This window comes from Scyliorhinus canicula, chromosome 5 (genome assembly GCF_902713615.1).
Source record: "Scyliorhinus canicula chromosome 5, sScyCan1.1, whole genome shotgun sequence".
Classification (NCBI taxonomy): Eukaryota; Metazoa; Chordata; class Chondrichthyes; order Carcharhiniformes; family Scyliorhinidae; genus Scyliorhinus; species Scyliorhinus canicula.
In genome coordinates, this window is record NC_052150.1 from 11,699,935 (window position 1) to 11,844,113 (window position 144,179).

A 144,179-nucleotide genomic window follows, 5' to 3' on the forward strand; every position below is an offset into this window, starting at 1 on the left:
GTCAGCCCTGCGCGTGTCCATCACGGACCCTGCGATTCCCCCCCCCCCCCCCCATTTTTTGTGTGTTCTGCTGGTGTTCCACATGGCACCGGTGCTAGCCCCTCACTGGTGGCAGAATCGGTGCGGGTGTGGTGCCGATTTTTCCGACGTGAAACTCCACGGATCCTCCGTTGGCGTCAGGAATAGGGAATCCAGCCCAGCATATGTTGGTTGTGGTTGGAAAGGAGATTGGCACTGCAAACAACAGGAGCCACAACATCCTCTGACAGATCAGAATACCAAAACGCAATTGTCCGCTTCATCAAAGCCAAGGTCAAATCCTGGGACCTCTGCAGCAGGTAACTGATGTCCTGACACCCCAAAGCCTGTCCAGCATTGACAAGGCACAAGTCAGGAGTGTGATGGAATATTCTCCACTTGCCTGGATGAGCGCAGCTCCAACAATACTCAAGAAGCTTGATACCATCCAGGACAAAACACCTGCTTGATAGTCACCTCATCCACCACCAGCAACATTAACTCCCTCCACCACTGACGCACAGTAGCAGCCGTGTGTACCATTTACAAGATGCACTGCAGCAACTCGCCAAGGCTTCTCCGACAGCATCTTCCAAACCCACCACTGCTACCACCTAGAGGGGCAAGGACAGCAGATGCACAAAAATGGCATCACCTGAAAGATCCCATCTAAGCCACACACCACCTTGATTTGGAACTATATTGCCATTCATTCATTGTCAGTGGGTCTAAACCCTTCCAAACAGCTCTGTAGGTGTATCTGCAGCACATGAGCTGTATGGTTCAAGGTGGCATCTCACTACAATATTCTCTGGGGCAATTCTTCACTTCTCGCTCAAGAGGGCGCCGGAGCGAGGCGACTCTCTGCAAGCTCTCCCCAACAGATCCACTTTTTACTTAACTTATACTCGTTCTATTTTCTTGTATTTTCTTGAATTTTGTTTAATTCCCTTTTCTTCCCGTGTACTGAATGATCTGTTGAGCTGCTTGCAGAAAAATACTTTTCACTGTACCTCGGTACACGTGACAATAAACAAATCCAATCCAATCCAATTAGGGATGGGCAATCAATATTGGCCTAGCCAGCCACATGTCCTGTGAAAGAATGAAGAGATCTGTTAGCCATCATAACATGAAACAGCTTCCAGTTCCCCCTTTAGGGCGAGTAGGGTGGCATCCTGACTATCGACCACCTCGGCTGACTGGGCACCATCACTGCAACTTTGCAAGCATTATGTAACTAAGGGTGGCACGGTGGCACAGTGGTTAGCACTGCTGCCTCTCGGCGCCGAAGACCCGTGGTCGATCCTGGCCCTGGGCCACTGTCCATGTGGAGTTTGCACATTCTCCCCTTGTCTGCATGGGTCTCACCCCCACAACCCAAAAAGATGTGCAGGGTAGGTGGATTGGCCACGCTAAATTGCCCCTTAATTGGAGAAGAAATTAATTGGGTACTCTAAATTTGTTTTTTTTTTAATGTTTACAAAACTTTGTTCCCGTGATTTGTGTGGCAGTTGGCATCGGGTGGAATCCCATCCCATGCTTGACCTCTCTCAAATTGGGTCATTGCGGTGAAACATGATGCACAGCTAGAGGCAAATGCACTTTTTGTGACTCGTTATAAAGTTGACATGTGCAAAATATAACTCCTTTGTTTTTTTTTGCCAAGGCGGAATATCAAGAGGACCGAAAGGTTGGACAAAACAGGAAGCAGATGTTTTGCCTTTTTTCCTCCCTCAATCTTTATTTATAAACCTCAAAATTGCAGTGCAGACTGTCATGTCCCAGAAATGAGATGAGGAACTTTTGCATGGGGATGACAGCCGCTGATTCTCACAGGTCCGAATAGTCTTACTGTTAAATCTATAGACAGATGTCAATCATCAGCTGGAGCTACTGCTTAGGGAAATAGAGCTACTGAAGGAAGACAATTGATTGAGGTTAACTGAGAAGGTGCACCTGGAGATGGAAAAGTGATACTTCCATTCGGAATGTGAGGGGCTGTGTGAAATCTATAGCTCTTGATTGAAAATAGAACGCAGATAATGTCCTTTCCCTGCTGCCTCATGGGACTGTTGGTTAGAGGCTACAAAGAAGTGATATTCAGACTCTGCTCCACAATCTGCTCCACAATCACTCACCTGATGAAGGAGCTACGCTCCGAAAGCTAGTGATTCCAAATAAACCTGGTGGACTGTAACCTGGTGTTGTAAGACTTCTTACTGTGCCCACCCCAGTCCAACGCCGACATCTCCACACCATATCCACCATCTTTAGCGTGGCCAATCCACCTACTCTGCACATTTTTGGGTTGTGGGGGCGAAACCCACGCAGACACGGGGAGAATGTGCAAACTCCACACGGACAGTGACCCAGGGTCGGGGTCGAACCTGGGACCTCAGCGCCGTGAGGCAGTTGTGCTAACCACTAGGCCACCGTGCTGCCCTCTTATTTTAACCAGATCTCCACATTCCCACCTACCCCTGAGAGAATGTCAGCCTGTTACCGATCAGAAATCTATCTAACTTTGCCTTAAAAATATCGAAGACTCTGCTTCCCCCACCTTTTGGGGGGAGAGTTACAGAGACTTACAGAAAAACATTCTCCTCTACTCTGTCTTAAATGGATGACCCCTTATTTTTAAACAGTGGTCCCTAGTTCTCGATTCTCTCACATGAGGAAACATCCGCTCCATGTCCACTCTGTCAATACCCCACAGGATTTTTTTTTTTTAAAACCAGGGGCAATTTTGCGTGGCCAATCCACCTAACCTGCACATCGTGGGAGGAAACCGGACAACCAGGAGGCAACCCACGCAGACGTGGGGAGGACGTGCAAACTCTACACAGTCACCAAGGCCGGAATTGAATTCAGATCCCTGGCACTGTGAGCAGCAGTGCTAACCGCTGTGCCACCATGCTGCCCCTCCATGTACATCCTCCCTCCCTCCCCCACCCCACCCCCCTCAGGGTCTCATATGTTTTCATCAAGTTTCCTCTTACTTTTCTAAACTCCATCAGATACAAGTCTTGCCTGACCAACCTTTCCTCATAAGGTAATAACAATGAAGGAAGGGGGAGGGGGGAAGGTGCGGAGGACCCGGGTTCAAATCCCGGACCTGGGTCACTGTCCGTGTGGAGTTTGTACATTCTCCCCGTGTCTGCGTGGGTTTCGCCCCCACAACACAAAGATGTGCAGGTTAGGTGGACTGGTCACGCTAAATTGCCCCTTAATTGGGAAAAAAAATAATTGGGTACTCTAAATTTATATAAAAGGAATAAAAAAAGAACTCTCATGCTCGGCACAAAAGGTCTGAGGCACTAAAATGGCATCACAACGGGCAAAGGTTTGGGAAGCACTGTCGGTGTGAGACGTCGTAGCAATTGCCACTGAACAACAGAAGACAAATAGGTTTACGAGTTCCTTGACGGTCCAGCATTGAAATTCATCTCTCACTATTGATAGAGGGAGGGCTCCATTTCAGAGTAGAATTTGACATTTGCACTGTATCGTGCTGCTGATTTCTGCTTTGCTAAAGCAGTTTGCATTAGATAATTGGATTTTTAGACGAAGGTCAGGATTTCTCAAAGAGATGAAGTCTAGGGTCCTCCATGAGCTCATCAGAGGCACAATTACCATCTACTCATTAAGCCGCCCGGCCCACTGTTGAGGACAAAGGATTCATGATTCATTCTCCGGATTTTCACCTGTCATTAGAATGATTTGAGAGATACACAGGGGAAAGAGAACATTCCGCCAGATGATACAAATACGGTTGATTTTGTCCGCTGAATATAGATTCTTAAATATTCTTTCATGGGTTGTGGGCTTCGCTAGCAAAGCTATAATTTGTTACCCGTTCCTAATTGCCCTAGGACGGAGTGGTTTGTGGGGCCATTTCAGAGGACAGTTAAGAGTCAACCGCATTGCTGTGGGTCTGGAGTCACATGTAGGCCAGACCGGGTAAGGACGGCAGATTTCCTTCCCTGAAGGACATTAGTGAATCAGTTGGGTTTTTACAATAATCAATAATTTATCATGGTGCTAAGACCTCACATTCTATGTTTTTTTATAATTATACCTACGCTAAATATTTTTATTTTATATAATTTTAAAAAACTGGATAAAGACCCTTTTGTAAAATGGCTGCATCGATGTCTGTCCGTGACCCTGAAACAATGGGAGCTAATATGGCAGTTTTGCATAAACTGACACCCCTTTACCTCTAGGCTGCTGAGGCCAAATTCAAAGGCAACTCTTCAAAGGCCACCGACATTTCATAAGCTGAGCCTGGTCCACTGGCGCCGAATCGTCAGCCAGTACAAAGGAACGTTGGAACATGAACAACCTCAGGGACCCAGTCAAAGGGAGACACACACACACACACATTTTGTCAAAAGCTGGAATCGTGCGACATAACCCCCAGCGGGTGGAACCAGTCACATTGCCTTGGGGTACTGAGAAACCTTAATCTGCCATTTTCCCGTCTCCCTAGCAACATCGCAGAAAGGGGGGGTGGGGGGGGGGGGTCTGTCCAGGTTTGAATACCTGGCCCTGTGTACACTGTTTCTGCTGGAGCCTCTGAACTCCTGGACCAGCGCCAACAAGACCGATTCATCTCTGCCCGGCTATCTCATCGTGGTCGTCAACTCTGCCGGAAAAGTGAAGCTTCTGTCGACCTCTGTGAAGGAATATACTATTGGACTTGGATTCCGTCTGGACTCACATGAAACAATCATTCTTTATCTCTGTGATCTTTGCCCTGTAAACTCCCTCTTTTCTGTAACCCTCTGCTGTTGTATGAATAAACAAGGGGCTACGTGGCAAACCGCCCCCCCTCCCCCCATCCCCGGTGTTTTGAGTGTGTGCAAATAAACTAACCCTCTGAGTTAATCCTGTTGGGAGTTTGTGGGGACAGGAGGGGCAGGGGGAGAGTGTAAGTGGGGGGGGGGGGGGGGGGGTTTGGTCATTGGCTGGATAGCACCAGAAATGAGGGGTTGGAAGGTACACCACCACCTATTAAGGGGGAAGTCAAGATCCTGTTTACCGATGGTTGGCGAGAGGCAAAATCAGGGCTGTTCAAATTAAACCCCCTCGTGTTTGTAAGAGAATTGTCAGGATTACCCTTTACTGAGACTAGCTTTATCTTCCAGATTTCCGCATTGAATTTAATTCCCACCAGCTGCCGTGGTGGGATTTGAACCCTTAACCCCACAGCATTAGCCTCTGGATTACTCGCCCCGTGACATTACCATCACAACGTAAATATCCATTTTCCAGAAGAGGATTATTGTGACAATTTTATAACAAGTAACAGAATGTCTCAAATGAACATCTCTCGGAGTATTCATGTGAAAATATCTGTGCTTTTGTTCCTGGCATGAATGAATAATTTACTTACGATATTTAATTTTTTTTTTTAACAATTCGCCTAAATTTATTACCTTTAACAGCAGAAAAGCAGAGAAATATTGGCAGTTTGCATAAGCCTTTACGTGACAGCAGAACTGATCGCGAGGTGGTCTGCGGAGTCTTTTGCCCCCACACCTAAGTGGTCGACGGACAAAAGAGTTTGGGAGCCATTGCTTTCGGGGCCACCACAAGACAGTCCCACCAGGTGTTTTAAAAAGCAAAGATTTGCATTTATGTAGCACCTTTCATTTTTTTTTTAAATTTAGAGAACCCAATTATTTTTTCCAATTAAGGGGCAATTTAACGTGGCCAATCCACCTATCCTGCACATCTTTTTGGGTTGTGGGGGTGAAACCCACGCAGACATGGGGAGAATGTGCAAACTCCTCACAGACAGTGACCCAGGGCCGGGATTCGAACCCAGGTCCTCAGCGCCGTAGGCAGCAATGCTAACCACTGTGCCACCATGCTGCCCTTGTAGCACCTTTCATGACCACAAAACATCTCAGAGCCCTTTGCAGCCAATCAAAAACTTTGAGGGGCAGTCACTGTTGTAATGTAGGAAAGCTGGCAGCCATTTTGTGAGAGGGCAGCCGGGTTCCCGATTTAGCATCTCATCCAAAAGACTGCACCTCCAACAGGGCAGCACTCCCTCAGTACTGCACTGTGGCCTCAAGGGGTCTGTCACCGCAGATTACCTCTGAGACAGTAGAGGTATATTTGGTGCGTAGATATACTGATAGTTTATGCAGTGCTGGAGGAAGCCATTGCGGAACATCTGGGCTTCGGGGTGGTCCCTTCATGGTGCCTCACACGGCCTGTTGTGTTCCTTCTTTTGGCCTCAGCACTCCTCTCCCTCTTGGCAGGGTCGGCTCATTCACCACAGGCTGATTTCTGCAGGGGAAATGCTTTAGCCCCAGATCGCTGGCAAAGAGTGTGGGTCTTGTTCCTCCTCTTACCCAACGACGATGCTCCCTTCATTATTTTCACTGTGTGTACTTCAGCAGAAGTTTGTCTTTGCTGCACATTGATGTGACCATCAATTCACTAGAGACACGATTGGAAGTAAACTGTGGTTTTAATAGTCTTACAACTGAGCCTGCCTGCGACCAGAAGAACTGAGGGCAGGCTCACGGCTGCAGCACTTTATACTTCCGGTAGTGGGAGGGGCCACGGGTGGAGCCATGGGCGGAGCCAAGGGTGGAGCCGTGTACAAGCTCCTCGTCTCCCCCTATGGGCAGAGCCGCGCAATGGCTCACAGACGAGCCCACAAGGACATAATACTATGTAATACAATACAGTGTGAATTACAATACAGTATGAATTCACCCCACACAGTCACATGGCACAGTGTGAAAAGCAGCAACCCTAAAAAGGGATACTTTAAAATCTGCTCAAAGGCTGTTAAAATCTGTACCAGAGGCAAGTCAGATGTGGTTATTTACCGTCAATGGTGAGTAGGAGTTGGAAGCACCTGCAATTCAAGTTGCTGTCATGTGCTGGCTTCCTTCAAGGACTGAAGAAAGGAACTGCAAGCTACCCAAAGACAAGGGGAAATGTCGTGGAATCTGCAGAATTTCTTTCGCTGCAATGCGACTGTATAGAATTATGGGTGTGATTTTCCGGCCGGGATCGGGATGGGACACGGCTGGTAGATCCCTGGAGAGGCCTCCTGCGGGAGTCTATCCAGATCTCGTGAGACATCTGTTATATTAACTTTTGTGGTAATATGTTGTGTTCTTTGTCTTTTCTTCCAGGATGATCCGATGTGTTGTTGACAAAGAATCCACCAATCAAAAGATTGAAACAAAACTAATTTATTACAAAACTATTGATTAAATGAAATTGGCACACTCTACTGAGCTACAGTTAATAATTAAGTAATATTGAATCTGTCTAGCAGTACTCAATAATCAAAATAGTCACTAACTGGGGAGGAGGGGGGGGGAGGGGGGACAAAGACGAAGGAAGTACGGTAGCGGTGGTGGCACGGGCAAGGCCTGCCCGAGGACGCTGCTAGAAATGATAAGTTGGTCTGACTGTCGGTTCGCCGGCGGGGCGGGGGGGGGGGGGGGGGGGGGGACGCGCGAGTAGGGGGGGGGGGGACTTTTTTTTTTTTCTTTTTCTTGTTAAGTAGGGGGTTTGACTTTGTTTTGTTATAATTTAAATGTAAATGTAGGGGGGGTTAAAATGTTTGTATTTTGAAAAATTTCTTCAATAAAAATTATTTTTAAAAAAAAATAGTCACTAACTACACTATGATCTAACCGCGTGTTAACTCTAATCTTCTCCTAAATGCAATCACCATGCTTTTTCCTTATGCTATTCCCAGTATTCCCTCAGGGTCTGACTTAAATACAGAGAAGTGGTGGTGCCCTCTAGTGTTTGAATCACACAGAGATGTAATAATTAACCCTTCACTAACCTGACTATAGACGTATCATTACAACATCGTGATCTGGATCCCACACTCTCTCGCGCATGGTTAAGTTAGTTTAAAAACCCACTTAGCCATGCTGACGCCATATTGAATGGCCACCCAGCATCTATCAGCCTCACCAAGGACACCTCAGCCGAGCACCGCTTAGTACTGATCCCCACAAATGGGGACCAGGTGTACTGGCACTTGCGGGGGGGGGGGGGGGGGGGGGGGGGGGGTCTCCAACGGGATCGGAGGTCCCCGGGTGGTCAGCCTCTGGCCAGGCTGGCACCCCGGCATCGCTGATTCCAGCCAGGCACCTTGACACTGCTAGCCTGGCAGGGCAACCAAGGCATCCTGGCAGTGCCGCCCGGGCGCAAGCTGGGGATTAGACCCGGGGTGCCCTGCAGGTATGTGGTGGGGTGCAGGGGGGCTCGAGTACCTCCCAACAGGTGAGTTGGGGTGTTGGGAGAGGGGGGGGGTCAGGCAGTCGCATCAACGGGGGGGGGGGGGGGGTCGGGAGATCGGAAAATGGCGCCCCGATATATTCCTGCACTGAGGAACTCTGCTCGTCAGGTATGGAGGGCATCAGCTATGAGGAGAGTTTGGAGAAACTCGGTTTGTTCTCGCTGGAAAGACGGAGGTTGAGGGGCGACCTGATAGAAGTCTACAAGATTATGAGGGGCATTCTACAAGAATAGAATGGGATATGGTCCCCGGAAGTGTAGGGGGTTTTAGTTCAAAGAACAAAGAACAAAGAAAAGTGCAGCACAGGAACAGGCCCTTCGACCCTCCAAGCCTGTGCCGACCATGCTGCCCGCCTAAACCAAAATCTTCTACACTTCCTGGGTCCGTATCTCTCTATTCCCATCCTATTCATGTATTTGTCAAGATGCCTCTTAAATGTCACTATCGTCCCTGCTTCCACCACCTCCTCCGGCAGCGAGTTCCAGGCACCCACTACCCTCGGTGTAAAAAAACTTACCTCGTACATCTCCTCTAAACCTTGACCCTCGCACCTTAAACCTATGCCCCCTAGTAATTGACCCCTCTACCCTGGGAAAAAGCCTCTGACTATCCACTCTGTCTATGCCCCTCATAATTTTGTAGACCTCTATCAGTTCGCCCCTCAACCTCCGTCGTTCCAGTGAGAACAAACCGAGTTTATTCAACCGCTCCTCATAGCTAATGCCCTCCATACCAGGAAACATCCTGGTAAATCTCTTCTGCACCCTCTCTAAAGCCCCCACATCCTTCTGGTAGTGTGGCGACAATAATTGAACACTATACTCCCAAGTGTGGCCTAACTAAGGTTCTACACAGCCGCAACATGACTTGCCAATTCTTATACTCGAATGCCCCGGCCAATGAAGGCAAGCATGCCGTATGCCTTCTTGACAACCTTCTTCACCTGTGTTGCCCCTTTCAGTGACCTGTGGACCTGTACACCGAGATCTCTCTGATGGGCAGCATGGTCGGTTCAGGCCTGGAGGGCCGAAGGGCCTGTTCCTGGCTGTCATTTTCTTTGTTCTTTGAAACCCTTAACACAGCCCCGCCCACTCAAGCTGGAAGATTGAAATCTCCATTGTAACGTCCAGTTACATTGAGAAATCCAAAAACACTTCTGACTGAAGCGGCCTGGTAGTGGTGCAGTTTATGTCTCTCGGCATCATTAGTTATCCGTTCATGGGATGCGAGGGTTCGTTGGCAAGGCTTACATTTGTTACCCATCCCTAATTGCCCTTGAGAAGGTGGTGGCGAGCCGCCTGGTTGTGCCGCTGCAGTCTATGTGCTCCAACTGCACCCACAGCGCTGTTTGGAAGGGTTTTGACCCAGCAACAGTGAAGGAACAAGTTAGAGCTCCAAGCCAGGATGGTTGGCAGCTTGCAGAGGAACTTGCGAGTGGTGGCATTTCCACCCACCTTCTGCCCTCGCCTTTCAAGGAAGTGGAAGTCACAGGTTTAGAGGGTGCTGGAGAAGGAGCCTTGGCGAGTTGCCATGGTGAATCCTATAGATGGTACACACTGCTGCCACTGTGCTTCGGTGGTGGAGGGAGTGAATGACAACTAAGAAGCTGGCATGGCCTGTCATAATATACACCAGTATATCATGGTGCAGACACACACACACACTGATGGACACACAGCAAGACCAATCAACACGCACAACACCGCAGCCAATCACCAGTTAGAGCACACTCACTATAAAGACAGAGGGCATCAGTTTTCCCGCTCATTCGGGATGCAGCCTCTCAGAAGGACAGAGCTTACAGCTTACAGCACAGATCTTCACCATGTGCTGAGGAATTAACCCACAGTGAAAGTATGTTCAACAGTTTCTAGCTTAATAAAATAGTGTTGTACTATTTTAAGTGTTGGTAGCCTGTATATGTTCCACGGATCCAGAGCACCCAACACATCATGGCCATTTCGAGGGAAGTTAACAATTGACCACATTGCAGTGGATCTGGATTCACATCCATGACAGACCGGGAAAAGGTGGCAGATTTCTCGGACATGGGTGAACTGGAAGGATTTTTTAAAAAAAATTTAGATTAGCCAATTATTTTTTCCAATTAAGGGGCAATTTAGCCTGGCCAATCCACCTACTCTGCACATTTTTTTGGGTTATGGGGGCGAAACCCACGCAGACACGGGGAGAATGTGCAAACTCCACACGGACAGTGACCCAGAGCCGGGATCGAACCTGGGACCTCAGCGCCGTGAGGCGGTTGTGCTAACCACTAGGCCACAACCGGAAGGATTTTTAATGACAAGCCGGCAGTTTCATGGTGGCCATTACAAATTCCAGATTTTGAATTGAAACTCTCTGATCATTAGTCCAGGCTTCTGGATTACTATCCTAGCAACATAATCATAATGCTAACATATCCGCATCTTCATAACCCATGGCTGACAGTCATCTATCAATGTAGGAACATAGGAACTGAAGTAGGCCATTCGGCCCCTCAAGCCTGCTCCACCATTGAACTAGATGATGGTTGAACTTCTACCTCCACGCCATCTTCCTGCACTATCCCCATATCCATTCAGATATGCCATTCAAAGACAAGAGATATATTTTGGGAGACTAATTATATTGAATTTGAATTTTTAGTATTTTAAAGGGATGTCCAAATTTTTTTCTTTTTAATGTTACCTCATCCATTTCCTTTTATCACCAATCACCAGATCACTCTTCCCTCTGACAACAGGCCCCTCAGCTCTTTGCACTGGAAGACCAACAGGTTTCAGGCAGACCAAACAGCACCTTTATACATACGTAGATACATAGAACATACAGTACAAAAGGAGCCATTTGGCCCATCGAGTCTGCACCGACCCACTTAAGCCCTCACTTCCACCCTATCCCCAAAACCCAATAACCCCTCCTAACCTTTTTGGAAACTAAGGGCAATTTAGCATGACCAATCCACCTAACCTGCACATCTTTGGACTGTGGGAGGAAATTGGAGCACCCGGAGGAAACCCACGCACACACTGCGAGAACATGCAGACTTCGCACAGACAGTGACCCAGCGGGGAATCGAACCTGGGACCCTGGCGCTGTAAAGCCACAGTGCTAGCCACTTGTGCTAACGTGCTGCCCTGGTAGCACATCAACTTTCTCAGAGTTGATGGTCCTTCACCAGTAGTTGATGCTCGTCTCGTTGTGTATCCCAGGCACAGCCCATCGCGCACAGAGCCCTGTCTTACAATATGCTCCTTTGACTCATTCTAACACTGGGGAGGTTGCTCGCCGCTCTTCACCAGAACCAAACACAACACGGTTACTGTGCTGTCATCAAATACAAGATTTAAAAGAAAGGAACCATTCTATTCGCTCGTCTGAATGGTAACAATTTGTTGCCTTGAATGTTAAATTTGAGCAATTTGCTCCCAAGGTGGTGCCCTGTTTACCTGTTATATTGACTCAGTGACAGTGGTTTCAATTCTGAGACAGAAGGACCGATTGTAAGAGTTGAACGTGTAAGTCAAGGTGACTCTTCAGTGAAGCACTGACAGAGTGCTGCACAGGCAGAGGTGCTCCCCTTTGGAAGGGGCCTTGTTTCCCCTCCCAGGATGTAGAACATCTCAAGGCACAAGAATTTGAAAAGAACTATATGAAGCAAAGCTTTTTAATTATGTCGCAACAGGAAGATTGGATTTCAATTGAGGTAGATGTTGACTAGGCAGAATATTTTGACACAAATTATTCATAGATTCTCAGAGCACAGAAGGAGGCCATTTGGCCCACCGTATGTCTTTTGAAAAGCTGTCCACTTAGCCATGCACCCCAGCTTCCCACCCCCTCCCTCAACCTTGCAAATTAGTTCCCCTGCCTTGCAATTGGGAGCCTGATTTAAAATTCACTGTTACTGTGTGGCTTTTGCAGGATTTGGGGGGCCAGGCAGGGAATGGGATGCAGGAGTCCCTGCCCCCACAAAAGCCTTTTCCAGCACTCCTTGTGGGTCAAGAGAAGAGGAAATGTTCTCCCACACACCTCCACCACCCCACCCCAGTTGCCCACTTTTGTGAAGTCACGGAGAGTCCACACCGAGTGCTATCAAAGAACTGTAGGTTTAATTACAAGGCTATGATACACAAATCCCGGTCGTTCCTAATCGGGTCTGAACAGTCATTGCTGAACTGGCCGCCCGTATGTACAATATGGATGGCACTTACCCTTCCCCCTTAACGAGGGAGTTCGTACTCCGCAAGGGACATGGGGAAGATAATCGTCCCTATCCTGTAAGGCCCGTGCGGTGGGTTATGATTCCCACCAGCCCCTCAAGGGGGCCTCGCTCTACATCTCCCCTCCTGATCAGCAACCTCCCCTGCCAAACTGTCTCTCCCCTCCAGCCTCGGGCTCGGATATTCCCCATCTCCTGATTGCTGGGGATAATCCTCAAGGGTTCCATGGTCTGGACTGGACAGTGTGTCCATTGCAACAGCTGGTGGGTGTGGGGGGGGGGGGTTAAACAGCTGAAGACTGAGTGTGAGGCCCCGCTTTTAAATGTGACAGGACCCTCCGTATCCCCAATCTCACAGGGTCCTCCACATCCGACCTCACTGTAAATATCAGAGGCAATTGGTCAGCCACAAATCTAATGCGTAGCAGGCCGACCACAGCAGCTTTAATGATAACGGTTTAATAAATCAGATTTACACCGTGCAGGAACATGGGAGAAGGACTAGGCCATTCAGCCCCTCCCAGGCCTGCCGTGCCATTTAACTAGATCACGGTTGACCATCTACCTCAATGCCTTTCCCCCATGCTATCCTCACATTCTTTGATGTTGTTATAGTATCTAGAAATCTATCAAGCTCTACCTTGAACATAATTAACGATTGAGCTCCCACAGTCCTCTGGGGTAGAGAATTCCGATGGCTCCATACAAGGATACGGAGCGAGTGCTGGAAAAGGGGATTAGAATAGTTAGGTGCTGAATAGAATAGATGGGATGGGCCGAAGGGCCTCTTTCCGTGTTGTCAGACTCTATGGCCTCTCTCTGAGTGAAGAAATTCTTCCTCATCTCAGTCTTCAATGGCTGTAAAACAAACCTAGGCCAGGCCAATGATACAGATAAAATCTGAAGCCTATTTAGCGGTTTGAAAATATTCTGAACTTTAACATAAGAAATAGGATCAGGAGAGGCGCCTCGTGCCTCAATAAAGATTGTGACTGATCTATCTACATCAATTTCCCTTTCCCCACCTGTTCCTCGCATTCCCTGTGTCTAAAAATCTATCAATTTCGTTCTTCAACATACAGTACTCAACTGAGCAGCCTTGTTAAAGAGGAGTGGCTCACATAATGAACATGACAGAGTGGATATCCTCGCTGCTTCACAGGTTACGTCTATCTTTTCTCGTCCTGACATCCAATTCTCTGAATTCTCGCTTCTTCGGGGCGGTGTCAAGATTCCCCCTGTGGCGGAGACAGATCAGAGAAAGTGTCGCACAAAAGGTTGAAGGTTGGTTCCAGCTCTCCAACACGCAATCATCTATGTGACAGTTACTCCAGAATTACAGATAAAAGTATCTTTCAACCGTCAACACGTGCAGTGAAAGATTAGACTTTACATCTTTCAATTGATCAACAACAACTTGCATTTATATAGCGTCTTTCACATAATAGAAGGCTCCCAGATCCATTGTAATGTGATACCGAGCTGCGGCGTTGTACAAATGTGCAGCATGTGAAGAGTTAATGTTATGTGAAGCCTAGCCACTAGAGGGAGCTAAGGAACAGTACTATAAATTGCACTGACTCTTAAGCTAAGGGGAGGAGATTAGACGGGAGCTGAGGAAGATAAGATTCATAGTGATTGCAGAGTTAGTTAAGATATAATAGTTCTAATTACTGGATAGAGATATAGCATCTTTCACATGATAGATAGCTCCCAGATCCATTGTAAAATGTGATTCCAAGCCACACATTATTTGCGCAGATGGCCAAGGGCTTAGTCAAGGGGGTAAGTTTTAAGAAGTGTCTTGAAGGAGATGTTATGGGGTTTAGGGAGCTGTGGTAACTTGACCACAAGAAAAGGTAGTCGAGCATGTTGTAAAAGTTAAGTGTTCATTATTTCAAAAACAATTGAGGTAATAATACAGTTTGGCTTCAGGCACACGCAGCAGCGAAACACAATTATGCACAAGCTCCTCATGGCTTTATTGAAAACCTGGGCAAGCCCGGGCTCTCATGGTGTCACACCCGCATGCGCACCTTTGTTAACGACATCCATACACATAATCAGACAGCAAGATGCTCATTAAAACGCCCTCTAATAACAGGAGCGAATTCCAGAGCCTGGGGTCTCGCCAGGTGAATGCACGTCCAACAATGCTGGAAAGTAATATTTGCTAATCAATCAAACCCATCTTAATTCCCTAATAGTCTTCTTTTTTACAAAAACACTATACAACGGGAGGGAGGAGATCCAATTTGTCAAGTTTTTTTCCCCCAAATGCCTTTATTGTACTGTAAATCAATGACTCGTGGCTTCCTGCTTCAGCCTGTCAGAAACAATTGTCTGAAAAAGGCCACACAAAAGATATGAGTGCAACCCCAATGATGTTTCACAGCTTGAGCAATAAGTGCCCGTCATAATCCAGCTAAACCTCGAGGGTTCTTTTCTCAACACTCCAGGCAGAGAATATCCTTGACTAAACATGTACATACCATTATTTTGCAGACGCATACCAGTTCTAAAAATATAAACGAGGGCTGAGAGCCCAGGAGTAAGGTTAGTTCTTTTATGCCTTTCAACTCATCGCTATGCACTGATTCTGGACTGGACAATGTTGCTACGCGTCTCCTTCTACCGTTTATGTAACGCAACAAAAACTAATTTTCCAATTAAAATGAGTTGGGAGCGGCATTCAAAATGCTTAGACATTCCATACTACAGCCTCTCTGATATGTTCTGGAATTCCCGGTTAGAGGACTACAAAATCTGTTGAGCAACATGTAGGAACTTGCAGGCTGTTTCATTTATTTGAGCAACTGCCTAAGAATTCTGCAGAGCCTAATTGAGCATAGTGATAGAATGTAATCACGTCCCATGTCTTTCAACGGCCCTGTCATTGTTGAATTCCCCCATCACCAACATCCTGGGACTTACCATTGACCAGACACTGAACTGGGGTCACTATATAAATACTGGGACTGTAAAAGCAGATTAGAGGCTATCGTTCGCATCACATTAGTGTCAGACAATGACCTCTCCAATAATTGAGAATCTAACCATCTCCCCTTGACATTCAATAACATTACCATTGCTGAGCCCTCTATCATCAAATGCGAGAGGTTGATGTTGACTAGAAACCTAACTAGACCATGCACTTAAATAGTATGGCTATGGCAAAGCAGCCTGCTTGATTGGCAACCCATTTGCCATCATTCCCCACACCATTGATACACAGTAGCAGCAGTGCATGGCATCGACAAGATGCACCTCAGCAACTCACTAAAGCTCCTTCAGCAGCACCTTCCAAACCCACGACCCCTACAATCTTGAAAGACAAGGGCAGTAGGTGCATGGGAACTTCACCACTTTCAAGTTCTCCTCCAAGTCATTCACCATGGAAATATATGGCCGTTCCTTCACTGTCACTGGGTCAAAATCCTGGAACTCCCTCCCTAACAGCACTGTGGGTGTATCTACACTACATGGTCTGCAGTGTTCAAGGAAACAGCTCACCACTGCCACAAGGGCAAGTAGGGATGGGCAATAAATGCTGACTTGGCCATAAATGCCTGCATTCCATGAACTAGCGTTGGTGACCACTCTGTCCTCTGCCACACCGGTCACCTCCAGGGCATGCTCCTCAAAGCTGGTGAGGATTCTGATGTCCAACAAGCCACTCTGTGCTCTCTGCCGCCGAATGTGGGAGAGCTTTTCCTGAGGAGACACAGAGAGGGCATCATTAGCCACACCCGTGGTTCACAGTGGTGGGGAAGGGTGAGTGTGTGAAGGAGGGCTTGGGAGAGTTGAAGGAGGAGGGGTGGTGGATGCACCTGTGGGCAGGTGGGGGGAGGGGCGTTGTGTCTACTCACTCGTGCTGCCCGGTGTAGGTCGTTGACCTTCCTCCGGGTCACACTCCCCGAACTGACGGCTGCCATCACCTCGTCCCAGGCAGCACTGGCTGCCCTGTGGACGACCCTATGGGACCCTCGGGCAAACAGGACACCCCTCCTGACCTCCACTGCGTCTAGGAGCCTCCCCAGGGCAGCATCCCCGAATCTTGGGGATGGTCTCCTAGGTGCCATTGTTGTGAGCTGGCTGGGGTTGGCTGAGCAAGTGCAGCTTCAGTGCTGCTCGACATTGTTAGCGGGGGGCTGGGGAGCGCGGTGTCAGTGAATCAGCTGGCGAGCCTTCATTTGGGGCAAAAAGCCCGTGAGGCCTCGTTAAGTGGACCTATTAACGTTGAATAGCATTGCTGGCCTCGCTGGGCTGAGCGCCGGGAAGTCCACGCCAATTCCCGCTCACTACCACACTTTGCATCGCGCCCTGAGTGTCCGCTCTTTGATTCTAAACTGAGTTCCTCTGTCACAACGACCACCTATTCCGATGTTGCCTATATTACCCGTCTCCTCTCCGACTCGGACTTATCTGCTGCTGAAACCCTCATCCTCTCCCAGACATGACCATCTCAGCTTTGACAAAGAGTCATCGGACTCGAAACGTTCGCTCTTTTCTCTCCCTACAGATGCTGACAGACTTGCTGAGATTTTCCAGCATTTTCTCTTTCGTGACCATCTCAATGGTCTCCTGCCTGACTCCCTCATCACCAAACCACCTTAAACTGCAGGTCATACAAACTTCTGCCCGCATTGCTCTAACGGCAGCCTGTCCCTTCTCACTAATCACCCTGGTGTTTGCTGGCCTGTATTTCCCCTCAGCCTCCTGTGGTGAATGTGATTCACACCGGATTACAACCTGTATATACATGTGCCTATATTGTAAGTGCAGTTGCACTACCTGACCTCCAGGGGGAGTAGCTCTGGGAATGCTCGAGAGTTGTACGGGACCTCTCCCTTGGCTCCACCCAGGACTCCTGTATAAAGATCAGTGCCACAGGGTCAGCCAGCCAGTTCACCGAAAGTTCAACGGCTAACAGGCTGGCTCTGTTGTAAGTATATTCTAATCCTACAAGCACGTGTCTGTAGAATTGTTGGTTCCAACACCTCCCACATACTTTGATTGGAAATTCACATCCGAGGCCTATCTAAAGAAGTTTCTCAGTCAGTGCTAAATTCCGCTTTGAACACCCAAATCCTTCATCTCTGGCATCCTGGACACACCTCAATATGTTTGACCCAACACTGACAATCATGCTTCCAGCTGCATGGAATTCCTAGGGTGTAGAAGAGGCCATTTGGCCCATTGAGTCTGTACCGACTCTCTGAAAGAGCAATCTATCTATGATCACTCCCCCGCCCTATCCCGTAACCCCTACACATCTTTGGTCTGTGGGAGGAAACCGGAGCACCCGAAGGAAACCCACGCAGACATGGGGAGAACGTGCAGACTCCACACAGACAGACAGGCACCCAAGGTTGAATTCGGGCCCCTGATGCTGTACGGTAGCAGTGCTAACCACTGTGCCACCGTGCTGTGTGGAAATCTCTCCTTGAATCTCTCTCTGCCTGCCACCTCTCCTCTTCTAAGTCATACCTTGAAACAAACTTTCTGATCTACCCCCTTCTCTCTTCCAGATAGGTGATAATTTTCACAAGGACACAACTATGAAACAGTTTGGAACCTTTTTAGCACAACGATAACTTGTATCTGTCCAATCCTTTAATGAAATGGATTGGATTGGATTTGTTTATTGTCACGTGTACCGAGGTACAGTGAAAAGTATTTTTCTGCGAGCAGCTCAACAGATCATTAAGTACATGAAAAGAAAATACATAATAGGGCAACACAAGGTACACAATGTAACTAGATAACGGCTGAAACATAGAGGGGTGTGGTGTTAATCAGGTCCAAACGCACTCCACAGTGCTTTAGGTAGAAGATGCAAAAGGAACAGTGGCACATTGGCTAGCACTGTTGCTTCAAAGCACCAGGCACCTGGGGTTGATTCTCTTTTGGGTCACTGTCTCTGCGGAGTCGGCACTTCCTCCCCACGTCTGCGTGGGTTTCCTCCAGGTGCTCCGGGTTCCTCCCACAGTCACAAAGATGTTGTTATGTGGATTGGCCGTGCTAAATTGCCCCTTAGTGTCCAAAGATGTGGGGTATGGAGATTGGGAGTGGGCCTCGCAAGTGTTCTTTCAGACGTTCAGGGCATACTTGAGGGGCCGAATGGCCTCCTGCACTGTCGGGACTCCACGGAAGGAAATTCAAAAACTTCAGATATTGCAACGGCACATTCCTGGGTGTGGGTGTTCGATCATCTCCTTTCCCTACAACTGAAGTTGCCTGTGCAGAAACCAGCCAGTTCCCATTCAGGGCTCCAAGTCCTCCCCTGTGCAAACTTGCCCAATCTGTGGTTTTCTCAGACTGCAACGCAACACGTTTGGACCCTGCTGAAGAAGAGCTTCCCCCCAGGAGCTGCGCCGACACGCCTAGAATTTACCTGCAGACGAATGAGGAGAGGTGACCCTGAACACAGGAAGCAGTGGATGGCGAGAGACGGGAGGATAAATACGCACAAGTTTAAGTTGGATTAAGAAGCGTCCTTTTCCTCCTCCCAGTCTGGTGTGTGTTTGCAGGGCGATGGGTCAAGGCGGTGTGTTCCTGCTGCTCCTGGGCTGGGTCCTGGGGACAGGTAAGTGAAACTCACCTGGACAGGGCAGGGTCGCTTCAATTTCACAATCACCACTTCCACGCGCTCCTTTTGCTGTTCAGGAAGTACAAGCATGTTGAAATGTCGACCCTTTGTGCCGTGGGCCTGGCCTTTCAAGGGGTGCTGTGCCTTGTTTATTGGCCCTCAGGTGCTGCCTGCCTGCTGTACCTTTCATTTTTGGGAGTGAGGTTGAAATTTCGCGGCTGGGTGGGTTCACACTCTTTCCCCTCTTGTTTTCCTGAAGTTTAGGGTTCAGGTTTCAGTCCCAGGGCTGGAGCACAAACATTCAGGCCAGCCAGCCAGCACTCCAGTGCACTGCTGCAATGTCCTCCCTCCAATGTGACAATAAAGCGACTGCCCTCTCTAAAAGATCCCATGCCACTATTTTGAAGAAGGGACAGAGGAGTTATCCCCAGTGCCCTGGTCAATACTTACCCCCTCAATCAACACGGGTAACTGCTGTGTGTGGGAGCTTGCTGTGCATAAATTGGCTTCCTACTTCTAACAGTGACCACACTTCAAAAATAAATTTATTGTTTCTTTTCACCAAGCACTTTACAGGCAATGCTCAGGAAGATGCTATATAAATGCAGGTTAAGGGAGGCTTGGCAATGCAAGAAAGGTTGCAGAGTTAAACTTGGGGCCAAATGGCCTCCTTCTGCACCCTCTGGATTCTGTGACTTGGAATCATCGAATCCAAAAGGGCAGAAGACGGCCATTTGACCCATCGAGTCTGCACCGAGAATATTCCACTCGTGCTCAATCCCAATAACCTTTTAACATACACCTTTTTTGGACACTTGAGGGGCAATTTAGCATGGCCAATCCATCCCTTAACCTGCACATCTCTGGACTGTGGGAGGAAACCAGAGCACCAGGAGGAAACGCACGCAGACATGGGGTGAAAGTCATTCACCTGAGGCCGGAATTGAATCCGAGTTCCTGGAGCTGTGAGGCAGCAGTGCTAACCACTGGGTACGGTGGCACAGTGATTAGCTCTGCTGTCTCTCAGTGCCAGTCCAGGTTAGGTGGATTGGTCATGCTAAATTGCCCCTTTGTGTCCAAAATGTTAGGTGGAGTAATGGGGGTGGGGTGGGGGCGTGGGCCTAGGTAGGATGCTCTTCCCAAGGCTCGATGCAGACTTGATGGGCTAAATGGCCTTCTTCTGCACTCTAAGGATTCTATGACTTGGAACTTGGAATTGCTATGTGAAATAAGATGGTTGAGGTGAGATAGTTCCAATGGATTTTGGGACAAAGGGGCTCACTTTGGTAACCAGATTGGTCCATCGGATTATTGCGACAGGCTTCAGGAGACCCCTGCATGTTGTTGTTGTTGTTACTTGTGGTTGGTCATTTGGTGCACCGGTTGCCCAGGGCTACTCTCTTGAATGTGCAAGACGTTCTTAATGAAGTTTTACTGATACGCCTGGGACGTTACCTGACTTCTGACAGCCTTTGGCCCACATTTGGAGTTTACAACAGAAGATCACCTCCCACTTGGGAGATCATTAAACAGCAACCGCTAGAATTCAAAGCATAAGTACTTGGAAGTATCTTTAACTCTGAAGAAGAGTTATTTGGACTCCCTGCTTTTCTCTCCACAAGAGGCTGCCAGATCGGCTGAGGTTTTCTGGCATGTTTTTATTTCAGATTACCAGCACCTGCAGTATTTTGATTTTAGTGATATACTTCCAGGTCAGGATGGTGAGAGACTCCGAGCGGAGCCTGCAGGTGGTGGCGTTCTCCTGCATCTGCTGCCCCTTGTCCTTCTGGGCAGTAGGGGTCACAGATTTGGAAGTTGGTGGTTTCAGCACGACTTGCCTTATTATTATTCATAGTTGAATTTAGCTAAAAGGATTAATATGTAAATCAGGCCAACACTGAAGTGACTGGATAGGCAGCTTGGATAAGTTAGACTTGTTCCTCGCAGTGATATAAAACGGGCTTTACCATTGAGAGCGAGTGTGCATGTGTCAATTGTTCCAATTATGCCAACCCATCCGCTGTGTGGCAGAGCCCACAATAATGTTCTCAATCGTTGCCTGAAGTAGGGTTTACCATTATGGGTGTACACATATTTGGGCACTTGGTGTTTGTGGGAATGTCAAGAACCTGAAACTGTTAATCGAATCATAGAATTTACAGTGCAGAAGGCCATTCGGCCCATCGAGTCGGCACCGACTCTTGGAAAGAGCACCCTACCCAAGCCCACACCCCCACCCCATAACCCAGTAATCCCACCGAACACTAAGGGCAATTTTGGACACGAAGGGCAATTTATCACGGCCAGTCCACCTAAACTGCACATCTTTGGACTTGTGGGAGTAAACCGGAGCACCCGGAGGAAACCCACGCAGACACGGGGAGAACGTGCAAGCTCCGCACAGACAGTGACCCAAGCCGGGAATCGAACCTGGGACCCTGGAGCTGTGAAGCAATTGTGCTAACCAATGTGCTACCGTGCTGCTCTTATCCATGTTGGGTCATGGATAAAGCCATTTAGTGTCCCTCCCTGGTTTGCTCATACGTATACAAGAATCCATTTGTGTTTTTGGACAGCCGTTTACCATGACGTTGAGTGACCAGTGCAGTTTTGGAGAGTGTAATTTGTAACAGCGTCATCAGAAAGCCATGCACGAGTGGGAGAAGGTAATTCATTAAAGTAGGGAAAGTGTTATGTAAGGAAAGTATATCCTTGATTACTACAGAACAAAAACAAGCCACAGGAATCCAGGCTGACACTCCAGTGCCGTACTGAAGGGATGTTGCACTATTGGGGCAAAATATTAAAACTGATGTCACACTTGACCCCTTGTGGGATGTGCATGATCCTTTGGCACTATTTAAAAGAGCAGGGACATTAACCCCCGGTGTCCTGGCCAACATTCATCCCTCAATCAACACCCAAAAACAAACAAGATTATTTGGCCATTGTCACATTGCTGTCTATGGGATCTGGCCGTGTTGCCCTGTTTTCTACATTACAACCATGGCTAAACTTCAGAAAGTATTCCATTGGCTGTAAAGCTTATTGAGGTCTGGTGGTTGAGAAAAGTGCTATATAAATGCCAGGTGCATGGTTTAATGCTTGATACAAGCCCCTTCCCACCCAACCAGCACATCCTCCTCATCCTTTCTCATTCATCTTCTTCTAGCTTCCTTTTAAATGCATTTTGAATATTTGCCATCATTGCTCCGGTTAGTCGCAATTCCACGTTCTCTGGGTAAAGATTTTCCTAACTTCCCCATTTTACTGATTATCTTATGCTGGTGGCCCCTAGTTCTGTTCTCATCCACAAGTGGAAAGACCTGCTCCCTGTACACCCTGTCAAACCCTCTCATATCGTCAAGACCACTATCAGGCCATCCATCAACCTTCTCTTCTCCAGGGAAAAGGGACCCAGCCTGTTCAATGCTACTTGATCAGAATAACTTCTCAATTTTGGTATGATCTTTGTTTACACTTTAGTTCTACTGTCTTTCTATAATATGGATTTTATAAGTTGATTTAATTAAGATTCTACGCAGGTTTCATACAACCTCTTGGCCTTTCAATTCTATCCCTCTAAAATTGGCCGCCAAGACCATAAAACATAGGAGCAGATGTAGGCCATTTGGCCCATCGAGTCTGCTCCACCATTCAGTGAGACCGTGACTGATCTGATCCTCAACTCCACCTTCCTGCCTTATCCCCATAACTTTCCCTTGTTTTTTTCTGGCTTAGGTTTTAGAGTACCCATTTCATTTTATTTTTCAATTAGGAGGCAATTTAGCGTGGCCAATTCACCTGCCCTGCACATCTGGGACTTCGGCTCCGTGAGGAACTTTCCCTTGCTCAGTCCACCTACGCTGCACATTTTTGGGTTGTGGGGACGAAACGCACACAAACACGGGGAGAATGTGCAAACTCCATACGGACAGTAACCCAGAACCGGGATCGAACCTGGGACCTCGCGCAAACTCCACACGGACAGTGACCCAGAGCCGGGATCGAACCTGGGACCTCGGCGCCGTGAGGCCGCAGGGCTAACCCACTGTGCAACCGTGCTGCCCTAAAAATCTGTCAGCCTTGAATATACTTAATGATCCAACCTCTACAGCTCTCTGTGGTAAAGAATTCCACAGATTTCACTACCCTCTGAGAGAAGAAATTCTGCCTCATCTCTGCTTTAAATGGACGGCCCCCTTACTCTGAAATGATGCCCTCTGGCCCTTGTCTCTCCCACAAGAGGAAACGTCCTCTCAGCATCTACCCTGTCAAGCCCCCTGAAAATACGATATGTCTCAATAAGGTCATCTCTCATTCTTCTAAACTCCGTACAGGCCCAACCTACTCGACCTCGCCTCATTAGAAAATCCCTTTGCTTCTCGACATCATTTACGTTCATTTTCCAAGGAGTATGTCATGGTATCTCTTATGGGCAATGACTCCCAAATCCCTCCACACTGCAGCTTTCTGCAGTCTCTCTCCAATTAAATAATATTCCGCTCCTTTATTCTTCCTAGCAAAGTGCATAACTACATATTTTCCTACATTATATTCCATCTGCCAAGTTTTTTGCCCACTCACCTAACCTGTCTCTATCTCTCTGTAGACTCTCTGTCAGCCTCACCACCTGCCCTCCCCTGCCTTTGTATATATTTTCAAATGGACTTTTAGTCATATTGTTGCTACTTTAGTGATTTTTCATTTTAAAAAAAGGAGGAAGGGAGAAAATGGGGACTTTCAGACTGGTTAGCTTAACATCATTGGCAGGGAGATGCTAGAGAATATGGTAACAGGACACTTAGAAAAATGTCAGCAGGATTGGACAAACTCAACATGGATTTATGAAGGGGAAATCATGTTTGACAAACCTGCTGGAGGTTTTTCAGGGTGTAACTAGTAGAATAGATAGTTAAACCATTGGATGCGGTGTATTTGGACTTTCAAAAAAAACTTTTGAAAAGTCCCACCTCAAAGAGGTTGGTGTGTATTTAAAGCACATAGGATTGGGGATAATATATCGGCATAGATTTGAGAATTGGTTAGCAGACAGGAAACTGTGGGTAGGAATAAATGGGTCTTTGTTTTGAACTGGCAGGCAGTGACTAATGGGGTCCCACAGGGATCAATGCTTGGCACCCCAGATATTCATCAATGATTTGGAAGGGAGAACATAAAGTAATATTTGCAAGTTTGCTGATGACACAAAACTTGGTGGGAAGGTGGAGTGGTTAAGAGGCTTCAAGATGATTTAGACAAGTTGAGTGAGCGGGCACGTGTGTGGCAGATGCAGTATAATGTGAAGTTCTCAACTTTGGATGGAAGAGATGGGGAAATATTGACGTACAAAGGGACCTGAGTGCTCTAGTGCATCTTTGACGAAGAGTCATCCAGACTCGAAACGTTAGATCCCTTCTCTCTCCACAGATGCTGTCAGAGCTGCTGAGAATGTCCAGTGTTTTCTGTTGTAGTTTTAGATTGCAGCATCCGAGTAATTTGTGTTTGTGCCCTAGAACATCAGTCGTTGAAATCAAACATACAGTTACAGCAAGCAGTTAGAAAGACAAATGGTATGTTGGTCGTCATTTATGAGAGGACTTTGAGTGTAGGAGTAAGGATGTCTTAACTGTAGCTGTGCAAGGCCTTGGTGAGACCACACCTGGGGTATTATGTGCATTTTTGATCATCTTTCCTAAGAAAGGACAAGTGCAGTGAAGGTTCACCAGACCAACTCCTGGGATGGAAAGATTGTGGTAGGAGGAGAGGTTGGGTTGACTGGGCCTGTATTCAAAATGAGCGGGGATCTCATTTAAACATATAACGTTCTGGCAGGGATGCACAGACTGGGTGAGGAGATGTTGTTTCCTCTGCGTTGGAGAGTCTAGAGCAGGGGTGGGCAAACTACGGCCCGCGGGCCGAGGCCTTTATGCGGCCCACCAAGATCAAGTCAAATTTTAAGGTTAATGGCGGGGGGGGGGGGGGGGGGGGCTGATGGGTTACTGGTATAGAGTGGATATGTTGACTTGAGTAGGCTGATCATTGCTCGGCACAACATGTGTTTCATGTGAAGTTTCTACTTTAAAATATTAATTAATAAAAATTAATTGCTTTTTTTTTCTTTAAAAACCTTTTATTTTGGCTATTTTAAATATTAATTATTTTACTTAATATACTATGCGGCCCTTTAAAATTGTGAATTTCTGAATGTGGCCCTTGCACGGAAAAGTTTGCCCACCCCTGGTCTAGAGCAATGGGTCACTGTCTCAGAATATGGGGTAGACCATTTAGGGCTGAGATAGGGAGAAACCTCTTCACTCAGAGGGTGGTGAACCCATGGAATTCTCTACCACAGAAGACTGTGGAGGCCGGGTCACTGAAGATATTTAAGAAGGAGATAGAATTCTAAACTCGAAAGGGGTTTGGGGAGAGCGCTGGTGTATGATGCTGAAATAGAGAATCAACCATGAGCAGCTCAAAGGGCCAAATGGCCTTTTATTTTCTATGTTTGTCTATCTGAAGCCCTAGATCCCTTTGCTTCTCTACTTGGCTTCATTTTCTAAGGAGTGGTGTGTTTATTCTTCCTACCAAAAGGAATCACCACACGTTTATCCCGGTTGGAATTATTTCTTCAGTTATCATGTCAGCCCTGCAAGTTTATTCGTGTCTTCGACTTTTGTCAGTCCCTTTTTCTCCCCGTTATTTTTCCCAATGAATTAAATCTCAGGGTTCAGCCTGTGGATCTTCAGCTCCAGGAGTGGGAATCTGGACAATGCATTCCCTGGCTTAGCGACACAAGACCATGTTGGAATTCCAGGATTTAAAATACTGAAAAAATGAATATCCCTCTCAGAGACTAACTAGACAAGTGAATTTTGAGCAGGTCCCGGGCAATATGTAATTACCATGCCAAATAAGACAAAAACGTGGCAGTTGGAGGGAAGGCGTTCAAAGATACTGGAGCGAAGATTGAGGTGGATGGTGTTACACTGGAACAAGTAGATATGTTTGTCTACTTGCGCCACGTGGTGAGAGAAGATGGTCGATGTGATGCAGCAGTCAGAAGATGGATAGAGACAGCCAAAAGTAATTTCTGTGGAGGTAAAGTGTGTGTTAACAGCAAGAAAACGCTTGTTCGCAACAAGGGACAAACTCGTAAGCATCTACATTCTATCCACTTTCCTGTCCGCCCCAGAAGCCTGGACAATAAATAAGGATCGGTGGAAAAGGCCTCTGAAATGCAGATGCTAAGATGTGCGTGTGCAAAACCCTCCATATTCCAGACCATATGACCAACGGAGAGGTGCCATTCAGAAACGAGAATGTTAGTATTCCAGCCATTTGAATCAGAGCTGAGGATCTAAATGAGATCTCGTCTAGAGGTCAAAGTGGAGGTCAGCAGAAAGAGGGTCAACCTAGGTGTCGTTGGATGACGGACAACACAGGGCGGTCGCAAACGAGCTGCAGTGAATGTAATGAGGATGGCGCAAAACATACATGCGTGGCGCAGCTTGAGAGCTGACCTCCTGGTAGGAGTCGTTACCAGCTTCAGCAAGATGTAATCACGGATAATGTCTAGAAAGTGGCTTGTGGGAGAAATTGCTTACCTCACTGGAATCAATTAACATGATAGTTATGTCTTCCACCACAGTGATTATTTCGAACCTTCCCATTATAGGCGAGCAATGCTGTTGAAAATATTACAATTTGCAGGTTCCAAAGCACTAATGAACCATTTAGAGTTGCTGCCAATGGTGTATCTGCCTCAATTCTGTGACCATGTTGCAGCATTGTAATTTGATCACAGTATGGGGGCACTGAATTTAACTCTTATGCCACAATCTAAAGGAGTTTGAGCCCTGATTATGCATATATTATATTTTCTGTGCAACGTTTAGATCAGCAACCCCTGCTGTTAGTGCCAAAGTTAAGTGTGCAAGTGGTTACAATTTTGCAAGTAGCTTTAGACAAATGTGTGTATTTTCTGTCCAAAGACACAACGGTGGAACAGAATGAAATGAAAAAATGCTCCATGATTTGTTTACCGCTGTGTTTTATTTTACAAGGAAAATCTTTTGTGGACTTCCGGTGGTTCAATGTAGGGGGGAAACCTGCACGAGGTGGCTCCCCAATAGCAAACTGCACCTTTAGTTTGCCCCTTTCTGTCAGTATTAGGGGGGGTATTATCTTTTGAAAATCCACATAATTATGGAATAAGTGATCCTGCGTATGATTGAAATGTCCCAGAAAGTCGGGGGAAAGAAGGTGGAAAGCAGAAGTTCGTCAACCGAGTCGGAGGCCTCTCAAGAGTTTGTCGGCAGATAAAATGGCGGAGGCATCCTCTGGGGCTCTGGTCAATCCACTAACGGCCGAGGTGCTTTCAGGTACCTTGGTGAAGATATTAGATAAACACCGGCAGATTGTGCCGGAGGACCTCCGGCAACCAATGGACGAGGCCTTGGCCCCCATCGAGCGACTCTGGAGAAAACCAGTGAAACCGTGGAAGTCCACGGAGCCAAGATAAAAGATATGGAAGTGTTTCTTTCGAGACACGTTGATCGGATTGCCTCACTGGAAGCGGAGATGATCTGCCACCAGGTTCTACCAAGATGTGGGAGTGGAGCTGGTGAAGAAGAGGCTCTGCGTTCAATGGAGCCAAGGCGCCCTGTATAAAAGTGGGAGTCCAGGTTTGGGGTGGTTTGCTCAGCTTAGAATAACTTTTGATGGAAAGGACTATTTATTTAATTGATGCGCCGGGAGAGGCGGACTCCTTTGTTAAGAAACACGGGTTGGGCGCGGTGTGATTGAGGATTTGGATGTTGGGGACGGGCATGTTGAATTGTTGGGGTTCCTTGTTTATTCACTCATTTTCCTGTTCTTGTTGGGGTTGGATTTTACAGTTTGGGGTTAAGTTCCATATGGAGTTCTGATTGTTATGATAATATATTGCTTCCTTTCGGAGAGCAATGGTTTACGGAGTGTTAGTATTTTGTTTGTAACCATTTTTCTTAACTCGAGAGCCTACCGGTAACCCCATGGGAGCGGTTTTGAAGGGTTGCCTGCAGCTCATATTTTTTAGATAACCTTAGAATTCTTGCTTTGTTTAGATTTATTAGAAGGAGATTATCGTTGTTTTGTGTTTGCATTGCCTCCTTTGTGTGGTAGTATTCCGGGGTGTTCCGGGGTGATGGTGGAGGGTAGTTTGCTGATGGTGCCTGCACGTTTTCCTTTGCTCAGTCTCGTGATTTGATTTGGTGGCCATCTTGGATGGGCATGGTTGATGTACCTTCTAATGTGTCTATTGGGTAACCTCTCTTGGTGGAAATGGCTGACTCCAATTTGAGGGGGGTGGGAGACCCACCTGGAATGGGAACGTCAGGGAGTTCAATCACCCTGTGAAAAGGTAGAATGTATTTGTTCACCTTTAAAAGTGTTACAACTCCAATGTGGCATTTTTGCAGGAGACTCATTTGCAGATAAGGGACCAGACAGGGCTGCGGAAAATGTGGGTAGGACAAGTCTTTCATTTGGGTTTCGATGGTCGGGTCAGGGGTGTAGCAATATTAATTAATGCAAGGATTCCGTGTTCTGCCTCACCTTGGCAACAGGCATGTTGTGTGTCTGTGGCTGGGCACTCTGGCGGTTCTGGTTAATATCTGCACCCAAAACTGGGACGATACAAATTTTATTAACAATCTGCTCGCCTCCCTCACTGATTCTAGATTTGTATCGGCTTATTTTGGGTGGAGGCCTAAACTGTGATCTGGACCCTAGTCTGGATTGGCCCAAGTCCCAAATCTCTGACTCCATCAGGAATGGCCAGAGAGATGATCAATTTGACTCCTTGTTGGGCCCAGAGGAAACTATAAAATGTATTGGGTTGATGCAGACTGACTAGGCTGCTGGCCCGGATGGCTTTCCCATTGAATTTTATAAGCAGTTTGCGGAGTGGTTGGTACCCTTTAATTCTGGATATGTTTAATGATTCCTTATCCCAGATTTGGTGCCCATCTCCCACATACAGGCTTCTATCTCAACAGACTTGTGGGTCGTATCGACCTATCTCACTCTTGAGCGTGGATGTTAAGTTACTTGCCAAAGTGCTGGAGCTGTAACTGGAGCCCTGCCTCCCATCTCGAAGGATCAGACGGGTTTGTTAAAGCTCGGCAATTGTCGGCCAATATAGGTCGGCTGCTAAACGTTGTCCTTTTTCCCCCTTTTCCCCCTCCTCGGTGCCCAAATCAGGAGCTGATTGTTTCCCTTGGTGCCGGAAAAGCATTTGTGGAGTGGGAATATCTGTTTGAGATTCTTGGGAGATTCGGATTCGGCCACCAGTTTACTTCCTGGATTTGGCTACTGTATCGGGCCCCCACTGCTCGTGTTCGTACGAATGCCCTGAACTCTGGTTATGTTCCTTGAATAGAGGTAACGAGACAGAGGTGTCCACTGTCTCCGCTCCTGTTTGCTTTGGCAATAGAGCCGCTCACTATAGCGCTGAGGTCCTCCATTAAATGGAGTGGGATAAATCAGGGAGAGGTGGAGCGTCAGGTTTTCCTTTACGTGGATGATTTCTTTATATTATGATCCCAGTACCCTCCATGGCCAAGATGGCGGAGCTGCTTCGTATTTTTTGGCTCCTTCTCTGATTACAAGCTGAACTTCGACAAGAGTGAATGTTTCCCGGCCAACCCCTCTGGGGAGGAGAGTCCAACTGGAATGTTGCCTTTTCGCCTTGCCAAGGCTGGCTTTCATTATCTGCGGGTCCGGGTGGCCCACAATCGGGCCTCGCTTCATACATTAAATTGTCTAGTTGCCAGTGTGCAGTCAGAATTGCAGAGGTGGGATAATGTACGGTTAGCTGGCCCCCGAGAGCAACCTCCGAGAGGGGAGGTTTTCTAGCTTTAAGGAGTTGGTGGAGAAATTCCAATGGCCTGGCTCCAGTCTTTTCAGGTATTTTCAGATTTGCGATTTTTCGCTAAAGGCTTTCCTTGGCCGGTAGGGTCCAGACTATCAAAATGAATGCGCTCCTGGGATTTTTTAATTCCTTTTTTTAATACCTCCCCCAGTCCGTTTTGTCAAAGACAAAAAACAAATGTCCTCCTTTATCTGGGTGGGTAAGACTCCAACGATCCGTGGGGCTTTGCTCCAAAGAGATAGGCGGTTTGGCTCTACCCAATTTATTGTTTTACTGTTGGGCAGTCAATATTCGGAAGATATTATTGTGGTTATGGGGACAAATGGACGCGAGCTCCTGCATGGTTTCTAGTCTTTGCGTAATAGTAACCGCATTATTGCCTTTCTCTCCGGTGCGATTTCCCCTGAATCCATTGATGGTCTCCACCCTGGGAATCTGGAAGCAGTTCGGGCACCATTTCAAGCTCTGTTTCCCTGTCTTCAATAGCTCCCAACTGGAACAACCACCCTTATCTGCCAGTGGGTTTGGACTCGACATTTTAGTCATGAGAGGGGAAGGGTTTGGAGACCTGTTCGTGGAGGGGAGGTTTTCTAGCTTTAAGGAGTTGGCGGAGAAATTCCAACGGCCTGGCTCTAGTCTTTTCAGATATTTTCAGATTTTTCGCTAAAGGCTTTCCCCTCCTTTCCCATTGTACCACCCTCTCCCTGCTGAAGGGGGGAGGGGGGGGGATGGCGGGGGGCAATTTTGGATATATGTGGCCATATCCTCTCAGTGGAGTCGGCTCCATTGAGTGAGGTGAGGACGGAACGGGAGGGTGAATTGGGTCCCATTCTGGATGGTGGGGTATGAAAGTGAGGCCCTTCTCTGGGTCGACTCCACGTCTTCATGTGCTCGGCTCAGTTTGATTCAATTCAAGGTGGTGCGTGGAGTGGATCTGACTAAAGCGAGGGGGAGTGGATTCTTCGCCGGGAGGATAAGTGAGTGTTGCTCTCGGGGGCCAGCTAACCGTACACGCATGTTCTGGTCTTGCCTCAAATTCTGGGTCTCTTTCTTCTGCTGGAGATAGTCAATGTTGATTTGAATCCGTGTCTGCTGTGGACATTTTTGGGGTGTCAGACTGGTCGAGGGTGGAGTCGGATGTCCTCACTTTCGCCTCGTTGATGGCCCGGAGGCGAGTTCTACTTGGGTGGAGGTCTCTGATTCTGCCGAGTGCATTGCCTTGGGTGGGTAACCTCATATCTTTTCTACATTTGGAGAATGTTAAGTACACCATTAGAGGGTCATGAAATCATAGAATTTACAATGCAGAAGGAGGCCATTCGGCCCATCGAGTCTGCACTGGCCTTTGGAAAGTACCTAAGCCCACACCTCCACCTATCCCAGTAATCCCACCCAACCCAACTTTTTTGCCACTAAGGGCAATTTAGCACGGCCAACCCACCTAACCTGCACATTTTTGTGACTGTGGGAGGAAACTGGAGCGCCCGGAGGAAACCCACGCAGATACCGGGAGAAAGTGCAAACTTCACACAGTCAGTGACCCAAGCCGGGAATCGAACCTGGGACCCTGGAGCTGTGAAGCAACAATGCTAACCACTGTGCCACCGTGTTGCCCTTGCGGTTCTACCTACGATGGCGGCTGTTCATTTCCTTTTTTAAGAAGCTAGTCACTGTCAGCTGTAGGGGTTTAGTTTAGTTTTTTTGGGTATATGTGTTTTTGCTTGCTTGTCTCTTTTTTTCTATTTGTAAATTTGGTTAATTGTTTTGGATGGTTTCGTTTTATAATTTAAAAAAAAACTTTAAAAAAATAATATATTTTCACAACAGAGATTGCAGGATCTCAAAGAAAAAGATATTGTCAAATATTAATTCATCCATTCAAAGCCACCGTATTGTTAGTCCAACAATGCCTGTCATCTTTCTTGAACACATCCATTTGCCGATTCTGCCTGCTTTGACTTGCGGTTTTTGTGTGTGTGTGTGTGTGTGATCAATCGCATCATTGCAGTGAGAGCTGGATTCTGACACTTGCGTAAATGAAAAAGAATACAGCTTTATGTAAGTTACTTCTGGTGCAACCCACTCAGTTCTTAATCCACCCCCAAATCCAACCTACCTCATTGATGAATGCTGACTGCTATCTGTTTCCGTCTGGGTTCTTCACCATTCCCAGGGTTTATCCTGAGTTTCCATTGACAACCTGAATCTCCATTGACAACCTTTCAAAAGGTGTCCCACTGCTCTTCCATTGGGGTGTGGATGGAGGGACTGCCATTGCTTCAGCTGTATCATCATTTCCCATTTTATTCATTTGGAAATTGTATATCTGGCTCCTGTTCTTGGGGACTTGCCACTCCCATCACGTTATGACTTCTATTTTCTCTACATTATTTGGATCATTTAGAATCACCAGCACTAGATAAACAACGCTTCTAGTTGTGCGCCATCGTTACTAACACTGATTTCTAAAGTACTTGCATTTACCCAGTTTCTAATTGGTTATTGTGTCTCAATATCATTATTGATCTTGAATGACTTTCTTATCTTCTGTCTCGGTTAGATTGTTCTCTCTGTTTCTCACCGGAGGTCTGTGGCACAGCCTAATTTTTGGGTTGGATTTTTGCCCATCAGAGATGGCTACACAGAATAATTTAATCCTGTAAATTTAGCCCTTTCATATAATTAACTTATGTTTGTCTCCTGTGTCCTTGGCGCATAGGGTCGCTGTTATATTTTTGGGGGTTCTATTCGTCACAGTAGAAACAAAGGATGAAAAGGTTGCCACACTATCAGTTACTTAACCAGCCAGTCAGACTTTATTAGAGGGGTGCTTCTTGCTCACTGTCTAAGGTGGTGTTTTTCAAATTTTTTTTTTCCCGGGACCCACTTCTGCCAACTGGCAGACCTTCAGGATCCAAAGCCAGCCGACCTTTGCGACACACGCCTCATTCGCTTACCTTCAATACGAAAGGGGAGCCTACTTGGGCCTCACAATCTCACTTGAATCAGAGTCACAGGAGGAGAGAGCAGTGCGCACATCAGGTGCAGACTTCACTGTTCCTTTGTGCCGTCTTCATCTTTGTGAGAACAGAAAATCCAACCTCGCACATCCAGGTCACCTTGAAGTGCAATAGCAACAAAATGCTTGTTTTACTCAGCACTGGATACTCCTGGGAGATGCTACTCCAGAATGCTGACAGCCTAATGGGCTTTTGCCATAGTTTTAATGTGCCGTCACTGGTCAGGTACAGCAGTGTAGTATTTTCATTTGGCATCAGCTGTAAGTTAATGGCTGACTCTGGGGTCTCAACCTCAAAAGGAATTTTTGACCCACCGTTTCTTTTTGAAACTTCTCTTATTTGCCAGTACTTCTCTGCACATAATACACATGCTTTGCATCCTTATTTGCATTGGCACAATTGACAAAACCATACCTCAATGGATGCTCTTTTATACTGCTTGGTTCCTGAGTTAAGTTTCTTCTTTCTAGGCTATTAGCCAGAGGTCCTGGAGCTCTGTACAGAGCTAGTACTGCTCTATCCTGCCCTGGACTCTCCTGAGCAGCTCTCTCCAGCAGATTCAGATCTGAGATCCTGTCCAGTAGGTACACTGCCTATTTGTGTCTCTGGCCATCTCTGTCTTGTACCAAAAATGAGTTATCTTCACAGTTCTCATGCCTTGCCTGCTAGCAGCTTGAAAATGGAAGAAGCTCTCCTCTGTGATTTGGCGCCAAAACGGGTACATACAAGGCTCTTGACATCAAATGTACTTGCCGGGTGCCTGGCCTGCTCACTGCTGCTGCCTCTGGCCGGAGGACTGTACACAGCCTCAATTCCTTCTCATTTAAAATGGTGGCTGTGGTAGCCATTCTCCTCAAAAATGCTGGTCGCAGTCCTTTGGCACTTCCCCCACGATCGGGGCCACCGTGGGAATGCTGCGACCGATCGCTCCACAACCCAGCCTCGGATCGCGACCATTACTTAAAAACACTGATCTAAGGTGAAGGAGAGGGACGATCTTCTAAGTGCCTCTGCCACCACATAATTATGTGCCACACCACACAGATGTATTGGCTCCAATACAGAACATCCCTCCCTTTAATTCAGCAGTGCAAAAACTAACATTAACTTTATCTCTTACTGTGAACAATAATTATTTTACCAACTCGTTATTATACACACTTAGTTCAATCAGGTCCAGAGTCTTTTAGGTGGATGTCGGTTCCGCTTGGGCAGAATCCGTTGTCCAGGAGCCTTTGTTTTCACGCTCTCGGTAATCTGTTCACCACTTAAATCAGGCACACAATCTAATAAAACTGGTTGTTCTTCTTCAGCTTCTGAAGATGCTGTTTGTTCACCTGGTGTAGAATCTGAATTGAACTCCGTAGTGCTCGGGTCAGGGATTTCCAAACCTGTCGTTGACCTTTCAGATACTGACTCCGCAAATTCTCTTTTCGAACCTGAGGATTTGATCTGTGTGTTTCCTCCAAACTCTCTCGTCATCAGTTTGCACCGTACAAGAAATAGGCCCCATCTTTTGAGTATTGTGGCAGGTACTCACTTTTCTCACTTGACAAGTAGTTTTAAAACTCTTTTTCTCCGTGGGCCATATTCGGAGTGTCGGACCAGCCAGGGTTGGAAATGGGTGCGGATCGCCCAGAGGCGGATCCTGTTAGGGTGGAAATTAACCTTTCTACCCTGTGCCGTGGCGGGCGGGGCGGGCGGGCGGGTGGGACACCTGTTGGAATTCTTGACCCTTGAGAAGGTAAAATTTGAACTGAGGGGAAGAATGGAGGGGTTTTACAATTCATGGGCGCTATTCATTATGCACTTTCGAGAATTGGATTACATCGTAAATTGGGGGGGGGGGGCTGGGATTAGGGGGTTGGGGAGAGGGCGACTGTGTGTGTTAATGGTGAGTGAGGGTGATTCCTTTTTGCCATTTGTTTATGTTAACATGCAGACTAATGTTTGGGGAGTTGGAGGGAGGATGGGATCGTTGTTATTGATATGGGGATCGACATTACACTTGTTACTCTTTATTGTTGGTGGGTGTAAATTTTGGGAGCAGATGTGAAAAAGGAGAATAAAAATATTTTTAAAAATACTCTTTCTCCTTGATCAAAACATCTTGGTTTTGATGTCTGTTCACGGTGAGTAACTCGGTTTTTGTTGCTCCACAATGGGCGAAGTGTCGGGCAGTCACAGCAAATCGAATGTGGTTCTTGGCTTCCTTTTCAAAAGCAGTATTGTTGGCAGGTTTTGAGTTGTTGCATGGGCATGTCTCTGTAGGGTGTCTCTGTCGGGTGTCTCTGTCGAGTGTAGGGTATGAGAAATTCATTTACTCTTTTAGCTCACAGTCCTTTATCCTTCGATGATAACGGCATTCTTCAATTACTGTCAGCAGATCTCCGCCAATCGGTTGGATGATAAGGTGCAGTTTTTATTTGCTGTATGACATTGTTTCTAAGTTTTTTATAAATTCCTTTGAAATGAACTGAGTCCCATTATCATTAATTAATTGTTCCAGTTTGCCAAACCCTGCGAATACTTTGTCTAGTCGTTCGATTTTCAGTAGTCATCGACCTCATTATCACTATTTCAGACTGATGATCTGCATAAAGCCGTAATGTACAACCTCCAACCATTAGGTGGCAGTGTTAATGCCCCACGTGACTCTGGTTCTGGCAGTTGGGAGTCACTCGTACTCAGAGACAGATGTATTTTGCAGTAGCTCTACAATAGTTAATTTGTTTTGGTAGTTCATTGTGTTATTCATCTTAGTTATCTTAGTCACATAGTTATTGAATAATAAATTATTTAAATTAGATGTTCTGTAGTTTATCATTTACTTCGGCCAGTCTATACACCGACCACTTGGAATGTGTGTCCACCAGGGCGAGAAACGTATATCCTTCAATTGGTCCTGCAAAATCGATATGTACCCTCTGTCACAGCTGTTTTGTACAATCCCAAGGGTGACGAGCTAGAGTATTTTGTATCATAGCACAAGACTGACACTGACCCACCTTCTTCTTCAATCTTGTGAGTCTCGACGCGGCCACGAGAAGTAACTCGAGTAATTCCTTGCAACCTCCGATTTCTTCAGCACGTTTTTGACTTCAGTATCTGTCGAAGTCCATTGTTGGGTCACACATAATAATGTATGGAGTGGTTTAAATATGCTAGTGAAATAGGGAATAAATTTTCCAAAGTAATTGAGTCCTAAATAAGATTTCAGTTGTAATTTACTCTGCCCTCTGGCGCATCTAAAATTGCCGTCATCTTGGATTCCTTATGGAGTCCGTCTTTATCAATTACACGGACAGGATAACTTATTGATGGTTCAGAAAAGTAGCATTTCTCTCTCTCGATGCAAAGATTGTGACATTCAAGACGCTCCGATTCCTTAGGTTCTCCTGTTCAGTCCTGCCAGTAATTAAAATGGCGTCCAAATATCATTGAATACTGTTAAAGCCACTTTAGCCGTGGACCTTTTTAGAATAGGGGCCGGTGCTGGTGTTATTCCGAAAGGTAGGCGCTCGTACCTGAACTGTGTTTCAATTGTTGGAAGAGGTTGTGACTCAGCTGCTACCCTTCATCTGGAGGCGTGATTGGGACAAATCTATCGCTGAACTTTTGTGCGCCTGACAATCCAGCAAATACGGAATGGATGCTGTCCAGCACAAACACCTGGGTTGATTGTCATTTTAAAGTCACCACAGATTCTGACTGAGCCACCTGGCTCGATAACTGGGACAATTGGGGTTTCCCAATCGCTAATCGTTACAAACTCAATCACTGCACCTTTTGATCAACTTTCAAAGTTCCACTTCAATTTTTGGCTTGATCCCGATTGGCCCAGTTCTTGCCTCGAAACGTTTTTGGGTGCAAACAGGTTTTATCTTGTCGTGCCTTGGCTCAGGTCATTTTTCCTGGGTTTCCAAATGCATTCATGTATTTTTCTCGAGTTTCTGTAAATGTATTCTTTCCATCAATCAATTAGTTCACTGTTGTCAATTTTAGTTTGATTTTGTTCATCCCTTCTGAAAAGTGCAGGAAAATTTCCTTTTGCCACATGTAGCGGCAATTTTTCACATTGACCATTTACTTCGACTTGCATCGAGATACAACTCTTCACCTAGAACCATCTCTTCCATGTAAATTCTCAAGATTAAATCAGGCAGCTTTAATGATACATACTTGTGCTTTTTAAAAATATATATTTTTATTAAGCTTTTGTCATTTTATACAAACAACAACAGTAACTGTAAATTGAAAAGACCGATAAACTAATCTGTCTGCGTGGGTTTTGTCCCACAGTCCAAAGATGTGTAGGTGAGGTGGATTGGCTGTGATAAATTGCCCCTTTAGTGTCCAAAGATGTGCAGGTTGGGTGGGGATGTGGGATTGAGATGGGGAGGGGGGGTGATTAGGTGGGGTTACTGGGTTATGGGGATAGAGTGGAGGTGTGGGTTTAAGTAGGGTGCCCTTTCCAAGGGCCGTTGTAGACTTGATGGGCCGAATGGCCTGCTTCTGTAAATGATTTGTGTGGTGTGTGTGTGTCTGTCATTAGCAGGCCCCCTAGAACAGTGCTCACACCCACCCGCAACTCCTGCAATTAAACGACTCATTCTGGCTTTAGTGATGTGCACCCTAAACTCTAACTTGAGCACGGTCAGGCTCAGCCTTGCACGGGGCAATGCGGTGTTCACCCTGCAGAGGGCCTCACTCCACACCTCTTCTTCCAATGTAGGCCCCAGCTCCGCCTCCCATTTGGCCTTCATCAAACGGGACCCTCTATACGACCCAGACACCATCTGCACCCAGATGGGCCCTGTGTCCCCACACCACCCAATACCTTCTCCGCGTTAGCAACCCAGTAATACAATATTTTAGCAGCGCAACCCTCCCCTCGACTGTGTCTCCCTCGTAGGACCCCCCTCCAAATCCTCAGGGTTTTTCCCCGCCCATATGAAGCCTGTGAGAAGCCACTCAAACCCCGCCCGCCCCCCAAAAATTGACTTGGGTATAAATAAAGGAAGACACTGGAAAAGGAATAAGAATCTTGGCAAGATGTTCATCTTGATTGTCCTTGGCGGGCAGTGTTCAATGTGAGGCTCCCCACCTTTTGCAGGTTAGCTTTGACCCTACGGACGAGGCAGGTATAATTCGATTTACGGAATCGAGTCCTATCCCGAGCCACTTAGACTCCCAGTTACCGAAAGTTATGTCTCGAGTTCCAGCCTAGTCGCTGGGGTGAGAACCACATTCGGCAGTCACCTCACATGGGACGACATGGTTCGGCCCTTTACACATCCTGTCAGGTCCTCCTCAAATACCTCTGGGAGACAGGGATACAGTCTCTGTGCCAGAACCTTAACCAATAACTTTGTGTCTCCAAGAAGCAATGAAATCGGGCGACATGACCCGTGTTCTGTGGGATCATTATCCTTTTTCCAATAGAAGGGAAATGGATATTTGCCCAAGCGTCTCAGAGAGGGAATCCTGTGCCAGAGAGTCATTAAGTATCCCATCAATAACGGAACCAGCTGGTTCGCAAACTTCTTGTAAGATTCCACCGGGAACCTCTGAATTACTAATCTGGATGATCTCCCTAGATGCCCTGCTGCCTTAGCTGGTGAGCCAAGAGACAGCTGGTCTTCTCCCGATACTCTTATGCCACCCCCACCCCTCCTCAAACACCTCAGCTGGGCGCATTGCCCTATCCGTAGACAGCAGGTCAAACTACATTTGCAGTTTTTCCTACGTGCCAAGAGTTGTGGAGTTGGATCACTCACGTTCCCAATGGTCCATTCCCAGGATCTCATCAACTTTGAGGGCGCAGTGGCTAGCACTACTGCGTCACAACGCCGAGGACACGGGGTTGATCTTGGCCCTGGGTCTCTGTCCGTGTGAAATTTGCACATTCTCCCCGTGTCTGCGTGGGTCTCACCCCCACAACACAAAGAGGTGCAGGGTAGGTGGATTGGCCACGCTAAATTGTCCCTCAATTGGGAAACAAAATAATTGAGTATTCTAAATTTATAGAAAAAAGAAAGGAATTTCTTTTTCAAAAAAACTTTTTTAAAAAACCATCACAAACCAGCCACCCTGAACAGCCAAGACTTTCCCCGTCTGGAAGCGAACCCTCTTATTGATTAAAATCACCACCCATTGGGCCGTGCTCTCCTGGCTCACCGAGGCCTTCCAAGTCTGGTTTGGGCCCCCCCCCCCCCCACCACCATCCGCAAATGGGTCTCCTGCAAAAACACCACATCGGCCCCCAAACTCCGAGAGAAAACTATCGCCCTTTTCACAGGCCCCGCACATTCCAGGTGACACGCCTTGTTGGGGGTCTCTCACCACCCCTCCCTCCACCTTCAAGTCAGCAATTACTATCATGATGAATCATCCCTTCATTGCAAATTCCTAGGTTCCAGGCCCACCTAAGATGGCTACCAGCTCCTCCCAAAGGATAAGACAAAGAAAAAACCCTGGTCATGAGTTTTTGTTGATATAAATTTTGAGAGATGAGCGATACAGCGACTCCCGTATCTACTTCAATTTTAATTTCATTCCCATTCAGTTTTGGATAGACCAAAATCTCTTGTGTAACGCCTTGCATCGATAATACACCGGGTTGTGAGTTCCATGATCTCACTAGGCATCATCTCTTCTTGGGGGAATTGTCACTGTATTCGGTCATTCTATAGACCTTTTGTGTGTGGATTTGGGCAGGTTCTTGCACTTACCTACCATTTTGGGTTTTGAGAATTCTGTCTGGCCCAGCACAGCACGTCTTTGTTATGTGACCTTGCTTTCCACAATTATGACATTTCTTTTCTCGACATTCCTGTGGAGAAAGCTGCACCTGGGCACATTCTTTTCTCGGCATTCATCTTGTTTGCTTGGCACCAGCTCCAATTTGTGGGAAGTTTTTTTTTTTAGCTGCCAGTTCCATAGACACTGCTATTTCAACAGCAGGTTTGAGCGTTAAGAGAATTTTCTGCGTGCAATTCGTCGCTGAATTGCCTCGTTTCTCAATGAACACACAAGTCTGTCTCGCAGCGTATCCTCCAGGGCCGGTCCAAACTCTCAATTCTTTGCTAGTTTCCGTAGTACAGCTACAAATTGTTGAACATTTTCACCACCTCCTCGCCCAAACCATTTGATCATTGCAGAAGAGATTCAGATTTCATCAACGTTGCCAAGGAGACCCAGCCCTCCCTCCTTAGTCCCAATGGCAGTCTTTTGATTGGCTGTTACTGGAGAGAATGCTGCCACGGAATTGGGACCAGTGCCTGGTGCCTGTAAAATCTCAACCACCTGTTTCCTTGTGTCATTTACATATAGCTGCTACCTGATCATTAGCATAATCTTTGGGTAGTAGATCATTAGGCTCTCTTTTCTTTATTTATTTTACCGGATTTAATCCTTCCACTAACCCATTTCCTTTGGGCTTGCCTTGGCATTCATCTGTGAAACCAGATAAACCTGTCTCTCTTTAGTTTTCTATATTCTTTTATTGGACATGGGTGTTGCAGGCATTTGTGATCCTCATTAATTACCCTTGAACTGAGAGAACGGTTATATGTCAACCACATTACTATGGTAAAAGCAAATAACTGCGGATGTTGGAATCTGAAACGAAAACAGAAAATACTGGACATTCTCAGCAGGTCTGACAACATCATTGTGGAGAGAAAGAAAGAGGAGGGGCGAAATTTCGAGTCTGGATGACTCTACTATGGGTCCAGAGTTGTGTGGAGGTGGTGGAAGCAGGGACGATAGTGACGTTTAAGGGGCATCTTGACAAATACATGAATAGGATGGGAATAGAGGGATACGGACCCCGGAAGTGTAGACGATTTTAGTTTAGACGGGCAGCAGGGTCGGCACAAGTTTGGAGGGCCGAAGGGCCTGTTCCTGTGCTGTACTTTTCTTTGTGTCGGCCAGATTGGGTCAGGAGCATGAATGAGATTTTTTTTTTACAACACTCCGTGATCGTTTGCATGATTGCCATTACTGACACTAGCTTTATATTCCAAGTTTTTTTTTATTAATCAAATTTAAATTCCACTAGCTGCAGTGGTTGGATTTGAACCTGTGCCCCCAGAGAATTAGCTTGGCCTCTGGATTAATTGTCCAGTGACATTAATACTACCCGAGTGTCTCTGTTCTCCGGGTTGGTTTCCTGATTGTTCATTCTCAAACTCTGGTGATAGACTAAATGCTTGATGGCTTATAGTGGCTAATTTGGAGAAGGTGCGTTTTCCATTTGCTTTAATTGGCTCATCAGAACATGCTGGCCAACTCCCCCTAGTGAAGGCAGAAGCTACTGCAGTTTTGAGGCCTGACCTCATTTAAATTTGGCAGTGGAGTTGTACGAGGCACCTTGGCCCGAATGTCATTGACTTGAGGCCTCAATATTGGTCGGTGATGGCCTCCAACAAGGTAGGTTTCTGGGGATACAGTGAATCTCGTCGTTGTCGTCGTCGTCATCATTATGGAAGGTGCATAGGGTGGCACAGTGGTTAGCACTGCTGCCTCACTACGCCGAGGACCCGGGTTCGATCCCGGCCCCGGGTCACTGTCCGTGTGGAGTTTGCACATTCTCCCCGTGTCTGCGTCAGTCTCGCCCCCACAACCCAAAGATGTGCAGGCTAGGTGGATTGGCCATGCTAAATTGCCCCTTAATTGGAAAAAAATAACAGGATACTCTAAATGTATAAAAGGGGGGGAAAAAAGTCATGGAAGGTGCAAGTCCTGGAACAGCAGGGGCCATGACTCCCTCCTCCTCTGAAGCCCAGAAATAAAAATGTCACCCTTCCTTTGTCAGGGCCTCTCTGGTTCTATCATCCTTAACTGTTTGGAGATCTTTGGGGAAACCATTGCAATCGGAGTTCACTTCTATTCCCATTATTGGGCCCTCGTGAGGCCTAGGGACAGGCAAATACTCTTGACGCCCCTTCCAAATTGAACTGAGTTACTTGACCATCTGATCCAATATCGTAATCAATGTGTGAGAGTCTTTGACAACCACGACATCTGTGCTGACACCAAGACCCTCGGGTACAAGGCAGTTGTGTCCTGCCAACTTTTCTAAATGGCTCAGAAAGTTGAACTATGTATAGACGGCACCTCAAGGCCCTGGAGAGGTACCATCAACGCTTTCTGAGATGGATTCTCTGCTTCAGTTGGGAGGACAGGCGTACTGGCATCAGTGTCCTTGAAAGAGCCAAGAGCATCAGCATCGAGACCATGATAATCTGAAACCAACTCTGCGGTGCTGGCCATGTTCTTGGGATGTTGGAGCCAGCCAACCAGCAAAGCCCAGCTCAAGGAAGGATTTTGAATAAGAGGACAAGGAAGTACTTCAAAGTCACACTGAAGGCTTACCACATGAACTGCAACATAGAAAACACCTGGGAGACCCTTGCTCAGAAGAGACCTTCTTGGAGGAACATCCTGATTTGAAGAGACACAATTCTTCCAGGACACCTGATGGCAAGAGGAGGTCTGGGGGAAAAAAGGCTGAGCAAGGAATACCAGCGATCGGAGTCCAAGGACTGATCCCACCTCCCGGAAACACCTGCCAAGTGCACGGATGAAGATGCAGCTCCAGGATTGGGCTCATCAGCCATGCTGGAACCCATGACCAGTAATAGAGGACGCGTTTCTCCCGAGGAACAAAATCCCTTAGCAGCGCTCGCAGTGCCGCGAAACACATGGCTATTCCACTCTACTCGCGTTGTATAATGGGCCTGAATGGGGAACGCATGGCCCAGGCCATGCACAGCCCCGTTCTGTACAGTTAGGGAGCTCCGCTCGCCAGAACTCCGCAAGTGTAGTGACGGATCGGGACCGTCTCAATCTCCGAGGCCCCCGTAAAATGATGCCCAAGTTCCTCGCCCTCCCCAAAAATACAACGGGAGGGTCACAGGGCACCCCAGCCAGCTTGGCACCTTGGCAGTGCCCATGCCAGCTGGCAGTGCCACCTGGGCACCTTGGCAGAGCTAAGCTGGCACCAACAGTGCCAGGGCACCACCCTGTCCAAAGGGAATGTAGCTGGTGGCCTCTGATACCCTGCTCTGGGAGACCCTGATGACTGCCGTTCCATCTGGTCCCGATTTTGGGGACCAGTGCTGAACGGCGCTCGCCCGAGTTCTCCGGGGCGAAGAGGATGAATCCCAAAGCCTCAGGAACCTTGGGAATCTGCATATTAGAGTGAGGCTAGCTCTCTCGCTCTAATATGCAGATTTGTCAGAAGGTGATGCCGCCCACAGTGGGTGGGATTCGCGTCACAACGTCTTGTGAGATCTCGCGAGGTGTGACAAGTCGGGCAGACCCCTGGAGCGGGGTCTCCTAGTTTTCATTGGCCACACTGCACCGTGGCGAGCTGCTTTTCTGGTGCAGCGTGGCCTTTGGATTACACTCCGAGCTTCTCGGGTTGCTAATCATACTCCATATTAGTGAGTGATCACCAAAGGAATGGGGTTGGTGGTGAATTTTACCCAAACCATCTCCTGATCTATCGTTTTAATTTTGGCCAGATGCATGTCAGGGTACATGAATGGGGTATCCATAAGGCAGAGCTAAAGACTTCCCTCATCTGGAGGCCAATGAGACAGACAAATCGCATGATTGTATCCATTTTCCACATGGAACAGGTCACTATCCTGAAACCATGTGGGGGGGGGGGGGGAGGGGGGGGGGGGGGGGGGGGAGGGGGGGGGGGGGGGGGAGAGAGAGAGCTTGTAGCTGGAGGGGATGTGACTCCACATCCAGCGTGGCTGGTCCAGGATCTCACCCATTCTTACCACCTGCCGTGGGGGTGTTGAAAGGATTTGCAGGTCGATACTCAACCTATTTGGCCACGTTATGAACACAACTTCGCATTGGTTTTGATTCCTAAAGGAGTTTATTGAAAAAAGTATCCAATATCACTTGCCAACTAGGTTCTGACCTTTTTGAGCCAGTACCGCGGACACTGGCAAACTAGTTTTAGGGTTTCGCTGGAAACCAACCAAACATTGACATACCAGTAAACTCAATTTGAAGTTCACGGGAATTAAACTTAATTCGGGCAACTTCTTCACAACCTGGATGTTTCATAGAATTTATTTTCGTGGATTTCAGAGGATCCCTACAATGAAGAATGAGGCAATTTAACATGGCAACCCCACCTAACCTGCATTTCTTTGGACTGTGGGAGAAAACCGGAGCACCCGACGGAAACCCACGCAGACACTGGGAGAACGTGCAGACTCCGCACAGACAGTGACCTGAGGCCGGAATTGAACCCGGGTCCCTGGAACTGTGAGGCAGCAGTGCTAACCACCTTGTCTTTTTTTTAAATTCATTCACCGGAAATAGGTGTGGCCAGGGTTATATAGGGGTGGTACAGGAGGAAAACTGAGACACGAATGTGGTAACTTGGAATCTACGCTGTGCCTGACTCCCCAACACAGAGAGTTTCTTGACATTTGATCTGTTCCCTCGCTCACAGGCTATACTGTATACATCTGGAGAAATCAGACCAATGTCTAGGCCGTGTTGTTTGCTTTGGCAACAATTACTGCTTTTTAAAATGTTTGTTTTGCTTAATGTGCCAAAAAAAATGGTAGGAACGCTGACTAATTCCAAACTCTTCACTCCAAGCTTTTGAAGTTGGTATGAAGTCATTAAATTTTTTGTTCATGTGTATCTTGTTTGAAATACAATCAACCTCTTTGATAATAACCATCGTATGAAATTGTCCTCTTACCTCCAGGAATCTATGGACATTCGGCCCAAAGCCCCTCACTTCTTCGTCTACCTCTCTCAGTATCCTCCCAATTATTGTGCAATCTTTAGCCATGTTTGACCTCTGCAAATGCATTATGTCTTCCCCGTCTTCCTCTTCCTCCTTCCCTCCTCCTCGCTTCCTCCTTCCCTCCTCCTCACTTCCTCCTTCCCTCCTCCTCTCTTCCTCCTTCCCTCCTCCTCTCTTCCTCCTTCCCTCCTCCTCTCTTCCTCCTTCCCTCCTCCTCTCTTCCTCCTTCCCTCCTCCTCTTCCTCTTCCTCCGTCCCTCCTCCTCTTCCTCCTTCCCTCCTCCTCTTCCTCCTTCCCTCCTCCTCTCTTCCTCCTTCTCTCTTCCTCCGTCCCTCCTCCTCTCTTCCTCCATCCCCCCCTCCTCTCTTCCTCCATCTCCCCTCCTCTCTTCCTCCATCTCCCCTCCTCTCTTCCTCCTTCCCTCTTCCTCTTCTTCATTCCCTCCTCCTCTTCTTCTTCATTCCCTTCTCTCACCTGGATGATCCATTGATATCTGACTGCAGTCTACAGCTATCTTCTTCACTCAACCACACCGTCAACTTTTGTGTTGTAGGGGGATTATTCCCCCCTACATTTGTGTTCAAATCATTCACCTATTTGAGGAAAGATGTAATGGCAATGGAGGCAGTTAAAAGGAGGTTTACTAGGTTGATTCCAGAGTTGATTTGTCGTATGAAGAGAGATTGAACAGTTTAGGCCGATACGCTCTGGAGTTTAGAAGGAGGGGAGATCAAATTGAGGTATACAAGATGATTAAAGATATGGATAAAGTAGACGTGGAGCGGATGCTTCCTCTTGTGGGGCATTCAAGAAAGAGGGGTCATATTCTTAGAATATTTAAAACAGATTTGAGGAAAAACTACTTCTCCCAAAGGGCTGTGAATGTGTGGAATTCGCTACCCCAGAGTGAGGTCGATGCAGGAACAGGGAGTAAATTTAAGGAGGAGTTAGTTTTTTAATTGGTTTTGGTTGAAGGGTTATGGAGAACGGGCAGGATGGTGGAGTTGAGGCCAGGACGAGATCAGCCATGATCACATTGAGGGTGTTTAGGCTTGAGAGGCTGAGTTGCCTACCCGTCACGTGTTCTAGGAGGGGATGCTCTGGTTGATTTTAGGTAACAGATGAGGAACATATCAGCCATGATAGAATGGCAGAGCAGACTCAATGGGCTGAATGGCCTAATTCTGCTCCTCTTTCTTAAGAACGTCTGTAGCACAAAACGCAGGGGCCGAGTACTGAGCCCTGCAGAACCCCACTGGAAACAGCCATCCAGATGCAAAAACACCCAACAATAATACGTTTTTCCTGCCACTGTGTCAATTTTGTATCCAGCTTGCTACATTCCCTGGATCCCTTGGATTTTCATTGTTTTATGCAGTCTGACATATGAGACCTTGTCAAAAGCTTTGCTAAAGTCCATGTAGACCACATTGACTACACTACCCTCACCAATCCAACCTTCCCCCAATTCCTCAGAAACTTTAGTCAAATTTGTCAGACACTATCTTCCCTTAACCAGTCAATGCTAACTGCCCATGCCTTTCTAAGTGGCGGTTTCGCCTGTACCACAGAATTGATTCCAATAATTTACCCACTGTCGAGGTCAGACTGACTTATCCCTTGCTCCCTTTTTTAAACAAAGGTACACCAGATCTCTAATCCTCCAGCACCCCACCTATATCCACTGAAGATTGGCATACAATGGTCAGACCCGCTGCTATTTCCTCCCTGGCTTCTTTTAACAGCCTGGAGTACATTTCATCCACTCTGTGGTGATTTATCACCTTTGAAGGATGCAAATCCCCCTTAATACGTCCTCTCTTCCCATGCACGTCCTCCCCGTGTGTGCGTGGGTTTCCTCCGGGTGCTTCGGTTTCCTCCCACAGTCCAAAGATGTGCGGGTTAGGTGGATTGGCCATGCTAAATTGCCCGTAGTGTCCTAAAAAGTAAGGTTAGGGGGGGGGGGGGGGGGGTGTTGGGTTACGGGTATAGGGTGGATACGTGGGTTTGAGTAGGGTGATCATTGCTCGGCACAACATCGAGGGCCGAAGGGCCTGTTCTGTGCTGTACTGTTCTATGCTGTACTGTTCTATGTTCTCTGTTCTATGTTCTATGTTTATCACATCCAATACTTCACACTCCTCCTCAACTACAACGTCTGTATTGTGCCCTTCTTTTGTGAAGACAGGCACAAAGTATTTATTCAGAACTATGCCCACATCCTTCCTCTCCACACGCAGGTGACCTTTTTGGTCTTAGAACATCGAACATACAGTGCAGCTGGAGGCCATTCGGCCCATCGAGTCTGCAGCGACCCACTTAAGTCCTCACTTCCACCCTATCCCCATAACCCAATAACTCCCCCTAACCTATTCAGTCACTAAGGGGGAATTTAGCACGGCCAATCCACCTAACCTGCACGTCTTTGGACTGTGGGAGGAAACCGGAGCACCCGGAGGAAACCCACGCAGACACGGGGAGGACATGCAGACTCCGCACAGACAGTGACCCAGCAGGGAATCGAACCTGGGACCCTGGCGCTGCGAAGCCACAGTGCTATCAATGTGTGCTACCGTACTCTGTCCTGCTGATTCTTACAACACCAGGTTAAAGTCCAACAGGTTTATTTATCTTTGTGTCTTTTATGTGTCCTGCTCTTTCCTTCATTATCCTGTTACTCCTGATTAATTAACACACCTTCTTTGGGTTCTGCTTGATTTCACCTGCAATCTTCTTTCTTGGCCTCTCTTTTTGCTTTCCTAAATTCCTTTTTGATATCACGCCTCCACTTTCTATACACCTTTTTTGCTTTCTGTAGTACTGCTGTCTTGGTGTCTGATATGAACTTTCCTTTTTCTGCCTTATCCTACCCTGTAAGCTCCTTGACTTGCAGGGGGCTCCGGATTTGGCCGTCCCACCCTTGTTCTTTGTGGAAACATGTTTACTCTGAACCCCTTGAGTATCCGCTTTTGAATGCCTCCCACTGCTCCCACACCGATTTACCTTCGAATAGCTGTTTTGAGTCTAATTCTGCGAAGTCACTTCTCACCTTAGTAAAACTGGCCTTGCCCCATGCCCTAATTTATCCCTCTTAACTCCTGTTTTCTTAAACTCCTATTCTATCATTGTCCCTGTTCATCATTACGTTAAGACCAACTGAATTATGATCACTATTACCAGAATGCTCCCCCACAGTCCCTTCCACCTACCTGTCCAGCTTAATTTCCTATTGTACATCTTGGCGTTCGAAAGGCAATTTGGATAACCACATGAAGGATAAAAGAATTGCAGAGCTTTGGGGATAGAGCAGGGAAGTGGGGCTAGCTGGATGGCTTCTTCGAAAGAGTCAACAGTGGTCTGAAAAATGGCTTCCTGAAACCTGACCTCCCATTTGCCAGTTAAAAATGGCCAAAGCAATCTCTCTCTTATTCTCTATTAGAATCAGCGATGATGTGGAGATGCCGGCGTTGGACTGGGTGAGCACAGTAAGAAGTCTTACAACACCAGGTTAAAGTCCAACAGGTTTGTTTCAAACACTAGCTTTCGGAGCGCAGCTCCTTCCTCGGGTGAATCACCTGTTGGACTTTAACCTGGTGTTGTAAGAATCAGCAGGACAGTGATCAGTGTAACCTCATTGGTCTCTTCCTCTCCCAGCAGCACAGATATCATCATCCCTCTTCCCAGCAGGTAGACAAGGAAATTGAAACCAGTCTGTGTACACACGCTCACCATTTGTGAGGTGGGTATTTGCATATTGTTAACGCAAACAGATTCTTGATACAAAGTCCAAATAATGCAATGGAGCTAGCTGCCAGCAACCCAGGTACATTCAATTACAAATCCAAATTTAGAGATGATATTACCAGTGCTAAGACTTTGGTGTAATACTGGGTTGTTTGCATTGTTGCTATTGCCCTGTAACCGTTTTCATAAAGTACATATTTAATAATGCCATGTGTACAATCGGGAAACAACACACTTGAAACATTCTTCCCCTCCCCCTCAAATAAACTGACATGGTTATTTCCTTCTTAATGTACTGTTGAAATCACAGATTGCTTCTTGCCTGGAAGCATTTGTTTTTTAAGAAGAACAATTAACATGACATCTTTTAATGAGATTGGCAGCTTTTCAATTAGCGTGTCAGCTTTGTTAATGTATCAAGAACAAGTAATTTCTTCAACGCTGGGGTTTGGAGGTTGTCAATATAAACCAATCGGAACAGTTGGAAGACGTAAGTGTCAGCTCCCAAAACTAATCAGATCAGTTGTGTTAATAGTGGGTTAGTTATGTTGTTAGGATATACAGGTGAACAAGATTGTTCACTTCAATACTTAGAGCACTTATTATTATTTTTTTAAATTTAGAATACCCAATTCATTTTTTCTAATTAAGGGGCAATTTAGCGTGGCCAATCCACCTAGCCTGCACATTTTTGGGTTGTGGGGGCGAAACCCACGCAGACACGGGGAGAATGTGCAAACTCCACACGGACAGTGACCCAGAGCCGGGATCGAACCTGGGACCTCGGCGCCGTGAGGCCGCAGGGCCAACCCACTGCGCCACCGTGCTGCACCCCCCCCCCCCGGACCTGAGGCCCCAAGGTTGTTTCTCCTGCAAGAATGTCTGCAATCCACTTAGGGAATCACTTGTCTTCACCCTGATTGGACAGTTCATTCGCTCCAGGTGAACACTCGAGCTGACTCACCTCTTAACTCAATCACAGGCTCTTCCCCTATCAACAAGCTTTAACTCTGTAGTGGGATAGAATACTTGCCTTTCACCTGGATGGCGTCAGCCTTAACAATGCTCAACAAGTTCCACCTCATCCAAGCAGATGATTTGATTGGTGTCCCTGCCCACTTGACTTTGTTGTCCACTCGCTCCATCACCAATGTACTCTGGCAGGTAGGATGGCAGCAAATCAATCGGGGTGGCGCTGTGGTTAGCACTGGGACTGTGGCGTTGAGGACTCTGGTTCAAATCCCGGCCCTGGGTCACTGTCCGTGTGGAGTTTGCACATTCTCCCCGTGTTTGCGTGGGTTTCGCCCCCACAACCCAAAGATGTGCAGGGCAGGTGGATTGGCCACGCTACATTGCCTCTTAATTGGAAAAAAATTATTGGGTACTCTAAATTTATAAAACAGAAAAAAAGGATAGCAGCAAATCACTAACGTTAACATAGCCAATCAAGACTGCATCACCTCTTGTCGGAGAGCAGGCTACTAAATCTCACCCCCAACTCCTTTCTTTTCTATTTCAACTTTCTTTCCCAATTCCCTTTTGAAAGCTGCTATTGAAACTGTGTGCCACCAGCCCGTCAGGCAGCACATTCCAAACCACAACAAACTTGTTTCATAAATTAAAGTTTCTTCCGTCACCTTAAATGTTTTTGCTCTTGTCGCTTTTAAACCATCGGGAACAACTTCTCTCTCTCCTTTTATAAACACCCCTGTTAATCCTGTCTCTGTCTTTGGTGCCCTGGAAGAACAATCTCAGCTTCTCCAGTCTGACCCTGTAACCTTTAACCCGTCACTCTGGACCTTTAACCAGCCACCACGTTCAATCTACGGTTGCCATGGCGGTGCTGCGTGCAACACACCCTCCACACTGGAGAAAGGGTGGGCTCCTGCGTAGAGAGCCTTCCACTCAAGCCGATGCGGAATTCCGTCCAAACGGGGGTCACGTGTACTGTAAGAGTGCAGGATCCATTAAAACATAGAATGGTACGATAACTTAGATGGACTGTATTAAATGAAAAAGCACCGTTGACTGAAGTCTTCATCAAAGTTGGAGCCTGGACTGTGACCCGGGGCCAGGATTGAACCCGGATCCTCAGCGCTGTGAGGCAGCAGTGCTAGCCACTGTGCCACCGTGCCGTCCAGAGCACAGTTAAGATGAGAGGTTTCCATTTAAGACCGAGATGAGGAGGAATTTCTTCTGAGGGATGACAGCCTTTGGATTTATCTCTCTCCAGGCAGCGGTGGCGACTGGGTCATTGAATATATTCAAGGCTGAGTTAGACGGGTTTCAGATAGACAAGGGGGTCGAGGGTTATGGGGGGGTTGAGGGTTATGGGGGGGGGTTGAGGGTTATGGGGGGGGTCGAGGGTTATGGGGGGGGTCGAGGGTTATGGGGGGGTCGAGGGTTATGGGAGGCGGGCAGGAAAGGAGATTTAAGGCCACAATCGGATGTGTCACAATAAAAGCAAAACACTGATGCTGGAAAAACTCAACAGGAATGGCAGTGAGACACAAGTTAACATTTTGAGTCCATCTTCGCCTGAGCCATGAATCTGATACATTCATCAGATCAGCTATTAATTAACAGATTAGGCTCGAGGAGCTAAATGGCCCACTCCTTCCTATGCCACAATACTGGGTGGGAGCGTGAGCTTTGAGGAGGATGCAGAGCTGTTTTGGACAAGTTAACTTTCTGGGAAAATGCATGGCAGATGAAGTATAATGCGGACAAATGTGAGGTTATCCACTTTGGTAGCAAAAACAGGAAGGCAGACTATTATCTGAATGGCTATGGATTGGGAGGGGGATATGTGCAATGAGACCTGGGTGTCCTCGTACAGCAGTCGCTTGATACATGTAGGTGCAGCAGTTAATAAAGAAAGCAAATGGTATGCTGGCTTTCAGAGCGAGAGGATTAGCATACAGAAGCAGGGATGTCTTGCTGCCTTTATACAGGGCCTTGGTAAGGCCTCACCTGGAATATTGTGTGCAGTTTTGGACTCCCTATCTGAGGAAGGATGTTCTTGCTGTAGAGGGAGAGCAGCGAAGGTTTACCAGACTGATTCCTGGGTTGACAGGATTGAAGTATGAGGAAAGAGATTCCGTTAGGATTTTATTCGCTGGAGTTTAGAAGAATGAGGGAGGATCTGATAGAAACCTATAAAAATCCTAACCGAACTAGACAAGGTAGATGCAGGAAGGGTGTTCCAGATGGCAAGTCCAGAACCAGGGGTCACAGTCTATGGACATGAAGTAAAATATTGAGGACTGAGATGAGGAGAAATTTCTTCACCCAGAGAGTGGCACGCCTGTGTAATGCGATTGTTGTGAATGCTTCAGCCTCATCTTTTGCACAGTTCTGCTGGGCTCCTCCATCATTGAGGGTGAGGATATTTGTGGAGCCTCCTCCAATGAGTTGTTAAATTGTCCACCACCATTCACAGCTGGACGGCAGAGCATAGATCTGATGCATTTGTTGTGAAAAAGGAATGTGCTGAGCTCTGTCTGTTACTTGCTGCTTATCACACTAGTAGTCCTGTATTGTAGCTTCACCAGGTTGATACCTCATTTTTCGGTCTGACTGATGTTGCTCCTGGCATGCTCTCCTGCACTCTTCGCTGAAACTGGGTTGATCCCCTGGCTTGGTGGTAATGGTAGAGTGGGGGGTATGTCGGATCATGAGCTTGCAGATTGTGGTTGAATCCAATTCTGCTGATGGCTTACAGCGCCTCATGGAAGCCCAGTCTTGAGTTGCGAGATCTGTTTGAAGTCTATCGCATTGAACAAGGTGGTAGTGCCACACAACACGATGGAAGGTATCCTCAATGTGAAGTCGGGACTGTCTCCACAAGGACTGTGCGATGGTCATTTCTACCGATACTGTCCTGGACAGATACATCGGCAGATTGGTGAGGGTGAGGCCAAGTATGTTTTCCCTCTTATTGGTTCCCTCCCAACCTGTTGCCGTCCCAGTCTAGCAGCCATGTCCTTTAGGACCCAGCCAGCTCAGTCTGTAGCGTTAAAGGACTTTAGTAAATCAGATGGGTTTTTAAGACAATTGGCAATGGTCGTCATTAGACTTTTAATTCCAGATATTCTATTGAGTTTAACTTCCATCACCAAGGACAGCATGGTAGTGCAGTTATTAGCACTGCTACCTACGGCGTCGAGAACCCAGGTTCAACCCCGACCCCAGGTCACTATCTGTGTGGGGTTTTCACGGTCTCCCCGTGTCTGCGTGGGTCTCTTTCCCCTCCCGCCCTGCCCCCCAACCCAAAAAGGAGTACAGGGTAGGTGAATTGGCTACTCTAAATTCATTTAAGAAAAATAAAAAAAATACTAAATTCCATCATCTGCCGTGGTGAGATTTGAACCCGGGTCCCCAGAGCATTATCCTGGGTCTCTGTCCAGAGACAATACCACTGCGCCACCGCCTCCCCTTCTCCGAAAGTGAAAACATTTCTCTCGGCCCTCCCCATCATTCCTTTCAAATTCCATAATCGGACCACTCCTTACTCTTTAATATTCCAGTGAATACAAGCCTCGCTGAGATTTGGGATTTGGGAATTGGACAGTCATAACATCGGATCTTCCGTGCCTCGCTATTCCGTCTTTGTGTCCACGCAGGCGGTGTACAAATGAAATGGAAGGGGAATGGTGGAAGTGAAATTGCAGGAATTTTATTCCATGAAGAAATGAGGAAGACTGGCATTTATTAGCATCTTTCCACTGAACGCAAAACGTAACCAATTCAGTATTTTTTGAAGTGTAGTCACTGTTGTAATGTAGGAAATGCAGCAGTCAATTTACGCACAGCACGATCTCGCAAACAGCAACCTAATAATGACCAGGTCATCTGTGTTTTGTGATGTCGCTTTGAGGGCTAAATAGTGGCCAGAACCTTCATAGCGGCATGGGGGGGTTTTGTACGGTCTATCGGGGAAATCTGTGTCGTTGAAAAGGCGTTACCCCCGGCATTGCAGCGCTCAGTCCTGCGCTGGAGGATCACCCTGGAACTTTGTGTGCAAGTCCAGGAATGGGGCATGAACCCACAGCCTCCTGACCCGGAAGCGAGAGTGGTGCCAACTGAGCCACATGGTAAATGCTTGTTGAAATTTAATTTTCACACCTGTTTAGAAATGAAGAGTTGATCACAAATAATTTTCTTAAGCAGTCCAGGAGAATCTTTTCTTCCATAGTGAAGTTGTTAGTAATTACTAACGGGTTTCCTGTTTTATTTCGTGCCGTGCGCACTTTTTATTAACTGGTGGACAATGGAAATTTACCAAAAGCGTGTGTGAAGTATCTCGCATAAAGTTTATAGAAAATATTGGGTTGAATGGTTTTTGCATTTGATTTGCTTCATGAACAGGCTCCGAATTGATTTCCGTCTCTGCGAACAACAATATGAATATAAGCATCATGCAAGTCCCTGGGAGATTGGAGGCTTCTGATTGTGAAATGTGCACCGATGGAGGAGACTGCTTTAAGAACTACGCACTCCAATCAGAAGATGCTTTCGATTTTACCTTCACGTGCGATGACCCGGAACGTTACTTTGCTGTGGAAGTTCAAAAAGATGTTGGTGAGAAACTGGCCTTCGTCATTCACTCTGTGGATAGTTGTGGAAGGGTTCTGTCCAGGAATGGGCAGGGCCTTCCCCCTATCCCCTCCCTCTTTCCTTGGGTATGGTTAATTGGCATCTTCTGCCCTCCCATTATCTTCCCTGTATTGGGTCACTCACCTCGGGTGCGTGGACCCGGGGAGGGATCATGTTTGTTTTTACGAAACGCTAAGAACGGTATCAAGTGGACATTAGCTGAGTTCAAGGAAGGGGCGATTTTTAAATATTTAATACCACGTTGAACTGAAAGGGCACCCAAAGGTGCTATTGTCCAGGATTTACTTTACTAAGTCTTAAAATAGTAATGTAGTTTAGTTGGTCTGGGAAACATGATGCTAATTGGTTTGAAAAGAGCCCAAAAAAGTTTCCGATTCAGTGGTCCGGCCGCTCTTTTGTGCTTGAACGGTGACCGTTGATGCCAAAGTAGATGCACCCCTCCTGCTGTACTGGGCCAATGTCCCTATGCCTGCAGGGTTGAGCTGAGGGAGCCACTTGAAGGTGGTCAGAAGCCACTGTCTCATCTCCCGCAAAGGCTGGGCCATAATTCAGCAACATTTAAGCGTACAAATTTCCCCCTAATCGCTTCTGTTTCTTCCTGCAGGAGAACAAACTGACCTTGAAGATGCTCTCCGGCTGCCGGTGTTGCCGAAGCTCAACCGGACGTACATCTGGAACATCAACGTGCCCTACGAGGTCGGTGTGAATATGAATTTTGTCGATAATTACTTGGAGCAGATAGACTCGGCCACCTGTCCAGATTCTTTGACGTACACCATAATAGGGCACCTGCGTCTCGAAGCTACCAGTGCTGTCCTCGTGGGCAACTTCTGTAAGAACGGTACCATCTCCAACGTGAAGGTTCAAGGCAGAACACGGATAGAGCTTAAGGTCACCTGGGAAGAGACGATTGAGGATCCAGGATTAGGGCTGACCTTTGTGTCCCCTATTGGAAGTATGTGTTATGTTTACTTAATCTCAATCTCAAAGAATAGGTTCAATTTTTAACAAAAGAAAACCTCTTTGACGTCCTTGTAATTTGTTTCTCGTCTCTTTGTTCAAGCTGGACTGTGGTGATGTATTTGAGAGAATTGGGGGCTTATTTTGACTTCAAGCGCCTTGTATAAAAAGAACAAAGAAACGCACAGGAACAGGCCCTTCGGCCCTCCAAGCCTGCGTCAACCATGCTGCCCGTCTAAACTAAAATCTTCTACACTTCCTGGGTCCGTATCCCTCTATTCCCATCCTATTCTTGTATTTGTCAAGATGCCCCTTAAACGTCACTATCGTCCCTGCTTCCACCACCTCCTCCGACAGCGAGTTCCAGGCACCCACTACCCTCTGTGTAAAAAAAAAAACAAAACAAAACTTGCCTCGTACATCTCCTCTAAACCTTGCCCCTCGCACGTTAAACCTACGCCCCTTAGTAATTGACCCCTCTACCCTGGGAAAAAGCCTCTGACTATCCACTCGGTCTATGCCCTTCATAATTTTGTAGACCACTATCAGGTCACCCCTCAATCTCCATTGTTCCAGTGAGAACAAACTAAGTTTATTCAACCGCTCCTCATAGCTAATGCCCTCCATACCAGGCAACATCCTGGTAAATCTCTTCTGCACCCTCTCTAAAGCCTCTACATCCTACGTGGGTACCTACGTGTTCATTTTCAGTGAAGTCAATGGTGACTTTCCTCGGAGATCTCCTCTAAACTACAAAAGTAAATGCAACAAGGGGCGGCACGGTGACAGAGTGGTTAGCACCGCTGCCTCATGGCACTGAGGTCTCGGGTTCGATCCCTGCCCCGGGTGACTGTCCGTGTGGACTTTGCACGTTCTTCCCGTGTCTGCGTGGGTCTCGCCCCCACAGCCCAAAAAGATGTGCCGGGGAGGTGGATTGGCTACGCTAAATTGCCCCTTAATTGGGGAACAAAAGGAGAATTGGGTACTCTAAATTTATTTTTTTTAAAAAGGGAAGCTCGGCCTCTTCTCTTTCTCCCGAAAAATAATTTTTGTCTTCTGACCCGTTCCTCGTCGCCAATTTTCGTTTTGCAAACTCTTGCATCTTTTGGACTAAAAGTGCAAAATAAATGGGTTGCCGTGGCACTTGGGTTGAATACAAAATCAACAGAGGTTTATTAGGTAGGTCTTCAGCGTGCTATGGTTGGTACTAGACTAAGGGCTAAAGCCTGCGTGTAGCCGATGACGTCACGCATGTCACATGACTCCATTATTAAAGAGACATTTCCCACAACTACAATAACCCACATATATATCATCATGCCCTCGAGAGAATTCAACAGCTGTTCATTGAAGTGAGTGCTGTGATGAGGGGATTGTCCAAAAGGAAGATTGAATTTATAAAGCTCGACTAATTCTTGGGATGCAGGCTAGGTCGCTGGCTAAGCCAGCATTTATTGCCCTTGAGAAGACGGAGCTGCCTTTTTAAACCACTGTGGGTGCTGTTAGGGAGGGAGGGCCAGGATTTTCACCTGCCGACCAGAGAAGAAATGGCGATTATATTTCCAAGTCAGGATGGTGAGCAGTTTGGAGGGGAACCTCCAGGTGGTGGCGTATCCATGTGCCCGCTGCCCTTGTCCTTGTAGATGGGAGAGGTTGTAGCCTTGGGAGATAGTGCCCTCGAAAAAGGTGCCCTGGATGGCAGGAAATCTGGAGATTTAGGGAGGTAGTTCTAGGGCTTTGGGCTTGGGTCAAATGGTGGAGGGACTGAACTCTGGGTGAGCATTAAGACTGAATTGGAAGAGTGTAGGTATCTTTTGAGGATTGGAAGGCTGGGGGAGGTTACAAAGCTAGGGAAGGATGAGGCCATGGAGGGTCCAGGCAGAGTATTTTACAATTGATGTGTCTCGGACTGGGAGCCAACACACGTCCTCTAACCCAGGGGTGATGGTTCAATAGCATAACCAATAGACTGATGTGTACGGATATCTGTGTACTCTGTATAGGCAGGTTTTGATTTTTCGCTAGTAAGGAGAGATCGGAGAGGTTGGGACCGTTCTCATCGGGAGTTTTTTTTTGTTAGAGGTGTTCAAAATCACGTAGGCAGGGGGCTGGACAGAGTAGATGGGGAGAAATTGTTCCCACTCCTTAAAGGATTGTGAACGAGACAACACTGATTTAAGGTGATTTGCAAAAGAGACAAATGCGATGTGAGGAAAATCTTTTTCACACAGCGAGTGGTTGGGGTCTGGAATGCACTGTCTGAGAGCGTGGTGGAGGCAGGTTCAATCGAAACTTTCAAGACGGCATTAGACTGTTAAATAATCAATCTGCAGGGATACAGGGAAAAGGCAGCGGAATGGCACTAGGTTGTGATGCTCGTTCAGAGAGCAGGTGCAGAGGCAATGGACCGAATGGCCTCCTGCACTGTCATTATGTAGCTCTAATTCTTGGGGGCAGCGGGCACGGGGGTTTCCACACGCGTTCAGGAAGGATATCATAATATTCAAAAAGAGTGGTGATTAGCAAAGACCTATGTAGGACTTCATGCAATTGAATGAAAGCCGTAAGACATCATGTCAAGAGGGCTAGAATACAAGACCAGTAATGTACTTCTGAAGCTGTATAAGGCTCTGGTCAGACCCCATTTGGAGTATTGTGAGCAGTTTTGGGCCCCGTACTCTAGGAAATATGTGCTGGCCTTGGAAAGGGTCCAGAGGAGGTTCACAAGAATGATCCCTGGAATGAACGGCTTGTTGTATGAGAAATGGTTGAGGACTCTGGGTCTGTACTAGTTGGAGTTTAGAAGAATGAGGGGGGACCTTATTGAAACTTACAAGATACTGCGAGGCCTGGATAGAGTGGACGTGGAGAGGATGTTTCCACTTGTCGGAAAAACTAGAAGTAGAGGACACCATCTCAGACTAAAGGGACGATCCTTTAAAACAGAGATGAGGAGGAATTTCTTCAGCCAGAGGGTGGTGAATCTGTGGAACTCATTGCCACAGAAGGCTGTGGAGGCCAAATCACTGAGTGTCTTTAAGACAGAGATAGATAGATAGATAGATAGATAGATAGATAGATAGATAGATTCTTGATTGATAAGGGGATCAGGGGTTATGGGGAGAAGGCAGGAGAATGGGGATGAGAAAAATATCAGCCATGATTGAATGGCAGAGCAGACTCGATGGGCCGAGTGGCCTAATTCTGCTTCAATGTCTCATGGTCTTAAGAAAGTTTAAGTGTGCTGTCTTGAGAAGAGGTGAAAATCTAATCTATTTGAAATTTTCAAGGTTCTGAAGAGGTTTGAGGAAATTGCTCCAACTGGGGGATAAGTTGGTTTGATTAATCTCTCTCGGGTGATGAGGGGGGAGCCAGTTCTGTTGAACCTACAGAGCTCTCTGTTCTTGTGGATACAGGGTTCCCGGTGTTGAAATCTAATTACCGTTTCCATATCTGACTCTAGATTTCAGCGTTGTAGATGTGGTGCTCCAGCCAGGTCCTCCTGTCTACTTCACGGCAGCGAACTGGCCCAATGGGTTTCCGGATGACGAGTTAATGTCCTGGCACTTTTCCGTTCCTGCAAGTTACCATGCCAACGTCACCATAGAGAACAACACCCGCCCCAAGTGTGTGAAGAGGAATTTGGAGCTGTACAACGGGCCGCCGCTGCGCGCGAAGATGACGAAGGAATATGAAGCGGACTTTTGGCTGAAGCTACAGAACTGTGAAATGGATAGAGCAAGTCCCGAGGGCTTAACCTTGAGGTTCAAAGTGGAAACTTTTCACTATGCAGGTAAGCGTTTTTCACTCATTACAATGACGTTACTCCTTTATATGGTGCAATGGTGTGGGCCAGGATCTTAACAATGCAGAAGCCGTTTTTGCCCTGTTCCTATCTTCGATCTCCAACACAACTCAATGGGCAACACTTTTTAACCTCTTGACTGCTGGGTCAAAATGCTGGAACTGCCTCCCTAACAGCCCCGATACCACATGGACTGAAGATGGAGGCCCAGGGCAATTAGGGCTGGGCGATGAATGCTGGTTTGGCCAGAGATGCCCACATCCCGTGGAGAAAAATAAAAGCCGTCCATTCAGCCCGTCGAGACATTCAGATGATTTCGAAGAACAATCCATTTGGCCCCACTCCAATTTGATAATTCTTTACTCCTTCTTCAAGTGTGTATCTAATTCCCTTTTAAACATATAAACTTATGTGTTTATATGTTAAAAACACATGAGTCTCTCCTCCAGTCACCTCTGGTTTTTTGGCAATCAGCAAATCGGACATCGAATCCCACCTCCGACGCTCCAGAGGTGTTGCTCATCAGATGAGATATATTAATGCACTAACCATATAAATACTGTGGCTACGAGAACAGGTCAGAACGAGCGACTAGGCATCCTGCGGTGAGTGACTCCCCTCCTGACTCCCCAAAACCTGTCCACCATCTGCAAGGCACAAGTCGGGGAGTGCGATGGAGTACGCACCGCATTCCTGGATGAGTGCAGCTCCAGCAACACTGAACGTGTACCATCTACACGATGCACTACAGCAACTCATCAAGGCTCCTTCGACAGCACCTTCCAAATCTATAGCCGCTACCATCTAGATGGACATGGGCAGCAGATACCTGAGAACAGGGCAGCATGGTAGCATTGTGGTAGCACAATCGCTTCACAGCTCCAGGGTCCCAGGTTCAATTCCGGCTTGGGTCACTGTCTGTGCGGAGTCTGCACATCCTCCCCGTGTGTGCGTGGGTTTCCTCCGGGTGCTCCGGTTTCCTCCCACAGTCCAAAGATGTGCAGGTTAGGTGGATTGGCCATGATAAATTGCCCTTAGTGTCCAAAATTGCCCTTAGTGTTGGCTGGGGTTACTGAGTTATGGGGATAGGGTGGAGGAGTTGACCTTGGGTAGGGTGCTCTTTCCAAGAGCCGGTGCAGACTCGATGGGCCGAATGGCCTCCTTCTGCACTGTAAAATCTATGTAACATCAACACCTGGAATTTCTCCTCCCAAGTCACACACCATCTTGGCTTGGAAATATATCTTCAGTTCCTTCACTGTCGCTGGGCCAAAATGCAGGAAATCCCTCGCTAACAGCACAGCGGGTTTACCTAAACCATGTGGACTGCAGCGGCTCACCACCACCGTCTCGTGGGCAACAAATGGTGGCCGAGCCAGCCAGCGACGCCCACATCCTGTAAATTAATAAATAAAGAAAACATTTGAACCGAGATTCCGACTGCCCTCGGTGATCCAAATTTGAGCGAGACCGTGCTCCCTGGTGTCCTGGGTAATATTTATCCCGTGTAACTAAATCCGGTCATTGTCAAATTGCTGTCTGTGGGCACTTGCTGTGCAAGAATCGGCGCTTCCTACGTTGCACCAATGACTGCACTTCAATTAATTGTACCTCGTTGCCATAAGGTGCTCTGGGATACCCCGCGGTCATGAAAGGCGCTATGAAAATGCAATTATTTGTTTCTGTTCCCTTTTTAATCTTTCTCCTCCCCCTTTTTTTTTCCACCCCTCACCCCCAATGTATCCCTCACTGCTCGAGAGCTGATCCATTCCTGTGCAGCTGTGGTTTGCTCATACAATCCAGCTTTCGTCCCTGGGAAAGTTGATGAATTGGGTCTACCTGCTTCCCCACACTCCCTTTTGCAGGCTGTTGCTAGTCAACCTAATTAATTGAGCAACCTAATTAATTGAGGAGATATCTACATGACTAATTAGTCCGAGGCGCTGTCGAATACAATTAACGCTGCCTGTTCAGATTTACCAATTTGTGCATTTTGTTAGAATTTTATTCGGGGGTTTCCATAGCAACAGGAATTAATTCTTAGAATGTTTCTGTGCTTGCTTGCCTCCTAACCGCTTATCCAATTGGTAGCTGTAATTTGCACAGATTGTTGCTTATGTAACACTTGGAGCCTATTTCATCGTCGGGATTCGAATCTGGATCTGACCAGACTGTGAGTGGGTTCAAGGCGGGGCCTGGAAACATAGGCAGCACGTGACAAGGTGCTGGGAAATTAGGACTCAAAATCCACTTTGAGAGGGGCTCTTCTTTGACAATTAAACATTAGACGCAGGAAATTCTGATTTGCATTTCACGTCCTCTCTGTCTCTCTCTCTTCCCAATCTAATTGACCGAAGCTGGTAATGATATGGGGGGATGGGAGAACAGAGAGACTGGAGAGAACCGAGTTAATGTGCACAGTTCAAAGAACATCACCACACCAATCTATTCTCTTCCTCTCAGCAAGCAAGCAGCTAAAGTCAATAGCACAGGTTCAATGGGCAGGAGGTTTCCTGGGCTCAAATTGATCTAATGACGTGATGTTCAGCCACTGTGCCATCCATGCCCCACTAAGCGTTACTGATTAGGAGATGCTTCATTTCTGACAATGAGTCGCTCCTCTGTACCAGGTGCCTGCATTTGGCAGAGAGTCTACATCATCGGAAAGCTGCCAGTTCAATATGCAGCCTGTCCAACTCCCCTCCCTTTTTCTTTTAAATCTGCTCCTCCCAATGTGTCAATTGGAGTCTCCGACCTGCTGTTGCCACAAGCTGAGGAAATCTGAAGTCTGTGTACAGCAACAGTTGGAGGTTAAATGGGCAGAGAAATGCTTTGGCACAGCAGCGTGCCACTGGTACGTGATGGCGCCCCGCCGTCGTTCTGTTGGCAGCTGAAGGTCCAAGTCCCACTCCAGAGAGCTAGCACTCCAGCACCGTACCGAGGGAGTACGGGACTGTTTGATCTACCATCTCTCAGATGAGACATTGAACAAAGAGACCACTGTTGAGGTGGGGCATGGCCCCTTTAAGGAGCGATACCCTGTGGACCACATGTGCCGAGAACCTATGGGGACACAGCACACCAACATGCTATCAGGGGTTTAGACATAGCTCTGGATATTGGGGCTTGGCTAGGCTTCACCTGGGAGTCGTGGGAACAAGACCTGGTGTATTAGTTGTGCTGCACCTGTGTATATAGAATCATAGAATTCCTGCAGTGCAGAAGGAGACCATTCGGCCCATTGATGCTGTACAGACCCTCTGAAAGAGCACCCTAACTGGGCTCACTCCCACACCCTATCCCCGTAACCCCACCTAACAGCACGTCTTTGGACTGTGGGAGGAAACCGGAGCACCCGGAGGAAACCCACGCAGACACGGGGAGAACGTGCAGACTCCGCATGGACAGTGACCCAAAGGTTTGAATTGAACCCGGGTCCTTGGAGCTGTGAGGCAGCAGTGCTAACCACTGTGCCGGGCCTATATAACTTTGGTTCAATAAACCTCGATTTTGAGTTTCAACGCCGGGTCGCAATAAAACATTGGCGACGAGTGTAAATCTAGACGGTCGAAAGAAAGCATTGAAAGTTTGGACAGGGGGTGTGGGGAAGAGTCTCAAAATATTGAAAAGATAAAAGATCCATCTGCAGTCAAACAACAATGCCACTGGTCGGAAAAATTGATCTGTTTGATCCGGAGATCAAAAGGCTTCAATACTTTGTCGCTACCAATGAAATAGCAGCAGAGAAACAGAAAGTTATATTACTTGCAGTTTGCGGCCCACAAACATAACCTCGTGGGAAGCTAAACATCTCCGGAGGCTCCGGACTCCAGTCTTTTGATCAATTGGTGCAATTAGTGACAGACCACTAGAATCCTCGACCCTCCATCAGAGATACAACTTTCTTAAAGCCATCAGAGACCCGGGTGAAACAGTATCTGTTTTCGTAGCCAGACTTTGACAAATGTCTGAACATTGTGAATTTGGTATTTTACTCGACGACAGGCTGCGTGACCGGTTGGTCTGTGGGGCCAGCAACCTAATATTCAGAAGACGTTGCTGGCAGAAGCCAAGATATCCTTACACAAGGTGGTCGAGGTGGCTCAAATGGCTGAAAGCGTGGAGCTGGGCGCTTTTGAATTGCAAAGCGGGCAGACCGAGATGAGCCACCTACGGCGGGAAACGGCGGCCACTCGAAGTCCCTGAAGCAAGGGAGCAACGCAAACTGTAAAGAAGAAACATGACTGGCAGTTGCAAAGCCTGGAGGTTTGTTATTGTTGTCAGGGAGAACGGTCCAAGGACAGATGCAGGTTTAAAGAATTCCCATGAGAAAGGCCGTTTGCAGACCAGGTACAGAGGCAGACAGTCTAATTCAAGATCCCTCCCCCCGAAAAGCGACAGCGACTCCAGTCAACAAGCTTGATGAAGACCCTCCAGAAACATCAGAGAAGTGGACATGTTGAGATTAAGTCAAACAACCCGCATTGATATCGCCCTCCTCATCAATGGCCATCCACTCAAAATGGAGATTGATACAGGGATGGCTGACACAGTGGTGGATGAGCAAACAGGGAGGGCTGCAGCCTGTGAATCTCAGCAGTACTCCGGCCACCTTAGTCACCCATATTGGAGAGAGACTGAAGATATTGGGGACGGCATCCACACCAGTGTGGTACCAACAGCGGTCAGCTCAGTTGCCACGAACAGTTGTGGAGGGAAAGAGTTTCTCTGTTTGTATTCCAGGGATCTGTAAAAGGTGGGGGAAATGTGGTAGCATGGCCCCTTTTAACGGGCAACACTTTGAATCATGTGACGTGCCGAGATCCTATGGGGACCGCATGACCGGCGAACGGATGCCTGTCAGGTTTAGGTGCAGTTCTGGGTGTTGGGGCTTGCCAGAGTTAGCACAGGAGTCGTGGGCACAAGAATTAGTGACGAATAGCAAGGGAGTTATCGCCCGTTTCTTGGATAATTATAATCCTTCAGACAAGAGTTTGCTGTGTTGGAGCTTGCTGTGGGCAAATTGGTTGCTGCCTTTCCAACATCGCAGCTGTGATTCTCTTTCAGAAAAAATACTGCAGCGGTTGTAAACGTTCGGAGGCCGTGAAAGGTGCTATGCAAATGCAAAAAAACTGACCTTCCGGTCAACTGTAGGTGCGGACGAAGGTGGATGGAATAAGGAAGAAAACTGTCTGTCTGACCAGTAAAAAAAAAAAAATCCCATCTGACATTTATCTCTGCCGTTTGCAGACATTCCGAGCAGTTCTTTTGGCTGCATCTGAAATGTGTGTCTCCGGTAGAACTTGGAACAAACAGCAGGGAAGTGGTTAACCTTTTTGAGGACAATCCTGAAAGAACTAAACAATTGTTTCAGTGAGCGGAGGCGTTCCAAAGAATTAAGCTGGAAGCCAGAAGCTGCAAATCTGAAACCGGAAATGAAGCTACTCGAGCCCAACTCTGGCGTGAGAAACACCGTCAGCATTTCCGATCACAGTCCTTTTCATCCAAACCAAATATAGTTGGAGGCCTGAAATTAGACGTTCATCAGGAATTTTGGTGTGTGGGTGGGGGGGGGGGGGGGGGGGGGGGGGGTGGCGTTGTGGAGACACGTCCGGTGCCGCCCTCCCACCCGCCGCCCTCCAGCTGGGGCGGGGGTCATGCCATCGTGAGCTGCCAGCCAATCGGAAGGCCAGTAGCCAGGGCTACTGCCAGGCACTGAAGAAGAGGAGGTTACGGAGGTTAGGGATAGCAGGAACGGGGGATGGTGGGGGGGGGGGGGGGAAGAAAAGAGGAGAATGCCAGCGTTAACAGAGGAGAAAGGTAACTGGGTGAAATAGGAGGAGAGGGGAAGTAGGCCATCCTGAGGATGGAGCAGGGTTGCTAGCGTAGGCTTGAAGGGGGGGGGGTCCGAGGATAGGATTCTTGTCCCTTTTGGTTGGGACCCCTGTGCTTTGAAGGAGTAATATGCGCTGTGGATAAAGGAGAACCTGTAGATGTACTGCACTTGGACTTCCAGGAGGCAAATGATAAGGTGCCACATCAAAGTTTTTACTGTCTAAGGTAAAGACTCATGGTGGAGAGGGTACCGTGTTAGCCTGGATGGGAGAGGGTACCGTGTTAGCCTGGATAGGAGGGGGTACCGTGTTAGCCTGGATAGGAGGGGGTACCGTGTTAGCCTGGATAGGAGGGGGTACCGCGTTAGCCTGGATAGGAGGGGGTACCGCGTTAGCCTGGATAGGAGAGGGTACCGTGTTAGCCTGGATGGGAGAGGGTACCGTGTTAGCCTGGATAGGAGAGGGTACCGTGTTAGCCTGGATAGGAGGGGGTACCGTGTTAGCCTGGATAGGAGAGGGTACCGTGTTAGCCTGGATAGGAGGGGGTACCGCGTTAGCCTGGATAGGAGAGGGTACCGTGTTAGCCTGGATAGGAGGGGGTACCGTGTTAGCCTGGATAGGAGAGGGTACCGTGTTAGCCTGGATAGGAGAGGGTACCGTGTTAGCCTGGATAGGAGAGGGTACCGTGTTAGCCTGGATAGGAGAGGGTACCGTGTTAGCCTGGATAGGAGAGGGTACCGTGTTAGCCTGGATAGGAGGGGGTACCGTGTTAGCCTGGATAGGAGGGGGTACCGTGTTAGCCTGGATAGGAGGGGGTACCGTGTTAGCCTCGATAGGAGGGGGTACCGTGTTAGCCTGGATAGGAGAGGGTACCGTGTTAGCCTGGATAGGAGAGGGTACCGCGTTAGCCTGGATAGGAGAGGGTACCGTGTTAGCCTGGATAGGAGAGGGTACCGTGTTAGCCTGGATAGGAGGGGGTACCGTGTTAGTCTGGATAGGAGGGGGTACCGTGTTAGCCTGGATAGGAGAGGGTACCGTGTTAGCCTGGATAGGAGAGGGTACCGTGTTAGCCTGGATAGGGGGGGGTACCGTGTTAGCCTGGATAGGAGAGGGTACCGCGTTAGCCTCGATAGGAGGGGGTACCGTGTTAGCCTGGATAGGAGAGGGTACCGTGTTACCCTGGATCGGAGGGGATACCGCGTTAGCCTGGATAGGGGGGGGTACCGCGTTAGCCTGGATAGGAGAGGGTACCGTGTTAGCCTGGATAGGGGGGGGTACCGTGTTAGCCTGGATAGGAGAGGGTACCGTGTTAGCCTGGATAGGAGAGGGTACCGTGTTACCCTGGATCGGAGGGGATACCGCGTTAGCCTGGATAGGAGAGGGTACCGTGTTAGCCTGGATAGGAGAGGGTACCGTGTTAGCCTGGATAGGAGAGGGTACCGTGTTAGCCTGGATAGGCGGGGGTACCGCGTTAGCCTGGATAAGAGAGGGTACCGTGTTAGCCTGGATAGGAGATTGCTGGCAGGAAACAAAACTGTGTGTATAAATAGGTCTTGGTCTGATTGGCAGAATGTGATGAATTGAGTCCCACAAGGGTCTGTGCTGGGGTCTCTGGCTTAGCTCAGGGGAGGGAAGGGACGGTAGCTAAATTTGCAGATGACACAAAGATAGGTAGGAAAGTGTGTTGTGATGGGGACCTAAGAAGGTTACGGATGGACATAGTAATGTTCTGCTTGCAGACCTGGTGGATTGGTTCTGTGGTTTACACCCATTGCCATTTGCCGCTCGGTTTAAGACATTCTCCTTCCAAATAATTCATCATTAACTTTACTATTGAGAAATCTCACCCCCCACAACCCAAAAATGTTCAGGATCATAGAATTTACAATGCAGAAGGAGGGCATTTGGCCCATCGGGTCTGCACCGGCCCTTGGAAAGAGCACCCTACTTAAGCCCACACCTCCACCCTATTCCCATAACCCAGTAACCTAACCTTTTGGACACTGAAGGGCAATTTATCACGGCCAATCCACCTAACCTGCACAACTTTGGACTGTGGGAGGAAACCGGAGCACCCGGAGGAAACCCATGCAGACACGGGGAGAACGTGCAGACTCCGCACAGACGGTGACCCAAGCCGGGAATCGAACCTGGGACCCTGGCGCTGTGAATGAACTGTGCTAACCACTGTGCTACGGCGCTGCCCACGAGTTGCTTCATTTTTTTTCAGTCTGGCTGTAACCACCGCCTGTGCACTTGCTGAACGTTGAAGCTGGTCTTATTTAATAACTTTTATCTGTTTGTCCAATGAAGGATATTTCAGGTTATTTGCTGACCCAATGTTGATGACGAGATCAGTTTGGGCCACAAATGACCGGAATTGCAGGAAAATGGCAGCTATCTAGGAGGTTAATTAACTGGTGCTGGAAAAACACATTTAACAGAATTTTTTACGCTAATTCAGAACATGGGGAGGCTCATTAGCACTTGTCAGAAGACATTCACACTTTTTAATTCCAAGTTCCCAATTTTTTTTCCCCCCCAATTAAGGGGAAATTTTAACGTGGCCATTTCACCCACCCGGCACCACTTTTTGGATTGTGGTGGTGAGTGGTTAGCACTGTTGCTTCACAGTGCCAGGGACACTGGTTCGATTCCCGGCTTGGGTCACTATGTGTGCGGAGTCTGCATGATCTGCCCGTGTGGGGGTGAGATCCACGCAGACACGGAGAATGTGGAAGAAGATGTTCTCATCGAAAATGTTGGGTCGGCTTCATTCTTTCAGCACAGCCAGCTGTCTCGTTTGGTAGCTAATGTGGTTACCGTGCCTTGAAAACCAAAAACGGTGGAAGAAAATCGCAGCAGGTCTGGCAGCATCTGTGGAGAGAATGGGCGGCACGGTAACACAATGGCAGCACAGTGGTTAGCACAGTGCCAGATTCGATTCCCGGCTTGGGTCACTGTCTGTGCGGAGTCTGCACGTTCTCCCTGTGTCTGCGTGGGTTTCCTCCGGGTGCTCCGGTTTCCTCCCACAAGTCCAGAAAGAAGTGCTTGTTACGTGAATTGGACATTCCGAATTCTCCCTCCGTGTACCTGAGCAGGGGCCTGAGTGTGGTGACTAGGGGATTTTCACGGTAACTTGCCTACTTGTGACACTATAAAGATTATTTTAATTCCAGCCAAAGCAGCAAGGAAACATCTCTTTATGCCTGATGTAATGTCCTGTTGCAAGTAGGAACAGTTATACATGACCACAAAGAGCAAGCCGACTATCTCTGTTCGCTGCATGTTTGCTCTTGACTAGTAATGATGCAACATTACATTCTACGTGAGCACATCACTACCCAGATCCACTTATACATCCAGCATCACACTCCAGCTTCGTCAGTTGATACAAGTCTACAATTCCCTTCCCAACCTCGGATGCAAGAGCCAAGACAAATAATTGTGGATGTCTCAAATTCACCCCACTGCTCCGAATTACTTTTAAAAAGTGTTTTAAGTGTCTGTGCCCAATTATACTATGGCTCTTCGTGAAACAGAGTTGGGATAATGGGCTGGTACTCTTAGCTGGTAGAATGTGACCAGTTGTGTTCTGCAAGGGTCTCTGTTGGAGCCTCAGCTATTCACAACATTTACTAATGATTTAAATGATGGGATTGATAGCCTCATTCCAAATTTGCTGACAACTCAAATGATGAGCACCATTGGGGCCCAATCTCAAAATAAAGGGGAAAGCACTTTGGACTGAGTTGAGGAGATTTTTTTTTAGCACGGAGGGGCTGTGAATCTTTGGGATTTTCTATCCTGGGGTGCTGTGAAAGCTCAGTCATTGAGAATGTTTAAAGTAGCGATTGACAGATTTCTAAGCACCAATGATGTGAAGGAATATGGGGATAATACTGGAGGGGGGAAAGGCATTGAAGTGGATGATCAACCATGATATTGAATGGGCTGAATGGCCTACTCCTCCCAGGCCCCTATTATAAACAGTGTAGGCAGAAGGGTAACTGTTGAGAAATGAAGCGAATGGGCAGAGCTGTGGCAAATGGATTTCAGTGTGGGGGAAAATGTGAGGTCATCCACTTTGACCTAAACAGGGTCAAACAGAGGACTTTCCAAATGGGGAGAGACGAGAAACCGTGATTTAGGGGCTCCGTGTACACCGGGGGGAACCACACCTTCAGAAGGATTGATCTTGGAGAGAATATAGCTTATATTTATTAAAATTGATACCTGGATTCCAAGTATTCTTTGAACGAGTAATCCAGAGATCCGGGTTCATGAAAATTTAAATTGGATCAGTTAAAATCTGGAACAATAGAGGTAGTCTCCGTAATGGTGACTTCTCCGAAATGGTGACAATCACCAGATGCTGTAAAGCCCCAAATGGTTCACTGATTAATTTAGAGGAGAGGTCTCACAGATTAAGGTTGTATTGCCTGGAATTTAGAAGATTAATGGGCGATTTGATCAAAGCTTTCAAGGCATTAAGGAAAACAGATGGGGAAAACCTATTTCTGCTGGCTGAGGAGTTCAGGATTAGAGGGCACTGTCTAAAAATTCGAATCCGTTCTTTTCAGGAGTGAAATTAAGAAACGCTTCTGCATGGAAAGCGTGATAAAGGTTTAGAATTCTCTTCCGCAAATGACAATTGATGTTAGATCGATTGTTAATTTTAAAACCAAGATCGGTCAACAAAAATCGTACCAAATGAATTAAAGATCTTTGTTACGTTGCCCTTGTATCTACACTGCCTACAATAGGAACAGAGGAGTAAGCTATTCAGCCCATTGAGCTTGCTCTGCCATTCAATACGATCATGGCTGATTATCCGCTTCAACGCCTTTTTCCCAACACTATCCCCATATCCCTTCACCCCATTGGTATTTAGAAATCTGTCAATCTCTGCTTTAAACATACCCAATGACTGAGCTTCCACAGCCCCCCAGGGATAGAGAATTCTGGGTGGAATGCTGGGCAGCATGGTAGCACAATGGTTAGCACTGTTGCTTCACAGCGCCAGGGTCTCTGGTTCAATTCCCGGCTTGGGTCAGGGAGTCTGCACGTTCCCCCCCCCCCCCCCTCCCCCCGTGTCTGCGTGGGGTTTCCTCCGGGTGCTCCGATTTCCTCCCACAAGTCCCGAAAGATGTGCTTGTTAGGTGAATTGGACATTCTGAATTCTCCCTCTGTGCACCCGAACAGGCGAAGGAATGTGGCAACCAGGGGCTTTTCACAGTAACTTCATTGCAGTGTTAATGTAAGCCTGCTTGTGACACGAATAATAAAAATTATAAGAGAGAGCATTCCAAAGAATCACAAACCTCTGACTTTAAAAAAAGATTCTGCTCAACTCGGTCCAAAATTGCTTCGCCCTGATTTTGAAATTGGGCCCCAATGGTGCTCATTGCGTTGTCAGCAAATTTGGAATGTGGTTGTCTATCCCATCATTAAAGTCGTTAATAAATGCGATGAATAGCTGAGGCTCCAACAGATGAGCATATGAATCAGATTAAGCATCATCTCATTGATTGGGTAACAGGTTTGAGAGGCTGACCGCCCTCCTCCTCTTTCGGTGACCCTCTGACAGGGGAAAAGTGACATCTTCTGACTGTCACAAATCGAAACAGCTACATCAAATAACTTCAATTCGTCTTCCTGCCGGTTCTCCACAGTCTATCGCCATGGTTACCCAACAGAGGAAAGTCTGGGAAAGATAATTGCAAATACTTTGCAGCCCTAGCATCCGCAAGGTTGAATTTAATGATCTGATTCTGCTGATGCTGGCATGACACTTTGGTAATTTAAGTATAATTTCTGCCTATTAGCCAATAATGAAGTAGATCTTTAATGTGCCACAGAGCTTGCTGGCTGCCATTTCACTGAAGTGAGCTTGTGCAACACTTAATAATTTGTGGTTGTGTTTCAAATCAACCCTTGGGTGTGGATAATTAAAGGTAATGGTATCTTAAAAGGTGATGGTTCTGTGGTGCAGTGTCTGGTGTCCCTGCCTCTGAGTAAGGAGCCCCATCCTGGACCTGGACAGCCAAGGAAGGCGGGTTCATCACCCGGACAAACGGCTCAGCAAATTCCTTCCGACTCACCGCAATGGCGGGCGGTAGGAGTGGGAGGAATCATGGGCGTGAGCCGGGGAGGATGGATGGGAGGAGACGGGGGGCTGAAGGTGATGCAGGGCGCGATTCTCCGAGATGGAGACTAAGTGTTCGCGCCGTCGTGAAAACACCGTCGCATTTCACGACGGCGCGAAACGGGCACGGGGACGACCGATTCTGTCCCGCACAGGGGGCCAGCACGGCGCTGGAGTCGTTCACGCTGCTCCGGCCTCCCTTCCAGGTGCCAAATGGGGGCCGTGCCAACCCGCGCAATCGCGGGGGACCTCTTCAGCACGCCGGCCTACGCAACATGACGTGGGGGTTCAGGGACTGGCTGCGCAACAAAGTAGGCCCGGGGAAGGGGGAGGCCGGCCCGCTGATTGGTGGGCCCCAAACGTGGGCTAGACCCCATCGGAGGCCCCCCCCCAGTGAAAGAGAGCTTTTCCCCGCCCCACAGGCCGCTCCCCCGGCCTGTCGCGCAGAGTCTCCGCCGGCAGCGATCAGGGGTGAACGGCGCCGGCCGGACTTTGCTTTTCCCGCGCGGCCGCTCAGCCCATCCGGGCCGGAGATTCCAGCGGCCAGCGCCGCATCAAACACGCCGGCGCAAATGGTGCCGATTCTCCGCACCTCGGAGTGTCGCGCGTCGGGGTGTCGTGGCGCGGTAGCGCCGATTCTCCGGCCCGGCGCGGGGCTCAGAGAATCGCGCCTGAAGGATCAGTTTCTGGAGGGGAGATTGGCAAGTTTGGAGGAGTTGGGGGTGAAGTATGGGCTGCAGCATAAGCAAGGGTCCAGTTTGTCTAGAAATTGTAAAACGCTGAATAAAAATATTTTTCTAAAAAAAGAGAAGGAGGGATTCCTGATCAGCGCTGTGACAGACAGACAAGTGGAGCCTCTGCCATCGCTGTCCGTAGCTCCGGACTGCAACATGCCTGTAAATGTATGTAGCCACAGGAGCCCGTACTCCCAGAGTAAACTGTAACATACCACCATCACCTTTTGGGGAAAAAAATGTTTTTATTTGTTTCATACTTCAGTTCATAAGTTACAGTACGTGTTGCAAACCCATGCAAAAAAGAAAAATTAAAATTTTAAAAACAAAAGGAAAAGGAGACAAAAGGGGGAGACAAAAACAAACAGAATCCTGGCCTATATTTACAGGCTGTTCTCTCCCCTCCCACTGTGGCTGTGATCCCCCTTTAGCCGATCTTCCTCTGAATGTGTATTTACATGCTGGTCTTTACCGTGTACTTTGATTTTCAGCCTGCCCGTCCCCTGGGTTTTGCACTTTGTCTCTCTCATCTACTTTGTGTGCTTTCGCTCACCCCCCCCTCCCTCCCCTTCTTCCCTTTGTCCCGTGGCTTGTTTGTGCCCCCTCTCCATAACTCTGTTGGTTGCTGGAGACGAAAAAGGTCTTGGAACAAGTTGGTGAACGGCTCCCACCTCTTCTGACCCCCGGGTGGCAAATTTTATTTTCTCCAGCCTGAGAAATTCAGCCAGGTCGGACAGCCGGCCTGCAGCTTTGGGTGGTGCTGCCAGTCGCCAGCTGAACAGGATTCTCTGGCGGGCAATTAGGGAGGCAAAGGCTAGGCCGGCGGCGCCCCTCCCCATAAAATGTTCCGGCTGCTCTGAAGACCACCACTTTTGGGCACGGCTCCACCCTCACTCCCAAAATCTTGGACATTGCCTCGAAGAAGGTTGTCCAGAACATGACCTGGAGCAGGCCCAGAACATGTGGGTGTGGTTGGCCGTGCCTCCTTGGCACCGTTCACATTTTACCCTCCATCTCCGGAAAGAACCCACTCATTTGGGTTCTGGTTAGGTGCACTCTGTGCACCACCTTTAGTTGCATACGGCTCAGCCCTGCGCATGTGGAGGTGGAGTTCACCCTGTGCAATGCTTCGATTCAGAGTCCCCACCTCTCTCTCTCTTCTCCCCCCCCCCCCCCCCCCCCCCAAATCTCTATGCCTAATTCCTCCTCCCATTTTTCCCTTGACTTGTCCAGGGGAAGAGTGTACCTCCTCCAACAGTCACCCACAATTCCCCCTCCCTAAGTCGCCCGAGTCCAGAGTTCCTCAACTAGCCAATGTCCTGGTATCTGGGGTATGCCGCCGTTTCCTTATGGAGGAAGTTTTTGACCTGTACGTGTCTTAGTTTGTTTCCTTTTGGTAGCTGGAACCACTCCGTGAGTTCTTCCAGGGTCGCTACTCTGTCTTCCGTGTATATGTCCCTGGCTGTCAGCGTCCCCTCGTCCTGTCTCCGCCTTTTTGAAGGTGGCATCTATTATTGTGGAGTGAACCTGTGGTTGTTGCAGATGAAGGCCACAGTGGACATTTTGGTTCGACTGACGTGCTGTCTCACCTGATACCATGTTCGGAGCGTGGCCACCACCACTGAGCATCGGGGGGGGAATGGGAGTACGGTTGTGACTCGGAAAGATGTCTCCTTCACCCATCCCCTCACTCTTTCTGCTGTGGCCGCCAGTGGTAGAACTGTAGGTCTGGGAGGACCAGACCTCCCATGATGCTTGTCCTTTTATAGAACCTTTCTTTGGATCCTCGGGTCTCACTCCCGACCCTAACACACACACATCTGCCACGATTAGTTTGTCTACCGTGTTAAAGAAAACCTTGGGGATCTGAACAGGAAGAGGAACCTGGGCAGTACATTCATTTTGATTGTCTGCATTCTCCCTGCCAGCGAGCCTGGAAGTGCGTCCCACCTCTGCAGGTCTCTTTTGATTTCTTCCACCAGACTCGTCCTGTTCCATTTGTGGATCCGTTTCCAGTCATGGGCTATTTGGGATCCTCAGGTAGCGTAATTTGGTTTGGCCTTTTTTGAACAGCAGTCCCTCCAGCTCTGACCCTTCCCCCAGCGAGTTCACTGGGAAGATTTCACTTTTGCTCAGGTTGAGTTTGTAGCCCGTGAAGGTTCCAAATTCCTTTCGAGGTTTCATTATCCCTTCCATGCTGGTCCGGGGGTTTGAGATGTAGAGAAGCAGGTCATCCTCATAGAGTGACACTCGATGCTCTCTGTTTTCCCCTCCCTCTGGATATTTTTCCACACCATCACCGTTCTGAGGATGATCACCAGTGGCTCAATTGCCAGGACAAACAGCAACAGGGACATCCCTGCCTCGTGCCTCGTGCAGCTGGAACTGTTTAGAGCTGGTGGTGTTTGTCCGTACGCTCGCCATGGGAGCACTGCGCAGAGATTTCACCTGGGAGTGAACATCGGCCCAAACCCAAACCATTCCAGTACCTCTGTGAGGTACTTCCACTCAACTCTGTCGAAGGCCTTTTCCGTGTCTAGGGAGATGATCACTCCCACATCTCCTCCTTTACCGGTACATCAATGACTATTTTGGTGCTGCTTCATCCTCTTGTCCGGACCTGGAAAAATTCATCAACTTTGCTTCCAGTTTCCATCCCTCTATCACTTTAACCTTGTACATCTCAGGCACTTCCCTTCTCTTCCTTGACTTTCTGTCTCCATTTCCTGCAATAGACTATCTACCAATATCCGTTACAAACCCACTGACTCCCATAGCTACCTGGCCTACAGCTCTTCTCACCATACATCCTGTCAGGGCTCCATCCCTTTCTCTCGGCTCCTTCGCCGCCATCGTATTTTGTTCCGATGATGCCACTTTCCAAAGTGGTGCTTCGAAAATGTGTTCCTCCTTCCTCAACCGTGATTTTCCCACCTACAGTTGCTGACAGAGCCCTCAACCCGCGTGCGGTCCATTTCCTGCGCCGCCACTCTTGCCTCCTCCCCTCCCTCCCAGAACAAGGATGGAGTCCCCCTTGTTCTCACATTTCATCCCACCAGCCTCCGTATCCTCCACCATTTTCACCAACTCCAGCGTGATGCCACCACCAAACACATCTTCCCTTCACCCCCTCTGTCAACATTCTGCAGAGACCGTTCCCTCTGGGATAATCTAGTCCAGCCGTTGTCGCAGGCAGATGTCGGGAAGGTCGCGGAGCCGTCCGTCGCGGCGCTCCCGATCGCGCAAATCTGCGCGCAACAGCCGCAGCAACCAGTTGTGAAAAAGGCCGGCTGCAAAGCGGCCTTCAAAATGGCCGTGAACATGTAAAAAATATGCGGCCGCACTGCGCATGTGTGCCAGATCATCGGCGCGCATGCGCAGTGTAGCCGCTTTTTTTTTTAATGGTCGCAGGTTTTTGTTTTACAAAAACCGGAGAGGTTTTATTCATTTATTTTATTCATTTTAATTTTTTTTTCAGTTATTTTATTCATTTTCGGGGGGGGGCGGTTTATTTGATAAAATTTCACCGGAAAAAAATGCAGAACTTTGGACAGATGGAGACTCCATACTTTCCGACACCGGAAGGCTTCACCTTCATCCAACAGATTCCATTGGAGGAGCGTGTACGAGGGCCAAAGGGACCCAAAACCATTTCCTCCATTTTTATGAGCAGCAAACAACGTAAGAGAAAATTGTGAGTCGCGCAGGTCGGCCGGAGTGGGTTGCGAAGGTTGGCCGGTTGGTAAAAATGGGTCACCGGAAAAGAAAGTTTGAAGAAAACTGATCTAGTCCACTCCTCCACCATACCCAGTGCCTCACTGTCAGAAAGCTCTCTCTTTAATCTGGGAGATAGTAAGGTTCCAGCTTGAAAATGCACAGTTTGGGATATTTGCAGCTGAAAAACCCAAGCCTGAGTTTCCTTGACGTGTTCAGCTGAAGCTTTGCCGTGATTTCAGCGGGAATGCTCCCATGGGCAGGCGGACGGCAAATTAACATGACTCGTCGAAGAACCAGAGGCGACGTGATGGGGAGGGGGAAGAAAAAGATTTTTAAGCAGTTGGGATGTGGAATACATAGTCCGAGAGTGTGCTTAAGTGGGTTTCCCACCTCAATGATTCTATCCCTCCTTGGCTTCCCGTAAACATAAAATCCTGGAAACCAATCACTTTAACTTGCTGAAATTTATTGTTTAACTTGGTGCGTGAAAATTTGCCTCCTTCCACCAAAAATTATTCTGCAAAGATAGATGTTGCTTCACAGAATGTTTGGCCAAAAGTAAACGATTACCAAATCAAAAGAGCTTTTTGTTTTCTTTACAAATTGTCAATAAAAAATAAACTCATTTTCTGTATTGCCAAAGCAGCCATCGCCAATGTTCCACGGCAGGCTTGCATACAAAAACAAAATTAGGCTTCAATCCCCTGGTTTTATTAATCGGAAAAAGCAATGAAGAAATTTTCAAATCATCATTGCAATGAGGGGACAGACCTTTTTTTATTCCAACTTTAGTTAGGTGCCCCAACTTCACGATAATGTAAATTGCATAAGGGTAGTTGGATGTCCATGTAGTTTTTAAGGTAAAGTTGATGCTTAAGATTTTGAGACCCATTTAGGGCAGCACGGTAGCATTGTGGATAGCATAATTGCTTCACAGCTCCAGGGTCCCAGGTTCGATTCCGGCTTGGGTCACTGTCTGTGCGGAGTCTGCACATCCTCCCCGTGTGTGCGTGGGTTTCCTCCGGGTGCTCCGGTTTCCTCCCACAGTCCAAAGATGTGCAGGTTAGGTGCATTGGTCATGATAAATTGCCCTTAGTGTCCAAAATTGCCCTTAGTGTTGGGTGGGGTTACAGGGTTATGGGGATAGGGTGGAGGTGATGACCTTGGGTAGGGTGCTCTTTCCAAGAGCCGGTGCAGACTCGATGGGCCAAATGGCCTTCTTCTGCACTGTAAATTCTATGTCTATGTAAAACATGAAAGGAAAACGTTTAAGAAATAGAGATTGAAAGACAATCCAGGAGGATGGAGCAGGTGAGTGGGACAAATTGGATATCTCTTCCCAAAGAACTAGCATAGACCTGATGAACCGCATGGCCATCTTCCGTGCTGGATCGTTTTATGATTGTGTGTCGGGTAGAAAATGTTATTTCCTGCGCTCCAGAATTTCATTCATAAACATTTCTGGAGATTTGGTTTCTGAGAAACAAAATGCCGTTGGCTGGCCAGGATTTTCCCTCTCCCATCGGGAGGATTTGGTGACACGAGTGGAAAATATAGTGAGGGAACCAAAATCGCTTTTCGAGGAAAAGCCGGAATCGATTGTTCCTCCGCCAAGTCAGCGGCAGGCTGTGTTTCCCACCGTTCAACACCGAGAACCTTGTTGTAATGCGTTTGTAGATCATTATTGGGCACATAGGCTGGAATGATACCCCTATGTCAATGGGGGGGGTGGTTGCTGAGTCGATGGAAGGGCGTCCGAATCAGAGGCCGCCTGCCAGCGATATGTTGTGGAACCCCAGACTTTTTCTTCCAAGTCCCGCACCATACAACGCAAGAAGCCGCCATTGCTGCCAGCGGGCTCAATGCTGCTTTTCCCGCCCAACATCGGACTTTGCGGATAATCGGAGACAATCCCGTCTAAAGCTTTCTTTCGAGGAAATACTTGGGAGTGATTTGATTGGTGTACCAAGAAGATGTGACAGAATGGTGACCAAAAAAAAAACACAAAATAGGAGCAGGATAAGGCCATTCGGGCCTGCTCCGCCATTCAGTAAGATCATGGCTCATTTGATGGTGGTCTTCATCAACTCTTTGAACAATAGACAGAGCACTGACCGACTCCTTTTGACGCTTCTGCGGTAATAAAATGGTGGCGGATAATGAGCACAACCGGGTGTCTGGAAGGCACAACTTTTAAAATTATTTATATATTCACTTCCCATTGTGAATCAGTTGCCCTTCATAAAAATAGTTTTCAATTGAGTGCAGAAAATTGCGATAAATGCTGAGTTCTTTTCATTGTTATACAAATCATCGCTTCCAATTTATTGCAAACAATGGAATTGCTGTTCAATCTGAACACGTAGTTCGAATCTTGAACAATCTTCAAATGAAAGAAAGACCTTTTGTATTCCAACACTGCGTGACTTCTCCATTGTGGTATTTTTAATGTACAAACAAATGAATTTTATTGGAAAGGTGTCATCATACAGGCTGCTCGACGAGACTGGCTGTTGGTGCAGTTAAACGGCCGATGATGTCATCAGTACATCATGTGATCAAACTCCTAAAGTGGCCTTGTTCCAACTTGGAACAAACATGAATATGCAGCACCCATTAGTCAGTGAAGTACTTTGCAACTGTATCTACTGTTGTACAGTAGAAAGCCAATTTGCACACAGCAAGCCCCCACAAGCAGCAGTGTGACATTGATAAGGTCATCTGTTTTTGGTTTTTTTAAATGTATTTCATTACAAACATGTATCAAAGCAGGTTACTGCAAATAAACACCCTGGGAAACATACTTCCCAACAATCAACTGTACAGTCTGTACAGATGTTCCCCTTTTTTTAACCCCCCCCCCCCCCCCCCCCCCCGGCGACGAACAGCTCCTCAAACACGGTCACAAACATCCCCCACCTCCTCTCGAACTCCCCTGCTGAGCCCCTTAACTCATACTTTATCTTCTCTAACCACAGGAATTCGTACAGGTAACCCAACCATGCTGCTACCCCCGGTGGCGATGCCGACCGCCACTCCAGCAAAATTCATCGCCGTGCAATCAGAGAGGTGAAGGCCATGACATCGGCCTTCCTCCTCTCCATCAGCTCTGGCTGCTCTGAAACCCCAAATATCGCCACCAAAGGGTCCAGGTCCACTCCCTCCTCCACTATCCTGGCTCAGACCGCGAACACTCCCGCCCAGAATCTTCCCAATTTTTCACAACCCCAAAACATGTGCGCATGATTCGCTGGCCCCAGTCCACATCTCTCACACTCATCTGCTACTCCCTGAAAGAACCCACCCATTCTCGCCCGAGTCATATGCACCCTGTGCACCAACTTAAACTGTATCAGGCTTATCCTTGCACAAGAGGAGGTCCCATTTACCCTTTTCCATGCCTCCATACTCTCCAATCGATATCTCCTCCCAACTCCGCTTCACCACCCGCTCACCTCCCTGCTCCCCCAACCACTTGTGTGTATAATATCCCCAATTATTCCTTCCCCTTCCACATCCGAAAGCAGCAGTTATTTATTTTTTGCATCCACTATAAAGATAGACAGGGCCTTGGCTATCCCATCCCAAAAGCTCCTGGATCTTTAAACTCAAGTCCTGGAGGGGGATTTGAGCTGGTGGCCTTTTGAAAAATTTATTCATTAACGGGATTAGGGCGTCGTTGACTAGGCCAGCATTTATTGCCCATCCCTAATTGCCCGTGAGAAGGTGGTGGTGAGCTGCCTTCTTGAACCGCTGCAGTCTCTGGGGTGTAGGTACACCCACAGTGCTGTTAGGGAGGGAGTTCCAGGATTTTGACCCAGCGACTGTGTAGGAATGGCAATTCTATTTCCAAGTCAGGATAGTGCGGGACGTGGAGGGGAACATCCAGGTGGTGGGGTTCCCATGTGTCTGCTGCCCTTGGCCTTCTGGATGGTAGTGGTCTTGGGTCTGGCAGGTGCTGTCTTAAGGTGCCTTGGTGAGTTCCTTCAGTGCATCGTGTAGATGGTACACACGGCTGCTACTGTGCATCGGTGGGTGGTGGAGGGAGTGAATGTTTGTGGAAGGGGGAGCAATCAATCGGGCTGCTTTGTCCTGGATGGTGTTGAGCTTCTTGAGTGTTGGAGCCGCGCTCATCCAGGCAAGTGGAGAGCATTCAATCACACTCCCGACTTGTGTCTTGTAGATGGTGGACAGGGGAGCCACGAGGTCAGTTACTAGCTGCAGGATTCCTAGCCTTTGACCTGCTCTTGTAGGCATAGTATTTATATGACCGGCCCAGTCCAGCTTCTGGTCAATGGTAGCCTTCCAACTCTGAGGCGAGGGTGCTTCTAACTGTGCAACAGCTGATACATCAAGCATGATGTCAAACCAATGTTTGAGGCATAAATGATGTGTGTCCATATTATCCCAGCAGAGCTCTGCTGATGTTTTTGAGCCCAGCGTTCCCCCCCCCCCCCCCCCCCCCCCCCCCCCACTGCGATGGGACCATACATTTTTCACCTTTTTTTCTTTAAGCTGCCTAATGCTGTTTTGGAGTATATTTGGCAGCTCCAGAAGATCCCTGTTCAAGCAATTTGTGGTGAATGTGTAACCACTATAATTCACACTGTACATTACTGTGTCCCCGTGGGCTCCATCTGTGAGCCGTTGCGCGGTTCTGCCCACAGGGGGGAGATGAGGAGCATGTACAGGGCTCCGCCCCCTTTAGGGAGTATAAGTGTTGCGGTCCTGCGAGACCGCCCTCAGTATCGTGCCGTCGCAGGCAGGCTCAGTTGTAAGCCGATTAAAGCCACAGTTTACTCCAACTCGTGTCTCTGGTTGAATTGATGGTCGCATCACAATTAAAATGGTAAAAGTTAGATAAACTTGAAATGGGAATTAAGTGGGCTGTTATTTGTGTCTGTGTTACCTGAAGACCTGACACTCCTGGCTGATCTACTGTGTTCCACCCGCTGTACGTCTGTGATCATCCTTACTTGCAAGTTGCTCCATTATCTCGCCCCTCTATATTTCTGCAACCCAGCCCCACAAGCCTCCGAGATGGCTGTGTTATTCTCGCCCTCTTTGACCGCTGGTAAATGAGCTTGCAGTCTCCTGGGTCCCAAGCCCTGCAATTCTTTCCCTGGGCCCTTCAGCTGCTCGATCTCCACCTAATATTGCTCTCTTAAAGATGCTCCTGAAAACGTATCTCTCTGACCACGCTTTTGGTCACCTGACTGACATCTATAATGTGGCTCGGGGGCCAAATTGTGTTTTATAAAGTTCCTGTGAAGCACCTTGAGGTGTTTCATTGCCTTAAAAGGTGCCGGATAAATACAAGTTGCTGTTGTTACGTTACACGGCCTTCTCTGTGAAAGTAGCCCAGAGCAATCTGGGGATCAGGTTTCCGAGCAGCATGTACCAGTGCTGTGTTCGCCCAGCAGGTCACTCGGAACCCGGTTCAATTGTTTTTCCGAAAAGTCGCTGGTAGGTCCGGGCGTTCTCCTGAAATTATTTTATTTGTGTTTTCATTCCCGCAGAGAAATTTGAAATCCACCTGAAAGAGGAGGATGATGTTTCGGTGGAAATTGAGCAGCTGAAGGAGGCGGGCGGAGATTCCTCATTTCCATCCTGCATCTGTACCTATCCCCTCTGGAGTTCCAATTGCAGTTCCAAGTTGCTTCTGGAGCCCGGAGACCACCAGACCATCTATTTCCACTTTGGATGTAATACAACTCGGGATATCAGCATCGTGGCCACCAAGAAGACCGGTAAGTGTGCTATCTTGGGCCTCGTATCGTCACCTCTTTGAGGTTTACTTGGAGTTATTGCAGAAATGACCACAGCAAGCTTGAAGTTTACAAGCTGTCGTCAAGATTTGGGGCCAGATTGCCTGACGATCCAGTGCTGATTGGCATGGCTAATTTTCCAATATCCTTCCTAGTGGCTGCCATTTTAGAGGGGGTGCCTTCAGCAGATGATGGGGCTACCTGCTCCCAATGGTTCTTTAATTGGAGACAACAACTCCCCGGGGGGGAGGGGGGGAAGAGCAGCTGCAGACCACCCAGTAGAGGGTTTGCCCACCAGAGCAATGGCTTGGTTGCAAAAGAAAATGTTTTCAGAAAAGTATTTTTTTTTTAATTAATTGGGCTCGAGGCACCTCTGTGTTGAAGGTTCTCCCTCTCCTGATTATCTTCCATTGCAGAATGGTGCATCTCTGAAGCTGGAAGACCTCTTGACGTGCCTTCCAACCTCAAGAGCCCACCTACTGTGTCCGATTGAGGACCGTGAGCCCATCTCCGTGGCTGTTAGAAAGTTGGACGGTGGGGGGGGGGGGTTTGGCAAAGGAACCAAAGACAACATGAGGAGAATCGACGTTGCACGGTATGGGGTTAGGATCTAGAATGCACTGCCCGAGCGTGTGGTGGAGGCAGGAGTTGGATTATTGTACCTGTGGAAATGCGGTCCCTTTAAGGGGGCGAGCGTGGCGGCCTTCATTGGGGGGGGGGTCCTGCGAACCCCGGAAAATAGCGAGTTAGCACGGAGCCCTGGAGGCAGAGACCCAGGCAGTGCAGACGCAGGAGCCAGGGAGACAAGACCCATCCTATTGTGTTCTGTACCTGCAGAAAAATATATTTTACATGTGCACTTGAACCATTCTACCATTTTGGTCAAAACGTTCTTAATTTTTCCCCTTCTTTCATTCTCTGCTAGACTGCAAAGATATAGAGAACTGTCATGTGAGCAACATGGTCTTGACCTTGCCAGATGTACTTTTAAAGCTGCCAGTACCGCAGCAAACTTTCAGATGGACACTCGAGCAAGCAGCCGACCTGACCATCGAGTTGGCCTTTGAGCGATTGAAGCTCCGACAACTGCTTCCGGACGAGACCTGCGGAGGGGGCATGATGTACAACATGAGCACTTTCAAAGCGGCTGGGATCAGATCCAATATCGGCCAGTTCTGCCCTCGTGGAGCCATGACAAAGATCCAAACGGCTGACCATGTGATACTGGAGCTGCAGACCTCTCAAGGGTGGAATACCAGTGACTTGGATATCAGACTATCTTTTATTCCACGTCTTACAGGTGAGTCGACGAAAGATTTGCATTTATGTCGAGCTTTTCTCAACCACTCTGTCTCCAAGGCCAATCAGGTGCTGTCTTGAAATGGCGTCACTGCTGTAATGTAGGGGAGGCGGTAACGTGATGGTGTTGTCACTGGAACTAGTAATGCAGAGGCCCAGGGTGCAGCTCTGTGGTCCTTGGTTCGAATCCCACCAGGGCAGATAGACATAGACATACATAGAACATACAGCGCAGAAGGAGGCCATTCGGCCCATCGAGTCTGCACCGACCCACTTAAGCCCTCACTTCCACCCTGTTCCCGTAACCCAATAACCCCTCCTAACCTTTTTTTTTGGGCACTAAGGGCAATTTATCATGGCTGATCCACCTAACCTGCACATCTTTGGACTGAGAGAGGAAACCGGAGCACCCAGAGGAAACCCACGCAGACACGGGGAGAACGTGCAGACTCCGCACAGACAGTGACCCAGCGGAGAATCGAACCTGGGACCTGGCGCTGTGAAGCCACAGTGCTATCCACTTGTGCTACCGTGTTGCCCAGATGGTAAAATATAAATTCAGTATAAAGTATGGAATTCAATGATTACCATTGTTGTAAAACCCATCTGGTTTACCAGTGTCATTTGGGAAAGGAAATCTGCTGTTCTTACCTGGTCGGTGTGACCTTCGTGTGACTCCAGACCCACACAGCGATGCAGTTGACTCTTAACGTCCCCTCACTGAAATGGCTGAGCAAACCACTCAGTTCAAGGGCAATTAGGGATAGGCAACAAATGCTGGCCCAGGCCTGTATTTATCGTTCAATATCGTGAGCAGCAGGTAACATAGTGGTTAGCACTGTGGCTTCCCAGCACCAGGGTCCCAGGTTAGATTTCCCTGCTGGGTCACTGTCTGTGCGGAGTCTGCGTGTTCTCTCCGTGTCTGCGTGGGTTTCCTCCGGGTGCTCCCGTTTCCTCCCACGGTCCAAAGGCGTGCAGGTTAGGCGGATTGGCCATGCTAAATTGTTGCTTAGTGTTCAAAAAGGTTAGGAGGGTTTACTGGGTTAGGGGATAGGGTGGAAGTGTGGGTTTACATGGGTCGAAGCAGACTCGATGGCCCGAATGGCCTTCTGCACTGTATATTCTATGTTCTAATTATCAAAAGAGATGGAGCCGGAGCGAGCCGACTTCTTGCAAGCTGTGCCCAACAGACCCTCTAATTCTATCTTTTATTCTCGTTCCATGCTTCTAAAACTTCATTCTAACTCTTTTAAACTCTCTAACAATGTTTAAGTTGATTTTTTTTCTACACCTTGCTATAACTTTGACATTATATTCTGCAGTCTCTCCTTCCTTCCCTATGTACGGTATGCATTGTTTGTACAGCATGCAAGAAACAATACTTTTCACTATAGACTAATACACGTGACAATAATAAATCAAATCAAAAAATAATGGATCTTCTGGTCATGACGCATTGCTGTGTGTGGGATCTTGCTGTGCACAAATTGGCTGCCGTGTTTCTTGCATCATAACAGTGACTGTTTCAAAAAGCACTTCGCTGGCTGTAAAGTACTTTGGGAGGTCTCGTGGTTGAGAAAGGCGCTGTATAAATGAAAGTTTTTCTTTTTGCTTTTCTGATTTGTATTCGTGAACTCTAATTCGGCCGCGTTAAAAACCGGACAACCGGGTGAAGCAGCGGCAACATCCTTCGGAAAACCTAGTGGGAGAAGCCCCTCATTGACATGTTTTCAAAGGGGCTGACGCCTTGAGATCTGCAATGCAGTTTTCACCAATGTGGTCCCGCTGTAACACAGTGGATCTTGCATTCAATGTCGCAGGCAGCCCCCCCCCCCCCCCCCCCCCCCGCAGCTCTAATACTTCCTTACAGCCATTTTCTAGAAGACGTGGCCATTGCAATATTCTGTTTAGAAGTGGGTAGATGTGACGGTTGTGGTGATATGCATCACTGTAAATACACAAGGGGTTAATGTAAATACACTGGGACTAAGTAAACACTAGAGGGAGCATCAGAGACGTCATGACATGCAGACATACAGCTAATGAACACATAGAAAAGGACACGACCAATGGGCAGTCAAGACACCCAGAGGTGACACTACCACAAGGGGGCTACCCATATACAAGTACAGGGCACACATGCTCTTTCTCTTTCCATAGGCGACACTCAGAGAGAAGGACAGGGGCAGATCAGAAGCATCACACCCACCGCATGGATTAGAGCAGACTGGTTAGTTAGATTGAGCAAGATCAGCAGGAGAGTCGAATCCAAGTAGGAGAATTGTTAACTGTTCAATAAATGTGTTAAACCTATCTCCAAGTCTGAACCTTCCTTTGTCAGAGCATACATCAAGGAAGCAGCTTATGCTACATGAAGAAGCAAAACACAACAACGGTTTTTATTTTTTTAACAAACATTTTATTAAGGCATTTATGGTTTTATAGTGGTGGATTTTATGCAGAGTCTAGAATCACGGCTGCGGAATGGCCAAAGTGTTCAAGTTGGCAATCGGGAAATTGTTCTGGAGTTCAGGCCAATACAGTGTTGTTCTCTGCTTTGCTTTCCCTGGATGGCTTGGATACGTAGTGTTGAACAAAGAACAACAAGCTTTGTTAACAAACAATACTAAGTTATTAACACTACTAAATAAGATTTGTACGGATTCCTAAAGTATAAGGTTACTGAATTAAAACTGTGCTATCTCTAACTACAGAACTCTCAAATACACAACATTTTTAAAAATCTAAATTTAGTGTATCCACTTCATTTTTTTCCAATTAAGGGGCAATTTAGCGTGTTCAACCCACCTATCCTGCACATCTTTTGGTTGTGGGGGTGAAACCCACGCAAACACGGGGAGAATGTGCAAGTTCCACACGAACAGTGACCCAGAGCCGGCATCGAACCTGGGACCTCGGCGCCGTGAGGCAGCAGGGCTAACCCACTGCGCCACCGTGCTGCCCTCAAATACACAACTGATCTCTCTTATGCCTAACCATCTTCTGCCCAGAAGCCACATGATATATATATGTATGACTGTTCTGTAGTTCCCTCTAGTGGTAAGAAGCGTTATCATTAACTTGTTAACTCTTCCCCCCCCCCTCACTGACTCTCCAACCTTCCTCCAGCCCCACAACCCACTGGGATATCTGCGCTCCTTTAACTCTGCTTTCTTGAACAACTCTGATGTTTAATCTCTTCCCCATTAGCGACGATACCTACGGCCGAGTCCCTAAGCCCTGGAAATCCCTCCTTCAACCTCTCTGCCCTACTGCTCTTTTGTTTTTAAATTTAAGGTGCTCCTTCATCACCTGCCTTTTAATATCTCCATATGTGGTTCAGTGTCTAATTTTACTTGTAGTTCTCCTAGGTGGATTGGCCATGATAAATTGCCCTTAGTGTCCAAAATTGCCCTTGGTGTTGGGTGGGGTTACTGGGTTATGGGATAGGGTGGAAGTGTGGGCTTGGGTAGGGTGCTCTTTCCAAGAGCCGGTGCAAACTCGATGGGCCGAATGGCCTCCTTCTGCACTGTAAATTCTATGATACGCTGCGATTTGGAGAAGTTATTGTTATAAATGAAGCCATCAGGGTGGCGCATGGCACAGTGGTTAGCACTGCTGCCTACGGCGCTGAGGATCTGGGTTCGAATCCCGGCTCCGGGTCGCTATCTGTGTGGAGTTTGCACATTCTCCCCGCGTTTGCGTGGGTTTCGCCCCCACAACCCAAAGATGTGCAGGCTAGGTGGATTGGCCGCACTAAATTGCCCCTTAATTGGAAAAAAAATTGGGTACTCTAAATTTATTGAAAAATAAATAAATTGAGCCATTGGTCTCACTGTTTTGAGTGTTAGAGGAGGCGCAGCCGGAGTCATTTATATTAGAAACTGTTTTCGAGGGAAACATTGCAAAGAGGAACTGGCAGCATGGGTTGGTACCTGGGACTTCGATGTTGTGGCCATTTCAGAGACATGGATAGAGCAGGGACAGGAATGGTTGTTGCAGGTTCCGGGGTTTAGGTGCTTTAGTAAAGTCAGAGAAGGGGGCAAAAGAGGGGGAGGTGTGGCGCTGCTAGTCAAGGACAGTATTACGGTGGCAGAAAGGGTGCAAGATGGGGACTCTTCTTCCGAGGTAGTATGGGCTGAGGTTAGAAACAGGAAAGGAGAGGTCACCCTGCTGGGAGTTTTCTATAGGCCACCTAATAGTTCTAGAGATGTAGAGGAAAGGATGGCGAAGATGATTCTGGAAAAGAGCGAAAGTAACAGGGTAGTTGTTATGGGAGACTTTAACTTTCCTAATATTGACTGGAAAAGATATAGTTCGAGTACATTGGATGGGTCGTTCTTTGTACAATGTGTGCAGGAGGGTTTTCTGACACAATATGTTGACAGGCCAACAAGAGGTGAGGCCACTTTGGATTTGGTTTTGGGTAATGAACCAGGCCAGGTGTTAGATCTGGAGGTAAGTGAACACTTTGGAGACAGTGACCACAATTCGGTGACCTTTACATTAGTGATGGAAAGGGATAAGTATACCCCGCAGGGCAAGAGTTATAGCTGGGGGAAGGGCAATTATGATGCCATTAGACATGACTTAGGATGTGTAGGTTGGAGAAGTAGGCTGCAAGGGTTGGGCACACTGGATATGTGGAGCTTGTTCAAGGGACAGCTATTGCGTGTTCTTGATCAGTACGTACCAGTCAGACAGGGAGGAAAGGGTAGAGCGAGGGAACCGTGGTTTACCAAAGAAGTGGAATCTCTTGTTAAGAGGAAAAAGGAGGCCTATGTGAAGATGAGGCGTGAAGTTTCAGTTGGGGCGCTTGATAGTTACAGGGAAGCGAGGAAGGATCTAAAGAGAGAGCTAAGACGAGCAAGGAGGGGACATGAGAAGTCTTTGGCAGGTAGGATCAAGGAAAACCCAAAAGCTTTCTATAGGTATGTCAGGAATAAAAGAATGACTAGGGTAAGAGTAGGGCCAGTCAAGGACAGTGGTGGGAAGTTGTGTGTGGAGGCTGAGGAGATAAGCGAGATACTAAATGAATACTTTTTGTCAGTATTCACTCAGGAAAAAGATAATATTGTGGAGGAGAATGCTGAGACCCAGGCTATTAGAATAGATGGCATTGAGGTGAGTAGGGAGGAAGTGTTGGCAATTCTGGACAAGGTGAAAATAGATAAGTCCCCGGGGCCTGATGGGATTTATCCTAGGATTCTCTGGGAAGCCAGGGAAGAGATTGCTGAGCCTTTGGCTTTGATTTTTAGGTCATCATTGGCTACAGGAATAGTGCCAGAGGACTGGAGGATAGCAAATGTGGTCCCTTTGTTCAAGAAGGGGAGTAGAGATAACCCCGGTAACTATAGGCCGGTGAGCCTAACATCTGTGGTGGGTAAAGTCTTGGAGAGGATTATAAAAGATACGATTTATAATCATCTAGATAGGAATAATATGATTAGGGATAGTCAGCATGGTTTTGTGAAGGGTAGGTCATGCCTCACAAACCTTATCGAGTTCTTTGAGAAGGTGACTGAACAGGTGGACGAGGGTAAAGCAGTTGATGTGGTGTATATGGATTTCAGTAAAGCGTTTGATAAGGTTCCCCACGGTCGGCTATTGCAGAAAATACGGAGGCTGGAGATTGAGGGTGATTTAGAGATGTGGATCAGAAATTGGCTAGTTGAAAGAAGACAGAGAGTGGTGGTTGATGGGAAATGTTCAGAATGGAGTTCAGTTACGAGTGGCGTACCACAAGGATCTGTTCTGGGGCCGTTGCTGTTTGTCATATTTATAAATGACCTAGAGGAGGGAGCAGAAGGATGGGTAAGTAAATTTGCAGACGACACTAAAGTCGGTGGAGTTGTAGACAGTGCGGAAGGATGTTGCAGGTTACAGAGGGACATAGATAAGCTGCAGAGCTGGGCTGAGAGGTGGCAAATGGAGTTTAATGTGGAGAAGTGTGAGGTGATTCACTTTGGAAAGAATAACAGGAATGCGGAATATTTGGCTAATGGTAAAATTCTTGGTAGTGTGGATGAGCAGAGGGATCTCGGTGTCCATGTACATAGATCCCTGAAAGTTGCCACCCAGGTTGATAGGGTTGTGAAGAAGGCCTATGGTGTGATGGCCTTTATTGGTAGAGGGATTGAGTTCCGGAGCCATGAGGTCATGTTGCAGTTGTACAAAACTCTAGTACGGCCGCATTTGGAGTATTGCGTACAGTTCTGGTCGCCCCATTATAGGAAGGACGTAGAAGCTTTGGAACGGGTGCAGAGGAGATTTACCAGGATGTTGCCTGGTATGGAGGGAAAATCTTATGAGGAAAGGCTGATGGACTTGAGGTTGTTTTCGTTAGAGAGAAGAAGGTTAAGAGGTGACCTAATAGAGGCATACAAAATGATCAGAGGGTTAGATAGGGTGGACAGCGAGAGCCTTCTCCCGCGGATGGAGGTGGCTATCACGAGGGGACATAGCCTTAAATTGAAGGGTAATAGATATAGGACAGAGGTCAGAGGTGGGTTTTTTACGCAAAGAGTGGTGAGGCCGTGGAATGCCCTACCTGCAACAGTAGTGAACTCGCCAACATTGAGGGCATTTAAAAGTTTATTGGATAAGCATATGGATGATAAGGGCATAGTGTAGGTTAGATGGCCTTTAGTTTTTTTTCCATGTCGGTGCAACATTGAGGGCCGAAGGGCCTGTACTGCGCTGTATCGTTCTATGTTCTATGTTTTTTTTAAAGGGGAAATTTAGCGTGGCCAATCCACCGACCCTGCACATCTTTTTGAGTTGCGGGGGTGAGACCCAAGCAGACACTGGGAGAATGTGCAAACTCCAACCAGAAATGATCTATTTTTCGGTCATGGCTAAGGGATGCATATTGGCCAGGGCACTGCTCTTGCATCACGGGACCTCGTGTGTGTCCTGTGTCCTTCGGAGAGGGCCGCAGTTAAATGCCTCTGACATGCACTGGAGTGTCAGCCTGGATTATGTGCCTAACTCGGGGATTTCAACCCTCAACCTCCTGACTTGGAGACTCGCCACTGAGCAATGCTTGACGGCCGCATCTAGCTTTTACATTTAACAGCTCAAAATAAAACTGGTTCTACCTTGACACAGAACCAGCCAGTCCCACCTGGGTCGGCAGAGAAAGGTTGTAAACCTTCCAATTCCACGCAATTTGTGAATTATGTTTAGCCGATCTTGTATGTTAAATTGAGGGCCGGAGTTACCCCGCTAATGGGTATAAAGTGCCCAAACCAATGCCTTTGAGTTGGAGCTGCCCTGTGCGTGAACACTCACTTCATGGCCGCCACCGGAAGTCTCTTCCAGGCACCCTTTTCTTTCCATTTAAAAATAATTTTTATTAAAGTTTTCACAAAATATCAACAACAGAATGGAAAAAGAACCCCATTGAATCAAATACAAAACAAAACACCCCAGTACCCCCCTCCCCCTGTACATAAATAATAATTTAACACCCGTCGAAACACATAGCAAACATAGCAAATCTATACACCCCCTCAGATCCCCCAATATAGAAAAACAAATATAAAATAGAACCCCCCCCCCCCCATTCTGGCAAAGGCCAGAATACCGGCCTCTTTCGTCTCCTGCACTCCCGGCTCCTCTGCAACCCCAAATATTGCGAACCCCCAGCCCGGTTTGACCCTGGATCCTACCACCCTTGACACCGTCCTCGCTACGCCCTTCCAAAATTCCTCCAGCGCTGGGCATGCCCAGAACATATGGGTGTGGTTTGCTGGGCTCCCTGAGCACCTAACACACCTGTCCTCACCCCCAAAGAACCGGCTCATCCTTGTCCCGGTCATGTATGCCCTGTGCAGCACCTTAAACTGTATGAGGCTGAGCCTCGCACACGACGAGGAAGAGTTCACCCTCCTGAGGGCCTCTGCCCACGTCCCCTCCTCGATCTCCTGCCCCAACTCCTCCTCCCACTTACCTTTCAGCTCCTCCACCGAGGCCTCATCCTCCTCCTGCATCACCTGGTATGTTGCCGAAATCTTCCCCTCTCCAACCCACACCCCCGAGAGCACCCTATCCTGTACTGTGCGTGGCGGCAGCAGCGGCAATTCCAATACTTGCTGCCTGGGAAACGCCCTTACCTGTAGATACCTAAAGGTGTTTCCCGGGGGAGCCCATACTTCTCCTCCAGCTCGCCCAGGCTCGCGAACTTCCCATCCACAAGCAGGTCCCCCAGCCTTCTTATCCCTGTCCTGTTCCACCCCGCAAACCCTCCATCCATTCTCCCCGGGACAAACCGGTGGTTCCCCTGTATCGGGGTCCACACCAAGGCCCCCACTTCCCCCCCGTGCCGCCTCCATGCCCCCACATTTCGAGGGTAGCCGCCACCACCGGGCTCACGGTATACCTCGTTGGAGGGAGCGGCGCCGTCGCCAGCGCCTCCAGACTCGTACCCCCACAAGACGCCGTTTCTAGCCTCTTCCATGCCGCCCCCTCCCCCTCCATCACCCACTTGCGCACCATCGCCGCATTAGCGGCCCAGTAGTACCCACAGAGGTTGGGCAACGCCAGCACCCCCCCACCCATCCCTGCTCCGCTCCAGGAACACCCTTCTCACTCTCGGAGTTCCTCGCGCCCACACAAACCCCGTAATGCTCCTGTTGACCCGCCTAAAGAAGGCCTTCGGGATAAGAATGGGGAGGCACTGGAACAGGAACAACCAGGCACCCTTTTCAATGAAGTTTCTGTCTCAACTACCTTTCGGGGCAGCGAGTGTCGGGGCCGCACCCCTCTGGGTGAAAAGCAGACCAAGGCAGGCCAGCAGCACGGGTTCAATTCCCGTACCAGCCTCCCCGAACAGGCGCCGGAATGTGGCGACTAGGGGCTTTTCACCGTAACTTCATTTGAAGCCTACTCGTGACAATAAGCGATTTTCATTTCATTTCCCCGCCAATCCTTCTGCCGATGTCCAGGCCCCTCACAATTTTGTACGTCTCAATCAAATCTGCCCCTAGGCTCCCCAGTACTGAGTAGAACGCTGCAGCCCGTCCGATCTTTCCTCATAGCTGCAATTTTCAGGTCCTGCCGACATCTTTGTAACGATTTTGAATTTATGATATTGACCCACCGAAAGTGGCAGGTAATCGGCCACCATTGAATGGCAGGTTTAGTCACCAGGGCAATGCCTTCCTTTCCAGAGCTGTCTACGTCCTCTTCTTTCCTATTCGCTTTCTAGAACTTTTCCCCTTTTTGTTCTTGATGCACTATCAATGACCACAGAAACGAGGTTGTAGTCCCAACTGAAGGCTTTAATAGGCTAGATGTTTCCCCCAGCAGCTCAGGTACAGGAAGGAAGCTGCGGGGGATACACGGGCTCTTATGCCCCGCCTTTACTGGGCGGAGTTACCTTACAGCCTTAACCAATAGATAACAAGTTTACATACCAATGGACCAATAAGCAGCGAGCCTTATCCACCAATATGTCTCGGCATTGTTAGGTACTGTAATACCTCAAGTCATACTACCACAGTTCTATAACCCATTTTGCGACTGTTTCTTGCATCAGGAGTGTTAGAGTAATAGTTCCGCTTGTTGTGCTTTACAAATCGAACAATCAGATTTTGCTATCTAATCGCCATCGTTCCATTTCAACTCATTTGTTTGTCCTTATCTTCTTCCGACAGATGACTACATTATGAACATTAACCCAGATGCCGACTCCCCAGTGTTTCTCCTTACCCCTGACTGGGGTCCGGGAATGCTAAATGATTTGGTGGCATCGTGGAATATCTCCGTTCCTCCAGACCATGTGGCTGAACTGACCTTCATGAATCACTCCCTTCCCGATTGCGCACATAGGCACGTGATCATTCGCGTCGTGGAGCAACGGGAGGACCCCCAGGAATGGACTTTCCGGGAAACTGCCAGTCTGCCCGAATCGCTCGGCTCCCTAACTCACACATTCTGGCTGAACGTGACTAACTGCTTCACTTCCAGTGAACGGCTGAACCTCCTGTTTCAAGTTCTAGTGTCGGAATCTGAAGGTAGGAAATGGTCAACCTTGATTCTGCATCCGCTGGGTGCTGACTTAACAGTTCTCCCGTCGCTTTGAGTCGCAGGGATACGGTTTCGGGTCCCACTGCAGGGCTGATGCACGGGTGCAGTAACTGAGAGAGTGTTGCATCATTGCAGGTGGCATCTTTCAGACGGGCTGATAAACCACGGCCCCATTTACCACCTCGGATGGACACAAAAGGTCCTGCAGTAACCAATTCAAAGAAAGCAGTGGGAGTTATCCCTAGTGCCCTGGCCAATGTTTATCCCTCCACCACCATTGCAAATAACAGATTTTCTGTTGGATATCACATTGCCATTTTTGGGAACTTGCTGTTTGCAAATTGGTTCCCTTGTTTCCTACATTGCGACGGCGATCACGCTTAAAAATACTTAATTGGCTGTAAAGTTCTTTGAGATGTCTCAGGGTGGTGAAAAGGGCGATATAAATGTGAGTCTTTCTTTCTTTGATTCAACCCCTAAATCTGACTTCACGGCACCAAAACAAAATATTTCTTCCAAAGTAACTACCCCGCACACGTTCCCAGGATGAGGCTCGGGCGGGCGGTAGTCTTTGTGTTTCGAGACCAATGGAGCATCAGATTCTAACTTTGCAACTTTCAAAAAGAATTGGTGAACTAGGTGACGGGACGGACAACAAATGTCAGCGTGACACCCACATCCCAGGAAAGAATGGTCACCCGCCAGCACTCCTGTGTGCGTGGGTAACACACACACTCCAACCATCCACTTTCCAATTTACAAACTCATGCAATTTAGATAAATAAATCCGTAATGTCCATAAGAAGCATTGTGTATTCATTCATCGGAATATATCACCAATGTAGTTTAACTGTCTTAACGTTTTCTCCTGAAGATTCATGGTCAGTGAATGGGGCCAATGTTTGCCACATTGTAGGGAAACCCTTGCCGGCATTTTTGATTCGAAATAGAGATTAATCAAATAGTTATAGAAGATGGTGCAGACACGCATGCACAGAAAGTGATAAAGATGCACGATTGGATTGAGGTTGAGTCGCAGGACATAATATTTAGAAATGTTGAGCCAAAAAGCAAAGGAACAGATTAAAGATGATGCAGGAAAGACGATAATGCCGCCCATGACCTCTGCAGGTCCCAAGGTATGTTCTGTAACCAATGACGAACCTTTTTGAGTGTAGTCACTGTTATAATGTATGTACGGTAAGAAGTCTTCCAACACCAGGTTAAAGTCCAACAGGTTTGTTTTGAATCACTAGCTTTCGGAGCACTGCTCCTTCATCGGATGATGACTCCTAATGAAGGAGCAGTGCTCCGAAAGCTAGTAATTCGAAGCAAGCATGTTGGACTTCAACCTGGTGTTGGAAGACTTCTTACTGTGCTCACCCCAATCCAACGCCGGCATCTCCACATAATGTCTGTAGGAATCAAGCAACATTTCAATTTAGTGCAACGTTTCCAATAGTGCTAGAAATCAAAGTTCATTCAGGGACATGTCCACAGACTTCCCCAGGAATTTTGTACCAGTACTCCTTCAGAAAATGTTAAATCCCATTAATGCAAAAATTACACTTTTTTTTGGTTGACTTTATTTTTCCCTCGCTAATACTCCTGATTGACTCTGGGCTAAGGCATGTCCCCCTGCAATCCCATTGTCCTGTTGTATTATATATTTTTGTGTGTCAACCTGGAGCTCCAGTTTTCACAGATAAGAAACCGATTTGCCAAACGTGATCCCAAACATCAATAGAAATCCCGAAACTCCATGCAATAACAATGAAAGACTTATTCAGTTGCCTTTGGGCTGAAGCCTTGGTCACTGACCTTTATTGATTATCGGTTGAGCAGTGAGGTCTCTGTGGCACAGTGGGTAGCAACCCTGCCTCTGAGCCAGAGGCCCTGGGTTGGAGGGCAGTTGGCTGGAGAGCCTGTGTGGATCAAACAGCTGCTAACAACACAAGGTTCAATCCCCATGCCAGCTGGGACCTGCCTCTTTGCCGAACCACAATCCCTTAACCGTGTTCTGCGGCCATGATGGAGGTCACAGAGCTGTATGTCGGACCTGCAGACGGGCAGAGCACTCGAGGAAAGTATTTGTGGTTTCTCTTGGCAATTTTCAACAATTTATGTGCTAGCTAGCAACTGGCCCCAATAATGGTTAATCTCCCACTCCAATCAACTCCATCAAATCGTTTAATATTCCCCAGGCACTTGGGTTTTATCGAGCAGCCAATTGATCCACGCTGTCCAACCGATATTTGCATCGAACCCTTTAATCTTCAAAACTTCCATTTGAATATTTGCTACGACCAAATATGGAGCATAAGAAATAGGAGCAGCAGGAGGCCATTCAGCCCTTTGAGCTTGCTCCGCCATCTCTGATGTTGTTCTCTGAAAATCTTTAGGTTTCAGTCCGTAAGATGAGCTATTGTTCTCGAGACTGCGTGGTCCTCAGTACTGGGCAGTATAGGGTATGATGGAATGTGGAATCAAAGTAGGTGTTTGGGGTTGAGATACCCGTCGACTTTGATATCATTGAAGGACGAAACTGGTTTGAAGCCAGCGGGGCGAGGTTTGTAAGACTCGCGACAAAGAACTGGAGATGGGAACAATTGACTCTTCCAATGTGCGAGTTAAAGAGTGAAACTATTTACTTTTTCTTAAATAAAACAGATGTGATGGACACTATAGTTATTGCTGCTGCTGTCGCCGGAGTGCTCATTATCCTCATCATTGCTGTGACAGTCTGCTGCGTGAAACGATGGTATGTACCTTCCCTACGTTTCCTCTTCCCATACTTTTCCTCTGCTGCATCTCCTCCACACGGAGATTCTTCACCTCGACGGTATCTTCAAGTGGGTTGAGACAGCCAGCACTCGGTTTCTTGGCAACCGCCTGATCTCTGCACGGTGATGGGTTGACAAGACAGCTGAGCTGGACAAGACCAGTTTGTGGATTGTTATATTACCATGATTGGTAATATGTTGTGTTCTTTGTCCTTTCTTCCAGACTGACCCGATGTAGTGTTGACAAAGAATATACCAATCAAAAGATTCAAACAAAACTAATTTATTATTACACTACTAATTAAATGAAGTTCAAACATTCTACAGAACTACAGATAATAATTAAATAATATTGAATCTGTCTTACCGTACTCAATATTATATTTAGTCACTAACTACGCTATGATCTAACCTCGTGCTATCTCTATCTACTCTAAGCTTCTGTGCTTTCACCACGCTTCTCCTTATGCTATTCCCAGGATTCCCTGAGGCTGCCTTAAATACAGAGAAGTAGTAACGCCCTCTAGTGTTTGATTTACACAGAGATGTAATTATTAACCCTTCACTAACCTGACTCTATACATATCATTACATGGAGTAGGCCCAAACCAGGGTCACAAGTGTAGGATAGTCACTAGTGACTTCACATCAGGTGCTTCTTTACCCAGAGAGTGATAACGATGTGAAACTCACTACCACAGGGAGTGGTGGAGGAAAATCTCATTGGAGTATTTTAAGGAAAAGCATGAAAAGCGAATGAGGGAGAAAGAAACAGAAGTTAGATGGAGTTAGGCTAAGAAGGATTGGGAGGATACCTGTGTAAACAGCGGCATGGGCTCTGTTGGGCCAATGGTCTGTTCCTGGGCTATAAATACCTCCATAGCTTTGTAATTCTGTGATCACCATGGAGCCAAACCATTTGGAGGCTTCTTGAACCACACCAACTAAACAGAATGACTTTGAGAGAACGTCTGGACCTTGAACCTGGGACTTTCTCTTTTGGCCACCAAGAGTTCAATGGCTTCAGATACTCTGTTGTCCAAAGTATCTGGGGCTAGCGTGGGAATAGAAAATGGCGTACAATATCCATCGATTCCCCGTTTTGCTGGGGGCTAACATGCCGGCAGCTTACAGCACTCGGCTCTAGCTGCCGAAACGGCCCGGAGAATTGCCGGGTCCGTGGCTGCGCATGAGCACGGTGTCGGCCTGCAGTTGCCGCGCTGTGCAACGTGCCGACGGGCGCTGGAGGGCCTGTCCCGCGAAATAGCCCCCCCTCCCCCCACCTCCGGCCGGCTCGCGTGCCCCGGAACACACCCCACAGTGCACCCAGCCCCTGATAAAGCCCCCCTGCCCGCGGATCAGCCCTCCCCCGACTGTGGCGGCACTGGACTGAGTCCAAAGCCGCCCCATCGAGTTCCCGAAGGATGAGACCACACACGACCGACACCATCGGGAACTCGGCCGGTCGGGGATGGAGTATCGGGGGCAGGCCTCAGGCGATCTCCTGAGATCATCGGTACGTGGTGCTTGGAGAGGGCGGCGCGTCGCGACAGCTGCGCCGCCCCCGATTTGATAGGGAACTGTGATTCTCCGGCCAATCGCCAAACGTGCTTTCAGCTTTGGCAACCGGAGAATCCCGCCCCAGTCTCTCCTGTTTGAGAATCTTTGTAGTAAGGTTGCGATGAGAATGATCTCAAAAACCAGTCACAAATGTTCGTCGCTCCATAGTATTCATGGCCCTATAATTAACCCTGCTAGGGAACTTGGAATTATAAGAGAGAGAGAGTCATCCCGTATAATATTACAAAGCAAAATCTGCATTTTGAAATGCTCATATAGTTACAGTCTGTGTATAGGGCGGCATGGTGGCACAGTGGTTAGCACTGCTGTTTCACAGCGCCAAATACCCGGGTCCGATTCCCAGCTTGGGTCACTGTCTGTGTGGAGTCTGCACGTTCTCCCCGTGTCTGCGTGGGTTTCCTCCGGGTGCTCCGGTTTCCTCCCACAAGTCCCGAAGGACGTGCTGTTAGCTGAATTGGACATTCTGAATTCTCCCTCCGTGTACCCGAACGGGCGCCGGAATGTGGCGACTCGCGGATTTTCACAGTATTGTCAGTGGACGAGTAACTTGGGTAAAATCCAGGGACCCAGGCAGGTGGTGAAATTCGAATTTAATTTAAAAAAACATCTGGAATTAAAAGTCTAATGATGACCATGAAACCATCGTCATAAAAACCCCATCTGGTTCACTAACGTGCCAGAGGGAAGGAAATCTGCCAATCTTACCTGGTCTGGCCTACATGTGACTCCAGACCCACAGCAATGTGGTTGACTCTTAACTGTCCTCTCAAGGGCAATTAGGGATGGGCAATAAATGTTGGAATAGCCCACATCCCGTGAATGACTTTTTAAAAAAAAATATTAAACCGCACCCCCATCCCCCACCCAGCGGAAGGAAAGTTGGCAGAGAAAGCCGATTCTCTCTGTGCAAATCTGATTGGCTGGCAGCTCCAGCAACCCCAGAGCCCCCAAATGCTGCCTCTGAAGATTTAAACCCCTCCCTTTCCTTCCTACCTTTAATATTTTTTTATCCAAAAACGGGCTACCAGTCCCTGCCCTTGCCAACCATATGGCACGGGGGGGGGGGGGGGGGGGGGGGGGGGGGGGGGTGTATTATCGGGGCTAATTGTTTTTTTAAAATAAATTTAGAGTCACCAATTCATTCCAATTAAGGGGCAATTTAGCATGGCCAATCCACCTACCCTGCACAACTTTGGTTGTGGGGGCGAAACCCACGCAGACACAGGGAGAATGTGCAAACTCCACACGGACAGTGACCCAGGGCCGGGATTCGAACCTGGGACCTCGGAACCACTGCACCACCGTGCTGCCCAGGGCTAATTGTTTGTTAACAAGCTCGGTTAACCTTTAATTATTTATTTATGTGTGGCAGGTGTGTTATGGGGGTGAGCTCAGGGTGGGGGGAGGGGGCACCCATCATGTTGTACTACACTTCCCACCAAAAACCCAGGTAAAATCCTGTCTGCAATTCAGCTGTGGATCGACTAGTACATCATTAATAAACATATCTCCAGCAGCAGTGGTTCTTGTTATGCTAGGTGTGATGCAAAGGCTTAACTGTTTAATTCTGCCATCTGTTTGATTGTTGGGATAATCTTTTCAGTTTGGCATCTGTTGTTATTCCCTTGTCCTTCCCATTCTTCCAAAGTAATTGCCCTCAATAAATGCATGAAAAAGCCTGTTAGTCGTGTCACTGAACCTGTTGAACTGGATCACCGCAAGGTCAAGTGTTGCCATGCCACGCATCGGGTGACTCCCTTGTCTTTGGGCCCTTGGTTGGCATGTTAATCTCTCTCTCTGCCAACTCCTCAAACAGCAGTTGCTTCAAACCTGTATCGGTGTGGCAGACTCACGACCTGTGAAAGCGACAGTGAACATTGATTTACCTTCTCCAATAACGTTTCCAATATCTGAGTGCTCCGGCAACATCTCCTTTTCACGTGGGACTGTCTTTGTGCCTGAGGCTGTGCCTAATAGACGAAGGGTATGAGAGTGTGACAGAAATATCGTGCAGCGTTCGAATTGCCAGTTTGGTTCAAATAAATATTTCGTGCATTGGCCGATCTTTCCAAAGTCATTGTGAGATGCCGAATATAGTTGGTTGATAGCCTTTGCCTCGACGGTAAGATTACCCGTTTTATACTTCACAGAGGTTCGGGGAACATTGTCTAATCCTGGCTTGGTGACCCTTTCTACTGCCTGGCTGACTTTATGTGTCACATGTTTGTGTCGGGGGTGGGGTGGTTCTAGAAATAATTTTCATTAAATTTAGTTGACGCGAAAGCAGCATTCTTGAATCTCTTGATCTGAGAGACTGACTAAAAATCTAAGTCTGCAGGTTGTCCAGGTTCTTTGGGATTGGGGGTGTTGGAGGCGGCACAGTATTTCAGATAGAAAATTCCAGGTTTTCCCACAATCCCTGACTGGCTTCCCGGTCCAATAGTCAGCCAGATTGTCCGGTTTGATGTCCAGTTCAGCAGGGCTGCAGGATCGATCCCTCTCTGGGCTGGGATGGGGGATGGCTAAGGAGGCTCCATCTGACCCTGCAGGTTGTGTTCTGTAACCATTGGGGCTTTGTATTGTGGGGGAGGGGTGGGGTGGGTGTGAATTTGCCCTGAGAGCTGGGGAGGGGGTGCCAGGAGAAAGCACTACTCCCACAAGCAGTGCTATAAAGACCCATACCTTCCCTGAAACTGTCCCCACCTCCCTTCAGCTGCCAGGTTTTCTGTAAAGCAAGGGCACTCATGGAAAAACTGGAAAGCGGGTTAAACCAGATCCAATTAATATATTTAAATTCCCAACCCATATGAAAAAAAAAGAATTGGGTACTCTAAATTTTAAAAAAAATAGACAAGTTAAAGTCGGGATCAGGATTGAAATATTCCCACTTCCCAAACTATTCCTTTTTCTTTTCCGCCCCCAAGGCAAAACTGTAATGATATTTCGCTGAATGTTTCCCCCAATGTTGCTAGTTATTTCAATTGCAAGGATGGCTGCTTAGACTTGCAGCTCTTGTACAAATCCAATTGGTTACGTTTTCATTTGTTAACGTGAATGTCGAAGTGATTGGACGCTTCTCAAATATGAAGCTTTATTGTAATGTTCATTTCACACAGGAAGAGGCAGCATCGTCAGCCTGGCCTCGCCATCTACAATCCTGGGGTGAACAGCCGGATGTTGGCGCGGAGGCGAAAATTTGTGAAGACGAGGCAGGACAATGACTCGCACATTTACGCCGTGATCGACGAGGACCGCGTTTATGCCGATTACTTCAATAAGTCGGGAATGCTGTCCATTCCGGAGGTGGACGTGTATCGGTCTTTCGACGGCCCAATGGGAAATGGGCCACCTGCTCTCCCCCCTCCCCGCAGCGCCACGTCCAGGGATGGCAGTCCACAGCCGGATTCCATGGTGGTCAATGACCTGTACACGTTTTCGATAAAGAAGGAAAATGCGGAGAAGAGCAATGGAGAGATGGCTACTTTCCTTGGTAATGGTGATAAAAGTTCCAGTTCGTAGCCATGCTGTCTGATTTTACAAATGGTGTGTGCATACCATCTACTGTATACTAACAAATTCATTCCATTATTAGTGGGCTGTGCCTCCCTGGTTTTAACTCTCTGAATGTAGCAACGTTTTGGGGCATTTTTGTTTTGACATAATGTTTTGCACCGTGCAACCTTTGCTTCTCCCTGTGTTTGCCGTCCAGTTCCACAATCACTGACAATCGGTCAGAAGCTCAGCCCCTTTATTGTTTCCATTGGTTCATTCTTCCACATTCAAGACCGATGATCATCTTCTTTAACTTGGAGATAAAGAGAGAACCCGTAAAGTCCATCTCCTTTCAGACCTCCCCATACCACGGCTACCCTTGGTCACAAACACTGCCCGTCAGCTCAGGCGAAAGAGTAGCACTGCATTCCAGAGTGTGTAAATTTTCCCTCCTGTTCCATTCTCCAAGAAGAAAAATCCAGCTGAACACCACGTTCCAGAAATAATCCCAGCGATACCACAGTCCTGGATGAGCCACTAAGCCTGGGACTGTGGTCATACTCTCCATGTAGTTCATGGTTCTCCTCAAGTTGCTCATAACCAGTTTCCCCCTCTCCCTCCCCCTCTCCCTCTCCCTCTCCTTCTCCCTCTCCTTCTCCCTCTCTCCCTCTCTCCCTCTCTCTCCCTCACCCTCCCTCTCTCCCTCTCCCTCTCCCTCCTTCTCCCTCTCTCTCACGCACACACACCAAGAGAGATGCCCATGGTTCTTTGTGATCTATAGTTTATTACTAGTTCTCAGCTGGTCCCAGTTCCCATGGGGATTGGTTGCCAACTGATTTGATACAGTGGGCTTGAAAGCAGAAAAGTTTTCCACAGATAGTGGAGTTGTAAAAGAAGCGGGTTGGCATAAAAGTGACTACTTTTTAAACTTCTTTTTGGATTTTTTATTTTTTTTGGAATTGTTCCAGACGTTACCTGTGCTTGTTTGAAAGTTTTTACCAAATTAGTTGGACTTCTTTCACCCAAAGTGACTTGTGCTTTGTGGAGCGCGTTGAATGCACTTGAATTTGCTGTTTTTGTGTTTCAGGTTATCGTGTGCCTGTAGTCATGTACTTGCAGGTGCTGTTAAATGGAAAGTTACTATTGTGTTATTGATTTCTATATTTTGTTACTTTGGCTGCCCAGAATCACACTCTGTTTCCCAAGTGCTATTTTGGGTGGATCTATATTAATGACAGTTCACCAAGCGCGTGTGGGCATCTACGTTAAGGCTGTACAGTCCTTGGCACAGAATGTCTGTACAAGAGTTGCAATTTGTGACGACTCCCCTTGTAACAAACATCCCGGATGGTAAACCAAAACAGGGAGACGCTTCTGGCCCTGAGCTCCGTACCGGGCAGGAGCACTTAACGCAATGAAGCACCATGCTGTGCTATCATCGTCAAACCACGTCTCTGGTGAAATTTAGCAACGCGGGAATTTCAAATGAGTGCCATATAAGCATTGAGACACTTTTAAACAGACGGTGGCACTTTGGCCTGTTTGCTTTGCACTGTGCCCTCTGGGTACAGCTAACGTTCCACAACCCCGGATCTTCCAGCGACTGTTTGAACTGTTTTCATGAGGCTCTGCTTGCTGCGCCCCCGAGATCGATTCACGGCAGCCAGCTAAATCCCCACTCTAATCAAACAGGTGTAAATAGATTAAGTGAAATAAGTGGACGCGTTCTGGATTTAAGTGAACTTGGGGGCGATATGTAATTTATTTATGGTACAAAGCACTTGTTTTAAGGCTGAATGTGTAAATATGCTTGATTTGATGAGTCGGCGAATTGCCAAATGCGACTCGCGACGATCGTGTTTTTGTATTACAAGTCTGAAATTGTAAATGTTTGAAATTTCAAATTGCAGTTGTTGTTTGAAACATTTTAATAAAGATTTTTTTTATTCATGGTGCAGTTGTTTCTTAATCGTTTTGGATTCTCTCGAGGGCCGAAACTTTGCCGTGTCCCCTGGGAGATCTACATGTCCATGTGGGAGGCTGAAGAGAGAGTCTGTTCACGACTCCAGTTGCATTATGACAAGAATTTTCAAGGCCTCAACAAGCCTCCTGCGTGTGTTTTGCAACCATTGAGCAATGAAGTTGTTTTTTTTTTCTTCTTCTCTTCCTGCATCCCTAAGGGGCACATGGCAGACTTTCATCTGTTCCCATAGCGAGGTTTCTTTTCCTGGAACCTGTCGCCAGTCCGTCATCAGGGGCTTATAGCTTTAGGGGGCCCCACTCCACATCGACCACGGCCGACCAGGAGTCTCTCCCACCCTTACCGCCATCCATCGGCGTGCTTGGGAGGATCTGCAGGTCGACACACTCGACCTGTTTGGCCGCGTTATGAACACACCTTCTTTGGCCATCAAATCCTGGAGTGGGACCTGATCCCCGAGCTGGTGGCTCAGTGGCCGGGACGCTAACCCACTGCGTCACAAGACCTCCGGAAGAGCGGTTAAGGATGGGCAATAAATGCTGGCCTAGCCAGCGAAGCCCACATCCCATGAATGAGTAAAAAACCATGGGGCTGGATTCTTCAGTCGCCCAGCTGCATGTTTCCCATCGGCGGGATGCAGCGTGCCGTTGCTGACGGCGGGATTCTTTCATCCCGCCGCTGGGAATTCTCACCCCCACCACGGCGGGAAACCCGCGGGCAGGGGTGGGCTCGGGCCAGCACCAGCGATCCCCGCCGCCGGCGAGCAGCTGGAGAGTTCCGTCCATAATCTACTGTTTGAGGCGTGGCTTGAAGAATACGTTTGGCCAGGACACTGGGCGGGAATCCCTCTGCTCCTCCTCGCGCAGCGCCACGCGAGAGGGCAGTCAGCTTAATGTGTCATCCAGAAAACAGCACCTCTGACATTGTAGCACCTCACTCACCCCTGCGCTGTGGTGTGAGCCCAGATTGCACGCACAAATCATCCGAGTTCTGATTCTGAGGGAAACCAATCGGCAATGTGGAGGGAATTCTGCATTCAGAAATTGGAACAGAAATAAGATACTCATCTTCCCATCACACGGGGGTGGGTGGGGGGGTTTCCGGAGTATGGGAAGTGCATCAGAACGGGCACGTCATTCAGAACTCAAAAAAGATTCAACAAATCCCCATTGTAATCTGGTTTGTGACACGAACCCACCTGTTGTCTGTTCTGCTTGTTTATCTTAAACATGGGCCTAAGTGGTGACTGGGCACTGAGTCACCATTAGAACACTGGGAATTGGGAAGTTTGAGAACTCAATGAGTCACTTGGGACTTTCCAGTTACTCTGGGTAGGAAGCTCCATTGTTTTAAAACCACTTTTCTTACCAATTTCCAAGTCACAGGATAAGCTGTTCAGAAACAAAGGACCATTTGCACCATGGCATACGAGCCCAGGTAAGAGCTCCATGCTCAGAGTTGCGGTTCATGGGCATGAGCAGAGGTGATGCTGCAAGAGCTATAGTCTCGATGGGCACTGGCTGCTTCCAGGCAAAGGGAGGATCCTTTAGAAAGAGAACTTGTGTTTCTGATGCGACCATCAATTCACTCAAGGACACGAGTAGAAGTAAACTGTGGCTTTAATGGATTTACAACTGAGCCTGCCCGCGACTGGCTGAACTGAAGGCAGGCTCACAAGACCGCAGCACTTTATACTTCTGGTTGTGGGAGGAGCCATGGGCGGAGCCCTGTACATTCTCCTCATCTCCCCCTGTGGGCAGAGCCACGCAACGGCTCACAGATGGAGCCCACAGTGATACACAGTGTGAATTTATATTATACATTCAGCCCCTGTCAAAAAAATCAAGTCCAGAGAGGGTGACAGGTCTATAAGTTGAGTCGGTCCGGTGCTCGAATCGTTCGCTGGGACCGGCGGAGCACCGGAGTTGCAGCCGCTTCGGATGACTGTGTGCTGATGTCCGGTGTGAATCTGAGGGTGGACTCCAGGGGGGGGATTCGTTCCGAGCTTCGTTCCTGACCGATGTGACGGGTGAATGGGGGCGCAGGAAACCTGTAGGCGCAGGGGCGCAGGGCGTGGGAGGTCGGATGGGGTGTGGTGTGAGGGATACCTTGGCAGTAGTGGTGGTGGTGGATCCTGCAGGCGGCAGGTCCCAGAGGGAAACAGTGTCCTGTCGGCCATCGGGTGCTCGATACATGCGTAGTGGGGGTTTGAATGTAGTAGTAGTACCCTCTCTACCAGCGGGTCTGTTTTATGTGTCCGGACGTGCTTCCGGAGGAGGACAGGGCCCGGTGTCCTCAACCAGGATGGAAGCGAGGCTCTCGTGGTAGTTCCCCCTAAGGAAAACAAATAGTCGCTCGTGAGTCTGATTAGTGGCCGTACACAGGAGGGACCTAATTGTATGGAGCGCGTCAGGGAGGACCTCCTGCCAGTGGGAGGTCGGGAGATTCCTGGACCGTAGGGTCAGTAGGACGGTCTTCCAGACCGTCGCGTTCTCCCTCTCCACCTGCCCGTTCCCCCTGGGGTTATAGCTGGTAGTCCTTGTCGAGCAGGTACTGACGCAGCTCGTCGCTCATGAAGGACGAACCCCTGGCGCTGTGGACATAGTTAGGGAAACCGACACTGTGCAGGGCTCTGATGACTGTGTGGGAGGTCATATCGGGGCATGGGATGGCAAACGGGAAGTGAGAGAATTCATCTATGATAAGGAAGTACACATTACGGTTGGTTGAGGGAAGGGGCCCTTTGAAATCGATACTCAGTCGTTCAAAGTGCCGGGATGCCTTTACCAGGTGAGCCTTGTCTGGTCTATAGAAGTGCGGTTTACACTCTGCGCAGATCGGGCAATTCCCGGTGACAGCTTTAACCACCTCGGTGGAGAAAGGCAGATTGCGGGCCTTGATGTAGTGGGCGAGCCGGGTGACCCCCGGGTGGCAGAGGTCATTGTGGATAGCCTGTAATCGGTCGTCTTGCGCGCTGGTGCATGTGCCGCGGGGCAGGGCATCTGGGGGCTCGTTGAGCTTCCCCGGATGTTATACAATATCATAGTTATAGGTGGCGAGTTCGATCCTCCACCTCAAGATTTTGTCATTTTTAATTTTGCCCCACTGCGAGTTATCGAACATAAAGGCAACCGATCTCTGGTCGGTGATGAGGGTAAACCTCCTACCCGCGAGGTAGTGCCTCCAGTGCCGTACGGCTTCCACAATGGCTTGAGCTCCTTTTCGACTGAGGAGTGGTCGAAGTTCCGAAATGGAGAGGGTTCGGGAGAAGAACGCTACTGGCCTGACTGCTTGGTTCAGAGTGGCAGCGAGAGCGACCTCTGAGGCATCACTCTCTACTTGAAAGGGGACGGATTCATCCACCGCCCGCATGGCGGCTTTGGCGATGTCCTCCTTGATGCAGTTGAAGGCCTGGCGGGCCTCGGCTGACAGCGGGAAGAATGTGGCCTTAAATAGTGGGCGGGCTTTGTCCGCATACTGGGGGACCCACTGGGCATAGAAGGAGAAAAATCCAAGGCACCGCTTGAGGGCCCTGGAACAGTGAGGGAGAGGGAGTTGTAAGAGGGGGCGCATATGGTCAGGGTCAGGCCCCAGGACCCCGTTTTCCACGACGTAACCGAGGATGGCTAGTCTGGTTGTGCAAAAAATGCATTTCTCCTTATTGTATGCGAGGTTGAGTTTTTGAGCGGTTTGGTGAAATCGGTGGAGGTTGGTGTCGTGGTCCTGCTGGTCGTGGCCGCAGATGGTGATGTTATCCAAGTACGGAAACGTGGCCGGAAGCCCGTACTGGTCCACCATTCGGTCCATTACTCGTTGGAACACCGAGACCCCATTCGTGACGCCAAAGGGACCCGGAGGAAATGAAAGAGGCGACCGTCTGCCTCGAACGCCGTGTAGTGGCGGTCCTCCGGGCGGATTGGGAGCTGGTGGTATGCAGACTTCAGATCCACCATGGAGAAGATGCGGTACTGGGCGATCTGATTGGCCATGTCTGCAATCCGGGGGAGGGGGTATGCATCGAGGTGCGTGAACCGGTTAATGGTCTGGCTGTAATCAACCACCATCCGGAACTTCTCCCCAGTCTTGACAACCACTGCCTGAGCTCTCCAGGGGCTATTACTGGCCTCTATGACTCCCTCACGTAAGAGCCGCTGGACTTCGGCTCTAATAAATACCGTCCTGCAGGCTGTACCACCTGCTGCGAGTGGCCACGAGTTTGCAGTTGGCGGTGAGATTAGTGATTGAGTGGAGGGGGGTCGATTTTTAGTGTTGCTAAACTGCATATAGTGAGTGGGGGTAGGGGTCCGCCGAAGCTGAGTGTTAGTCTCCTGAGGTTACACTGGAAATCGAGCCCGGTTAGGAGAGGGGTGCAGAGGTCTGGGAGCACATACAATTGGAAGTTGGAGTAGTTGGCGCCCTGTATCGTTAGTGTTGCAATAGTGCGCCCTTGTATCTGGACAGAGTGTGACCCCGAGGCGAGGGAGATAGTTTGCCGTGCTGGACATATCGGGAGCGAGCAGCGTCTTACCAGGTCTGGGTGAACGAAGCTCTCGGTGCTCCTGGAGTCGAAGAGGCACGGTGTCTCGTATCCGTTGACTTGAACGGACATCGTGGAGCTTCTGAGGTGCTTTGGCCGCGACTGGTCCAAAGTGACTGCACTGAGCTGCGGGTAGTCAGTGGCGTGGTCAGCGGTGCTGGAGCGGCCCCGTGATGACTGTCCGCGGAGGTCATAGTCGTCGATTTGCATATCGTGTGATGGCCAAGATGGCCACCCCCGTTGATCGCACGTGGCGGGCGGCGAGGAAGATGGCGGCCCCCATGAGTCGCACATGTTGTGCGGAGTTGGCAGACACGCTGCCACATTGCAGGGTCTGCAGGCCTGCAAGTTGGAGGGGCGATTGTTCTGGGTAGCGTTCGAGTTTGAGGTTTTAGTATTAGCCAGGCATACCTTCGCAAAGTGTCCTTTCCGCCCACAGCTGCAGCAGGTCGTGTTGCAGGCCAGACAGTGCTGTCGTGGGTGTTGGGGCTCGCCGCAAAAGTGGCACGATAGCCCTCCGTGGTGGGCGGGTGGCCGCGCGGCGCAGGCCTGGGGTAGTCTCTGGTCGGGGGGTCCACGATGGGGTCGCGTGGTCAGCTGGGAATGAGTTTTGCGAGGGCCTCGGTGTACGAGTCGGTCCTATCAAGTTGAGTTGAGTTGAAATATGATGGCTCACCCGTGCGTGTAGAAGACTGAGTTTCTGTTCTTCAGTAACAGCGGAGGTAGTCGACGCAGCCAGGTAGGCCTTGAAGCACCGAACCCAATGCAGAAATATTTCCTTCGCTTCTGCGGCCTGTGGATCGAGTTCCAGTCGATCAGGTTTGAGGGCTGATTCCATGGTAGTTTTTAAGTCAATTAAATTGATGCGACTGTCAATTCACTCAAGGACACGAGTAGAAGTAAACTGTGGCTTTAATCGACTTACAACTGAGCCTGCCTGCGACTAGCTGAACTGAAGGCAGGCTCGCAAGACTGCAGCACTTTATACTTCCGGTTGTGGGAGGAGCCATGGGCGGAGCCCTGTACATGCTCCTCATCTCCCCCTGTGGGCAGAGCCGCGCAACGGCTCACAGACGGAGCCCACAGGGACACAGTGATACACAGTGTGAATTTATATTATACATTCACCACAGTTTCCTTTTAAAGCCTCTCATGAGATTTGTGACGCTCAAAACGCTCGCGGGATTAAATGGGAGTCTCGCAAAAAACATCGAAATCTGGATCCCTCCTTCACTGGCCATGATCTAGATCAGTAATGTTTAAAGTCGGGGTCACGACCCGCGGGCGGGGGGGGTCGCGGAGCCATCCATCACGGCTTTCCCAGGAATTAATTCACAACGGCCGCAGCTTTTAAAAATGCCGGCTGCGACTGGCTTTAAAAATGACGCGCAGGACAAAGCAGTGTTGGTGTGGGCCCCAGAACCTCTGATTATGAACAACCCATACAGAAATGTAACATTGAATAAATGACAAATCACGTGAGATCGGAGGTTCACCTGTCGCATTAAAGGAAAGCGAAAACGGTAGCTCCCGAAGGTTGGGCAGTTGGTAAAAATGGGTCCCCGGAAGAAAAGTTTGAAAAACACGAATCTAGATCAGCTAACTTAAATGAGCAATTAGGGGCAGCACAGTGGCGCAGTGGGTTAGCCCTGCAGCCTCACGGCGCCGAGATCCCAGGTTCGATCCTGGCTCTGGGTCACTGTCCGTATGGAGTTTGCACATTCTCCCCGTGTCTGCGTGGGTTTCACCCCCACAACCCAAAGATGTGCAGGTTAGGCGGATTGGCCATGTTAAATTGCCCCTTAATTGGACAAATGAATTGGGTACTCTAAATTTATTTTTAAAATGAGCAATTAGGCTCATAAAAATATGCGTTCATGGGATTCTCACATCGCCCGAGGTCTAACGGCTGTGTCTGGGACAACTCGGCAGGGTACCGTTTGGTATTGGTTTCCATGTGGATGAGTCATAATGGCATTGAGGGGGGGGGGTGAAATTTCCCAGGTCTTTGGATGCCCCTGGTGGTTGGGGACAGGGCAGGGTGGCACCCTGACATTTCCACTGGCACCTTGGCGCTACTGCATATTACAAGGCCTTCTCAAACCCCCCGCTTCAAACTTAAGGTATAGCCACACGAGGGATTGGTGCACTCTTTCAAAATGGCGGCCTGATCTCTGAGGAGCCTGTCTCACCAGTGAGTTCAGCTCCCCACTGCTGAAAACATTTCTGTGGGCTAGACCGGGGAGAAACTCCCCAAGGATCAAAAAGATTACTGGGTGTGGGTGAATACCGGTGTGGATCTCACCCAAAAAGCCAGCAGGAAACCTGCCAAACCCACCCCAAAGGACACTTAGGGCGTAATTCACTGGCTGTGTTGCGGTCAAGTGACAGAGTGGCGGGAGAGGCTTGCAGCAAGCCTCCGACAGGCTCCGCACCTCCCGGGATTCTCCGAAGTCCCGCAAGACGTCAGAGTCAGAACTCCACTCCAAATGGGTGGGACCGATATACACTCGCGGAAGTAGGTCTTAAACCTACTTACGACCTACTTGCCTGGGGTCTACCGGCCTCCCTCGATTCTCCGGCCGCTGTGTCCGGATGGCACTGTCAAGCTGGCAGGACCACTGGATAAAAGCAAATTACTGCAGAGAGCCGGAATCTGAAACCAATGAGAAAATGCTGGAAAATCTCAGCAGATCTGGCAGCATCTGTGGGGAGAGAAAAGAGCGAACGTTTCGAGTCCAGGTGGCCCAGTTTTCCTGTTTTCCAGTTTCCCTGGCGTAAAAGACCACAGTTTTCCCGACAGAGTGGGGACATAGTCCCAAAAACGGAGAACCCGGGCAGCACGATGGCACAGTGGTTAGCATTGCTGCCTACGGCGCTGAGGACCCGGGTTCAAATCCCGGCCCTGGGTCACTGTCCGTGTGGAGTTTGCACATTCTCCCCACAACCCAAAAGATGTGCAGGGTCGGTGGATTGGCCGTGCTAAATTACCCCTTAATTGGAAAAGATAATTGGGCACTCTAAATTTATTTTAAAAAAATTTTTAAACGGAGAACCCAGCCCTCAGTGTCAATGAACAGCAGTGTGGAACTCGCCGGCCGAGCTGGCGAAGAAGCTCCTTGGAAAAACCCGCCACAAATTAACTTAGAAATGTTTTGGTGGGATTCTGCCCGATACATAAGAACTAGGAGCAGGAGTCGGCCATCTGGCCCCTCGAGCCTGCTCCGCCATTCAACGAGATCATGGCTGATGGCGAGTGTCTGATAGGGCAAGCTGCTCCATTCCCTCGGGCTGAACTAAATTCCGGGATTTACCGGCTGTTGTTCACGCCGGCGGGAAATTCCTCTCCCACACCGGCACACGGGGTCTCCCGGCAATGAGATGTGCTGTCACCGGGAAATCCCGTCGACAACGGTGGGGTTTACTAATGAATTTCAGAGGTCATTAACTGGGAAAACAAGCAGGCACGTGGCAGACGCAGTTTAACACAAAAGAAGTGTGATTTTTAAAAAAAATATAGAGTGCCCAATTCTGTTTTTCCAATTAAGGGGCAATTTAGCGCGGCCAATCCACCTACCCTGCACATATTTGGGTTGTGGGGCTGTGACCCACCCAAACACGGGTAGAAAGTGGAAAATCCACACAGAGAGTGACCCCGGGCCGGGATCAAGCCCGGGTCCTTGCCGCCGTGAGGCAGCAGTGCTAATCACTGCGCCATCATGCTGCCCAAGTGTGATGTGATACATTTTGGTCAGAAGAAGGAGAAGAGAGACAGTAAAGAGCATGTTCTACAATCTTAGAGGAGGCGCAGGAATTGTGAGACTTGGTGATGCATGTACACTGACCTATGATGGGGACGTGCCAAGTTAGGAACATAGGAATTAGGAGCAGAAACAGGCCATTCAGCCCTTCGAGCCTGCTCCGCCATTCACTCAGATCCTGCCTGATCTCTTCCTGGTGTCAGATCCACCTCCCCATCTGTTCCCCTTAACCCATTTTTGTATCAGAAATACATCTGTCTCCTTCTTGAAACCATTTAATGATTCAGATTCCACTGCACGATGGGGCAGCGAGTTCCACAAATTCACCACCCCCTGCCAGAAGTAGTTTCTCCTCATCTCAGTTCCAAATCTGCCACCTCTCAACCTATATCTGTGACCTCTCCGAACATTTTGTCTAGGTTTACTTCATTTATCAAAATGGGCAGCATGGTAGCACAGTGGTCAGCACAGTTGCTTCACAGCTCCAGGGTCCCAGGTTCGATTCCCGGCTTGGGTCACTGTCTGTGCGGAGTCTGCATGTTTGCCCCCTGTCTGCGTGGGTTTCCTCCGGGTGCTCCGGTTTCCTCCCACAGTCCAAATTTGTGCAGGTTAGGTGGATTGGCCATGCTAAATTGTCCTTCGTGACCTGAAAGGTTAGGTGGGGTTACTGGGTTGTGGGGCCAGGGGGGAAGCATGGGCTTAGTGGGGTGCTCTTTCCAAGGGCCGGTGCAGACTCGATGGGCCGAATGGCTTCCTTCTGCACTGTAAATTCTAGGATGAATACAATTCCTTTTAGTGTTTTATACAGTCAGCTCCCCTCTCATCCTTCTATACTCCAGCGAGTAGTTGCCCAAACTGTTTCATCTCTCCTCGTATGTTGTTAGAAGGTTGTCAGAAAACAGAGTGGATCCTTGACGATATTAATAGGGGCGCAATTCTCCGTGTCTGCGTGGGTCTCACCCCTGCAACCCAAAGATGTGCAGGGTGGGTGAATTGGCCATTCTAAATTGCCCCTTCATTGGAAAAAAATAATTGGCGCACAATGCAAAGGAAGTTATGCTTAAGGTTTATGAATCACTGGTGAAGCATCAAATGGAGTGTTGTTTTCCGTCCTGGGTGTCACCCTCCAGGAAGGGTGTTGAAAGCTTGTGGGAGATGCAGAAGAGGTTTAATGGATTGGCACCAGAAAGGAGACACTTCAGTTATGTGGAGTGTTTCCTGAGAGGGGAGAAGGTTAAAAGGTGAGGGCTTGAAAATCATGAACAGTTCTGACAGAGTAAATCGGGAGAAGCTGTTGTTACCGGCTGAAGGATCGTTAACCAGAGGACGCACATTCAAGGTGTTTGGGAAAAGAATCACGTGAAGAAGTCTTTTTCACGCAGAGGTGTTGTGAATCGGAATGCACTGTCTGAAAGGGTGGTGGCAACAGAGTCAAGAGTAATCTTCAAACAGGAAGTGGGTAACTAACTGAAAACAGAAACAGGGCTTCAGGGGGACAAGCAGAGAAGTAGGTCGAGCTGGAAAGTTCAATCCAAGAACTGTCACAGTCATGATGAGCCAAAGGCCTCCTCCTCCTCTGACTAATAAATGTACTTTAATCACTCCATTATTGGTGGCTCTGCCTTTAGCTGCCTCCACCCTAAGCTCTATAATGCCCTCCATTAGCCTCTCCGACCCTCTACTTCTCTCAATCTTCCTTTCAAATACTCCTTCTGCGGTCACTGAGGGAATCAGCTAAATAGACCTGTCACTGGAATTGCTATATTGTCTTCAGATAGGGTCAATTTAGCTGAATTATTGGAAACCTACAAGTGCTTTATGCTGGATAAAAGCAAATTACTGCGGATGCTGGAATCTGAAACGACAGAGAAAATGCTGGAAAATCTCCGCAGGTCTGGCAGCATCTGTAGGGAGAGATAAAAGCGAACGTTTCGAGTCCAATGACTCTTTGTCAAAGCTAAGTCAGAGACTGGGGAATATTTATACTGTGGAGTGAGAATGAAAGATGAGTCTAAACCACAGAAACCCAGGGAAAGGGGGTGCTGATAGCCACAGAAACCAAGGGGTAAGAGTGTTAATGGCAGTCCCCAGAGAGAACAAAAGGCGTGAGAGGCCAAAGAGCAAAGAAACTAACATCAGAGGGTAAACTGTGACAGATGGAAATGTGGGGGGAGGGGATGGGGGAAGCAAAGGGGAGAAGGGGTAAGGAAAGGTGGATAAGATTGGGGGGTTAAATATATATTAAGAAAGACAAGAAAGAAAGAAATGGTAAGAGACAGTTGAAGTGAAATGGGATGAAAACAAATGGGTCGAGGTGGGGGTGGAGCTAATCACCTGAAGTTGTTGAATTCGATATTGAGATCGGAAGGAAAAACGTTAGCTCCTTTCTCTCCCTACAGATTGCTGCCAGGCCTGCTGAGATTTCCCAGCATTTTCTCAAGCGCTTTATGCTGGTGGAATCCTGGTTTTAACAGCTTAAATTCCAGGGAAGGCTGTTACATGTGCTTCGGCTTCGGTTTCTTGCCAATCTGTGCCAAACAGTCCTGGGAATGAACGATTAGGGATCTGTCTATCTGCTTGTAGCCTGTCCTACCAGGAGATCTGCTCTCATGGTGTGCCACGCTCGTCTGTCTTGAGCCATCCTCACACATCCACCTTAGCCTGTCTGCAAATGTGCTGTGACACCCATCGTCCAGCTACACCTAGGCTAACCCCTCTTTCTGCTGCCCTCCACTTTCTCCTCCAGGAGAGATTTCAGTAGCTTTTCTGCTCTGATTAAATGGCCGAAATACTGACATTCTCTTTCCTGGGTGTGAGTTTTTAGAATTCCCTTTGCTCCTGCAATTTGTCTCTTTGTCCTGGAGGGGGTAATAGGTCTTTAGTGATGGAGAAACAGAGATAGCGTTACAGGTCGTTGATCTTTCTCCTGAACTGACAAAGGTTTGGGATGATGAACTTTATTGAAGTCAGGGCAGTACGGTGGCACAGTGGTTAGCATTGCTGCCTATGGCACTGAGGACCCAGGTTCGAATCCCGGCCCCGGGTCACTATCCGTGTGGAGTTCGCACATTCTCCCCGTGTCTGCGTCGGTTTCACCCCCAAAACCCAAAGATGTGCAGGGTAGGTGGATTGGCCATGCTAAATTGCCCATGCTAAATTGCCCCTTAATTGGAAAAAATAATTGGGTACTCTAAATTTAAAATAAAAATAAAAAACTTTAATGAAGTCAAACTTGTAACCTGGCTCTTTCATGTTTGCTAGGAGCAACATACATTCGTGAACAGGGACTCATTCTCTGCAAACTAAAGGAATATGTACAAACCTTGTGCCTTTTCTGAATTGCCCAGAAGCCTGAGGAGCCTATAGCTCGCCTCCGTTTTCTCTATGGCAACGCCTCGGCCAATTCAGAGTCAACGTGCCAACCAATCAGCATCCTTTCCTCCTGCAGCATAAATTGTTGTGATCATTTGAAATTTGGCATTCTTGCCAAGTCTTGTCCTGATGAGTGCAAGATGAAAAGCTTTGACAACATGTCTGTCCTTTCAGCAGTAACCACGTTCTCGACCAAGCGAAGGGTCAAAACTGAAATAACGTGGTTATTACTAATGTGCATGGTGCTGAGCGTGTGCATATGTCAAATAATCAAACAAATAATGACTACATCATAATTTTTAGGCTTTGTTTATTCGTGTACTGAAGAAACTAAAACAAATTCCAGATGCCTCCCACAGGGATCGCTGTCACTTTGACAGGCTGGTTTAGTTCACTGAGTATGCATTGTTGTTCAGATGGCAATTGCCCACCAGTGAGGTCTTGTGCACTCTATCAAGATGGTAATCCAAGCTAACAATTCACTTGGTCACATTTAGCTCAAACATTAAAGTTTTTTACGGTGTCCCTCAGCAGGTTTCCAGGGGTTCAATACAAGGCGTTCAATAAGGTGCCACATCGGGACTAAGGTCAGGACATGTGACATCAGCTAAAGGGGGACAAGAATGGATTGTAAGCCAAAGGACAGATACTCTGGGCTCAAAACATGGGCATTAAACCTGCCGGAGATGGATCCACAAGGATCAATGCTGGGATGGCCATAGTTGTCCGCAGTTTGCGTAAACAATTTTGACTCGGGAAGGGGATGAACAATTTCGAGATCTGTGGGCAACACCAAATTGAGGAGTTAACGCAGAGGAGGGCCGTGAGGAAATACAGGAAGGAGGTAGTAAACTTGCAGAGCGGGCATGCAATTGGCAAATGGATGCCAATGGAGTGAAGTGCGAGGTGGTGCGTTTTGTTTGGAAGAATAAAGTCCTATACCTTTTGGAAAATAAGGGAAGCAAAAGGTAAGGAATCTCAGTAAAGAGGTGGACAAAGAAGTAATCAAATCTCTGGAGTTCATTTCTATTGGAATTGAAAGAATTGAAAAGCAGAGAAGTTATATTAAATGTTTATGGGGCCTTGATTAAACCACGCTCGGAGTACTGTGAACAGCCTTGGTCTCCATATTTATAGAAAGGATATAATGTCAGGAGAAGACGTAAAACGGATTTACTGGAATGACACTAGAACTGAGAAATGGTGGGCGAGATTCTCCGTTTCTGAGACTGAGTGTTAACGCCGGCCAGATTCATGGACTTCCGCAACAGCAAAACTGGCGCCGCACCTGGACCGATTCAGCGATCATTGAGGGGGTAGTACTGGCACCACGTGGAACACAATCGCCCCCAATGTCGGATTTGGCAGATTCGCAATTGACACTCAGAAGGCTGACAAGCTGCAGCCGCATATACACACTTCACTCCCCACACACACTCATCCCAGCCAACAGGATGGGACGTGTTGTGCTGGAGCCCGCTCATCCCGTGGTTGGGTTGGCTGGGGCCAGTGGGCACCTAGGAGGGTGCCCTGGGGGAACACCCATATGAACTGTGGTGCTAAGTTCACAGTGGGTAGTCAGCGGCATGCGCAGCTGCCTTGCAGGCAGCAGCAATGGTGCTCTATGCCCGTCCACCCTGACCCCACAACCCGCCACCTGACCACCTCCTGCTACTCCCCCCGGCAGAAGCCCCCCTGGCCAGCGACACGACTGTCAGCAAACTGTGGGGATGTTGGACACGTTCTGTATCCCTCTCTCTCTCCCTCAGCAGCCACGGCGCCTGTTCCATGATTTTTAAAAGCACAAGCGAACCTCGCCGTCGGGAAATCGCCCCAGTGGAGGCAGAGAATCGCGGAGGTCCCGGAGAATACTGGGTCAGACCCGCTAATGATATGCCAATGGCGTTTACTGTACGTTCCACATCGCTGTCGAGCCACCGGAGAATTGCGATTTGGTGTGAAACAGGTGCCCGCCATGATTTTGGCATCAAATCCGATTTTCCACCCAATTGGCTTTCCCAATTCCGGCATCAGCCGACGGAGAATCCAGCGCGGTACCTTTCAGGAACGATTGGGGCTCTTTTGTCTGGAAAAGGCAAGACTGTGAAGTGACCTGATGGAGGTTTTGAAGATTCTGAAAGGTTTGATAGGGCAGAGGTGGAGACGATCTTTTGTCTTGCAGGGGAAACCAGAGCGAGGGGCCATCGATGTAAGATCGTCAGAAACAAATCCAGCCGGAAATTCAGGAGAAACCCCTTTCCCAGAACGTGGTTAGAAGGCGGATCTCACTGCCACATGGAGTGGTTGGGTGGAATTTCTCACCATTCCCACCAGATGAAACAAATAGTACAGACAAGGGGAAATTAGACGAGGACATGAACGGAAAAGGAAGTTAAGGATATAGACCAGTTAAAAGATTCGGCAGGAAGATGGCATAATGTAGACATGAAATTATCCAATTCGGTGGATAGAATGGAGAAGCAGAATATTTCTTTAAAAAATGGGAGACTGGGAAATATTGACCTTCGGAGGATTTTTGCTGTTCTTGCGCATTCAAAGTTAACATGTAAGCAGAACAAGAAATTAAATAAAACCATAAAATATAGAAGCACAATTAGGCCATTCGGCCCACTGAGTCTGCTCCGCCATTCAGTCATGACCGATATGTTTCTCATCCCCATTCTCCCCATAACCCCTGATTCCCATATTAATCAAGAACCTATCTTTCTGTCTTAAAGACACACAGTGACTTGGCTACAGGCTTCTCCGGCAAAGAGTTCCACAGATTTACCACCCTCTATCTGAAGAAATTCCTCCTCATCTCTTTTAAAGGATTGTCCCTTCAGTCTGAGGCTGTGCCCTCGGATTCTAGTTTCTCCTACTGTCATGTTAATCACCCTGGGGTAACACGGGCTGCAACTGGATGCAGTTGTACTTGGAAAGTACACTCCAAATTGTGATGTTAGTTCAATACGCTTTATTGAACTTGTTAAGCAGTGCACACAGTTTGCTGTGGGTTTGACACTCTACTAATCTAAGAATGCTTACTAGAACTATCTAGACCAGACTAGCTCTGAGCCACGTGTAGAAGGTGCTAACTGATATATACACCCTGACTGTCACTACAGTTGTCACCAGTGGAAAGAGGCAGAGTGTCGATGCCTCGTGTGTTTTATAGTGGGAGACCACCTTCTAGTGTTCTGCCTGGTGATTGGTTGTGTTCTGTCCTGTGTGTTGATTGGCTGTATTGGGTGTCTGTCACTGCCTGTCTGCATCCCATTATGTGCGCGAGTGCGTATCATGACACCTACTAGTGGAAACATCCTCTCCACCTCCATTCTATCTCGGCCTCACAGTATCCTGTAAGTTTATGTAAGTGATATTTTATTAGGAGGAGGTTGCAGTAGAAGAGAAAGGCAGTTTAGGGCTTTATATAGGGCGTTGGTCAGAGCACTTCAGGAGAACAATGTACAATTTCTGTCTCCTTATCTAAGAACGATATAATTGCCAAAGGGAAGCAGCAAAGGTTCACCGGATTGATTCCTGAGATAGAAGGCCTGTCCTATGAGGGGAGATTGAATAAATGCCCAACGATTTAAAAGAATGACAGGTGATCTCTCCTTGTAATGTACAAAATTCTTAGCGGACTTGAGAAGGTGGATGCTGGGAAGTTGAAGTATCCAGGACTAGGAATCGTAGTGCTGGAATAAGGGGTCCGCCATTTTGTACCCAGATGAAGAGAAATTTCTTCACTCAGAAGGATGTGAATCTTTGGAATTCTCTATCCCTTGGGACTGTGGAGATTCAGTGGTTGAGTTTATTCAAGACAGTGATTGGTAGCTATTTGGGAAATGGGTGGGTCGCAGGCGGGTGTTGGGAGGGCCGCGGAGCCGTCTGTTGCGGCAATCGCACAAATCTGCGCGCACCAGCCGCAGCAGCCGGCTTTTAATAATGCCGGCTGTGAGCGGCCTTCAAAATGGCCAGGAACCGATAAAACAAAAATTTTGGCCGCATTGCCCATGCATGCGCATTGCGGCCGCATTTGTTTTTATATGGTCACAGCCTTTTTTTCAAGTTCGGGGGGCCAAAGGAACGAAAGGGACCATTGGGGCCAAAGGGTCCCATAACATTTCCTCCATTTTTGTCAGCAACAAACAAGGTAAGAGAAAATGGTGGGTCGCGAAGGTCGGCCGGCGTGGGTCGCGAAGGTCGGCTGGCGCGGGTCGCGACGGTCGGCCGGGTTGGGTCCTGAAGGTCAACCGGATTGGTCCTGAGGGTTGGCCGGTCGGTAAAAATGGGTCCCCGGAAAAAAAAGTTTGAAAAACGCTGAATTAAGGGATATGGGAAGGTGGTGTTGATGTAGAAGTTCACCCAGGATCTTAGAGCGCCAGAGGAGGGGCCATGGACTGCTCCTATAATCTCATGTTCTTCTAATGCCTCAGTGCGGTTAGACAAAGGGAGGGTGAAGAAACTGGAGTTAAGCAGAGGTGTTGGGCTGAATGGCCTGTTTCTGGATTGTAAAACCATCTCAGGAATAGCCACACGTTTACAAGCCATTGTTAGCTAGTTTGTGGCCTGAAAACAGCGAACCGGCAATTTTGCAGATGGATTCTGGATTTTAAAAATTCCCCATGATGCTTTGTATCAGTCGCTCTTTTTCTTATAACAAAGCACCACAAAAACTCCGCAAATTCAGCAGCTCAGCTCACTTACTTCATTTTGCAACAGTTTGTATTTACCCAGTGCCTTCATTCGGGAAAGAAGAATCAACACGCGTGCGTGTGGTAGGCTATATTAGGAGTGTCGTGGTACCTCGGTGGGATGTACTGTAGTATGAGTGGTAGAACCTGCCTGCTGGTTCCGCCCAGCAGGCGGAGCATAAGAGTCTGTGTTTTACCCACAGCAGTCATTCTGTACCGGAGCTGCTGGGGTAACTACTTGTTCATTAAAGCCTTCAATTGGACTACAATCTCGCTTCAGTAGTAATTGATCGTGCATCAATTTAATGAACAAGAATTGAAGAATGGCTGCTCTCCGCATCAAGCCAGAGTGTCTACAAATCAACCCCCTCACGGCAAATGCAGCAGCAACTTTGAAACATTGGCTGGCATGTTTCAACGGGTACATCAGGACCGAGGATGGCTAGTCTGGTAGTGCGGAAAACGCATTTCTCCGTATTGTAGGTGAGATTGATTTTTTGGGCGGTTTGGAGAAATCGGTGGAGGTTGGCGTCGTGGTCCTGCTGATCATGGCCGCAGATGGTGACATTGTCCAAGTACGGAAACGTGGCCCGCAGCCTGTACTGGTCCACCATTCGGTCCATCGTTCGTTGGAAGACCAAGACCCCATTCGTGACGCCAAAGGGGACACGGAGGACATCTGCCTTGAACGCCATGTAGTGGCGGTCCTCCGGGCGGATTGGGAGCTGGTGGTAAGCAGAAGTCAGATCCACCGTGGAGAATATACGGTACTGGGCGATCTGATTGACCATGTCTGCAATTCTGGGGAAGGGGTACGCATCGAGGTGCGTGAACCAGTTAATGGTTTGGCTGTAATCAACCACCATCTGGAACTTTTCCCCGGTCTTGACGACCACCAACTGAGCTCTCCAGGGGCTGTTACTGGCCTCTATGACTCCCTCACGTAGGAGCCGCTGGACTTCGGCTCTAATAAATACCCTGTCCTGCAGGCTGTACCGCCTGCTGCGAGTGGCTACGGGTTTGCAGTTAGCAGTGAGATTAGAGAAGAGTGGGGGGGGGGGGTCGAATTTAAGTGTCGCTAGACAGCAGATAGTGAGTGGAGGTAGGGGTCCGCCGAAGCTGAGTGTGAGCCTCTTGAGATTACATTGGAAATCGAGCCCGAGTAAGAGTGGGGCGCAGAGATCAGGGAGTACGTACAGCTGGAAATTAGAGTAGCTGGCGCCCTGAATTGTTAGGGTCGCAACGGTGCGCCCTTGTATGTGGACCGAGTGCGGGCCCGAGGCGAGGGAGATAGTTTGCTGTGCAGGGAAGATAGGGAGCGAACAGCGCCTTACCAGGTCAGGATGTACAAAGCACTCGGTGCTCCCGGAGTCGAAGAGGCACGGTGTCCTGTACCCGCTGATTTTAACGGACATCATCGAGCTCTGGAGGTGCTTCGGACGCGACTGGTCCAACGTGACTGCGTTGAGTTGCGGGTAGTCGGCGACTCGATCAGCAGTGCTGGAGTGGCCCTGTGATGACTGCCCTCTGAGGTCGTAGTCGTCGAGGTTCGGTTCGGTTGATAGCCAAGATGACGGTCCCCGTTGATCGCACGTGGCGGGTGATGAAGAAGATGGCGTCCAAGATGGCCGCCCCATGGATCGCACGTGGCGGGCGGCGAGGAAGATGGCGTCCAAGATGGTGGCCCCCATGACTCGCACGTGGCCAGACACGTGGAGGGGAATTGCCCCAGCACTGCCCCAAGGCCCTGAAACGTTGCCTGGGCTTCTTTTCTTATTACGCCCAGTGGGTCCCCAATTATGCGGACAAGGCCCGCCCACTAATCCAGTCCACGGTTTTTCCATGTCGGCAGAGGCCCGCCAGGCTTTCAGTCGCATCAAAGCAGACATCGCCAGGGTGACGATGCACGCAATTGATGAGTCCCTTCCCTTCCAGGTCGAGAGCGACGCATCAGACGTAGCTCTGGCTACTACCCTCAATCAGGCGGGCAGACCCGTGGCCTTCTTTTCACGCAACCTCCACGCCTCAGAAATCCGCCATTCCTCCATCAAGAAGGAGGCCCAAGCCATCGTCGAAGCTGTGCGGCACTGGAGGCATTACCTGGCCGGCAGGAGATTCACTCTCCTCACTGACCAACGGTCGGTTGCTTTCATGTTCGATAATGCACAGCGGGGCAAAATTAAGAATGATAAGATCTTACGGTGGAGGATCGAGCTCTCCACCTGTAATTACGAGATCTTGTATCACCCCGGGAAGCTCAACGAGCCTCCTGATGCCCTGTCCCGCGGCACTTGTGCCAGTGTACAAGTAGACCGACTCCGGACCCTCCATGACAACCTCTGCCACCCGGTTCTTCCACTTTGTTAAAACCCGCAATCTGCCCTACTCCAGCGTGGAGGTCAGGGCCGTAACCAGAAACTGCCAAATCTGCGCAGAGTGCAAGTCGCAATTCTAGAGACCAGAGAAAGCGCACCTGGTAAAGGCTTCCCACCCCTTTGAACGCCTCAGCGTGGATTTGAAGGGACCCCTTCCTCCACCGACCACAACACGTATTTCTTAAATGTGATTGGTGAGTACTCCCGGTTCCCTTTCGCCATCCCCTGTCCCGACATGACGGCTGCCACCGTCATTAAAGCCCTCCACAGCATCTTTACCCTGTTCGGTTTCCCCGCCTACATCCATAGCGATAGGGGGTCCTCCTTCATGAGTGACGAGCTGCGCCAATTCCTGCTCAGCAAGGGCATTGCCTCCAGCAGGACAGCCAGTTACAACCCCCGGGGAAACGGGCAGGTAGAGAGGGAGAACGGGACGGTCTGGAAGGCCGTCCTACTGGCCCTACAGTCCAAGAATCTCCCAGTGTCCCGATGGTAGGAGGTCCTCCCCAATGCACTTCATTCCGTCCGATCACGACTGTGCATTACTACCAACGAAACACCTCATGAACATCTCCTTGCTTTCCCTAGGAAGTCCTCCTCGGGGACCTCGCTCCCAACATGGCTGGCAGCCCCCGGACCCGTCCTACTCCGCAAACACGTACGGGCCCACAAGTCGGACCCACTGGTTGAGAGAGTACATCTCCTCCATACTAACCCCAGTATGCCTATGTGGCGCACCCCGACGGCCGACAAGGCACAGTCTCCCTCCGGGATCTGGTCCCCCCCCACCCTCACACCCCCCCCCCCCCCCCCCCCCCCACCCCCCACCAACCCCAACCATTTTTTCACTGGCGCACACCACCGCAGCCCCCTTCCCAGGAGGATCCGCCCTCCCACTGGCCCCATCCGGATGTGATGAAGCTGAAGACAACACGCTCCCAGAGCCTCGGATGCCCGAGCCGATGCCAGCATCACCGCCGGGACTGCGACGATCGCAGAGGATGGCCAGGGCCCCCGACCGGCTGATAGTTTCATTGTTAAAATGAACTTGTAAATAATTGTCTGTAAATATGTATATTGCATGTAAAGGCACCGAAGGGTACCGCTATAACCTCTACCACTGTAAAAGCAAGGCCACCACGCCCGCCGGACTCTTTTTTAAACAGGGGGTGAATGTGGTGGGCTATATTAGAGGTATCTCGGTACCTAGGTGGGGTGTACCTTATATTGTAGTATGACTGGTAGAACCTACCTGCTGGTTCTGCCCAGCAGGCGGAGCATAAGAGTCTGTGTTTCACCCACAGCAGTCATTCTGTACCGGAGCTGCTGGGGTTACTTGTTCATTACTTGTTACAACTACTTGTTCATTAAAGCCTTCAATTGGACTACCATCTCACTTCAGTAGTGATTGATCGTGCATCAGCGTGACAGGAGTAAATGGGGATACTGGAACGAGCACTGGGATATTCTGGAGAGGCGCCCCACTCCCTGTGCCTCATGGACCTGCTTCTTTTTCCAGGGAGTATCTGAACCCAGGGTGTGGGTAGCTTTCAGGGCCCAGGCGGTTGAGGCCACGGCCACCATTGGTGGTGTGGATGGAGGAGAGGCCAGATTTGGAGGAAAAGATGGTTTGCGGGCAGGTTTATTCATTTCTCGACCGGTCCACTGACCAGAGGCCAGTGGGCGGAATCAAGAACTAGGGAGTATCATTTCAGAATATGGGATCCCACATTTAAGATGGAACTGAGGGGCGGCAAGGTGGCGCAGTGGTTAGCACTGCTGCCTCACGGCACTAAGGACCCGGGTTCGATTCCGGTCCCGGGTCACTGTCCATGTGGAGTTTGCACATTCTTCCCGTGTCTGTGCGGGTCTCGCCCCCACAACCCAAAAGAAGTGCTGCGTAGGTAGATTGGCCACGATAAATTGCGCTTTAATTGGAATTTCTTTTTAAAAGACGGAGCTGAGGAGGAATTCATTCTCTCAGGTTGTGGGCAGCACGGTAGCACAGTGGTTAGCACAGTTGCATCACAGCTCCAGGATCCCAGATTCGATTCCCAGCTTGGGTCACGGCTGTGCGGAGTCTGCACCTTCTCCCCGTGTCTGCGTGGGTTTCCTCCGGGTGCTCCGGTTTCCTCCCACAGTCCAAAGATGTGCAGGTTAGGTGGATTGGTCATGCTAAATTGCCCCTTAGTGTCCAAAAAGGTTAGGTGGGGTTATAGGGATAGAGTGGAAGTGTGGGGTTAAGTGGGGTGCTCTTCCGAAGGGCCGCTGCAGACCCGATGGGCCAAATGGCCTCCTTGTGCACTGTAACTTCTATGATCTATTAATGCAGGTGGGGTGGGGTAATTGGCATAGTGATAATGGTCACTGGACTCTGGAAGCCCTGAGTTCATGGGTTCAAATCCCAACACAGCAGCAACTGGTGGAATATAAATGCAGTTAATAAACCTGGGATATAAAGCTAATCTCAGTTACGGTGACCATGAAACGATTGTTGTAAAAACCCATCAGGTTCACCAATGCCCGTTAGGGAAGGAAATCTGTCGTCCTTACCCGTCTGGCCTACATGTGATTCTAGGCCTTCAGCAATGTGGTTGACTATTAAATGCCCTCTGAAATGGCCACGAAAACCACTTAGTTCGAAGGGCAATTAGGGACGGGCAACAAATTCTGGCCGAGCCAGCGAAGCCCACAATCCGTGAAAGGATAGAGGAAAGAATAATCTTTGGAATTCTCTATCCCAGAGAACACTGGAGGCTGGAGCAGTGAATATTAACAAGGCTGAGTTACACAGTTTCTTGAATCTTAGGAGAGTTAGGGGTTACGGGGAAACAGGCAGCAAAGTGGAGTCAAAGCCGTGATCCTGGCAGAACAGGCCTGAGGGTCTGTACGACCAACACCTGCTCCAATTTCTTATGCTCCTATAAAGGGCTATGGTTGGCACAATGGTTAGCACTGCTGCGTCGCAGCATCCAGAGACCCGGGTTCAATTCCGGCACGGGGGACTGTATGAAGTTTGCACATTCTCCCTGTGTCTGCATGGGTTTCCTCCGGGTGCTCCCGTTTCCTCCCACAGTCACCAGGATGTGCCGGTTAGGTCGATTGGCCATGATAAATTGACCCTTCGTATTCAAAGATTAGGTAGGGTTATGGGGATGGGGTAGAGGGGATTGGGCATGGCTGAGATGCACCTTCAGAGGGTCGGTGCAGACTCAATGGGCCGAATGGCCTCCTGCCGTACTCTAAGGATTCTATGGTCTCCATTGTATGAATAAGAATTGTTGCTGGAGTTTAGAGATAACACAATATTATAGAATCATAGAATTTACAATGCAGAAGGAGGCCAATTGGCCCATCAAGTCTGCAACAGCCCTTGGAAAGAGCACCCTACTTAAGCCCACGCCTCCACCCATCCCTGTAAACCAGTAACCCCACCTTTCCTGTTGGACACTAAGGAGCAATTTAGCATGGCCAATCCAGCTAACCTGCACATCTTTGGACTGTGGGAGGAAACCGGAGCACCCGGAGGAAACCCACGCACACACGGGGAGAACATGCAAACTGTCAGTGACCCGAGGCCAGAATTGAACCCGGGTCCCTGGGGCTGTGAGGGAGCAGTGCTAACCACTGTGCCACCGTGCCGCCCTAAAATAAATAAAAACAGAAAAGGCTGCTCACATATAGCAGATCAAGAACCAGATGTGGAGACAGTGAAACAGAGTTTAACGTTTCAGGTCTGTGACCCCTCCTCATCTGTACTGGAAGAAGTTGGAGATGTGGCAGGTTTTAAGGAAGTACAGAGGCAGGGAAAGTGGTGGGGGCGGGCTGGGGTGTGTTGTGTTCTGCTGCTTCGGATAACACAGGCTGCTACTTGATGCAGTCTTAACTAAAGGATGCTCCAGACTCTGAAATTAGTTCAACGTGTTTATTGAACTATTAACACAGTTCTCAAATGAGTTTGACTCTGCTAATCTAACTGTAGTAACTCAGTCTAACTGTACCAGCTTGCTCTAAGCCACGTGCTGGGTGTGATGCTGCTGATCAACCCTGTCTAGCTCTCTGGATGTCTGTCTGTGGGAAGAGGCAGGGTGTGAGTGCCTCATCCCTTTTATAGTGTTTATGTCATGCCCTCTTGTGGTGATGCCACCTCTGACTGTCCTGACTGCCCATTAGTTGTGTCCTATTCTGAGCAGGGCCGGCTCAAGGTACCGGCAACTCGGGCAGTCGCCCGGGGCGCCATGCTAGGGGGCGCCATCAAGGAGTGCGGGTCCCGCGCATGCGCAGTTGGGCCGGTGCCAACCAGCGCATGCGCGGTGGCCGCCCTCCCTCAGGCCGCCCCGCACAAACATGGCGGATGGATCCAGGCTCGCCGGTGGTCACTCCGGCCCTCCCCCTCGGCGCCCCCCCCCCCTCGGGCCCCCCTCGGCCCCCCCCCGCCTCCCCCCCTCTGGCCCCCCCCCTGCCCCCCCCCCCCCCACCCCCCCCCTGGCCCCCCCGGCACCGCCCCTTGCCCCCCCCCCAGCCCCCCCCCCCCCCCCCCCCCCCCCCCCCCCGCGCCCCCCCCCCCCCCCCCCCCCCCCCCGAAGGGCACCGAAGTTCAGCTTGCCCGGGGCGGCAGCAACCTAGCGCCGGCGCTGATTCTGAGTGTTCATTGGTTGCATGTTTGCATGTCATGACGGGGGGGAGGGGGGGAGAAGGGATTGGGATGAAAGGCAAAATCTGCGATGGTGCGGACTGCAGGAAGGATTAAATGACAATAGGGTTGATAGCGCAAGGTAAAGGGATTGCTAATAGAACAAGTAACAAAGCAAAAGGTAGGTGTGAAGAACAGCAGCCAAAACCCTTCTTAGCCTCCACTTTCCAAGAAATAGCAGTGGTGGCTCTGCCCTGAAATTATTGAAATTAATATTGAGGAAGGAAGAAAATACAGCAACTTCATTTTTGTGTGAATCGCTTTTATTTCTGACAGAACAGTTGCATGAAAGTGTGTTTACATGTGTGCACGGCAAGGAACGTGAACTAACCACAAAGCCAAGCAAGCAATGAAGCTCCTGAATTAACTAATAATCCACATCAAGGGTGTCACTGAAGGCTGTACGCGTGCTGGAGCACAGAGGCAAACTGGCATAGTGAGTTAGGAGGGGCTCCAGGGACCACCCCAACCCCATGCCCACCTCTACTCTGCTCAGATTGTGATCTCCACAACACTGCATGGTGAGCCACCAGGTGGACCCCCTTCCCTGAGGACATGGGTTCCATCGGACCTGCATGCAGACAGCCAACAGCCACAAGCTCCTCACCCTTCCCTATCTCCCTCAAAAATACCTATCCTGATGGAAGATCCAGAACGGATACAACGCGAGGGAATTGAAAGTACAGTTAATCTGGTCAATGATAATCTGCATCACTCACAAGATATGTCTGAAACAATAGCCCATTAAGCATCAGTAGCATAACTAAACCAGTCAGGCGATACTTAAGGAGAAACACTGGCACACTTAAGGAATAGTAAATTGACAAAAGTAATTCTTCTGAAGTCGACAGGACTCATCAAACCATTTCCCAAAGGCCGACCCCGACATCGCCACACAGTTGGCCCTTGAGCCACCATCAGGCTGCTTGCTGGTACCCGTCTCCCAGTTGGTGAAGTTGACGCTCTTGCTGGCCATGTCTAACCAGTCTCCCTCAACCATGATGTCAGTCAGGCCAATCCAGATGTCGTGGTCGTCTCCCAGGGTCTCCCTGGCGTAGTCGTAAAGGGCGTCATTCTCGGTGTGGCTGAGAGGCGCGGAGAGGGTGCCCCCGTGCAAGATGCAGTCGTCGGCCGCCTCATGGAAGTCGTTCTGCCCAGCCATCGGCAGGAAGCACTTCCTGTGAACTTTCAACCCTCTCAGGCACACTGGACAGAGAGCATGGGGGTTGGAATGAATTAGTGACACTGCAAATGACACATTTCACAACGCTTAACGTGGCTCGACTTACTTTGGATGGGGAAATTGTTTTGTCTGCAATCCACCAATGGCACATTGTGCCTGAAGGTCATTGAAAGTCAACCCTGACATGTACAACCAACGTTAGGTGGCAGCTTCCTTTCCCTGAAGGACTGTCATCAACCAGCTAAGATTTTCAACAGTCTGACGGACACATTTTATTAATTACTTTCCTGTTGCCACCTTACAAGTTATGAGAATTATTGCATTTAGTTTTATTACTTGTCACCATGATGTTTGGGTCCAAAATGCATCCACACTACCACAGCTAACAGGTTAACACACACCCATGGAGAGATCTTGGGGCGGCACGATGGCACAGTGGTTAGCACTGTTACTTCACAGCGCCAGGGACCCGGGTTCAATTCCCGGCTTGGGTCACTGTCAGTGCGGAGTCTGCACCTTCTCCCCGTGTCTGCGTGGGTTTCCTCCGGGTGCTCCGGTTTCCTCCCACAGGTCCCGAAAGACGTGCTGTTGGGTGAATTGGACATTCTGAATTCTCCCTCTTTGTACCCGAACAGGCGCCGGAATGTGGCGACTAGGGGCTTTTCACAGTAACTTCATTGCAGTGTTAATGTAAGCCTACTTGTGACAATAATAAAGATTATTATTATTGAAACAATTAAGATCCCGGGAAGGCTTGACAGGGTAGATGCAGAGTGGGTGTTGTGGGGAAATCTGGAACGGGGTCACAGTTTCAATATTAAGGGGTCTCCATTTAAGACAGAGATGAGGAGGAATTTCTTCTCTCAGAGGACCGTTAAACTATGTAATTCTTCTTCCCAGCGAGCAGGGCAAGCTGGGTCGATGAATAAATTCATGGCTGAGTTCGACAGATTTTTAATAGGTGATGGAGTCTAGGGTTATGGAGACAGGCAGGAAAGTGAAGTCAAGGTCACAGTCAGATCAGCCATTACCTTATTGATTGGGAGAGCAGAGTTGAAGGACTGAATGGTCTACTCCTGCTCCTATTTCTGATGTTCCTTGCAGCCTTTTGTCTGTAGAGAATGAATTTCCACTGAGGTGGAAGGCAAGAGGCTTTTTTTTCTTTAGTGATCACGGAACAGCCAGGAAAAGTCTGTCTGAACTTCTAAGCGCCACCAGGGGATTGGAGGAACCACTTTGTTCACTTTTCCGTGAACAATTCCTCCTCCTGAACCGAAGCTGTTGGCTCCTTCAGGGGCACGGTTCCCTGGATCCTCGACTTCCTCACACGTCGTCCAAGTGGCCGTTCTCTTTGGATCAACCCAGACGTTGAAGTCCTGATTTCAAAGTGGGGAAAGGGGCGGGTACGATGTGAGTGAGACCCCAAAGCAGTGATTGGGTGTGGGCCGGTGGGGTGGGGGGGCAGGGTAGGGGGCAGAGGGGGAACCTGGACGTGTGTAGGAGGCCTGGCCTTTAATGTCAGCCTGGCCTCATTTACGTAGATGTTCCCTGAGAGACCTGCCTAAAGTCAGTTACGTCCCAGACGCCGGGGCGATAGTTTGGAGGTTGTAGTGCAGAAGGAATATGTTGAGAGGAGGCTGCAGCCATGAAAACAGTCACCGTCACTTGGATGGGTGGGCAGTGGTGGTGGTAGAGTTGGTGAGGGGGGTGGGGGGGGGGGTGGGGGGGGGGGGGGGGGGGATGGGCAGAAGATCCAGGCCATTAACTCTGTTTCTTGCTCCACAGATGATGCCAGACCTGCTGAGTGTTTTCCAGCATTTTCAGTTTCACTCCTGGTGTAGACTTGTTGGGAGCCTACTGCAGAGATCATGATGGGAACAGAGGGCCCCTGCGTCCAGTCAGAGGTAATGACAAGGTCCCAGGCTTCCTTGTCAGGCCTGTTCTCGAGGAGCACGTTTCGTCTATAAAGAATCTCCAAATCAATACCCCACTACTCCCACAATCACATTTCCCAGTGCCTCCCCTTCCAACAATGGCCTTGTAGGGGTGGGTAGAGAGCCCCCAATCACGTCAGGCCCGCTGGGAATCTCAGCAAGTCCAGCAGCATCTGTGGAGTGAGAAACAGCGTTAATGATCTAGGTCATCTGATCGGGGATGGTCGGAGACTTGACGTACCTCAGAGGGCCCCTCAGAAGTCCCAACCCAAGGCCAGAGTGGAAATTGCCCGGGAAGTTTCAAATTCCAATGGGCAAGCCCCCTGCATACAGAACAAGTCTCTGGGATAGCTTTGGAGATTTCAGACCGTTCCAACCCACTTCCCTGAAAACGTTAGACAGGAAGAAAAGCCAACCCTAACTCCTGGTTAACTATAAAGCAGACCTCCCAACTGCCCACTGACCCCCTCGTCCACCAACACCCCCTGTGAAACACAACCCCCCAGCTCCCTCCCAATCCTCCAAATTCCAACCCTTCCGGACTCTAACAGCCCCAACCTTCTGACCCTCCCAACCCGTTAAGAACCCTGACCCCCCCCCCCCCCCCCCCCCCCGACACCCCACCTCGATCCCCTGACTCCCCCTCCAACCATCCAACTCTCCAACGCAACGATAGCCTTCCTTAAGTCAGGAGACCAAAACTGTGCCCAGCCCTCCAGTTTCTGGCTTCGCCATTGCCCTGCACAGTTGTAGCAAGGCTTCCCGTCTTTGACATTCCGTACCCTGACCGTCATTAGGGGGTGGTTTAGCAGAGTGGGCTAAACAGCTGGCTTGTAATGCAGAACCAAGCAACAGCGCGGGCTCAATTCCTGTGCCGGCCTCCCTGAACAGGCGGCAGAATGTGGCAACTAGGGGCTTTGCACAGTAACTTCATTGAAGCCGACTTGTGACAATAAGTATTATATTGTTACCTGTCTGAAGTGCCTGGTTCTCCTTCAGTAGGTTTACCTCTTCCAAGATGTGAGCAATCTGCTCCTTGATCCCTCGAATCATACCCAGCGTCACCACCGCTGAACAAAGATGAAGAAAACAAAGGGAATGGTCAGGCCACAAAACACTGGGTGCCAATGAAATCAATCTCAAAACGATGATGTAATCAGCCGTGGGCGAGGGGAGGGGGGAGGGGTCAAGGAAATGTTCGCCCGCAAAATTGCTCCCTTTGAAATTTGGCATTCTTACATTTGTCCTGATGAGTGGAAGCTGAAAAGGTTCGACAACGTCTCGTTTATTGCACTCAATATTCTTTGGGGGGAAATGTGGTTTCAAGTCAAAGCCAGTGCACAAGGTCACAGAGGTATAAGCGGAGTTGTGTTCAGTGTAAGGCGTGCTTCCGTGATCCACCACACAGGTTTTATTAAAGGAATCATGCTGGAGGACAAGCGTGCTCCAGAAATGCCAGGTACACTCTAACACAAATCAGTCTGGGTTTCCGCTACGTCTCCTCATTGAGAGCTTACAAGAGGTTCCAGATAGTGAGCTCGTTCCTTTAGGGACAAGCACACCAATAGAAAAGTTTTTTTTTAAACTTCGGAAACATATATATTTTTTAATTTAAATTGACGAAGAAACTGACCAAATTAACCAGTCAGTGGATCTAGTTAATTTTTAAACTTCAGTTATTTAAGGTCCGCTTACTCACAGGTAATGGATTTGACATTCCGATTAATCAGCTTTTTAAAATTTTATTCTGCTTAAATGGAAAGGCGCTACATAAATGCAAAACTTTCTTGTTAAAGGTTCTTACATATTTTTCCAGACAATTTAAATTGAGGCCACGCAACATTGTCATTTTATCTCTTGGAGTTTCAACATTGAGGCAAAGACGTCCAAATGGAAAACCATTTGAAAATATTCAGAAAATGATATCAGTCCGTGTCTGCTGTTATATTGAGATTGCCTCAATTTTACCCCTGACGTGTGATGTTTCGTACCCGGGTGAGGATGTGTCAGGGGACTGGGTGTCTGTCAGTCAGCAGTGTGAACTAGAGATCTGGAATTGTTTCTCTTTGGACATGTCGACCGACTATCAACTTATTCGTCCGCCCTCCCCACTTCTCTCTCCCTTCTGCCCAGAGAATGGCGTGTCACGTTGGCATCCAGCTCCACAGCAGCCCCTCACTGTGCCTCACTGAGGTTCATATCCCTGGCTCGCTGTGGGACCCTCTGGTGAATAGTAGCAGCTATTTGATTCTGTTGGGCATCGCAATCCTGTCCCCGAAGGTCACAATGGGTGAAGCTAGTTCCTGCCTTTCTCACGTTACCACCACAGTGGAGATCCACACATGTCCAGGGCCCGCGCCATTGATCGCCAAGGTCTGAGTGGCTCTGTACTGTGCCACAGGGGCATTTCAGTAGACTGAATACCCACTCCATGCCCCATTAGTAAACTACATTTTGGGTAGGACACAATTGCAGCCAGTGAGAGCCTGTATCGTACTGCTCATCTCCAGTTTCTTACTCACAAAGTGTAAGAGACTTGAGCACATCAATCAAAGCTGTCGCTCCAGTGCGGTACTGAGGGAGCGCTGCACCGTCAGGGATCGGGGGGCGGGATTCTCCAGTCTGCCAGCCGCGTTTTCCGGCGTGGTGCGCCCCTGCTGGCAGCGGGGCTCCCGCAGCTGGCCAATGGGGCTCCACATTGTGGCCACCCCACGCCGTCGGGAAACCCGTGGGGGGACTGCTGGCGGAACAGAGGACCCCGCAGACGGAGAATTTTTCAGAGGAGAGGTTAAACCGAGACCCCCCCATCTGCTCCCTCAGATAGATGTAAAAGATCCCACCTCACCGGTGCCTCAACGTCCAGCTCTATGTTAATGCCAGAAACATTTGATCCTGTTGTAATCTCTTTTCTGTTCACTTGTCCTTCCCATGAAGTATTCAATATGTTTCATGGAGATTATATGAATGCATAATTGACCACAAGTGACAGCGTGATTAATAAGAATAAAAGACGACCACAAGCAACACACAATCCTCGTGTGAGCACCGTTTACAGATCAAGTTAATGTATTTTCCTGCCATGCATAGAGAGACAAGTGAACTTTAAACACAGGAGGCACCTTAACCACCAATAAATTCCTGCAAAGAAATTCCTCATTTCATGCACAAAATGGTGGCGATGAGAAATGTTATCGCCGGGCCCTTTGACCTGCATCTGCAACTTCAATTCAATTAAACCCAACAATCATTTCGCCACTCTCCCTCCGGACTAGAGAATGGTGTATCGTCCTGCTCCCCAGATGCAGCCCCCCTCCCCCCCCCAACGCCTCTCCCCCCCCCACTCTTCTTTCAGTCTCCTACTGAAGCTCACGTCTCCGAGACCCCGTGGCGAATGCTAGCAGCTATTTGGCTCTGGTGGGCATTACGATTCCAACCCTACAGTGAATGCGGGCAGCTGTTTGACTCTGGTGGGCATCACGATTCTCAAAATCATAGAACCCCTACCATGCAGAAGGGGGCCTGTCAGACCATGAAGTCTGAAAGAGTATCTGTACCGAGGCCCACGCATCCCCCCCCCCCCCCCCCCCCCCCCCCATCCTATTCCCGTAATCCAGTAATCCCACCTAACCTTTTTGGACACTAAGGGGGAATTTATCACGGCCAATTCACCTAACCTGCAGGTCGTTGGACTATGGGAGGAAACCGGAGCACCCGGAGGAAGCACACGCAGACATGGAGAGAATGTACAAACTCTACACAGTCACCCAAGGCTGGAATTGAACCCTTGCGTTGTTGGGCAGCATTGTGAACCATCGTGCCATCAGAGATTCCTCCTCTGCAGTGGAAGCTGGCAGATATTTGACTCTGGTAGGCATTGTACTTCCATCCCTATGCCTCCACTGCCAGGGAGGGTGTTGAAGTCAGCTGATGCCTCCCTCGTTATCGCCTCAACAGAGGTCAGCTTAGACCTGGGGGCAGGCAGCACGGTGGCGCAGTCTCACGGTGCCGATGTCCCAGGTTCGATCCCGGCTCTGGGTCACCGTCCGTGTGGAGTTTGCACATTCTCCCCGTGTTTGCGTGGGTTTCGCCCCCACAACTCAAAGATGTGCAGGTTATGTGGATTGGCCACGCTAAATTGCCCCTTAATTGGAAAAAATTAATTGGGTACTCTAAATTTTAAAAAAAAGTTTATTTCCCTCAACTGCCCATCTAATTTCCTTTTTAAAAAAAAAGCTAAGACCCGGGGCTTGGGCCCATTGGCCTTCACGTGGGTTAGTGGCTGTAAGCAGCACTGGGAAATCGAGGTAACCCACACACGCTCTGAGCAAACGCGAATCCCCAGCATACCTTTCTTTGGGCCCGCATTCTTCTTCGGCTTGATGTTGGGTGCCTGCTCGCTGCTCTCCTGCAGGAGACACAGAGCGAAGAGGACGAGGAAGGTTCCTCCCAGCTGCATGTTGCTCATCGAAAATGGAAGGACGGGAGGAGCGCTGCCCTGATTTATCCTGGAGTCTGTGAAAAAAAATAATCAAAACCTGATGACCAGTTAACCCATCCAAGGAGGAATGATTCCAGATCTCCAGTTCACAGTACTGGCTGCCAGACACCCCCCTCCCCAGACACAGCCCCACCCATGGAGGAAAGGCATCAGTTACCATCTCTCTACAATCATCTTTAAATTAAAAACAAACCGCTGGTTGGGACTGCAACGTATGCAACTTGCCAACGCTCCCGGCCAACCCAAGCACACATTTGGGTGAATGAAAAGCTGACGTTCCGCCAGGAATGTTGATGTTTGGTTCAATTCAGCCAAAAAAGGAAGGAAGCAGGAGATACAGAGAGAATAAAATCACAGAGTCAGATGGGGCTAAGGGGGACGGACGATCGAGGGCACAAAGTTAAAGAGGCAGATTTATCGAATCCAATTCAGCAAAGAGTTACAAATCATAGAATCCCTCCAGTGCATCGGGAGGCCGCCCGGCCCATCGAGTGCGCACTGACTCCCCCCCCCCCCCCCGCCCTCCCCGAACGCGCACGCGGAGGAAACCCACCCAGACATGGGGAAAACTTTCAAACTCCGCACAGACAGTGACCCAAGGCCGAAATCGAACCCGGGTCTCTGGTGCGGTGAGTCAGCAGTGCTAACCACCGTGCCGCGCCCATCTACAATTCTTTTAAAACCTCAAGAAAATGGAGGGGCTCATCAGGGTGCAAGGAGGGTAAAGGAGCGATTCACGGCGGCCCTGTCATTGATCGGGATCCCAGGAGCGTCAGGGGCCCCGTGAAAGACAACGAGGTCAAGGAGGTGGTTGTGGTGAAACCATTGTATTTTATTGTGCTGCCACATATTACGTGTTGTACGGTATTGCCACTATATTACATGTTGTACGGTTTTGGCTCTGCCCGTGGCTCCTCCCCCTAGGGCCTGGGTATATAAACTGCGACCTCTCACACTGCCTCATTCTGGGGCATTTTGCCAGCTCAATTAAAGCCACAGTTAATTCACTCCGCGTTCTCCGTCTTAATTGATGGCATATCAGTGGTGGATGAGCATTTGATTTGTAGGCCTTGCTTTTGAAGGAGCAGAATTGTACTGAGAAATAAGGCGGTCCTGTGAGGGAGAGGTGACATAGTCCTATATAAATGCAAGTCTTCCTTTCACAGGAGCATATAAGAGGAGTAGGCCGTTCTGCCCCTCAAACCTTTTCTGCCAGCGATCAGGGCTAATCTAGGAACAGAGGACTCCGGAGCAAGAATGAGCCCGTTGATATTTTGAGCCTGCTTTGCCATTCAGTTAGATCACGGCAGACCTGGTTAAGGTCGCAACCCACTTTCCTGAGCCCCCCCCCCCCACCCATCCCACCCCACTTGTCTATCAAAAATCCGATCGGCTCAACCTTGAATAAATTCAATGACCCAGCCTCTGAAACTCTGCGGAACAAGATTCCTCACATAAATGATCCATTGAGAGGAAAAAAACTAACCTCTTCGTTATCATAAAAGGAAGGCCCCTTATTCTTAAACAATCTCCCCTAGTTCTAGTCTCCCCAATTAGTGGAAACATCTTCTGGGTATCAACCCTGTCAAGTCCCCTCAGTGTATGTTTCAATAAGGACACCTTATTCTTCGAAACTCCAATGACTGTAGACCCAACTTGTTCAACCTTCCTTCACAGGATGAGCCCTTCATCCCAGGAACGAATTGAGTGAACCCTCATGGAACTGCTTCTAATAATAATAATCTTTATTATTGTCGCAAGTAGGCTCACATTAACACTGTAATGAAGTTACTGTGAAAATCCCCTCATCGCCACATTCAGGCGCCTGTTCAGGTACACAGAGGGAGAATTCAGAATGTCCAATTCATCTAACAAGCACGTCTTTCGGGACTTGTGGGAGGAAACCGGAGCACCCGGAGGAAACCCACGCAGATACGGGGAGAACGTGCAGACTCCGCACAGACAGTGACCCAAGCCGGGAATTGAACCTGGGACCCTGATGCTGTGAAGCCACAGTGCCAGCCACTGTGCTGTGTGCCACCCTAACGCGATTTTAGCTTTTTTTTTCAAATAAGGAAACCAAAATTGGACACAGTGGGCGCGATCTAATGACCGCGTTGCGCTCGTGTGCGAGAGCAACACGGCAGGTAGATCCGAGGAGACGCCTCCCGCGGGCTTCCCATCAGCCTTTCTGCCTGGCAGGATAAACCCAAGTCCTGTGGGGGGGCGGATCCGAATCCCATCCAAAAGGGACATGACCAAACGGATTTGAACCTACCAGCCTTCCCAGTCAGGTTGCAGCCAGGTGCCAGTCAGTAAAGGTCCACACAAACATGGACAAGTCGGAATGGCCCCCCGGGTGTGTCCCGGGCTATCAGAGACCCCTGAGTGATCAGGATCAGTACAGGGTGGCTTCCTGAGCCTCCCCCTGGAACACGGGAACCTTGGCACTGCCAAGGTGTCTGCATGGCACAGTCAAGTTGGCAGGAGCATTGCCAGGTGGCACTGTCAAGGGTCAGGGCCTAAAGGGGCCATGCTCTTGAAAGGAGGATGGAGGGGGTTTGGAGCTGTAGGACAGGTAAGTAGGGGCCTCTGGGAGGTCCTGGATGGGGGGGCCTGTAAGGGAGTTTGGAGGGGACCTGAAGAGGGGGGTCCCCAGGGACCTAATAGCGGTGTGTCCTCAATTGGAGAGTTGTGGGGTAATGCCCATTTGTGTGGTGGGGTGACACTGCCCATGGGTGGTAGGTGTGGGGGAGCCACAAGCGCACTGAGAGATCGGGGCATCAAAATGGTGACCCGATCTCTGAGTTCAGCTCCTCATTGCTGAAAGAAATTCTAAGTGTGGCCTAAACCGGTGATAAACTCATCAAAGACCAAAAATGTGATTCAAGGTCGTTTGATAGAGGTGGGGAACTCACCGGCAGAACCGATGAGGAAACTCCCTTGTTACCAACCAGAAAAGACCCATTTATCCAAATTTCTGCTTTTCCTGTTTGCTAGCCTCTACTCAAATGAATATGCTATACCCCCTTGTTCTCTTGTTTTGTGTAGTACACTTTGATGTGTAGAATCCATAGGATCCCTAGAATGTAGAAGGAGACCAGTCGGCCCATCGAGTCTGCACTAACCCTCTGAAAAAGCACCCTACCTAGGCCCACTCTCCCGCCCTATCCCTGTAACCCCTTAACCCCACCTAACCTGCACATCTTTGGACTGTGGGAGAAAACCGGAGCACCCGGAGGAAACCCACGCAGACACGGGGAGAACGTGCAGACTCCGCACAGACAGTGACCCAAGGTTGGGATCGAACTCGGTTCCCTGTGATATGAGGCAGCAGTGCTAACCACTGTGCCACCATGTTGCCCTTGGAGTATCTTAACAAATGCCTTTTGGAAATCCAAATCACCACATCTCCAGGTTCCCCTTTATCCACCTTGCTTGTTACTTCCTCAGAAAACTCTATTAGTGACTTCCAGTGGGGGCCCTGGAGTGAGTGGTCACACATTTGGTGGCTGCCGCTCATAGGTGGATTTTGTTGGTCCTTCCCCACCTGTATGGGGTTTCATGTTGAGGGCAAAGGATGTGTGAGTGCCCAGGGAAGGTAATACTCCTCTGATGAGGCTGGTGTATGGTTCAGAGGACGAGTAGTTCCACGAGAAAGAGAGAGGCAGCGGCAGCAGGAAATGTTTTGTGGTGCGCCCAGGTGAAGATGGCGGAGGGCAAAGGGGCAGCGCTGCCTGTCCAGTGGTCAAAGAGCAACTGGTGGCGTTCTTGAACAGCAAATTCTAACATCAGAGGAAAGAGGCTTTGGAGGATTTGGCGTGTCTGAGACTGAGGAAAGGGTTCACAGACAAGATGCCTGAAGAGTTGGGTGTGGTGTGGTTCCGAGTCCAGAGGTGGCGATATCTGGTGTGTCGGAAGACCCGTGAGTACAGGAGGGGAGCGAGGCCGATGGACTTGCCTTTGCCTCCCTGATAGCCCGGAGGCGGATTTTGTTGGGCTGGAGGGACTCGTTTCTGTCGAAAGCGAGGATGTGGATGAGCGATCTGGCAGAATTCCTGAGGTTGGGAAAGGTCAAGTTCGCTCTGCGAGGGCAGCACGGTGGCGCAGTGGGTTAGCCCTGCGGCCTCACGGCGCCAAGGGCCCGGGTTCGATCCCGGCTCTGGGTCATTGTCCATGTGGAGTTTGCACATTCTCCCCGTGTCTGCGTGGGTCTCGCCCCCACAACCCAAAGATGTGCAGGCTAGGTGGATTGGCCACGCTAAATTGCCCCTTAATTGGAAAACAAAATGAATTGGGTACTCTAAATTTAAAATTAAAAAAAAAAAAAGTTCGCTCTGCGGGGGTCGGTACAGGAGTTCGCCCGGAAGTGGAAACCGTTCATCGATTTCCTCAAGGAGAATTGAGGGGTCAGCAAGGGGCAGGAGGGGTTGTTGAGGAGGGAGGGGGGGGGGCGGAGTTAGGGGGTTAAAATGGGGAAGGCGGGACGTGGCGGGTTGTTAGTGTCAGGGTAGTTGGAGGGTTCTGGCTGTTTATTGGGTTGACGTATCGCTCTTCTGATATACTGTAGTCTGTGTATATGTGTTAAATGCCTTGAATAAAAATATATTTTTAGAACTCTATTAGTTAAACACAATTTCCCTTTCACAAAGATATGTTGATATATGCCTGATCACATTATGATTTTCGAAGCACCCTGCTATAATCCTGAATATTGGGTTCCAGCATTTTCCCTATGTCAGTTGTTAGACTAACTGTCCAAAAGATTTCTGCTTCTGTATCCCTCCTTTCTTGAATGAAGGTGTTGCCTTTACTATTTTCCAATCCTCCGAACCCTTGCAGAATCAAAGGAACTTTGGAAGATTATAATCAATGCATCTACCATCTTGGTCGCCGCTGCATTTAAGACCCAAGGATGCAGGCCATCTGGTCCTAAGAACCTGTCAGCCTTTAGGTCTAACAGTTTTCCCAGCACCTATTCCTGGTGCCACTGGTATGTTCAAGTCCCTCCCTTTCACCTTTTGATTTTAAAGTATCTTTGGAAAGTTTTCTAAGTCTTCTACAGTGAAGACAGACGTAAAATGCATGTTCAATACCTTCACCATTTCCTTGTTTTCCATTATCAATTCCCCAGACGCACTCTCTAGAGACCAACTATAGCTTTCGTTACTCTTCTCTTTAAATACTTGTAGGAACTCTTACTATCTGTTTTATATCACGAGCTAGCTTTCTCTCCTGCTCAACTTTCACCCTCTTTTTTGACGTTGCTGGTTCTTAAAATCTGACCAATCTTCTGGCCTGCCATGGGCTTTGCAGATATCTACAGTGTTTCTTTCGATTTGATACCATCCTTCCCTTCTTTAATCAGCCAATGGATGTTGCATCCTTCTCAAAGAGTCGTTCTTTCTTACTGGGATAAATCTTTGCTGAGAGCTATTAAATATCTCCTTAAAAGTCTGCCACTGCATCTCTGAAGTCCTATCTTGACTTTAGCTAGATTTGCTTTCGTATCCTTATAATTACCCTTATTCAGGTTTAGAACGCTAGTCTTTGACCCACCTTTCACTCCGAACTAAATATAAAATTCTATCATATTATGTCACCTAAAGGTTTCTTTACCATGAGGTCATTGACTAATCCTATCTCATTGCTCATCACCAAGCCTAAACCAGCCTCATCCCTGGTTGGCTCTAGAATGTATTGTTCGAAGAAATTACTCCAAATGCCCTCTTTTGAACTCAAGTTCCAGGCTACCTCGGACAATCTGATTCATCCAATCAACATGTTGATTAAAGTCAGCCATAATTATTGAGGTACCCAGACTGATTCTGCATCTTGCTCTTTCAAGCTAAGGTCATCTCCCCCTACTGTACTGATGGCATTTTGACTTAACAGAGCTACCCCACCACCTTTTCAAAATGTTAAATGCCCTTCAATATTCAGGTCCCAACCTTGGTCACCCTGCAACCATATCCCTGTGATGGCTATCAGCTTATGCATATTTATTTCTGTGCTAACAGTTCATCCATTTTGCTATGGATGCTGTATGCATTCTGATACAGAGCCTTTCACTTTGTCTTTTCGCTCTTTTTGCAATCTCTGATCCTATCTGTTGGTACATCCTCAGGTCTGTACTCTTTGTCCCTTCCCTGCCTCATTCTGGTTATATTTACCCAAATCACTAGCCTGCTTTATTACCTTGTTGTTACCCTTTGATTTACTACATCTCCTCTTGACACGCAAATTTGTGAATGGTCCCATATTTCGGGGCGGCACGGTGGCACGGTGGTTAGCACCGCTGCCTCACAGCTCCAGGGACTCGGGTTCAAATCCGGCCTCGGGTGACTGTCTGTGCGAAGTTTGCACTTTCTCCCCGTGTCTGCGTGGGTTTCCTCTGGGTGCTCCGGTTTCCTCCCACAGTCCAACGATGTGCAGGTTAGCTGGAATGGTGACACAAAATTGGCCCTTAGTGTCCAAATGTTGGGTGAGTTTGCTGGGTTATGGGGATAGGGTGGAGGTGTGGGCTTAAGTAGGGTGCTCTTTCCAAGAGCTGGTGTAGACTCGATGGGCCAAATGGCCTCCTTCTGCACTGTAAATTTTACGATTCTCTTACACAATCCCTTCTCCCCCACTATTTAGTTCAACGCCCTCTCTACCACCCTAGTTACGTGACTCAGCATTGCACTGGTCCCGACCCGACTCAATGAAGCTTGTCCCAATTGTACAGCTCCCATTTTCTGTCGTACTTGTACCAGTGCTCCACGAATCAAACCCCAGCTGCATATTAACCTCAACCACACCCTCCTCCTAGCTCCAGATTCCTTATTATCCTTGGCCGGCAAAATTCTCTTGAGCTCAGATTCAAAATTATTAATTGAGCCCCAGAATCCGCTGCTGTCTGGGTCACAGATGTCCACACGTCTGCCCAACCTTTGCATGTCGAAGGGTTTCCTGAATTCTGTCCTGAAAGGTCTGGTTCTGATTTTGTGCCGGTAGCCTCTTGCCCAAGAGTCCCCCATCAGTGGGAGATTTGAATCTCTATCTGCCCTGTTAAATGCTTTCAAAATTCGACATTGTGTCACTGTGAGCAGATATTTGGCATGACGTAAGGCTGACCTTGTTCGCACCCAAAGTCCACAGCAAACTTCGCAGCAAGGGTCCCTGGATAGTAATCGGGAGTTAGTAACCTGGGACAAGACCTGCTCCATCTCAATGAAAGGCACAGTAATCAATTACTGAGATCAGCGGGGTTAGCGCAGACCAGGAATCAAACTTATCAAAGCCGTGCATCTCGAACAGAAGGAGGCCATTCAGCCATCCTTCCTGTGTTGGCACTTTGAAAGACATGCCCAGTTTCATCCCACTCCCCTACCTCCTCCCCATATCCGTGCAAGTTAATACTGGGGAAATAACATGAACCGTAACCCTGAAATGTTAAATCTCTTCCTCTCTCCGCAGCTGCTGTTTTACCCACTGACTGTTTCTGATATTTTTTTCTGGTTTCATTCCAAACTAGGGATTTTTTTTTTAATGACCTGTTTTGGGTTACTCAGATTGGAGACTGACCCTTGTAGATTCAGTGGGAAGTCTTACAACACCAGGTTAAAGTCCAACAGGTTTGTTTCAAACACGAGCTTTCGGAGCGTCGCTCCCCTGATGAAGGAGGGACGCTCCGAAAGCTAGTGATTCCAAATAAACCTGTTGGACTTTAACCTGGTGTTGTAAGACTTCTCACTGTGCCCACCCCAGTCCAACGCTGGCATCTCCACATCACGGCTTGTACATTCCAACAGTCTATTCAAACAGGGCAGCACGGTTGCTTCACAGCTCCAGGGTCCCGGGTTCGATTCTCGGCTTGGGTCACTGTCTGTGCAGAGTCTGCACGTTCTCCCCGTGTCTGCGTGGGTTTCCTCCGGGTGCTCTGGTTTCCTCCCACAGTCCAAAGATGTGCAGGTTAGGTGGATTGGCCATGATAAATTGCCCTTAGTGTTGGGTGGGGTTACTGGGTTATGGGGATAGGGTGGAGGTGTGGGCTTGGGTAGGGTGCTCTTTCCAAGAGCCGGTGCAGACTCGATGGGCCGAATGGCCTCCTTCTGCATTGTAATTTCTATGATTCTCTTCAGAAGCTTACTGGAAACAATCTACTGCGATAGCTAGATTTGTGCATTTTTGTTATTATACTTCCTCGCAGCCTAATCCTCAGCAAACCCTTCCCCAAAATAGTTGCACCGAAAAAAGTATGAAAGGTATCAAATGTTTTTCACGCTGTTGTTAGCAAGGGTAGCAAATTGGATGGATTTACGTGACACCGAGCCATTCCAGCTGTGAAGGGCAGGCAGTGGGCTTCAGAATGTTTTCGAAAAGTATCCGCCTGTTTCTTTACAACAGCTGCATGTCTTTAGTTACACTGGTCGTCGGCCAACTCAGGATGTGGCAGCTCTTCTGTAACAGAAAGGTGGGGGGGGGGGGGGGGGGGGGGGGGGGCAAAGCAGTGAAATGGAGTTGCTGATTACTTCAGTCTGTTCTTACCTCACTGGCCGGGAGTTTCCCATTTTTTGTTTTGAAAAAGAAAAGTTCTGTTTAAGAATAAATCCATCGTTTGCGAGCAAGTTTCACTTGCCGCCCCCACTTCCTTGCAGAGGGTCGGTGTGATAGTATACCTTGTAATCACCTTGTGCCCCATCCTGTCTGGGAAACAAAAGTAGTCTCACAGTCATGTGAAAATGAAATTTAAATCGCTTATTGTCACGAGTAGGCTTCAAATGAAGTTACTGTGAAAAGCCCCTAGTTGCCACATTCCGGCGCCTGTTCGGGGAGGCTGGTGGGACTATGTAGTTAGACTCTTTGACACTCACGTTTCAAAAGGCAGGTTCGACCCAGTCTTTACACAACAGCCCACCCCCACCCACACCATTCTTTTTTAACCCCAGAATTTGTTTAACTCTTAATTTTTTCCTCTCGCTTTTCTTCAGCTGGTCTGTAGAGTTCATACACTTGACTGAAAGAATGGATCAAGTATCCTCCACTGAGGTTGCTTGTACTTCCCGAAATTGGCACTTGGTGTGGGGATGTGCCTCCCGGGGACTTCCCGCCTTCATAAAGGGAAGGTGCCCACCTTCATCTACCTGTCCCACCACAATTATGGTAGCATTCTCGCCGCTGAGTCACAAGGTTCCGGGTTCAAATCCCACACTCGCCAGGACCTAAGCTGAAACAATCACTGCGATGTAGTGCTGAGGGAGTGCTGCATTGTCAGGGGTGCTGTCTTTCACCCCTGGTGATAAACCTAGGTCCACATGTGCCTGCGCTGGAGAATGCAAAACGATCCCAAGATACCACGTTGAAGATCAGGGTGTCATAATATACACACAAGTATATGATGGTGCACAGACAGACATTGATTGACACACAGGATGACCAATGAACACACAGAACACAGCAGCCAATCACCAGACAGGACACGGCCACTATAAAGCCAGAGGGCACTAGTTTTCCCGCTCTCTTGGGATGCAGCCTCTGGGACAGTCCGAGCCCGTGAGCAACAACTAGAACATACACCATGTGGTAGTGAGATAGTCTGGTCAGGTTAACCCCAGTCAACTCAGCATAGTGTCAACCCACAGTTAAAGTATGTTTAATAGTTTAGAGTTCAATAAAATAGAGTTGCATTTCTTCAAGTGTTGGAAGCCTGTCTCTCTCACTGCTGCAGTAAACGCAGTCCTCGCAGACCCAGCTTACCCAACACATCACAGGGGAGTTCTTCGTGTCCTGGCCAACATTCATCTCTCAATCAGCACTACAGACAGACAAACTACCTGGTCATTATCACATTGCTGTTTGTGGGAGCTTGCTGTACACAAATCGGCTGTCAACATTCCTACATTATGACAGTGACCACACTCAAAAGCCCTTAGCACTTCCAGGCTTTGGGTGGTCGTGCAAGGCGCCATATGAATGCAAATCGTTCCTTTAATGACCCAACAGAGATAAGGAACTCAGTAACTGCTGAGGGGATGAAGTGCCCTTGCCACGAAAAGACCATCCTTTCGGGAGTAAGTCAACGCAGCAGGAATTTATTACAATGACACGATGAATGAGGAACTTCCATTACCTGGGGAATCAAGAGAAAGCTGGGTAGTTCTCCTTAGAACAGAGAAGATTATGGGGTAGGTGTGTTCGAGATCAAAGGGATTTTGTTGAGTAAATAAGAAGGAACTGTTTCCATTGGCAGAGGGGGTCAGTAACCAGAGAACAAAGTAAAAGAATCAGAGACGAGGGAGAAAAGAAATACGCAGTAAGCACTGAAAGAATGATGGAAACAACTTCAATCAATACCTTCAAACGAGAACCGAAATAAACATTCGGAAAGGAAACATCTGCAGGGCACTGGGGAGAGAGCAGGCGAACGGGACTAATACATAGATTTCTAGGATCATAGAATCCCTACAGTGCAGAAGGGGGCCATTCGGTCCATCAAGTCTGCACCAACCCTCTGAAAGACCAGGTCCAAACCCCTGTCCAATCCCTGTAACCCTTCCTAACCTTCAGACACTTTGGCACAATTTAGCATGGCCAATCCACATTACCCTAATCTTTGTACTGTTGGATTGCTCTTTGAAGGAGCCAGTACAGATGAGGGCCGAATGGTCTCCCTCTGTGCTGTATCATTCTAAACATCATCCTTGATGGCCACTTCTCGTGAACTTTCAAAAATACATGGAGCGAGATTATTCGACAGCAAACTCATGGATTCTGCTCCATGG

The 144,179-nt window shown here is 48.6% G+C and overlaps 2 protein-coding genes across 3 annotated transcripts; one reads left to right on the forward strand and one right to left on the reverse strand.

Annotated features, from left to right (window-relative positions):
- The first annotated feature begins 18,884 nt into the window (after nt 1–18,884).
- On the forward strand, nt 18,885–101,029 carry LOC119965770 (CUB domain-containing protein 1-like). 2 transcript variants are annotated; one of them, XM_038796581.1, is made up of 9 exons: nt 18,885–19,131; nt 53,981–54,193; nt 54,834–55,184; nt 58,653–58,982; nt 80,947–81,177; nt 82,121–82,495; nt 92,154–92,513; nt 95,197–95,287; nt 100,007–101,029. In XM_038796581.1, exons 1-9 carry the CDS (start codon nt 19,080–19,082, stop codon nt 100,407–100,409), a joined length of 2,406 nt encoding a protein of 801 aa, XP_038652509.1. In that variant the 5' UTR covers nt 18,885–19,079; the 3' UTR covers nt 100,410–101,029. The 2 variants fall into 2 exon arrangements, with proteins under 2 accessions (XP_038652509.1, XP_038652510.1); XM_038796582.1 differs by lacking the exon at nt 18,885–19,131 and adding an exon at nt 50,396–50,592.
- Nucleotides 101,030–126,046: 25,017 nt separating this feature from the next.
- Nucleotides 126,047–133,592, reverse strand: clec3ba (C-type lectin domain family 3, member Ba). Its single transcript, XM_038796583.1, has 4 exons — nt 133,574–133,592; nt 133,266–133,430; nt 129,890–129,988; nt 126,047–127,007 (listed from the first exon to the last, which is right to left on the reverse strand). Exons 2-4 carry the CDS (start codon nt 133,381–133,383, stop codon nt 126,607–126,609), a joined length of 618 nt encoding a protein of 205 aa, XP_038652511.1. The 5' UTR covers nt 133,384–133,430; nt 133,574–133,592; the 3' UTR covers nt 126,047–126,606.
- Between the last annotated feature and the right edge of the window lie 10,587 nt (nt 133,593–144,179).

What these genes read in the sequence shown, in the direction of transcription:
- LOC119965770 (XM_038796581.1), top strand. Translation starts at nt 19,080, where the DNA reads ATGGGTCAAGGCGGTGTGTTCCTGCTGCTCCTGGGCTGGGTCCTGGGG. An exon ending in GGAAACTTTTCACTATGCAG is followed by an intron (nt 58,983 to 80,946) that starts GTAAGCGTTTTT and finishes TCATTCCCGCAG; the next exon opens with AGAAATTTGAAATCCACCTG. An exon ending in TTTTATTCCACGTCTTACAG is followed by an intron (nt 82,496 to 92,153) that starts GTGAGTCGACGA and finishes TTCTTCCGACAG; the next exon opens with ATGACTACATTATGAACATT.
- clec3ba (XM_038796583.1), bottom strand. Translation starts at nt 133,383, where the DNA reads ATGAGCAACATGCAGCTGGGAGGAACCTTCCTCGTCCTCTTCGCTCTG. An exon ending in GAATGCGGGCCCAAAGAAAG is followed by an intron (nt 129,989 to 133,265) that starts GTATGCTGGGGA and finishes ATCTTTGTTCAG; the next exon opens with CGGTGGTGACGCTGGGTATG. An exon ending in GAACCAGGCACTTCAGACAG is followed by an intron (nt 127,008 to 129,889) that starts GTAACAATATAA and finishes CTCTCTGTCCAG; the next exon opens with TGTGCCTGAGAGGGTTGAAA.